The sequence below is a fragment of the Cricetulus griseus genome, chromosome 5 (assembly GCF_003668045.3).
Source record: "Cricetulus griseus strain 17A/GY chromosome 5, alternate assembly CriGri-PICRH-1.0, whole genome shotgun sequence".
NCBI classification, from domain to species: Eukaryota; Metazoa; Chordata; class Mammalia; order Rodentia; family Cricetidae; genus Cricetulus; species Cricetulus griseus.
The window spans coordinates 89,566,077-89,703,549 of record NC_048598.1 but is presented as its reverse complement, the minus strand read 5'-3'; the positions used below and the strand labels follow the sequence as shown (position 1 = coordinate 89,703,549).

Sequence of the window (137,473 nt, the reverse complement as noted above, 5' to 3'; positions counted from 1 at the left end):
AAGGCCTCACCATCCAGGGGGAACAGAAAAGATATGTGACAGATAAAGTTTTAGTTGGGGGTGGTAGGGGAGGACGGGTGGGAGAAGGGGAACTGGGATTGTCATGTAAAACAATCCTGTTTCTAATTCAAATAAAAAAGTTGGGGAAAAAAAAGAGATGGGATGGGGAGCATGAAAAACAGCTTTGAGAGCCAAACTTTGAGAATATGGTATACAATTGTAATGACTACATTTCCTATTAATATTAGAAGAGATAGACTGTCCAATCAAACACATCACAGAGTTTTTCACTAGAAGCCAGGAAGAGAGAAATCTCAAGATATCAGAAGTGACTGAGAGGAAAGAGAAGAAAATAGAAAAAGGCAAAGTAGACAGACACAAGTATTATGTCTGTTATGATAAAGCATGAGGAACCTTGGTGGATTCCACAGCAGGGGAGGGTGACCCAGGCAGAGGAACAAACATGCTAGGTAGAGGTTAAGTGAGAAGTTTTATTAGAAAGGGGGCAGTTAAGGAAAGAGAAAAGAGGTAAAGAGACAGAGAGAGAGAGAGAGAGAGAGAGAGAGAGAGAGAGAGAGAGAGAGAGAGAGACAGAAGAGAAGATGAAGACAGGAAAATTCCTGTCTGCCCCAGGGGAACAGGGGAAAAGAGAGGAACTGGGAAAGGCAGCGTAAGTGGGCGGGGTCTTTCTTTTAAAAGGTCCCTTGAACCTGCATATAGACTATGCAACCATGGAACCCTGGGCTGACCAGGGCACTGCCTGAGTGCATTTTGCCAGGTGACAGGGGCAGGCCAGCATAATGCCTGAATCCTTACAATAACCACCCTTTGTAGACTGAATTCCTGGCCAGGGCAGGGGACCATGTTGGACAGATCCAAAGGTTAGCTAAAATAGAAAGCTTTGCCCTGCTCCCCAAATATACCTCGGAGGAGACCTTACCCTAGCACAAAGATAGAAGAGAGCCATAGTGAGCAACAATGGGATGTGACTGCTCTGTGAGGTGGACTAGCAATCACAAACTGTTCACTAGCTGTAGTGTAGCTGAGCATCAGTTTGGAGTGTATAGTGCAACATACCAGACCAGCTGCCTGCCATGAACTCCAGCCCTCCATCAATGCCATGCCATGAAGACTGGAAATCACCGGCTGTGTAGCCACCAGCTTAAGGAGAAACAGTATTGTTAGGGAACTGAACTTGCAACTGACAGAACGTTTATTTAATGGAGACCATTTTAGAGCAAACTAGGCTGTTGAATCCACAGATTATTTGATCTTTAGTAGATAACCTCAACTGGAAAGGTAGACGATTACATCAATGTGGTGATACCTTGCTTGTGCAAATAAAGCCTGTCTGAGGGTCAGAGAATGGAGCTTGCCACTAGCTAACCATAGAGATCTAGAGCTCTGTACAGACAGACAGGAAGTGAGGTAGCTGGGAGAAAACAGGATATAAGCAGGGAGAAACAGGAAATCACTCTATTGTTTGCTGAGATGCTGAGGAGGTAAAGTGTGCTGTAGCTTGCTCCTTGCATGTGCAAATGGGTGAGCCACAGGATACACCTGGAGAGAAGTCAGTTCTTTACTTCCACCATACCGGTCCCAGTGATCAAACACAGGTTGCCAGACTTTAATATCAAGCCCCTTTATCTACTGAGCCATCATGCCAGCCCAACCACCTAATTTTACCAGTGCCCCTGACTAGAACACCAGAGAGCCAGAAAGGAGTCTTTCTTTGCTGGATCTCCTTCTCCTATACTCCTTCTTGCAAATATGTGACTTTAGAATAATTCTGCCAGTCCTTCCCTCTAGCTGCTCCAAACAACTACTGTGACCTCTGACTGCAGCCACTAGTCTGTAGTTGAGGATTCCTGGGCTAATACTGGTCTTTTTAAGAACAACTGAATGGTTTTTGTGTGATCATTGACTGGCATGAGTGGGAAAAGGTAATTTAGAAAAAGAAAAACAGTCAGAGGGCATTTTCATTCTAACAGTGATAAAGATCGTCACTCTTTTCTGTTTCCCCAATTAACTGGTCTTATGGGTGCATACTAGAAACAAACAAATAAAAGTTGATATTTTGGGGGGCTGGAGAGATGACTCAGAGGTTAAGAGCACTGTCTGCTCTTTCAGAGGACCTGAGTTCAATTCCCAGCATCCACATGGCAGTTAACAACTGTCTCACACCCTCATATAGACATACATGCAGGCAAAACACCAATGCAAAGAAAATAAAAATAAATAATTTTTTAAAGTTGAAATTTTCTTCACATATCAATAGTCTTAGTTTATGGGATAAGCCATCAGAAAGCCAGAATGTCTCCCAGGCAAAGGCATGCAGTCTTGACTCCTGGACAGGTGCTGTCTGGTACCCTGTTCTGTGGCACATGAGATGTGTCATCTCTTCAGTGGTGTGGTCCTGAATAATTCCTTTGCTGTGTTTCTGATCAAATTCAAAGTCACACATTTGCAGTCTGAGAAACATCTTTTTTGAAAAAAAAAAACAAACACTTTTATTTATTGGACTTCATTTAATCCCAGCCCTCAGGAGGCAAAGGCAGATGGATCTCTGTGAGTTCTAGGTCAGGCTAGTCTCTATAGAAAGTTCTAAGCCAGCCAGGGCTGTTTAGTGAGAATCTGCCTTCTGTCTCAAAACAAAACATAGAGACCAACTTTTTGTTTTAACATTTCTGAGTAAAAAATACTTTTGATTGCTGATGCAGTTATTCACTTAGAAATATTAAATAAGTATTTTTCATTGACCAGGACTTATGGTTAAGAAACAAAATGAATCCAGCCCAGAGAGGTGTTGGCAGGCTAAGTAAAGCAAGGCCTCCTCTACTCTATGCAGTATGATGGTTCATGAGCTTGCCAGCAGCTGGCAGAACTTTCACTAGGTAGGCATATGGGGAGAAGTTAGGTCATAGCATGCTCTTGGAAGTGCTGTTGGGGCCCTGGCTTCTTCCCTTTTGTTAGTGCCCCCCACCCCACGAGAGACTAGGGACAGGCGTCTTCCACCACATGCTTGTGCCATGATGTATTATTCTACTTCAACAAGGCCCAGAGCAACTGGACCAACCAACCATGGATTTAAACAAAATAAACCTTTCTCCCTCAGAATTGATTTGTCTCGGGTATTTGTTCCAGTAGCAAAAGCCGACTAACACATCTGGCCCACGTTGTTCTCCGAGGTTATTTTATTATTTAGTTATTTACTTATATCTATTTACTTAGCAGTGCCAGAGATCAGAAACATATCCTTACACACACCGGGCAAGCACTCCAATGTGGATCTATGTCTGCGTGCTTTAGTTATCACTACTTTAAAATAAAATCTCTTTTATTCTATTATAGATGTGACGTGCATATTTAGAAAATACAAAAGGAGGAGAGATGGCTCAGTGGGCAAGAAAACCAAAGCCCTTGTGGAGGATCAGAATTCAGTTCCCAGCAACCACATAGGGTAGCACACAATTGCTTATAACTCCATCTCCAAGGGATCACAGCACCCTTCTCTGTCTGGGATGGGGGAGGGGGAATCTCCTCATTTTTGTGTGCATACACATGCAGACACACACATACAGATAAGTAAAAAATTAAATGTAGACTTAAAAAAAAAGTTCCAAGGACATTTTAAAGTCTTTTTAAGACAGGGTGTTTTGGTGCAGTTTGGGTTGATTTTGTCTGTCTGTTTTTTTTTTCTTTTTTGTTTGTTTGTTTGTTGTTGTTGTTGTTGTTTGTTGTTTTCAAGACAGGGTGTCTCTGTGTAGCCCTGGCTGTCCTGGAACTTGCTCTGTAGACCAGGCTGGCCTCGAACTCACAGAGATCCACCTGCCTCTGCCTCCCGAGTGCTGGGATTAAAGTTGTGCCCCACCACTGCCAGGTTTGTGTGTTTGCTTTTGTTTATTTTTGGACAGGGTCTCACCATGTAGCCCTGTCTGGCCTGGAATTCAGTTTAGACCAGACTGACCTCAAATTTACTGAGATCTGCCAGTCTGCACTTTAAAGTCCTTTGGTGGTCTAAGAAAAATGTAAAGTTCTCTTTGTCTGTGTGTAACTATTACATTTTAAATTTATACAGTAAATAGATAAAATCTCAGCTCCCAGCCTGCCATACAATGAGCCTGGGAGCACTAGCATGCATTAATATTGCACACCAGACACTTCCCTTCCTCTGTCCACAGTCCATCAGCAATGATTGGGACACATGTGACTATGCTTTGGGACTGTTGGATACTTAGAAAAGAAAACAAAACACTGTTCTAGTTTCAAAGAACAGCTGGCTGCGATTCCTGTGCCAGTCTTGCTTTACAACCCTCTCTCATTCTTAGCTATAATTAATTTACTGGAAAGATTTTATGGGAGTTAATTGACAATGCAAACACTGTTCTCTGATTTAAAAAAAAAATAAGTCTGTGTTGTTATTCCTCCTATTGCTATTTTTTTTTAATTATAACTTTTCAAAGAAGCCTATTGGACACTGACCGACTTACATTATGTGGCAACTGTAAAACTCAGCAATGTAAACCTTCTCCAGGATCGTCTTACAGGCTACAAATGAATTCTGAAGAGTATCTGACAAAATCAAAATGCCAGTCCAGCAGCACGGCATCCCTAAAACTTGTTTAAAAGGAACTGGAGGCACGATGAGGAATTGGTGTGGCTGCGTAGCCTTTCGTGGCTGCTCTATCATATCGCCTCTTTCTGTTAGTCTTCTCGTAGCATTATTGTGATGAGGAAAGGGATCCTGGTTAATGATTTCTGTGCCCATTGTTTTGTCCCCGTGAAAGCCCTTTCAAGGTTGTTCATTGGAATCCGGCTTTACACAAGCGGTCCAAACAAAAGGCGGGTATCTGCTAGTCAGCCTGAGTCAGTGTCCACTGCCGGCTCCCTGTAACCCTCTCTGAAGGGCGGTTTGTATAGAGAAAGGAGCACTACATGGTCATACTAATCATCTCAGCTCTCAGGAGGCTGAGGCCAGAGGCCAGCCTGGGCTACACAGCAAGATCCTGTTGCCGGGGAGAGGGAGTCCTGGGTGTTAATTCAAATTTTGACCCTGTCCCTTTGTACCGTTGTGTCTCTTGGCAGTGCACCTAAACTAAAAGAGCTATCAATTGCTCATCTGTATGATGAAATAATAATTTCCCTAAATACCTCTCAGTTACTGAGGGGAATGAACAGGACAATAAAAGCTACAAATACTTTGCAAATCCTAAGGTCCTAAGCAACTATTACCCTAGACCCAAAATAGCCAATCAGTTCAGCCCAGATACCTCTAGCCAGGGCTTGAACCAATCCCAAGTCTGAAAGTATGCAGTTTTGGAATCCTCCCAATCCCCACCCATTGTATAACCACAAAAAAAAGCCCCACCCGGTGCTGCTCAAGGTAGACGGAGAGGCCCGAGTTAACTTGCCATAAAGTTTCTGCTTTTGCATCAGATCAGGTCTTTTAATGGTCTTTTGGGGGTCAGGGCTTTTGACACAACAGCACTATTAGGAGATATGGCCTTGTTGGAATAGATGTAGTATTGTTGGAGGAAGTATGTCACTGTAGAGGCAGGCTTTTGAGGTCTCCTATGCTCAAGCTGCACCCAGTGAAACAGACCGCTTGTTGTTGTCTGCACGTCAAGATATAGGGCACTCAGCTACTTTTCCAGCAGCATGTCTACCTGCATGCCACCATGTTGCACCGTCAGATTAACGAACTAAACCTCTGAAAATGTAAACCACCCCAATTTGTTTTTTTTCTTTTTTCTTTCTTTGTTTTCTGTTTTTCGAGACAGGGTTTCTCTGTATTGTTTTGGAGGCTGTCCTGGAAGTTGCTCTGGAGACCAGCTGACCTCTAACTCACAGAGATCCACCTGCCTCTGCCTCCCAAATGCTAGAATTGAAGGCATGTGCCACCAACGCCCGGCTTGTTTTTTTCTTTACAAGAGTCTCTTGGTGTCTCTTTACAGCAATGGAAACCCTAACTAAGACAGCAAGTAAATGACTTTAAGACTGAAAATTATTTCCCAGAAGCCCATATTTATGTGTCCACTTATCTGTCAATGGACACTTGAGTTGTTTTTACCTCTAAGTAACTGTGAATAATGTTGTGACGACTGATGGGGCAAGATGCTGCTAGGTGGCTGCCTGCGACTCTTTTGGGTCCTTACCTGGAGGTGAGATGGTTTGGTAATTCCATGGTGAGCATTTTGAAGAACTGCCATGTCATCTTCCACAGCAGCCGCACCAGGTTTCCAGTCTCTCCCCATGCTTGTCAACCCTTGTTATTTACCGTCTTTGTTTTTGTTTTAGTCATAACTATCCTTCATTGTGGTTTGACTTGTATTCCTGTGGTGATCAGTGATATTGAGCATCTTTTTACCAGCTTGCTGGCCATTTGTCTTCAGGGAAATGTCTATTTAGTCTTTTACCTTTTTAAAATTGGGTTGCTTTTTCCTGCTGTCATGTTTATAGGTTTGTTTTTTTTTTTTAATACATTGTGGATAGTCATCCGTTAATACACATATGATTTGTAAGGATTTTTTCTCTCATTTCATGAGTTACCAATTTTTTAAATTTTTTGTGTAACAGATCTATTAAGAAGCAATGTTTAAACCTTTACCTTGAATATTTAGGAACTGAGAATCCTTAACAAACAGACCTCATCTCTATAAAAACTATACCACAGTTTAAAAACCAAATAAAGGGCTGGAGAGGTGGCTCAATTGTTCTTGCTGCTTTAGCAGAGTACCAGAGTTCAGTTCTCAGCACGCAGATCAGGCAGCTAGTTTACTGCCTGTAACTCCAACTCCATCAATTCTATGCTGTCTTCTGGCTCCCTCCAGCTCACACACCCTTTGGAAATCACAAGAACTTTTCACTGGCAATGTTTTTCAAGTTTAATACTAATATTAAATTCAAACTAATGTTAAATATATTACAAACTTCCTCAATTCGCAACTTGTCTCAGTAAGATATAGCCATGCAATGCATAATGATTACTTGGTTAATGACAGACCACATAAGCAAAGGTGGTCCCACAAGATCATATCACCTAGTGATGTCATAGCCATTTAAATTTGTGTAAATACATTCAAGGATGTTGACATAATGTTGAAATTGCCTAGCAACACATTTCTCAGGACTTATTCCTGTCATTAAGAAAAGGGTGGCTGTACTTAGTTTATTAGCAAACTGGAAAGTATATTTCTTGACTTGCGCAATAATTAGATAGATTAACAGATCTGACAACAGAAAAGTAAAGTTGTAGATGCCTGTGGGGAAAATATAGTAATGCTTTTTGGAAATAACATTTCTCAATCATGCTTTACCATTAGCAAAAGAAAGCCAACAGGCCATGTCATAGCAAAGAAAAACACCCTCTGCAGAAGCCAACTGCTAAACCTCATGTGGAGAATTAATGTTGAAATGTGTATGGGGTGCTTGGAAGCTTTTCATTCATGCTTCTGTTTTATGACTTGATAGGTTTGACTCTGTGTCAGGCACTGGGATCAGGAATAATTGAGCCCAGTTTTGTCCTCAAGAAGCTCTCACTCTGATGGGGGAAGAAAAGGATCAAGGAAAGAAGCGATTGCAATACAATAAGGTGAAGAGCTAATTCTGAGGAATGCTTCCATCCTGGGTAATTCAAAGCTAATTGCTGTGAGGCATACCTCAGAACTATCAAGCCAGCGGCTGACATGTATCAGCTTGTGAAACCCATTACCAATATAAAATTTCACAAAGTGTGCATTGCTGTCATTACATTCTCTGTGCACCTTTGGTGTTAAGAGGTAGGGTGCAGATGCCTGGCTCTCTTTCTCTTTCTCTCTCTCTTTCTGTGTGTGTGTAAGAGACAGACGGTTTTCTTAAATTTGCTTTCATTGTAAAAATAATATATTACTCTTGTTGAAGATGCATACAGAGAATGACTGTTAACAATCTGCAAGTCTTTCATCTAAGATGTCATTAAGATGAATTCTAAATTGAAAGGTGCTTAAAAAGTAAAAGAAAAAAAGCAAAAATAAAAAAACAAAACAAAACAACAACAACAAAAGTCCAAGGATCTTAGAAAGCTTTTGAGGTCTCGGATCTATGTGAGTGACAGCAGAGACATCCAAAAGAGGCCTACGCAAAGTGAACAGGGAAGCCAGCAAGAAACCTGGATTGTACAATTCCAAGGGAATGTGCAATTCATTTCCACACCCATGGTTTGTACTTCAAGTTAATATCTACATGTATGAACTAAGGGATAACTACTCACAAAGACCTGGCCCTTAGAAGATCCTCTTTATCATCCAAAGCCATGCTCACTACCTTAGGAATGGGTTAAAGAACATGATCCATGACTTCTTGAAGATTTATTCTGTGTTACTCAAGTGAAACTTTGCCTGAAAGAAGATAAATCTCTAGCTTCTGAAGCACTGGTCAATATGAATATAGTGGTCCCGAGCCGGCTGAACAGACATGGAGGAGAACACAGCTTCCTTTTATTCAGTGCCTTATATTTATTTTCTGTACTGAAATCCAAAGGGTCTTGAGAGATGAAAAATGTTAAGATAACAACCTGTCCAACTGTCAGGTCACGTCTCAGGAATATTAAAAATAATGTAATACACAGGAAGACTTCTGTGGAGAACCCTGGGTTCATCTGTTATGGCTCCTGTTCTCTTGCTAATTAAATGCGTAATTTTAAATCAACCACGTCACCTCTCTACACCTCCGTCTTTTGTCTCTAATTATCCTATTGAATACCCAGCTATTAGGAAGATCAAAAGACATTGTAAAGATGGAAGAGCCTAAAAAAATGTAGTACATTCGTATTATAAGGTATTATTAACACTGATATTTATTATTGTTTGCAGTGTACTCTTACACTTGGGCGAGAGGGGTCCTTGCTCCAAGCCTTGTTCCAAAGTGGGACCTTCATATCAAAATACACATGCATATAAATTTATTAAGTATCTATCTATCAACATGTCCCTAGGAGATGGGGTTTTGAGGCTAACAATACTATTGACATTCCTTGGAGTGATTAAAAAACTCTAGATAACACATTCTGGATCATCTTTATTAATACATACCAAATATGACCTTAGAATCAGTCTTGACATGGGCCAAACCATTTAAAATGCCACTTGAGTTGTTAGATGTAATTTGAACAAGATAATAAGCAGAATGAGGAGTGCTAAATGAACTAGCAGAGAATCCTGAAATAAATAAGGAATTGTGGTCTTTAGTAAAAGATGCCTTTTTTGTTTTATTTTGCTTTGGTTTTGGTTTTTCCAAGATGGGGTTTCTCTATAACCTTGGCTGTCCTGGAACTCGATCTATAGACCAGGCTGGCCTCCTGCTCAGAGATCTGCCTGTCTGTCTCCCAGCTTCGGGGTGGGATTAAAGGAATGTGCCATCACTGCCCAAAAAAGACTTTTAAAAAATAGCTATTTTAACTTTTTTCATTTTTATTGTTTTTGGTTATGTGTATGTGCACATGAGGGCAGGTGCCCTTGTGCAGGAGGCTAGAAGCAATGGATTCTCCTGGATCTGAGTTACAGATTTTTGTGAGCCACCTGACAGACAATTGTGAGCCACCTGACTAGGAACCAAACTTGGGTCCTCCAGGAGAGCATTACATGTGCCTAACCACTGAGCCATCTCTCCTACCCCTAGAAAATACTTTTGATCTTGTGTCAACCACAGTTACTTGGTATGGTCTTTTGCTTATTTTGCTCATGCTGGAAAAGGCTTATAGAAAGCTAGATATAGCAGCACATATCTGTACTCAAAGCACTCCAGAGGCTAATGCAGAGTTCCCAGACAGCCTGGGCTCAGAGAGATGCCCTCCCTCAGAAACAAAACAACACAACAACAAGCCTTCTGAAGACACAAATGTGTTTGACTAGTCTACTCTTTAAATAATTTGGAATATGTCTGAAATTTTTAAACAACGTTTTTCTGGTAGAAAAATACAAATGTGGAATATGCAACAAAAATGAGATTCTAGTAAAAGAAAATTGGAATGAGGAGACAAAAACATAGCATGATTAAAAAGAAGTTCATATGCAAATCTGCATCTATTTTTAAATATGCCTATTTTCTATACATTCTAGACAGCAGTCTGGTCTCCTTCGAATGAGATTTGAATAAACTGAACCACATATTATCCCTTTTGTTTTTTCATTATGATATCCTATCATAAAAAAAATTGAAACAAAAAAAATTCAGTACTTCATGGACAGATATTGCTTTAGGGGTTGGCAAAAAATATCAATGAAAGTAATAGAATTCATATTATACATATTCATAATATTTTCTATGATAATTATCATTTCAACTTCTATAAATGCGTTAACATGTGAAATTTATGGCTCATTTTTAAGTGTAAGTATTGACTTAGAAACTGTATTGGCATTGCCAGATACTACTGCCTCAGCAGAATAAAATTCCTCTAATTTCACTGAAATTAATTTAAAATTAACTCCTAATATAAAGAATTACTGTTTGACATGGAAATACCATTAAGATATTCTTCTTGTTTAGCATGCATATTAATATACTCATGAACAGAATTATATGATATCTAGAATTAGAAACACTGTTTCAAGAAACAAAACAAACAAAAAAGTTATGTGTGCGTGCGTGCGTGCGTGCGTGCGTGCGTGCGTGCGTGCGTGCGTGCGTGTGTGCCTGTGTGTGTGTGTGTGTGTTTGCCCATGTGTGCTCATGTAGAGCTTTTTTTTTTGGTCAAGTCAGTATCTTCCTAAACTCTCTCCACAGATTCTTTCACTGAACCTGCACTTGTTGATTGGCTGGACTGATTGGACTGGCAAAACAGCAAATCTCTAGGACCTGCCAGTCTCTGCCAACACTATGCCGCCAGCATCGGGCTTACAGAAGCTTGCTGCCATGCCCAGTTGTTATTTTGGGTTTTTGTTTTTGTTTTTTGGACACAGGGTCTCTCTATGTAGCCTTGGGCAGCCTGAAACTCTCTATGTAGCCCAGGATAACCTCAAACTCAAAGAGATCTGCCTTCCAAAGAGCTGAGATTAAAGGACACCCAGCTCCAAGCCCAGCTTTTATCCGTGCACTGGAGATCTGAATTTAGTTCCTCGTACTTGCATAGCAAGTGCTGACCTGATCTCCCCAGCCCAGGAAGTTCTTTATGCTCTATTATCTATATTTGCAAATGTTTTAAAAAAATTTCCATAATAAAGCCAGGCAGAGGCAGGGCAGCTCTGTGAATTCAAGGCCAGAGCCTGGTCTACAGAGCGAGTTCCTGGACAGCCCCCAAAAGCTACAGAGAAACCCTGTCTTGAAAAACAAAAGCAAAAAAGAATTAGTAAAAATTTCCATAATAAGAACATAACTGGGAGGAGGGCGGAGAGGATGTTTGTCTTGCAGGCACAAGGTCCTGGGTTCAGTCCCCAGCACCACAGCAATAATGCTATAAAGAAATGAGGGAACGTGTATAAACCTCAGAATTGCAAAAGCACTACCTTGTCTTTAGAATGTATTGTATTTTTAGTGTGTGTGTGTGTGTGTGTGTGTGTGTGTGTGTGTGTGTCCATACATACTCACACATACACCACAGAGCACATGTGTTAATCAGAGGATAACTTTCGGGAGTCTGTTCTCTTCTTCCACCAAGTGGGTCCCAGGAATGGTGCTCAGATCATTGGTGAAGCTTGACAAGATCTTTTACTTTTTTTTTTTTCATAAATCATGTGGAGTTTATTAAAGGGGGAGAAGGAGAGAGTGAGGAGAGCCAAGAGGGGAGAGTGGTCTTTTACTTTTAAAGTGGTTTTTAGAATTAAGAAAGTTAGTGGGAGGCCTTGGTGAATGGTAGGAATCAGAGAAAGGTGTGCTTGTGGAAGTTAGGTTAGGAGGGACAGCATCCTGTTGCTCAGCTCTGGTCCTAAAGGCCTAGCACTGAAGCACAGGGACATGGCTGCAAATGAGCAAGTCAGGGAAGGAGCCTCAGCAGCCAGGGGTCATACAGGGAAGGAAGATAAAGGTGTGTTGCCTCACTGGCTTACTTTCACTTGGCTCAGATGTGAAGTAACTTACCCAAAGAGCCAGGAACCTGGGAGAGGTTACAAAGGTAGGCTCTCACTTTGCAAACTCCTTCCCTCAATGTGTTTTCAGAATCTCACCAACAGGTGAAGCAGACCTTTTAAAGGCTAGTCTGCTTGGGAAACTGGGCGAAGTGTTCTCCTTGAGCATTTCCAATAATATTTAACCTCTTTTTGCATGCTGTTGAAATATTTTGAATTTTGGGCTGGAGAGATGGCTCAGTGAGTAAGGGCACTAGTTGTTCTTACAAGAGGGACCAAGATTCAGTTCTCAGCACCCACATGGTGGCTCACTGTCATCCATGACTCCATGACATCCAAAGCCCTCTTCTGACTTCCCAGGGCACCAGGCATGCACATGGTACACAGACATATCTGCAGGCAAAACATTCATATATACCAGATAAAATGAATAAATCTAAGGGTATTTTTAATATTTTGAATGTTATGTGTTCGGAAATGCAAACCATTTGAAAACTAAGTCCCAGAGGGTACAAGTCATTGGTGTTCCTATGTTTACCTAATAATTGAGCCCTTTCCTGGAATGTATAAATCTCTGCTTCAGACTGGAAAAATAAATTAAACAGAAAGCACATTCCCCAAATAAAGGTCAGATGAGCTCTTTGCAAGCAGGAGTGAGGTTTCACCATAGGTGTGCAGGTGGCTCCCTTCACTTTGTAAAGGCCAGTAAGGAGCACTTGTAAGCCTGCACTACTAAATGGACACGTTTATGTAATAACTGTGTCATTTTTCCGTGAAGAATAAATGGCACAAAAACTGTGAGTGTCTCATCTACAAGGCTATCTAAACAAGAACTGAGCAAGATGATACCTATAAACATGCTAAGAAAATGGGGAAATCTTGTGGGGCCTCAACCCTACTAGACAGACAAGTACAGGCACCTAAGGAACACTGCGAGTGGAGAAATAGTATACTCCAGGGAAGAGCCCTAAATTGGTTATCATTACTAAAAACCCAGTATTAAAATCATATACATACAGCCAACTTTGACTGAGCAGGTTGCATTTATATGTTTAGAAATATACACACACCACACACACACACACACACACACACACACACACACACACATATATATATATATATATCCCATGTACATATATTTTCCATATATAACACACACATATATAGTGTATGTAATAGAAATAGAAACAGAGGCCATGAATTTGAGTGGTGGGGCTACATAGGAAGGATAGGAGGTAAGGAAGAGAAGGGGGAAAACAATGTGATTATATTTTAACTTCAAAAAATAATTTTTTTCAAGCCGGGCGTTGGTGGTGCACACCTTTAATCCCAGCACTTGGGAGGCAGAGGCAGGAAGATCTCTGTGAGCTCGAGGCCAGCCTGGTCTACATTGTGAGTGCCACAATGGTAGGGATTATGTCCCTGCTTTCAGAAGCTGCAATGGAGTGAGTAGAGGGAAAGGGGGAGTCATTTGCATAGACATGTCCTTAAGCTGACAAAGGGCTGATCAAACGCCCCTGGGGTTGTGTCCTTAGGGTACAAGATGGATTGACCCCCTAGCAAAGAGAAGCCTAGGCTTTTTCTCCTAACCAAAATGCCTGCCAGCTGGTCTGTAACCCCAGAATTTGAGAGGCTAGAGGGCTAGGGATAGATATTGAGGCCTTGTTTACAAATACTAAATAAATAAATAAATAAATAAATAAATAAATAAATAAGCAAGTCAGGCAGTGGTGCCATACATCTTTAATCCCAGAACCTGGGACTCAGAGGCAGGTTAATGTCAGAGTTTGAGGCCAGCCCAGTCCTGGTCTACAGAGCCAGTTTCAAGACAGGGCTATACAGAGAAACCTTGTCTCAAAAATAGGTAGACAGACAGACAGACAGACAGACAGACAGACAGATAGACAGATAGATGAAATGAAAATAAACATATTAGCCAAAAATGATTAGGAATTAAGCCCTAGCTGGAAAAAGCCTTCTTGGTAGAGGGCAAAATAAACTTGGTAGAAATTGGTGAGTCACCAGAGGGGCCTGGGAAAGAGGAACCTTCTCACTGTGAAGTCTCAATCAGATCCTCTATGGGCTCTGCCTTGAGGGTCACCCTTTCACTTTCTAAGCATTTATTTAAAGGTTTATTTATTGTATTTACCTGTGTGTCTGTCTGTGTGTGTGTGTGTGTCTGTGTGTGTGTGTATGTCTGTGTGTGTGTGTCTCTGTGTCTGTGTGTGTCTGTGTGTGTGTGTCTCTGTGTGTGTATATCTGTGTGTATGTGTCTGTGTGTGTATGTGTGTATGTGTGTGTGTATAAGAGTGTATGTGTGTGAGTGTGTGTGTCTGTGTGTGTGTGTGTGTATGTCTGTGTGTACATCTGTGTGTGTGTCTGGATGTGTGTGTATGAGAGTGTATATGTGTGTCTGTGCATGTATCTGTGCGTGTATCTGTGTGTGTGTGTGTGTGTGTGTGTGTGTGTGTGTGCAAGTGCTTCTACATGTATTTATGTGGACCACATGTGTGCCAGAGCCTCAGGAGTCTAGAAGAAGGCATCAGACACCCTGGAAACAGAGCTAAAGATTGTTGTAAGCTGCTATGTAGGTGCTAGAAATCCAACCCAGGTCCTTAGCCAGAGCAGTAAGTGCTCTTAACTGCCAAGAGAGCTCTTCAGCCCTATCCCTTTCCATTCTTGCATGGTCTCTTTTTCCTGTCACAGCTTCTGACTTGGCTCCAGTAAAGACCAGGCTCTTCTGAATTTGGCAAGTCTCTGTCTTCCTAACCTGCTCCCTGTTCTCTTCCTAACATTAAAGTTAGTTTCAAAGCTGGGCATGGTGACACATGTCTTTAAACCTAGCACATGAGGGGCAGAAACAGATGGATCTCTGGGAGTTGCAGGCCAGCCTCATCTATATTTCAAGTTCCAGGCCAGCCAGGATTATATAGTGACACCCTGTCTCAAAAACAAACAAACAAATAATAAATAAATGAAAAAAATCCTTACTTTTATACTTACTGATTTTTTATAGGAACAATACATTTATTCAAAATAAAACCTATTTTTTGTTTGCTTGTTTTTATGGTTTTGTTTGTCTGTTCATTTTGTTTGATATTGATTTACAAAGAAGTAACCAAGTGCTACTAAATTCCAAGAAAGCCAAAGACAATAATAGCTACAACTGGACTGGGGATATGGCCCACTTGGTAGGTGTCCCTGGTTTTGTCTCAAGTACAACACAAGCTGGGCATGCTGGAACACATCTGTAATCTTAGCACTTGGAAGCTGAAGTCAAAAGGGCCAGAGGTTCATTGTCTGTTGCACAGTGAGTTCAAAGGTAGTCGAGGTTACATGAAACCCTTTCTCAGAAAAAAAAAGGGGGGGAGAAAGAGGGTACATTTCCAGTATTGTGTAACTATCAACACAATTTTCAATCAGAACCATATTTTGTGATAAATATTAATATCTTTTTACTAAAAAGGAAGCTTCTTGGCCAGGCGGTGGCAGTGCACGCCTTTAATCCCAGCACTCAGAAGGCAGAGGCAGGCGGATCTCTATGAGTTGGAGACTAGCTTGGTCTACAGAGAGAGTTTCAGGATGGGCTCCAAAGCTACAGAGAAACCCTGTCTTGAAAAAACTTGGATGGAGGTCTGTCTGACTTCAGGACCCATGTTTTCCTACTTCATTTTACTCTCCAAGTCATTTCTGTCAAAAAGAATATTCTTGCTCCCACTGGCAGCTCGGTGTCCATCCCATACAGGCAGGAGCCTAGCAGGAAGAGACAGCACAAATAAGAAACAAGGTGCTCGCACTCAGGAGACAGAGGCAGAGGCAGGTGGATCTCTGTGAGTTCGAGACCAGCCTGGTCTACAAGAGCTAGTTCCAGGACAGGCTCCAAAGCCACAGAGAAAACAAAAAAGAAAAAAAAAGAAAAAAAAAAAAAAGAAACAAGGTGCTCAATAAAAAGTGATCTGATGCAAGACATCAAAGAGAAGACACAAGCGGAAGCAGTTGGAGTCAAGAGAACCTGTAGGTCCTAGAAGAGCTGGAACAGGGGCTCTTTAGCCAAGACAGGGAGAGCATCTGGCTGTACTGTTCATGCTACTCCCTCTGGTTTGTAGGTGAGCCGCCCTCGCCCTGCCCACTTCTCCAGAGGATCCCGCCCAAACACTAATAACAAGCCATATTTTAAAACAAAGATATGCTCGATTTCGTGCGAGGCTTTCATTAAAATAAGTCACATAAGAAAGTTGATCTGTATCGGGAGAGAAACATCCTGGCGGGAGGCTTGGCCCTTGAAAGAAGGTTTGTAATGACTGGCTCCCTCTTGTCAGGACAAGATGGTTTCCCTGTACCCCACTGCCTCCCAAATCACGTGCTTCTCAGCTACAAGCCAGCCACCTCGTTGAGTATCTCTGTTTACTTTCTAACTAAGGGGTTTTAATGCAGACTATTAGAACACGGGGAGGTGTCTAATCTGTCCATCTGCTTGTTTTCAGAAGTCTAACTCCTTTCATTTGTGGTCCTAGGTAAGTAGTAGCTTGAAGGGTTTTTACCTATACACAAAAGATCAGCTCCCTAATTGCCAATTTCCATAAGTTCCTAGGTGTGTGTGTTGGGGGGAGGTGGATAGGGGAGGGGAAATTAGCAGGATGAACTGAGATTCCCTGATGCTTGTAGTACAGGTTGTTGCCTTCTTTCAGTTCATCTCCTCCCTGCCCCCACCCCTCCTCTGAGTTTTCAGAAGGAGCCTTGAAAGAAAAGAGTTGTATGTAACGACTAAGGGCAGAGAGAAATTCATTTTCTGTTGATATAAAATGTACAGCTCTTTATGGTTAAAATAAAGAATTTATTATACTCACTGAATATAGTAATATTGCCATTGCTTTGGAATAGTCTCACATTTTACAATTTTTCTATGGTTAGAATAGCAATAGTTACTCCCTCACAAAGCAGGAAGGCCATTTACAGTTGCAAAATCTTACTCAAAATGTATTTTTAAGGGTTGGGAACAAGGTCCAGTGGTTAAGAACACTGGCTGCTCTTGCAGAGGACCCAAATAAATTCCCAGAACCCACATGGCTGATTACAAGCAGCTGTAACTCTGGGTCCAGGGATCAGACACCCTCTTCTGACATCTGTAGGTACCAGGCATGCACACGGTGCACAAACACACATGCAAGTAAAACACTCACACACATAAAATAATACACACACACACACACACACACACACATACACACATATACACATACATACATACACACACACATACACATAATACATACACATACATATACACATACATACACACATACACATACATACATACACACACATACACATACATACATACACACACATACACACATACAAACACACACATACACCACACACACACTCACACACACACTCTTACACACATACATACATATACACATACACACACATACACACATACATACACTTACACACACACACATACATACACACATACACACACATACATACATACATACATACATACACACACATATATACACATACACACTTATACATACATACATACACATAGATAGACATATATATACACACACATACACACACATACATACACACACATACATACATACATACACATACACACATACACATACATACACACATATACATACATACACACACATACATACACACACACACATACATACATACACACATACACACACATACATACATACACACATACACACACACACATACACACACATACACACACACACATACATACATACCACACATACCACACATACACACACCCCACACACCATATATAACACAATACCCACCACATACCCTATATATAACACAACACACACACCCCACACACAATATATAACACAGCCCACACACCATACACACCACACACACACCACACATAATACCCACACACACCATATATAACACAACACACAGAGCATACATACAACACTCATACATACATACACACATACACACATACACACATACACACATACACACATACATACACACACATATACACACATACATACATACACACACATACATACATACACACATACATACACACACATACATACATACACACATACACACACATACACACACATACACACACATACATACATACACACACACATACATATATACCACACATACACACACCCCACACACCATATATAACACAATACACACCACATACCCTATATATAACACAACACACACAGCCCACACACCATACACACCACATGCACACACCACACATAATACCCACACACACCATACATAACACAACAAACACAGCATACATACAACATACACATACACACACCAATAAATAAATGTAAAAATGGCAGAAAATAACCCATTTCCCCTCAAAAAAGTATTTGAAGCTCATATCCAACACTACTTTTTCTCCCGCCTGACTTCCCTGAGGAGTGAGAAGACCTGATTCCATCCCAGGAGACCCCTGGCACCATTTTATTGGTAACGAGTGAACCAACACCTGGATTTAAACTGAATCTTTCGAGTTAGAGTTTCCAACGCTAAACAGCATCTTGAGACTCCTATTAAGTGAGCCAGAAGAGACTGAAGGTAAGGCCAAGACCCAAGTGGAGTGGTCCCAACAGCTAAACTGATATTTAAGTCTCCCTACCCCTCCTCATGCCAGAATGACACTGACCAGCTAGAGCCATGGGACTGGAATCAGGGAGGGGCAAGAAGAGAAGGCAAGCCTCGGGTGGTGGGGGCAATGGCGGCACATGCCTTTAATCCCAGCGTGGGCTCCAAAGCAATACAGAGAAACCCTGTCTCAAAAAGAGAGAGAGAGAGGGAGAGGGAGAGGGAGAGGGAGAGGGAGAGGAGAGGGAGAGGGAGAGGGAGAGGGAGAGGGAGAGGGATGCATTTCACCTCACCAGCTCCTGTCTCTAGCTCTCTCTCTCTCTCTCTCTCTCTCTCTCTCTCTCTCTCTCTCTCTGTGTGTGTGTGTGTGTGTGTGTGTGTGTGTGTGTGTGTGTACCAGCTTGTTCCTATCGGAAGGAAACAAAAGCACAAACAATAAAAGAGATGCCTTTCAATATTCCACTCCCTCCCTCTAAGAAATGTCTCTAACCAGAGGTGCCATTAGCTTTTGTCAACTTGACACACTCTAGAGTAATCAAGAAAAAGGGAACCTTAACTGAGATTTCTCTATCTGATTGATTGTAAGAAAATCTGTGGGGCATTTTCTTCTGGTAGTGCATGGCCAACAGTGGGTAGTGCCACCCTGGGTAGGGGGCCTGGGTTGTGTAAGAAAGCAAACTGAGCATGCCAAGGGAGCAAGCCAGTAAGCAGCACTTTACCATGGTCTCCGCATCAGCTCCTGCCTCCATGTTCCTGCCCTGACTTCCCTCAATGGTGGACAGGATTGGATTGTGTAAGCCAGAAAAACCCTTTCTTTCCCAAGTTGCTTTTGGTCATGCTATCTTTATCACAGCAACAGAAAGTAACTAGGATACCAGACCAGTCCTGTCTTTCCATGTGGAAGACCTGGTAAGTGAGAAGAGTGGCTGAGGTTTGGATGAATGGTTTCTGTTTCATGTGTTTTGGCAGAAATGTTGAGAGTTCACACACCAACCTTCCTAGTCTTCATCATTTTTAACAACTGTCTAACTAAGAGAGATTAACAGTCCCCTGGGTGATTACGGTTGGTTCTCACTGTAACTTCCCAGGACCAAAGCTATATGCAGCTAACCCATCCCTCCAAAGACATTCTATAATGGATCATTATTGAGTCTAGCAGGTCATTAATCAACTTAACTTCAAGGCCATCCTCCACCCTGGGACAAATCCTCACTCTCTGGGTCTGTTTCCCATTTGAAATTACATCTAATCGTAGTGTCCAGAATCAGTCAGCAGAGAAAAATACTTTCAAAAGTCCAAATAAAGCAACAACAAAAATGAATGGTTAAGAATTAAACACCATAAAAGCCTTTCCCATTGGTAAATTCCCAGGAAGAATCACTCTGGAGTGAATTCCTTGTCCCATTGTAAAAGGAACTTAAGGACTTGAAGTGCATATTCTTCTTGTTTGCTTTTCCAGTCTCATCAGATGGTTCACCCTCAAATGTCTGTAGGTGTGCAGTCCTACAGGGGCCACTGAGTCTTTTTCCATTATAACAGCATGATGGGGGATGCCCTTCTGTATATATGTTTCTCTTATTGGTTGATGAATAAAACACTGATTGGCCAGTAGCCACGCAAGAAGTATAGGCGGGACTACCAGACAAGGAGAATGCTGGGTAGAGGACGACCTGCCTTGTGTTGATTGGTCAACTGGTTGTTATGGCCCATAGGCCCTTCTGGGGCAGTTGCTATGCTCTGCACATCACTGCTGTGCACTTGTCCATAAAGCACAGCTCTGCCAACTAATTTCTGATTGGTTCCTTGCCACAAGGAGGGCATCTGACCTCCTAGTGACCAGGACAGGAGGGGCAAGGTCAGGCAAGCACATGTTAGCTGTCATGGCTGCTAAAACAGGGGGCTGGTCCCTTCATTTCTGGGGGCCTATGGGCCATAACAACCAGTTGACCAATCAACACAGGGCAGGTTGTCCAAGCCTGAAAGCCCACTAATCCTGAGACTGTTGCACTCCCCTTACACTGCCCTATAAGATCCCTGCCTGGTGGTTTCTCGGGGTCTTTCTCCAGCCATCGGTATGGTAGATGGATGAAGGTCCTGAGCTAATGGGGTTAGTTTGTTAAACAATAGCAATAAAAGACTCTTTGCTTTTGCATCAAAATGGGCCTCGGTGATTTTTGGGTTTCAGAATTTGGGCATGACATCTTTCACAACTAGCCCAGATCTCATGGCTCATAGATGTAGAAGTAGAAACAATTTCTAAAATAATAGCAGAATGCTTTTCTAGAACCCATGTAAGAGCCTTGTAACATTACCCGTCACAGATGATAGCCACCCTTAGCATCTATGGGGAAAGGGAGTGGCATAGGGAGAGGGAGATAGAGACATCTCCCTACCTGCTTACAGGGTGCCTGCCGTGAGAACATGCCGTTCTGTAGCTTGTTTGTCATTTTAAATTCAGTTTGCATTTCTCACCATGGGGTTAACCATCGTGCTCTGTATTCAGTAAGGACCTAGCTGGCTTCCTGTATTAGTTACTTTTCTCATTGTGACAGACCACCTGACAAAGGCAACTTTAAGGAAGGGTTTATTTTTGATTTATGGCTTATGAAGGGTGTGCTGGCTAGTTTAATAGCAATTTGACCACCAACTAGATTCCTCTGAGAGGAGGGATCCTCAGTGGAGAAAGTGCCTCCCTAAGATCAAGATGTAGGTAAGATTGTGGAACATTTTCTTAATTAGTGTTTGATGTGAGAGGGCCCATCCCATTGTGAGTGGTGCCACCCCTGGGCCAGTGGTCTTTGATGGTCTAAGAAAGCAGGCTGAACAAGCCAGGAGGAGCAAGCCAATAAGCAGCTCTCCTCCATGGCCTCTGCATCAATTCCTGCCTTCAGGTGCTTGCCTTGAGTTCCCATCCTTCCCTTGATGTGGAAGTATATGCTAAAATAGACCCTTTCCTCCCCAGATTGTTTTCGGTCCTGGTGTTTTATCTCAGCAATGGACATTCCAAGGCACACACAGAGACTTGCCCGTGGTGGTCTATGTGTGGAGGTCAGAGGACATCTTGCAGTGGTCATTTCTCTCTCTTATTGTGTGGGTTCTGGGAATTCAATTCAGGTCATGGGGCTTGGCAGCAAAGGCCTTGCCCATAGCACTCTATTACGGGCTTGACTTTTTCTCTACCAAACAAACTAGCCCATTACTGTTTTGGCTTTTTGTTTGTTTTTATTTTGAACGGACCTCTCTACATAGCCCTGAAAGTCCTGGAGCCCACTGTAGAGTGGAGGCTGGCCTTGAACTCACAGAGATCCACTTGCCTCTGCCTCCTCAGTCCAGACTCATTCAAAATTTCAGAACATGGGCAGAACACAGAAAGATTCTTTGTCAAAATTAACATGATGGCTTCTAACCCAATTCCCAACAGAGTCCTTATTGTCACCCCCACCCCTGAAACCACATCAACTGTGCCTCTGCTGTTTCCACTCCTCTAAAGCAGTGGCTCTCAACCTTCTTAACACTGCAGCCCTTTAATACAGTTCCTCATGCTGTGGTGACCTCAACCATAGGATGATTTTTCATTGCTACTTCATAACTGTAATCTTGCTACTGTTATGAATCCTAATGTAAACATCTGTGTTTTCCGATGGTCTTAGGCGAACCCTGTAGAAGGCCAGTTGACTCAAAGGGGCCAAGACCTACAGGTTGAGAGCCACATCTCTAGGCATTCTGTCTTCCAAATTCCCACCTGAGTGGCCCATTACACTCTGTTTCTAGCCTTCTAGGACTTCTCTAGACCATGGCTCCAAACTCTTCCATATTTCTCCCTCAAAACAGTAGCAAAGGCCCAAGAGCGACAGTCAGGTTCAGTGACCTCTCCAGTTCTGACACTCTTCTGTATTAGTTACTTTTCATTCCTCTGGCAAATAACTTTCGTTTTTCTTCTAAGGGCCTACATCTCTTCATCGATTTCACTCCGTATGAAGATCAAGAGCTAGTCAGATTGGTCTGAGAGCAGTTCCCTCCCTCTCCTTTGCCAGAGATCAATGATTGGCATGAAGCCAATTATTTATGGTCGTTAGGATTTTGGTTGGTAGTATTTCAATGCCTAGCTCTTTCTCATGCCTCCCTTTTTCCCTTGGAACCCTCACCATATCTGGAAGTTATTTTCCTTTTCCCTTTCAGCCTGGTGTTTCTGGCCTGGAAACACAATGTTGAATTTACCTTGGTTTCTGCCTAGTGACATGACTTCTCCCACTGTGAAGCCAGCACTCCACATTTACAGTCGTCCAACTCTACATTCCATGTTTACACAGCCCTACAGCTGATTTCTCTGGGATTTGCCCATTTCTAAAAAGAACTGGAGGCTGTGGCATAGCTGCTGCCTCTGTTTCTTTTTCTAGATCTCTGTATTAACCCTACCCCCAAAGTTCCCTTTCCTATAGTGCACAGACTCCTGACTTGAAGCTGGTTACTGGTAGGCATCTTGTCAGTGAACTTATAATGGTGGCCACACCCCTTTGGGCGTGGCCTCAGGCAGATGGTAGCAGAAAGAGAGGAGCTGGAGGCGTGTCTTTCCCTTGCGCTCTTTCTGGTAGGTCAGCAGATTGGTAGGAAGAGGAGGGAAACGCTCCCATGGTTCTTTGTATTTTTCTGTGTAATTGTTCCCAGTAAACACCCCTTTATCATTTTTCTTGGGTCTAGTGATATAATTACGTTCTCGCCTTCAGTTACTGCTTCAGACAGCCATCTCAGGAACACAGTTGGGGGCTAACATGCTCTCTGACATGCTTGTCTCCAGCCTGTTGCTTTTAGTTGTTAAAAAACTTTGTGTACATCCATTTCTGCCTCTTTTCTTCTAATGTCCTGTTTTTTCTATTATTTACTACTCCCAATGGGGCTTAATTAGTGTTTTGTTGTTTTCATTTTTGGAGACAGAATCTTGCTATGTAGCCTTGGCTTCCAAATCTGAGATCCTCCTGTCTCTGCCCCATGAGTGCTGCTAGGATTAATGTGCTACCTGGCTAGAATGAGTATTTAAATTTTAAACTGCTACTTAAGGGGGGTCCATTTCTTCCTCTAACTCAAATAAACCTTCAGCTGCTACTCCCCTCCCAGCCCCCATTTGCTGCTTTTTTTTTTTTTTTTTCTGTTATTTAGGTTTTTCGAGACTGGGTTTCTCTGCGTAGCTTTGGAGCCTATCCTGGCACTTGCTCTGTAGACCAGGCTGGTCTTGAATTTACAGAGATCCTCATGCCTCTGCCTCCTGAGTGCTGGGACCCATTTGCTTCTTGACCTTCTGCTTCCACTTGTCCTCAGCAGCTCATATTTCATCTACAACTTCAGGTATTGCTTAAGTAGAGAAACTCTCCATAGGAGCCTCCTCTCATCAATTTCAACCCAGGTCAGGTTCATGCCCAGAGTTGCCCTGTCTCTTTCTTTTGTGTGTTTCTTGTACAAAAAAAAAAAAAAAAAAAAAAAAATCTTGCTTGGTGGTGGCACATGCTTTAATCCTAGAACTCGGGAAGCAGAGGCAGTAGAATCTCTGTACCTGCCCCCAAAATGTGTATGTAACCTTAGCACTGATCAGATATTGTGTGAAGTATATCCATCCCCAGCAGCAGCAATGACGATAATGGCTATCCGTAGACTGGACTTCTAGTATCCTCCTGCCTCTGCCTCCCCAGTGCTGGGATCAAAGGTGTGTGCTGCTCCTGCTGCTGCCACCACCACCTGGTGACACTTTATATGTTTTTGACAGACACTAATTTATTTAGTCCTTGTGATAATGCTGCACAATGAGAAGTATTATCATAACTCTCCACCCTCACTATGCAGGTGTAGAAACCAGCCAAGAGAGGCCAAGGAATTTGTCCAAGGTCATCCAGGCAGTGACTTCACTTCCTGCGACCTTCTTACTCACAACTCCTCATGCTTCTGTCACCTGCCAGGCCTTCCACAGGACAACTTCTGTACAGTACTTTGGCCTACTCTTCTCAACACTGAGAAATGGGGTTCTCCCTTTTAAAAGCAAAATGTAAAGGTGTATAACTATGGACCACAATCCACGCTAAATCTTGAACATAATTGATTTCTTCTACTGTGCTGACTGCATTATTCTATGGGGAAGGGTATTTAAGTTACTCTGCAATTCTTTGGCGATGACCTCTTGCATAAGTATCATGGGATGGAGGTCACCAGGCTTTTCTATGTAGACATCCACTTAAAGCCTTAGTTCCAAGTCAATTCTCACTAGGTGATAAAGTGTTATCTGAGCATGTTCTAAAGAATGACTTTCTGAAGCCTAGTGAGATAAGTCATTCATACTCTAACACAGATCTCTTAAACAGAGCTGGTTATTCCTGTAGGGGAACTATATTCAGATCAAACTAATTTCTTAAATGACATAAAAGGAGCGAGACACTTGGAGGAGTCTTATGTAACTGACTGAGTGCTGATGGCTTGGGACTAGATGGTAGCTGACAGGGAAAGGAAAGCTGAGTCCTAGAAATGGCAGAAATTGTAATTTTAAAAATTGCAGTAACTATCACCTGCCAGGTATTAAAATGATTAAAGGGCTTCTTTTTCTACACCCCTATTGTGATAGGTTTCATAAGCAAATAATTTTAAGAACACTAACCTGTTAAGCACTAGTAATTAGTTGAGGAAAAACAAATACAAATGTTCTTGAAGACGAAGCAAACCCTGAGGGAATTCAGTCCTCTGAAATTATACTGAGTGTTACTGAGGTAATTCTTGATGACTGCTACCCCAGTTGAAAACCCCCTTCATAGTTTCTTCTGTTTCCCGTCATCTAATAACGTCTGGAAAAACAAAACCAAAAACCAATCAAACAAACAAACACCCCAAGGGATTTGGCTCAATAGGTAAGAGTGCTGAGCAAAAAAAAACAAAAAAAACAAAAAAAAAACCGAGAATCTGAGTTTGAATCCCAACACCCATGTTAATAGCTGGGTTCACTTCACATGTAGCCCTAGTGCTATGGAAGGCAGGCACAGCAGTCAGCACCTGCTGGCCACCAGCCTAGCTGCAGGTGCGGTGAGAGACCCTGCCTCAAAGGAACAGGTGCAGGGAGAGACCCTGCCTCAAAGGAACAGGTGCAGTGAGAGACCCTGCCTCAAAGCAACAGGTGCAGTGAGAGACCCTGCCTCAAAGCAACAGGTGCAGTGAGAGACCCTGCCTCAAAGCAACAGGTGCAGTGAGAGACCCTGCCTCAAAGGAATAAGGAACAGGTGATAAAGCAGGGCCCCTGACATCTTTCTCAGACCTTCATGTATGCACACACTGGTGCACAGCATACCTGCCTACACACCCCACACACAAAACAGGGTATCTCTGTAGCCCAGACTGTCCTGGAAATCAGTACATATCTCACAGTGGTCTTGAACTCACAGCAACCGTACTCACCTTAGCTTCCTGAGTATTGAGATTACAGGCGTGAGCTACCATGCCCAAGTTCATTGATAATTTCTATGGCAGCTGTCAGGATCACTTGCTGCCAATATCAGATAGGTGATCTGATAATGGTTGAAAACCCTCTGGAACGTCTTAGGTTTTCAGCAGAAGCATTAACTATTTGTCATATTTGTGAATGGAAGGACACTGGACTGGCAGGCAATTGCTGTGTCACTGAGTAGTTAATGGGATATGGTTTTGTCATCTTGTGTCTCTGGACTTTAGTTTCACAGTCTGTCAGATACAGAAATGAGATGAGATGGTCTCCAAAGGCCACCCAAAAAGCTCTGAGTTCCACAGTTTTAAGATGTTTTTGAACACTGTTGTACAAACAAGACTCTTAAGACTTAATTCCATGAAATAAACTAAAAATATGTCTAAACAAGTGATATGGGAATAGACTATTTTAAAAAATATCTCCCAAAAGATCCATTATTGTTAAACTAGTTTCTCTCTCACACTTTATCACTTCACTTAAGAAACGGAGCAGAGCAAATGCCATCTCAAGGAGGAAGAGGCGCCTGTGCTCTCGGTACTGTGGATGTTCAGGCAGGAAGGGTATAATTTCAAGGCCAGCCTGAACTACAACATAGATCATATCTTTAAAAAATATATATATAGTGCTCTCTCTACTCTCTGTTTGTTTCTTCTTGGCTCTCTCTCAGCCTGTCTCTATGGCGACCGGCCATGGCGGTCAGCCATTACCCCTGTTCCTCTTCTTAGTCTCCCTACTCTGCCGGGCCTTATAATGAACTAGTCAACATGTTAAAAAAAACATATAGCACAGAAGGAATGTTTCCAAAAGAAAAGAAATTCATCCTTTGTCACCGGGAGGATGAGGGAAAGAAGACAGGAGGACAGAGAAGAGCGGATTTACTTTCCATGTCCTCTCATGGTGGAAAGATTAAGTTGGAAGTAGGTAGCTGACAAATTCACATACACCTGGAGACATTCACAGCACCTCAGATAAAGGGTTGCTTTCCTGGGCATGCTTGTGAAAGGCCAAGACCTGTTGGAGTGCACCTTCAGCCTCAAAGCATGTTCAACACGATGCAGGCAGAACAATGCAACATTGGAAGAGAGGTGGCCGCAGAAGCACAAAGCAAGTCCCCTGCCTCATCAAGGCCTGCATGGGGGTATTCGGGAAGCCCAGAGTGATGATGTATTTCAGTGAGAAGACTAAGTACTACTCTGAGAATGAACCGACCTGTGGAGACTTGAGTTCAATACAGACCCTATGGTGTGGGGGAGGGGAGGGAGGTGACATTCCCCTACAAAGGAATTACAATGAAAGGAAATTGCATAATTTCTCAAAATTATAGGAATGACCAGTTCGGTTTTTGTTTTGTTTTTTGAGACAGTGTTTCTCTGTACCTTTGGAGCCTGTCCTGGAATCTGCTGTGTAGACCAGGCTAGCCTTGAACTCACAGACATCTCCTGCCTCTGCCTCCTGAGTGCTGGTATTAAAGACCTACGCCACTACCACCTGGTGACAGCCTCTATAATTTTATGTTTATTCCTAAACATACTTTGGAATAAGCAAATTGTGAAACAAAATCTAAAAGATGGTACTTATGTAGAAGAATGAGATGTATGGATCTGAAGTTAAAAAATGACAGAAAATAGGGGTGAGTTTGGTCCTCAGAACCCACGACAGAAGAGAACCAACTCTTTCTGCAAGTCGTCCTTTGACCATGCCATTGCATACACATGCACATACACACACAAAATAAATAGGAATGTAATTAGATAGGTGGTGTTGCTGCAAGCCTTTAGTCCCAGCACTTGGGAGGCTGAGGCAGGCAGATCTCATTGAGTTCGAGGCCAGCCTGGTCTACAGAGTGAGTTCCAGGACAGCCAGGACTCTTTCAGAGAGAAACCTTGTCTTGAAAAACCAAAACCAAACAACAACAACAACAAGAATGTAATTAGAGAAAATAAGCTATAGTTTCTTTCTACATTTGATTAATATGAATAAATCTTCAATTCTACCAGACCAAAATTCAAACTCATCATGGTTAAGGTTTAGTCTTTGATTGATATTTTCTGTAGTACCTTATACACTATGCATATTTCAGAGGAACCAGCGTGTAGTTGTAGAGTACAATATTTTTTCTTTCTCGAGACAGGGTTTCTCTGTGTAATAGGCCTGGCTGTCCTAGAACTCTCTCTGTAGACCAGACTAGCCTTGAACTCATGGAGACTCACTTGCCTCTGCCTCCCATGCTGGGACTAAAGGTATGCACCTCCCCCCCCAGCTGTACATTTTTAAATCAATCAGAATTATGGACACAATTATAATATGCTATTTTCCCACACATTTTAAACTCTTCCCTCAATGTTTATTTAAGTCAAATACCAATGTTTATTATTTTTTTGTGGGGGGAGGGTTTCGAGACAGGGTTTCTTTGTGGCTTTGGAGGATGTCCTGGAACTAGCTCTTATAGACCGGGCTGGTCTCAAACTCACAGAGATCTGCCTGCCTCTGCCTCCCGAGTGCTTGGATTAAAGGTATGCACCACCACCACCCAACAAATACCAATGTTTATCTTCACCTAGTTAGCCATAATATTTTTAATATTTGTTTACATATTTACTTAGAGATGGGCTTTGTCATGCATTCCAGGATTGCATGTAGAACTTGACATCCTTCTGCTTCAGCCTTCAGAATTCTTAGATCATAGGCATGAGCTAGTCATGCACGACTCAGGCTGGGTTTTTCTAATAAAAAAAAAAAAAGTTTAAGTGTATGGTTTTTTTGCCTGCATGCCTGTGTACCACGTGCATTCCTGGTGCTTTCAGAGGCCAGAAGAGGGTGACAGATGCCCTGGTATTGGAGTTACAGACAGTTGTGAGCTGCCATGTGGGTGCTGAGAATTGAACTTGGGTCCTCTGGAAGAGCATTCAGTTCTCTAAAGGGATGAGACATTTTTCTAGCTCCTCAAGATGTTTTTCAAACAGCTGTCTTACATAGTTTTGTTGTTGTTTTGTTTTTATTTTTGGAGACAGGGTTTCTCTGTAACAGTCCTCGCTGTCCTGGAACTCACTATATAGACTAGGCTGGCCTCGAACTCAAAAAGATCAGTCTGCCTCTGCTTCCCATGTGCTGGAACTAAAGGCATGCACCACCACCACCAGGCCGCATATAAGTTTTGAAAAGATTATGTTCAGGAGTCTCCATTTTCCTGACTAAAAAGAGAGCATCTCAACAATCACATGATCAAAAAAATTGCATATCATCTGATAGTTTTATTTAAATAGCAGGAGAGATGTCTGATATCAAGAAAGGTGATTTGCTTAGAGTCACTTAAGAAATCTGGGGCTCACACAACACAATACTAGCTTATCTGTCTCCTTGTGTTTCTCTCAGAATTCACTCTTCTCCCTCTCTGTCTTGGTTTTATTAAGCTTTGTAATGTCTTACCTATCTTAAGCCTAGAAAGCAATCAATGAAATTCAAGTAGGAAATCACTAAAAGCCCTGAAAACAAGGGAATCCAGAGGTAAACTACTAGCTATGCCATAATGAATAAATAGTGAGAAGAGTACATTTGCAGCCATCACAACGGCATCCAGGGAATAGAAACGATTTCCTTGGGGAGAGATTATGCTAAGGGGACCAGATACAGATACAAAAGACAATTCCTCTTGGGAGTTTCTCATTTTTTAAGTGTGTGGGACCTAAAGAAAAAAACAATGAAATAGAGCATCACGATCACAACCTCCAGACAATTTCTCTCCCGGAACATTATGTACACCACTTTCCCAAAAACCCAAAGGAAACTAAAAACTGGCCAAGCTCTTTAAACACTCTGGTTTGGGTGACAGGAACTGGAGGCGACTCCAAACTTTCAAGCTTAAAAGCTCGGTCACAGTCGACCTCCTAAGGTTTTGCAAATACCCCCAGCTGGGCTGAAGGGCACAGAGCCTGCAGCGCTCCCTACAGCTCAGAGTTAGAACCTACCGAGCACAGAAATCCCGAGTTACCAAAGATTGACTCCCTCACTCCACTTGAAGAAAACCAGGTGAAGGTTGGGGTGGAGGGAGGCCGGAACGGCAGAAGGCAGGATTAATCACTTCTCCCAATTACATCAGCAGCCCCCGCCCATTCCTCCGTGAGCCTCCTTTCCTAGAACCGTCGTCGCTGCGTAGGGCGCTCCTTCGCCTACCCCCGGCTCCATTATATGCCCTGATACCTCCCCATTACCACCCGCCCTGCCACACTCCCCCTTTCCTCTTCCCTCTCCCTCCTCCTTCTCCTTCTCCGCGGCGGGGGGGGGGAGGGGGAGGAGGAAACCCGAGAGAGGAAACAGGGCGTTGGAGGAAGGGTCTTCGCGATAAGAGAGGAGGCGCCATTGGCCCGCAGACTGTACGCGCGCTTCCCATTGGCCACGTCCGGCCGGAATCCCCGCCCCCTCTGTCCCCGCCCCCCGCCCCTCCCCCGCCGCCCCGGCCTCCCCCGCGCCCCCGGCCAGCCCCACGGCGGGGGGACCGATGAGGCTGGAGTGGAGGCTCCGGCGGTGTCAATGGCTCCTCCTGCCACGGAGCAGCAGCGGCGGCGGCGGCGGCGCAGGGGCTGAGGAGGAAAGGCTCCTTTAAGGAGGAGGAACGACGACGCCTCTTTCTGCCCCTATCTCCTCCTCCCTTTACACTCATTTCCCCTTCGCTGAGGAGGGGAGGGAAGGGGGGGCGGAGGAGACACAGAGAGAGAGGGAGAGAGAGAGAGAGAGAGAGAGAGAGAGAGAGAGGGAGAGGAGAGAGAGAGAGGGGGGAGAGAGAGAGAGAGAGGAGGCCGAAGAAAGAGAAAAATTCCTCCTCGCAGGGCGCTCTTTCAGGGGGTGTGGGGGGAGGAAGAGGAACGGAGGAGCCGGGCGCCCCCCGCGCGCTCCCGCCCCGCTCGCTCGCCCTCTCCGAGACCGCCCGCCGCCGCCCGCTCGCTCGCTGCCCGCCCACTCCCCCCGCCGCCGGAGACGCCGCTCGGGAGTCGGCGGGCCCGGCTCGTCTGCTCGGCCGCAGACGCCGCCGCCACCGCCGCCGCCGCGCGCTTCGCCTCGGGCTCCCCAGGCGGACGGACGCCCTTTCTTTCTTTCTCTCGCCCGGCCCGTCTTTCTGTCTGCGTCCCTCGCGGCCGCCCCGCCCGGCGGCCTCGGCCTTGCCCGTGCGCCAGGCCTGGCCGGCCGGCCTCGCTCCAGCTCCGGCTGCGCCCCCGGCCTCCCCGCGGACCCGGGGGCTCACGCCCGTCCCGGAGCCCCCGTTCCCTCGTCCCCGGCCGTCCCCCTCGCTCTTTGGCGCTCCCCACCCCCCGTCTTCCCGGCCCCCGGAGCTCGCGGTGCGTGTGCGCGTGAGTGTGTGTGTGTCCCTCCGCCAACGCCGCCACCTCAGCCCGGCAAATGAACTCCGTCCGAGCCGCCAACCGGAGACCCAGGCGAGTGTCGCGGCCGCGCCCGGTGCAGCAACAGCAGCAGCAGCCCCCGCAGCAGCCGCCGCCGCAGCCGCCCCAGCAGCAGCAGCAGCAGCAGCCGCCGCAGCCGCCCGCAGCAAGCAGCCGCCGCCGCAGCAGCAACAGCCCCCGCCGCCACCGCAGCAGCAGCCCCCGCCACCGCCACCGCCGCCTCCGCCGCCGCCTCAGGAGCGGAACAACGCCGGCGAGAGGGGTAAGGCCGCGCTCGGGGCCGGCGGCGGGCGGGGGGCGGCGGGGGCGGCGGCGGCGGCGGCGCGCGCCCGGGGGGAGACGGAGGCCGAGCGGAGGCGGGTCCCACCGTGCCGCAGTGTTCGCCCGGACCCGGCCCGGCCTGGCCAGCAGGAAAAGCCGCGGCTGCGCGATTCGCCCGGGCTGCGGCTCAGGCCGCGCTTTGTTTGGTTTCGGGGCCGGCACCCTCCGTCCCCACCCCTCCTCGGGGCTTCCCGGCTGGCTCGCCCACCCCGCGGGAGGCTGTTGGCGGCCGGGGGCGGGCAAAGGGTGGGATTTCCCCCTTTTCTGCCTGCCGGCTCGGTCTGGGCTCCCCCTTTCTCGTGGTAGGTGGGGGGACGGCTGGCAGCGTGGGGCGGTGAGGCTGGCTGGGGAACTTGTTTTCCCCTTCGCCGCCGTGGGCTCCCCCTTGTCCTGCAGGAGGGGGAGAGGGGCGCCCGAGTGGTCCGCGGAGCTGGCTAGGGAACTTAGGCTCCCCCCACCCCCACCCCACTCCAGGTCACGGGGCAGGGGGAGCAGCAGCTCCTCTCCCAACCCCAAGATGTTTGCTGTGCAGTTTGCCTTTAGTTACAGAGCCCCTGGGAAGGACCCGTTAAATCAATACCTTTAAATAAATAAATATAGGAGCCATCGGCCATTTCCAGCCCCCTCCCTCGTGTGCAGTGCAGTTACCCTTCCGCTGTGTCGTCCCCCTCACCTCTCCTCCCCACTACGCCGCGGTGCTCCCCTCTATCTCCTGGTGGGTTTGAGCACCCCAGTGGTAGAACGGGCCCTTTGGGATCGTGTGTGTCTGTCTGTATGTGGACTCGCGCGCGCGCGCGTGTGTGTGTTGTGACCAAGGCCTAGTGAAATGTGTCATTTGGACCCAACTGTGCTGCGCTGTCTGGTAACCACCATTGTCTAAGGGCTGAGGCTCCCCGGGGTTGGATTTCTGCTTTAGCAAAAAATGTTGGTTTTTGCCGGGATGATGTGGTCATTTGGGGAGGTTTGTGAGATGAGAGTGTTGCACCTTGATCTCCGAACATAACTAGTCTATTAATGAGCTGCTTGCAGTGGCTGTTAAGTCAGCACGGTATTTTTGTGTATGGTTGTTTGAAGGAGGAGACTTGTTAGGAGACATTTTGCGTGTTTTGGTTGGCGGATTAAGGTTAATTTTTCATGCGTTGCGTTGGTTGTCACACCTCCTTTGATTAAGCAGACTGCGTTTAAATGTATTTTTTTTTTAGGTTGTACATTCTTTCTTTAACTGTTTCATTGTATTTGATCAAAATATTTTTCAGGTGAAGGAAATTGTTAGTTTGAAAAACAGTTTAAAAGGTTTGCATTAGTCACTGTTACAATAGTCTTTGAGAAAGCAGTTTGCTGTATATTGTTTGAGAGAAGGGAATGTTTCCAGGCAGCTCGAGGTCTTTTGCAACATGGTTGGTAGAACTGTTTTAGCAATTCTTTGATGATACGTTTAGCAATTTTTGACAAATTAAAAAAAATGTATCTCATCATTACCTTTCACTCAAACATAACAGAGTTGTGCGGTGTTCCTCAAATAATTATCAGGTCTTCTAGAATTGACACTAGGAAAAACAAGCAAAATTGAAACGTTAAATGTTTAATGTTAAGAATTCTACCGTTGCAGTGAGCCTTTTAAAGATGTCCTGATCTGTTAATAGCAGAGCATTGAAAGTCAGTCCATTCCCATTGTATATTTTTAAATGTTTATTCTGCATTCAGTCTCACCACTGATCTCGTTTCCAATCTAGTTGAGGTAGACCTTGGGCATTTTCTTTCTTTATTCTAAATTATTAGTTACCAAAGTCTAGTCCTACCCTCCTGCGTCTTGGTCATTAATGGTCACATGCCAGAGTGTCAGTTTTCTCTTTATTGTTGTTAAAAAACTGATGGAGATGTTCTTGAATCGTGGTTTCATTATATACTTAACCAAATAGTAATTGAAGTCCACTCTGGGGTTGTTACTATGTTGTAGGAACTGTTCTGGAGGTTAGGTATTGGAATTGGAGGGACAAGGTCTTGCTGGTTAGCCTTTAGGGGGTGTGTGTGAGTCTTTTAACAGGCAAATAGATGGCCTCAGAATGAATAAAACATGAAGATGAATTAAGACTAAGATAATGAACATTTTCCTAGGCTTGTGCAAAAATAAAATCTTTCTTTGAAAGATTAGCATTTTTATTACATTTTTAAATGTACTTAAAAGTTTTAGTGAGCATACAGAATATTTCTAGCTTAAGAATATTCTATTAATACTCATTTAGGAATATGCTGTAATTAATAATTTTATAAGGGGGACAGAAAGATGGTTCAATGGGTAAAGGATCTTGTGGCCAAACCTGATGACCTGAGAGTTCCATACTGAGACCCACATGATGGAAGGAGAGGACCAACTCCCTTAGGTGATTTTCTGACCTTATTTCATCAGCATATACATACATACATTAAATAAATGAATGATAAAAAATTAAATTATGGGGGAATTAAGGAGCTGAAGCTAATGCGTTTGTGGTTGTTTTTTAAATCTTGGTAAATATGAAATTCTTACATTAGTCTTGGTTAGAGTTACACAGTTGTGGTTCAGGTAGTAAATCAACACGTGAATCACAACTTTTGGACAAATTAGTGCAGTCTGTATAAAATTAACTTCATATGAAGATTACTGTGAACTTTTTAGTTGCAATACAGTTACAAAGTCTTTCAGATTGTTTTTTAGTTGCTTTTTATCCACAAGTTAATTAGAATAAAAATTCTTAGCAGTGCTATTAAGTATGTGTCTACAAATACATGTGTTTGGCTGTTATGTATACACAAACACATTTTCTCTTGTATGTAATGACCAGTGTTTGAAGTGCAGTAGAAACTTAGGCGGGATCTTAGCAGGATTCTGTGCCACTTACCTGGAGGATTTCTAATAGGCCATTGAGAAGGAGCCAACATGCTTCTTGGGAAGTTGTCATGAATGTGAAAAGTCTACCATTTAGAACTGTACACTAGCACAGGCTGTTTGTTTTAGTCTGAAAGTTTAAAGTGTGGGATTTCATATACCACTAAAAACTAGAAGAAAGTTTGTGTTCCATGTAGTAGTCACAGGTGGATAATATATTCCATAATTTAATGAAGTTGGAAAACATTTGGGGTTGGGTTTTGTTTGTTTGGTTTGTTCATGTATTTTACTTGTTTACTTATTTGGAGACAGGGTCTCCTTGGTAGCTCTAACGGGCCTAGAACTCACTACATAGACCAGGCTGGCTTCCTATTTACTTGCCACTGACTCCCGAAGTTCTGGGATTAAAGGCATGCAACACCAATGCAGGCTGCATCTTATATTTTTAATTTGAATATTTGTGGGGTACTCTGTTTTAGTACATGTATGTCATGTTTAAACCAGGATAAGCATCAGATACACATCTCTCTCCTTGAATATTTATAATTTGTTTCTGATTAAAGAGTCCTTTCTCCAAGCTTCCTTGAGATAAGTAGTACATTATTGTTTTCTGTAGTCAGCCTACTATAACAGTAGAGCACCAGTGCTCAGTTCTCTTTTTCACTGTAATGTGGTGCTAACACACTTTCCTCATCCTTCCTTCAGTTTTCCTGGTGTCACTGCTAATGCATCAGTGAGGTCAACTTTTGAAGTTCCATATATCCATTTGTCTTTCTGTGCTTAGGCTGTTTCACTTAACATTGTGAAAATGACAGATGTCACCACCTTTTCTCCCTGAAAAATGTGTGTGCACATGTATGCACATGCTTGTTCTTCATCAGTTGATGGTTCTTGAGTTGTTTGCATGTCCTGACTCCTAAGGTAAATGAGGCAGTGTAGGTTTTCATACTGAATTAATTTCCTTTGTTTATGCATGCGTGTTTGTTCTAAAATTCTAAAAGGAGCTAGCTTTTGCAACCTGTCCCACAGAGTTCATCCCCTTTATTCTTAGAACCCATTTTTACCTTTTCTACAAATATAGGGAAAACAGATCTGTAAATGTGCTATAGATATCCTAACTAGTAGGTTTTTTAAATTTTATTTAATAACATTTCTCTCTGTGGGGTGTGTGTGTGTTTGAAATTATGGGTTATGTACATGTTATGAGTGCAGAAGAGGGTGTCAGATCCCCAGTAGTGTAGGTACAGGTACATGGGTACTGGGAATAGAACTTGGGTCCTGAAGAATAAATAGCAAGTGCTCTTAATTGCATAGTCATCTCTCTAGCCCCCCCCTTTTTTTTTTAAAACACTGTCTCACTGTGTAGCCCTGGATGGACTGGAACTCAAAGATAGCTGCCTGCCTCTAGCTCCCATGCACTGGGATCAAGGATGTACACCACTATGCTTAGTTTCTTAGTTACTTTTCTGTTGCTATGGTAAGGCATCATGACCAAGGCAACTTATAAAAGAAAGAGTTTATTTAGGGCTTAGAGTTTCAGAGGGTTAGAGTCCATGACAGTCATGATGGATAATAAGCAGGAAGGCACTAGAGCAGTAGCTGAGCACTTACATCTTGTTCTACAACTGGAAATGGTGTGGGCTTTGGAAACCTCAAAGCTGGTCCCCCATGAGATAACTTCCTCTAAAAAGACCACAGCTCCTAATCCTTCCCAGACAGCTCCACCAGCTGGGGATCAAGCATTGAAACATGAGCCTATGGGGAGCATTCTAATCCAAAACCACCATTCCTGGTTAACCAGTAATTTTTGACGCTAAAATTATTTTTTTAACTGGATATGATTGACCCATTCTTATAATCCCAGCTGTAGGGGGACACAGGATCATGATTTGTAGGCTAGCCTGGGCTACAAAGCAAGACTCAAAACATAGTTAATCCATGTGCAGAGTTTAAAACTCAATTCCCTTTTGTATTGAATGTTTTCTACTTATTTGGGTTTACATGTAAACTGTGTATGAGGTCAGATCCCCTGGAGCTGGAGAAACAGGCATTTATGAACTGCCTGGTGTAGGTGCTGGACATTGAACTCTGGTCCTGTGCAAGAACAATATGTGCTCTTAACCATTGAGCCATCCATCTAGCCCTGATAGGTTCACCACCACCACCACCACCACCCTTTCTTTTTGTTTTTGTTTTTTTGAGACTGGGTTTCTCTGTGTAACAGCTCTGGCTGTCCTAGAACTAGTTCTGTAGACCAGACTGGCCTCGAACTCACAGAGCTCCACCTGCCTCTGCCTCCCAAGGTCTGGGATTAAAGGCATGAGCTACCATTGCCCGGCTGATAGTTCCTTTTTATGTGTACCTTTCCCTACTAAATTCTCCTTGGAATCAGTCACTCTTTCTAGCTTCTCCATCATGATGTTGTTATTTGAGTTGAGAGAGTTTGAGTTGAGTAAATATATTTACATAGAGGTTTTTGAAAGTAGTGGTCATTTATAGCATGACTGAGGTGCTAAAATTTTAACTATAAAATATTCAAGAAATGTACTATGCCTTATATTAGAAGAGGCTGCTATTTATCATCAGAAATAATTTCATAGCACAAAAATGTAGTCTTTATTCTCATACTTACATTATAAAAATCTCATCTGTGACAATGGACTCTGGTCACATGTGCTAGGCATACCTTCCATGTGACTGTTTGGTTACCTTCAGGTTCTTCATACTGCTTATAGAAGGAACCTCTGAGGCCTATTTTGTTTTTTTTTTTTTTTTTTTAGGAATTAAGTGCCCTGGGACACCATCTCCATCTCACAAAGCTCCCACGAGAGGAGTGTTGTTCTTTATTCCTCTTTCTTAAGGGAGCCTGTTTTCCCAAAGCTTAGAAATTGAGGGATACAAAATATTAAAAGTTCTGCTGGTGAGACCTCAAGGCTGTCACTGCAGTCCTTTGTTCTTTCTTTGATGCTCTTTAAAATTCTGGCAAGCCCAAGGAAAGACCTACTAGCTTAGAGGCCTATTAGGCAGGCAAGAACCACCAATAGGTGCTGTCTGCTAGCGGGGCCTGCCCTCCATACCTCACATTTGGCAGAGGGCAAGGTGAATGCTGCAGTATGCTGGGGGAAAGTGACTATTTGTAAAGACCGATACCAAAATCTGCGTCCTAAAATCCCTTCTACGAAATGACATAACACAGAATCTGCATGTAAACTTTCCATATCCTCCCATAGACAAGGTGTCTTCTCTGCATTGCTCATTGTAATGCAAGTGCTGTGCAGCCTCACACTTTCTTAATGGGGAATAGTAATAAGGAAAGGCTTATGTCCATGACAGTTTTCAGTAGGATGCAGCTTCCTCTCCAGATAGTTCTGTTTTTGTTGGAACAGGGTCTTTATTGTGTAGCTCTGGCTATAGTGGAACTTGCCATTAGGTTAGTCATTTGGGGACTTAATTTTTTTCTTAATGTTGGAACTAGCTTACTTAAGGCTTGGCATGGTAGCATATGCCTTTAATGCCAGCATTCAGGAGGCCGAGGCAGGCTGATCTCAGGGTTTCAGGTCAGGCAGGGTTATATAGTGAAACAACCTGTCTTTAAAACAAAATGAGGAAGGAAAACAACCAACCTGTTTGTGGGTTATTTCAGTGTAAGAGTTCTTGACTTCCTGTTTCTCTGTCACTAATAAGGTACTCTTTATTTTGTATAAATCCTGTTTTACCTGTCTCTGAAGAATTCTGATTTTTACTTTCTATTTCACTTTATTAGTTTGAATTACATTCTTCCAAATAACTCAGATTAGTATGTGAGACTGGTGACAAAGTAGTACTCTTCAAATTGCATTTGTTGTCCATTGGAAACAAAATTAGAGAAACATAAAATACAAGGCGTGTGGCAGATAGGCAGTGTAGTGTGAAGAACTTAGCTGTTATAAGGTGAGCAGCACACTGCTGTGCCTTTATAGTCTTTGGTTTTTCAAGACAGGGTTTCTCTGTTTTGGAGCCTGTCCTGGAACTCGATAGACCAGGCTGGCCTTGAACTCACAGAGATCTGCCTGCCTCTGCCTCCCGAGTGCTGGGGTTAAAGGTGTGCACCACCAACGCCTGGCACTTTATAGTCTTTGAAGAGAGATGAGCACTTGAACTACTAGACAAAAGTGTAAGAGAGAAAGATACAGAGTACCTATGGTATGTGTACATATGATAATTGCTCAGTAATGACTACTCTTTGACATATTTTTAAAAAGAGGACATTCTGATCAGTTGTGTACAAAATTAAATCAAGAAAATAAGTGCCCAGGAGACTTTAAAGACTTCTGTAGATCCAAAAGTTTTGATCTAGATGACTTGGCATAAACTGAGCAACATTGATTTTTTTTTTTTATTTAAAGAAAGCTATTCTTTTTAAAAATAGATTTATTTATCTTACGAGTGTTTTGCCCTAATGTGTGTATGTGCACTATATGCATCCTTGGTGCCCATGAAAGTCAGAAGAGGGCTTTGAGACTCCTGGAACTGAAGTGACAGATGGTTGTGAGCCTCTATATGGGTGCTGGGAATCGAACCTGGGTCCTCTGCTAGATCAGGAAATGCTCTTAACTGCTAAACTGTCTCTTCAGCCCTAGTGACACTTTTTTTTTAATGTAAATAAGTAATCTTGAGTTTGTTTTTAGCTTTATTTTTATTATATGGAGATGAGTGCATGCAGGTGTGTGCAGAGTACAGGCGCTGAGGCCAGTGGTGTTGGGTCCCTTGGAGGTGGAGTTAACAGCCGATTGTAAACCTCCTCACATGGGTGCTAGGAATTAAACTTGAGTCGGCAGGGAGCGCAGCCAGTGCTCTTAACCACTGAGCCATCTCTCCAGGCCCTGATTGTTTTGTCTGTTGTTTTTAATGGGAAACAAAAGCAAAAGGTATTAAACAGTAAACATTAACTTTCTTCTGTGCATTCATCTGTAGACACTTTCTTAATACAAGTCTAGAAAGTACATTTCATTATTCATTTTTCAGCAAAACAACTAGGAATCACCATTTCCATGCATAGGCAATAGCAAAAAAGGAATTTCTAAATTGATTTATGTCACTGACTCTGTATAAAGGGAAATGGCCAGAACGTGTTGGTTGGATGCTTCTGTCATGTCAGAGGAGGATTAGCCTAGCTAGCCCAGATCTTGTCTGGGTTTTGGAGGTGGGTATGTTAGTTTCATACCATTAATGAGTCCTGTGGCTTCACGTGTTCCGAATAACCCTGAATGATTTTGCCTCATTTGTGGACTAGTTAGTAAGATGCTGCATGGCTTTTTTTCTAGCATGTTGATGACAACACTAGCAATTATTGCACAAAGAAGGGTCGTTTCCTCTGAATTACACATAATTTAAGAGTAAAGGATTTCAAGCCATTTAGTGTAGGGAGACACCGTAACCATGTACGGAGACACCATAACCACGCCTCCTAAGGGCTGGCTACAGGTGTCTCCCTACAATTTAGCTCATGGGTGCAGGTGGAATATTTCAGGAGGGGAAAATGTGAGTTAAATAATGGTGTTAGGCGGTAATTTTAACCAGTTTATGAACTGAGTATGCTTTCCTTACCAGAGCATTTTTGTTTTAATATTTAATTAATATAATATGTTAGAGAACAAAGGGATGAAATCAACTAACTCCTTTCATACAGTTTACTTAATTTTGGCAGATACCAAAAATAATTTGTTTTACTTTAAAGTAGACACTAATAGTGTTTATCATTTTAAAACACCTTAAATGAGGTATGTTAAAGCAAGTGTAGGTTCTGTGTGATTATTGCTTACTTCTTGGTTTCTAAAACTTCACTTTCAAATGGTCTGCTCTTCAACATGCAGGACATTGAAAAGTTAATTAAAAAGGATGAAGGAAAAATTGCTAACAGCTGTTCTCCCATTTGATGACTAAACATTAAAAACTGTTACTACTACTGCATCATGAGAAAAAGAGGGTTATTTAAGTTTTTTTCTTGAGTTTTATAAGAAAGATTACAGGGTGTTTTTATTTTTTTATGTGTATGAAATTTTTGCCTGTATGTATGTGTGCCTTGTGTGTGCCTATGAATGGTTGTGAGCCATGTGTGGGTGTTGGGAATTGAACTCAGGTCCTCTGCATGAACAGCAAGTGCCCTTAACTACTAATAAGCCATCTCTCTAGCCCAGATTATAGTTTTTTTTTTCAAATGTAAAAATTTGAAGGGTAGAACTAGAGTTAAGAACTTGTCCCTTAAATTATTTTTCAATAGTAATGGTAATCTTAGTTTCACTGTTTCCTGATTGAATAACACTATTTTCCAGATGGCCAAGTTGGATTGTGGCAGAATCTATGTTGAAGGTTTTTCTTTGATCTGGAATTAACTGGCCACCAATGTGGGTTCCTTTAGTATCTTAATACAACCCTCTGATTTGAATTGGTCTGCTAGCTTGCCAGCTCTACTTGGGTTTAGAAGCTTTTTTGCCTAGTGTTTAGAGTTTATGAAATTTTGTTTACTATGCCTAAGCATTGATTTTATATTTTGTACCCATAATATATAACATAGTGCATACATATAGGAGCATGTTTTTAAGAATCGCATCAGTTAAGAGCATTGGCTGCTCTTCCAGAGGACCTGAGCTCAATTTCTAGCACGTGAACAATTTCTAGCCCATCGAGAACACCAAGAAAGATCAAAGACTTGTTTGAGGCAGAAATAACAAACTTTTTAAATGACTTTTAACTAAGTGATTTTATAGTATAAGAAATAGTGTAAACATTTACGTTTCTTCTTTTACATGATCTACATACATTACTATGTTTAGGTAGCCATTGAATTAACTCACAGTTGTGTGTGAATGACTGATAATGCTCTGAAGACTTTTACATTAAAGAACTTTGAGTACTGTGTGCTTTAATATTTTAGGCCAGGTTAAAGCGGAAAGTGAAATTCAATGAGTGAAGGAAGGGAGAGTAGAGAAGTCTTGCAGGCACATCCTATGTGGCTTTTCTGAATGCATTCTTGACTTCAGTTTTCTTAAGGTTTCCCTCTCTGATTGGGATAGAGGGAGGTAGATTTGGAATATGTTGTAGTGGAAGTACATATAGATGAGTCATTTGAATTTATTTTTATTTTATGTGCATTGGTGTTTTGCCTGCATATATATTTGTGTAAGGGTGTCAGATCCTCTGGAACTGGAGTTTCAAGACAGTTGTGAGGTGCCATGTGGGTGCTAGGAATTGAACCTGGGTCCTCTGGGAGAGCAGCCAGTGCTCTTAACCACTGAGCCATCTCCCTAGCCCTATAGCATCTATTACACAAACACACACACACACACACACACACTCGGGGGTGGGGGGGAGCTTGAGAGAATATACATTATAGAAATGATTTTTATTAATCTTCTTTTTAAAAAGACTTAAGCCAGGCAGTAGTGCCACACACCTTTTATCACAGCACTCAGGAAGCAGAGGCAGGCGAATCTCAAGGTCAGCCTGGTTGACAGAGCTAGTTCCAGGACAGTCAGGGGTACACAGATAAACAGTCTGAAAAATAAACCCCTCAAAAAACATAAAAAATCAGACTTGTAATCAAAGTATGTTAAGTACACTGATAGTTTCCAGTTTAATGCCTTTTGACAAGTGTGTCACTGATTAACACCTACATGAAGAAATAAACCTTACTGGCATTCTAGAAGTCCCCTTTTAGAGGGACCTTTTAGGTCCCTCTTTCTTCTAATTACTTGGATTAGTTGTACATGTTTTTAACATAATGTGAATAAAATCAGCCTGTCTCTTCTCCTATGTTCCTTGCTATGTGCCTAATTTGTGGGCTTCATCCATGTTAGTGGCTTGTATGTAGCATTAGCCTGTTCATTCTTATTTATTACATTGTTTAAATGTGCTTCAACGTATCCATTCTACAGTTGAACCTAGAGACAAACATAGAAAGTGTTTTTGTGTTAAGATGTCAGTGAATGTTATTATGTTACACACAACCACAATCCTTTTGAGTTTTGTGTCAACATATATTGTTGCATTTTCCCAAAGTGATTTACAAGAAATGGAAGATAGGACAGTTCGAAGACTAGTGAACCTGGCTTCTCATGATGATATCACTAAAACATCACCATTTTGATATGAGACTAACAGTCCAAGAATAGTAGAAGAGAAGGCTATGTCCTCCGTTTTCATTTTTGCAGGTAGACATATTGGTATGGAAATAGCTGGGTGACGCTGGAGACATTACTGTAACATGTTGGTGCTTATCTACCACCCCCCTCCCCCAGTTTGTGTTGTGTTGTTTTTTTAAGAATGGAACATCCCTTGCCTCTGACTTCTGAGATTAAAGGTATGGGCTACCACTAACCAAACAGCTTTTTAAAAAATATTTTTTACTTTAAGAGCATTGGTGTGAAGGTGTCAGATCTCCTGAACTGGAGTTTCTGACAGTTGTGAGCTGCTATGTGGGCGCTGGGAATTGAACCTGGGTCCTCTGGAAGAGCAGCCAGTGTTCTTAAGTGCAGAGCTCTCGCTCTCCAGGCCCCCAAACTGCTTTTTTCCCCTCATACATTATATCCTGACTGCAGTTTCCCTCCCTCGACTCTTCTTGTCCCTCCATCTACTCCCACTCTCCCCCAGATCCATTCTTCTGTTTCCCTTCAAAAGAAAAGTTCCCAGGCACAGGCAAGAGAGTCAGAGACACCCCTGATTTCCCTCTGTTAGGAGTCCCACAAGAACATCAAGCTACACAACCCTAAGGTTTGTTGGTCCCCTATACAGAGGACCTAGCTCAGACCATACAGGTGTTTGTTGCTTCAGTTTCTGTGAGCCCTGCTTAGTTGATTCTGTGGGCCATGTTCTCGAGGCATGCTTCACCCCATGGCTCCTACAATCCTTCCTCCCGCTCTTCTGTGGGGTTCCCCTGATTCTGCCTAGTGTTTGGCTGTGAGTCTTTGCATCTGCTCCCATCAGCTGCTGGAGGAATCCTCTCAGATGACAATTGAGCTAGGCTCTGATCTAGAGTAGAGCAGAATATCATTAGAAATCATTTCATTGACTTTTTTTTTTTTTTTTGGTCAGTCATGTTTGGCTTTATGCTAGACCTCTGGGCTGTCCTGCCTTTTGTCAAGGTAGTGCCAGGTGTGAGTTCCCTTGCAGTCCTCCTGTTTTTTTTTTCTCCTTTAAGGGTTAGGGATCACTTATGAAACCTGGTTTGGCCATGAATTCTTGGATCAAGCAATCCTACTTCAGCCTCTAAGTAACTAGGATTTAATATTTGTGCACACGCCACTGTTCCTACCGTGTGTGTGTGTGTGTGTGTGTGTGTGTGTGTATCTGTGTCAACACATGAGTGCATGCACATGCATTTTTGTGTGTGAATGTGGGCTCATGTATGCCATAGCAAATGTGTGGCGGTCAGAGGATATTCACCTTGTACCTTGTTTGAGACGGTCTTTTTGGTTGTTGTTGTTGGTGGTGGTGGTGGTGGTGGTGATTTTCCCAATTGAGCACACCAGCCAACCTGAAGCTTCAGGGATTGGCTTGTATCCGCCCCCATTTTCCTCTAGGAATTCTGGGACTACAGGTCCAGCTTTCACACGGGTTCTGGGAATTGTAACTCAGACCTCAAGGCTTTTACTCACTAAGCTGTCTTTCTAGTCCATGAGAACTGTACTGTTAGTACCTCAAAGTTAACCTATCAGTACCTGAAATCCTATCTACTCAGGAGGCTAAGGCAGAAGGATTATAAATTTAAGGTTAGCCTGGACAATCTGGGGAGTTTTTATCTGAAAATAAAACTGTGGAAAGAGAATTGGAAATGTATCTCACTAGTTCTGAGTTCAATTCCCAGCACTGTTTTCCCCTCCCCCCAAATATTTTACCTACAAAAGTAAACAAACTTCATGTTTTACTCATAAATTACAGGTTTAAGTAGTTACATGGAGAGTATCTTTTAATCGTTAGAAATTTTAAAATATTACAGACTTTGACATGTGATTTTTGAGTATTCACTTCAGCAACTAATGCTACTGAAGTATTTTTGTTTCCACATTTAAGTTTGAAATCCGTTTCTAGATGCTTTTAAGCTTATCCTTTTTAATGGCTTTAAAGTGTCTTTCACTTGGCAGGTACCACAAGTGGAGGCAGAAGGATTATGAGTTCAAGACCAGCCTGGGCACAGAATTGAATTCCAGACCAACTTGAACCTTTTCTCCCCTCCCCCCAGGGTATTCCTAAGTAGTCCTGGTTAGGGGCCTGGAACTCCTATAAAGATAACACTGTTTGAAACTCCAGAGTGCTGGGATTAAAGGCAGCAGAGAAATACTTTTTCTGTTAATTGCTCTTTATTGTCTGAGAGTCAGCTTAACTAAAAATTAACTGGGACTGGAGTGAAAAGCTCAGCAGTTAGGAACTGCTCTTCCAAGGCCTTGGGTTTGGTTCTGGCGCTCACAGAATGGTTTACGACCATCTGTAACTCCAGTTCTAGGGGTCAGACACCTATTCTGTCCTCTGTGGGCACCAGACATGCACAGTGTGCAAAGACATGCATACAAGCAAAAGACCCGTACACATAAGTCTTAAAATCTCTTTTAAAGAATTGTACCTTTGTTTTGTTTTTGACAGGGTTGCACTGTGTAGCCCTAGGTGTCCTAGAACTCATTCTGTGGACCAGGCTGGCCTCGAACACAGACATCTGGCTGCCCTTGCCTCCCAAGTGCTGGGATTAAAGGTGTGCATCACCTCTCCCTAGTTAAAAATTTTAAACTTTAACCGAAAATTTGAGGCATATTTTGTTCTGTTTTTCTAATCCTTGACCTTATCATTCCTGACATACAGGAAAAAGATGAAAATCAGCATCTTTGGTAAGTTCTCAAGTAAAAAGAAACTTGTACTAAAGTGAGTAGGATCCAAGAATGGCTACTTGTTTGAAATGGGCTAAATGGTAGTACACATGGAAGCAGAAAGGACTCGGTACTTTATGTCTACTCTTAGTATTTGCCAGGCCAGGCAGGAACAGTTTAGAGAAGATTGCTATCTTCCTTTTCTAACTTACCTTTTTTTTTCTAGACAGGGCCTTACCTTCTTTGTTTGTTTGCTTTTGTTTATTTAGCTGAGCTGTGTTTTGTAAATGTTGCCTAAAAATATAGAGATAAGATCCTACCTCCTCTTTTCCCCCCTGATTTCTTTTTTTTTGCAGTTACTCTTTTTTTCTTTTAGGGGGAAGGAGGGGCAGGTGGTGGTCTCACTTGTAGATCAGGCTGGTCTCATACTTAGGGCAGCTTCAGCCCCTGGAATTCTGGGATTACAGGCATGAATCATCATGCCCTTCTGAGAAGGATTTCTTAATTAGGGGCTTTTTGTGAATAGGATGACTTCTGAGACCTCTTAAAATTCTTCATGTAGTTTTTGAGTTACTAATATAAGTCAGTGGGGGTTTGAATTTATTAGTCATTATTATGTATACATAGTTTTTGCCTTTTGAAACTTAAGGTTGAGTTAAGAAGCTGGCTTTATAATAAAATACAGGATCAAGGTGAATTGTAAATAAGGACATTACTTCACTGCCTCTTTTTTAACTTTTGAGATGGGGAGTTACTGTGTAGCCCTAGCTGGCAAGAACTCAGAGCCCTACCTTCTGCTGCTTCCCAAGTGTTTGGGTTGAAGGTATATGCCATCTTTTTCTTCTAACAAGTAGAAAGCAATTAGAGTAGTGATTTATTGCCTATGTCAACCTGTGTTTTTCTGCTTAAATCAGATACAGGTACATTTTCAAGTATGGTGACCAGTGTAGATGTGTGCTACTCTGTGTCTTCAGTTCTGTGTATGGGTTTGTTGGCACACCTGCTGTCTAGCAATATTTTTTGCCTTTTAGTGGCTTTTGTGCCATATTTTAAAAAGTTTTTTTAAATGATTACTTTTATTTCATGTGTATTCATGTTTTGCCTGCATGTATGTCTGTGTGAAGTTGTTGGATCTCCTGAAACCGGAATTATAGGCAGTTAGGTGCTGCCATGTGGGTGCTGGGAATTAAACCCAGGTCCTCTGGAAGAACAGCCAGTGCTCTTAACCTCAGAGCCATCTCTCCAGCCCCCCAAAAGTCTTTTAACCTAACAAATTTTAGGGTTTTGTGTATGTGCATTTTTTTTTAATTATACCAGCTAAGAAAATACCTACAGAATTGGGGTCATTCACTTTATTTTCATGGTATTGTTCTATTTTATTATACTTTATTTGATCTTATCTAGGAATTAAAGGTAGGAAGATGGGTTTAAATTAAATTGTATGTTGCTGGAGTCCAAATATCTCCACTGCAGAGATAAAACAATACTTGAAAGGCTCCTCACATATGAACTAGTAGTTATACTCCCAGGGGCCTTTATTGGGCTTTCAGGTTTCCCAGGAAACCAATACTCTGTTTCTGAGTTATTGATGTAGAAGTTTATCTGGAATCTCGTAAGAGTTGAAAAACTAAATGTCAGGAGCTTGAACCAAAGCTGCTACATAAAAAAAAAAAAAAACAAACAAAAACAAAAACCTCTGGGTTTAGGGGGCTAGAAAAATTGCACATACCTCTTACAGACCTTTTTTTACGTAAAAACAGAAACTGAGAAATACTCATTCTTGAGTTGATAAATGCCTGAAATGTTTTAATGAGAAGCTTGGTGAAAAGTTATGATAGAGGTGGAATAGCTTGTTACTCTTGTACATTTATTTCTCAAGAGTATATATGTAACTTAAAGAGAAAGAACCTGTGTGACACTGCTTTTGGCATCATAGATATGGCAGCAAAAGTGAAAGTAGATGTGTAATGCTACATCAGATTAAAAGGCTTCTTTCTGCATAGGCAAGAGACTGAGAAAGCAGCCTAGGAAATGGAGAAAGTATTTGCTTGCTTGCCATTTATTGATAGCCAGTTATTTTCCACAATATATAAAGTATTACTACAACTTGATAGCAGAAAAACTAGTAACTCTATTAAAATTGGGCAAAGGACTTAAGAGATGTCTTGGGAGAAAACATACATATAAGCCAGCATGCTAATTGGTGAGAAAAAGACAGTGTCTCTAGTCATCAGGGAAATACAAGTCAAAACTAAGATGTTATCTCACCTTTGCTATTTAAAACAACAGCAGCAAAAAAAAGATGGGCCTAGAAAGGTGGCTCATGGTATTACTCTTGCAGAGGACCCAACCTTTCTATCACTCATGTGGCAACTGACAGTTTGCCACTCTCGTTCCAGGTTATCTGATGCTGCCTTCTGACCTCTGGGGACTCCTGCATGTATGTGGTGCATATAAACTCATGTAAGCTTACATATGTACACATTAAAAAGGAAGATAGACAAGACTAGGAATGTAGCTCAGTGGTAGAGCACTTGCCTAGCTTGTGCAATGCCCTGGATTCAGTCCTTAGCATCTCACTTCCTAGAAGACAGCAAGTATTTGGGGGGGGGGGCTAGAGCCTTTGTGACCACTATTCTTAGAATGTAAAATATTACAGTCCTGTAGAAGATAACAGGCCAGAGGTTTCCAGAAAGTAGAACTAATAGTGTATTACCCAGAAATTCTACTTCCACTTATTGACCCAACGAGGATTGAAACTGGTACCTCCCCTCCTCTCTCATTGGGAGTTAACCAAGAGTCTTGTACAGCAGGCAAGCACTTCCCAGTTGTATTGTATGTATGCATGTATTTGATTCATATAATTCAATTAGTTATATGACTGCCTTACAGGATTCTTAAAACCTAGACCAAGAGAAAACAAGCTCTTACCTGTTTTAAACACATTAGACACCTATCAAAGAAGTGAATGATGTTTGTCTTGAAATAAAGGTTAATGAACTGGGAATAGCTCAGTGATAGATTACTTGCTTAGCATGCTCAAGTGCTAGGTTTAATAATTAGTACCAATAAAACTTAAGTAGCTGGACATGATGGAACACACATGTGAATCTCTGTGCGTTCCAGGCTGTCAGATGTACATAATGATATCATGTCTGAAGGAGGGGGGGATTAGAGGCATTAAGAGTAGATTCTAGATAATATTTTATATGGGTAATATACTTGATGTGTTTCCCTGAGATGGTGAATTTTTTTTTTAGCAAAAAAATTAGTAAGAAGAACAAATTTAAATAAGAATTTTATGGAGTAGTTATTTTTTTTGTCAGTTGCGGAAACTTCTAAAAGTGGTTTTCTCTGTGTAGCCCAGGCTGTCCTGGGACTCACTGAGATCCACCTGCCTTTGCCTCCCAAGAGCTGGGATTAAAGATGTGTACCACTACTGCCCAAATGTACTTTGTATACAAGCAAAAAAGGAGACTCTTAGAAAAAGTATGTGGAGAGAACTAAGTATAGCAGATATGAGCTAGAGAGAGTGTGAGCTTGCACTCGGGCACAGACATGGTATTATAGCAGTAAGCAATGCAGGTAGGTGTAGGGGTGTGTGTGTGTGTGTGTGTGTGTGTGTGTGTGTGTGTGTGTTTTGACTGGGTATGTAGCTCTGTTATTAGTGTATGCTGAGTACCTACACAGCCCTGCCCTGTGTTTGATACCCAGCATCATGTCAAGTAGGCATGGTGATACATACCTTAACACTAGTACTACCGCCTTGGAAGATGGAGGCAAGAGGACCCAAAGTTCAAAGTCATCCTCTGCTACACACTGAGTTCAAGGACACCCAGGAATACATAAGATCCTGTCTCAAAAAAGAAAAAAAGTAGTCTCAGGTGGGTTCCTCTGCTCTCTGCATTCAAACTAATGAAGGATTCCAAGTTTTTTTTTTTTTTAAATATTCATTTATTTTTATTTTATGTATATGAGTGCTGTTTCCATCCATACCAGAAGAGGGCACCAGATCTCATTAGAGATGGCTGTGAGCCACCATGTAGTTGCTGGGAATTGAACTCAGGACCTCTGGAAAAGCAGTCAGTGCTCTTAACCACTGAGCCATCTCTCCAGCCCAAGTTTTTAATTTGAATGTATATGATTTTTTTAATTAAACAAAAGCCACAAAATATACAGGAATTAGTTTGTGATTTAAGTTTTGATTTTTAGTTAAGAAACCTCCATATTCATTCCTCCATATCTATTACTCATGCTTTTTTAAATAGTTGCTGAGTAGTCTGTATAAATATACTATATTTATTAGAATATTTTCTATGGTATTTAAGTTTTTAATTTTTGCCTTTAATTGTAGCAATTAACCTTATGTTAGTATCTTTGCATGCTTATGTTACAATCTTAGGAAACAGATTCATAAAATTATGTCGTTGGATCAAAATGAACTGGGAGGCAGAGGCAGGCAGATATCCGTGAGTTCTAGGACAGCCAGGGCTATACAGAGAAACCTTATCTGGGAAATAAAAACAAAAAAGGGGAATTGTATACTTTATAAATCTTATTAATGTAAAAGATTAAATACTATTGAATGAATGAATACATGAAATACTTATGGAACAGCTAGGCCTGGGGTGGAAATAATTTCCAACAATGTTCAGAGAAAGGGGAAAAAGTAGATTTGCTTGGTTTGGATTGGTTTAGTTTGTCTGGATCCTGGGTTTAGGATGAGCCTTCTGTCTCCACTTCCCAAATCCTGGGATTATAGGCACTACAACTGGCAAGTAAATTTTGAAGAATGAATATATACCACAGGTAGAGGAAAGAGAAGGAGGATTTAAAACAAACAAAAACCCTCTGTTAGTGAGAGGATGTGTATAAAATGCAGAGGTTGGAAGAGTTAACCAGTATACTCTGTTCATCTCTTGGTTCCCTTTGTTGTCTTCAAACCTGAACTCAAATCTTCCATACAGAGAGCTGGTTTGCTTTCACAGAGTTCTTCCCTAGACAGACCCCTTATTTATCCGTTGTTCTTGAGTGAACCACAAAGATGGCTACTGACTTTCTTTGGGCACCGCTGTAAGATATTCTAACTCGGTGACTGCCTCTGTATTTATCTTTTATATGTTCCCATGCCTTCTTAGTAGCTACCCATACCAGAACAGGTACTTTACGACTCATAGGCCTGTTATGGGTCTATTATGAGTGGTACATTATCAGTAAATATTTGCAGTGTTTTATATAGTAAGATATTTTGTTCATTGTCTTGAGTATGCACTCTTAGATAACCATAAAGGCCAGAGTTCTCTGAACTAAAAACTTTAAGGTTTCTGAACCTTTAGAATTCTGGTTTTTGGAGTAGCAGTGTTGAATTGGTAACCCAGGTAGGTGGAAGTCAGAAATGTATGGGGACTGTAGTGGTGACTGTAGAGGTGCATCTTGTGATCCCAGACCCTGGTAGGTAGGTGGGGTAGGAGGAGCTGGCATTCAGAGTCATCCTCAAGTGAATTTGATGCCACCTGGCTCAAGACCTTATCTCAAAGAGAACTTGAGAGTTGGGGGAGCCAGATTCTTATCCCAAGCATTTTAGATAAAGACTTTTTCCTGACCTTGGTGGTATGCTTTAAATCCCAACAGAGACTGGTGGATTTCTGTGAGTTTAAGGTCAACCTGGTCTGTAATAGAGAGTTCCAGGACTACACAAACCCTGCCTCAAAAAACAACAAAAAGATTTCTAAGCAGTAATGCTGTTTGACAATTAAGTTTGCTAAATATTTAACTGGAGTATATTTTCCTTGTTTAAAAGTATATATTGTCAATGCATGGACTTGTAACACAATAGAAACTGTATAATTTATGTTAAGTGTGAAAAGATTTTTGTTTTGGAAGTATTTGTGTGTCCCAGTTATTTTTCTTGACACATGGGAAAACAAGGTAGAAAATGTCTAAGAATGGTAACAATGCTACTTAGAACAGTCATTTATTGGTCATTGTTCTAGGGGAGCACTAAATGCTCTGTAGTCTTGTGACAGCCCTCATTACACAGATAGTGTTTTACAGGGCAGAGGTCTAGAAAATGTAGAGATTAGAAACCATGTCTTTGATTAAACAGCCTGGATGGCCCCTTAAGTGTGATGTTACACTGCACCAATAATGATTATCTTATGTAAAAGATTTTTAAAAATTTCTAAGAAACATAACCTTCTGTTACATAATTACTAATTATGTTGCAGTTACCTGCCTTTTTCTTAAAGGAAGAGAAAGTATCCCAGCACTCAGGCAGCAGAGGCAGGTAGATTTCTGAGTTCAAGGCCAGCCTGGTCTAAGGATTTGAGTTCCAGGATAGCCAAGGCTACACAGATACTCTGTCTCGAAAAAGCAAGGGAGAGGGGAAGACAGTAATAAGTAATAAATTACACAATTACATTTTTTTTTAATTCAGGATGTTTAAAAATTGAAAAATCGGAGCAATTTAACAAACTAAAGAAAACTATACTTTCATCTGGTGAAAGTAAATAACTAAAACATAGAAATAAGTAAAATCGTGTCTGTTATATATCATAATGTTACTTTCATATTGTTACTTATTTTCCTACTATAAATGTACATGTGTATGTATTCTTTGAAAATGTTTTGTTTTGTTTTTGAGGCAGACTTCTCTGTGTAGCCTTGGAACTCCCTTTGTGGACCAGGCTGGCCTTGAACTCAGAGATCTCCCTGCCTCTGCCTCCCAAGTGTTGAGAATTGAAGGTTTGTGCTACCACGCCCAGCCAAAAATGGCTCTTGGTGGGTGCATAATACTTTACAAGTATATGGAAGCTTACCTAATCTCTGCTAGACTTGTGAGTTACCATTACATTTCCTGCATTGTGCTGTAGATAGAGCCAAACCAAAAGAAAGGTGCTGTGAATTTCAGCTCTGAGAGTCTTTGTCTCTTCAAGAACAGCATTAACAAATGAATCAGTCAGAGTTACAGTCTTTGGCACAGTAACAGCCGATTTGTCTGGACCTTTTTTCTCTGGAAATTAAAGAAAAAGAAAGGAGAATAAGAAAAACCTTTAACCTTCATTCTCAGTGAAGTTAAAGATTATGATTATTAAGACTTATCAGAAGTGTCTGAGAAAGGCAGAAGCTGTAAACCTAAGTATATTTGCTGAAGGGGAGGCTTCACCTTGAAGTTACTTGTAATGAGAGAATTAATGGCAGAAATGTCTGATTTGATTTAAGAAGGGAGAGAGAATAGAGCAATACAGAAGTATACATGGCCCCAAGTTCAGAAACAGCTATTTCCTGCCTCCCACCCCTGCTGCCTGCCCTGCCCAGTCACTAGGAGCCAGTGTATTCTGTATCAAAAACAAAAGAAGTGGTCATGGTAGCATACATTTACTGGAGCACAAAAGGACATTTTAGTAAAGTGGTGTGTGTGTGTGTGTGTGTGTGTGTGTGTGTGTGTGTTACTTTATAACCTTCCAAACTAGAATTAGATGTCTAGACCACCATGTCCTGGCTCCCCATTTTGATTTTTGAGACAGAGTCCCTCGCTGTATACTCTGGATGTCTTGTAAACCAGGCTGTCTTCAAATTCGGAGTGATCCTCTGACCTTTGCCTCACAGGAACTAGGATTATAGGTGTACACAGCTGTGCCTGGTTTGCTTTTGAGTTGGAAATGCTGTAAGAAGTTTTACCAAAGATGATTAAAAGTCAGGAATATAGGAACTCAGGAAAAAGATGGTAAACCAACAAGAGATGGAGTGTGAATTGAGAAAACTTAGAAAAGAACTTGAAAAGACAAAAATCCTCTCACATGGGATTAGAAAGAAGAAATAGCCTTGAAAAGCAGTAAAGAGATAAGCAGATAAAGATTAGAGAAACCAGGCTTAGTGGCACATGCTTGTTACACAGAGAAACCCTGTCTTGAAAAACAAAACAGAAACAACAACAAAACATACAGGAAGGGAACTGTAGGAACTAAAGATTTCTCAAGTCTAATCACACTGTTCTTGAAGTAGCACACAGAGCTCAAAGAACACCGTTTTTTGTTGTTGTTGTTTTGTTTGGGTTTTGTTTGTTTGTTTTTGTTGTTGTTTTTTGTTTTGTTTTGTTTTGAGACAGGATTTTTCTATGTAGCCCTGGCTGTCCTGGAATTCACTCTGTAAACCAGGCTGGCCTCAGACTTACAGAGAATCTGCCTGCCTCTGCCCCCCAAGTGCTGGGATTAAAAGTATGTACCAAGAACATTGTTTGTATGAACCCTTCTTCAGAAGTGCAAAATAAACCTCAACTGTAGACATCTGGGAGAAGCTTTGTTGGTGAGTATTGAATGTAGATATACTCCTAAGGACTCAGAAATACAGAGCCCAGGATGGCAGAATAATGCTGTCCACAGCCATACATAATCCTGAAGGTGACTCATCTTGTCAGAACATGATGTTGATGTTATGTAACTCAGTAAGACAGAAATGATAGAAGTAGTAAAACTAGGCCTGTAATCCCAGCTACTCTGGAGTCCGGGGCAAGAGGATCCCAAATTCAAGGCCTGCCTAGACCACAGAGAAAGAAGACAATATTCTCATTGGCTCATCAGAATAACTAATAACCAAAAGGATAAAAGTCACAAATTAAGAAATAAATTCAGCCAGTGCAATTATAAGCATACAAAAGAAGCATTACAGGTAATACCACAATTAAATGTTAGACCAGTGGATGTCTGGGGGAGCATCCTAGTTTAATATTGTCCTTATGATATAACTGGTGAATAGAGAAATATAGATGAATTATAGAAATTACAGTTAATCATGCACTGTGTAAGGTTGTAGCCTGGTAGTACTGCACATGACTAACTAATTTCCATAATACATGGGCAGAACTAATTTTGCCTGGAAAACACAACCTCAAAATAATTAATTCTCTTGTGAGGTGAATTAAGCCCACTACTTCTTCTGTTTCAGTTTTTCATCAAGGGGATTGAATTCAGGCCTTTCAGCATGCTAGGCAAATGTTCTACCAGTGAGCTAACCTCAGGTCAGCCCTTTACTTTTTTCTTTCTTAATAAGGCATGCTTGATTGAAGACTCCTATGTTTTCCTCCAAGTACAGTTGCATGTAAATTTTCTTTCACAGATTTTAATGGTTTTTTTTTGTTGTTGTTCTTTCAGTATTAAAGAAGGCGTATATTTTTGTTCTCAAAGTTTCATTCAACAGTTCTGAGTCACTAAGATATTTTCTAAGAAATGTGCTATTAGGCAATTTTGGTGCATGAACATTATGTGTCCTTACATGTCACAAAACAAGCCTTGAACAAATAAGAGAACATACTGTTTTTTTAAATGGCAAAGTAACATCAAAGGTAGCAGTTCTCATTGAGGAACTTTTATAAATTTTAAATAATAGACATTCTTCCAAAGATAGATAAGGAAAAAAATTAATGTTGTTTTTTTAGATGGTCCATATGGATCATTGAAACTAAAGTATTAAAAGTATGGAATCATGCCAGGTGTGGTGTGGTAGTGCATGCCTTTTATCCCAGCACTCAGGAGGCAAAGGCAAAGGATCTCTGTGAGTTAGAAGACAAGCTGGTCTACAAAGTGAGTTACAGTATAGCCTAGGCTGTTACACAGAGAAACCCTGTCTCAAACTGACAGCAACAGCAAAAACCACAAAGGAAAAAAAAGCCAAAAAACCGTGAATCATGTAGGCCAAATACTCATGCATAAAATAAGGTTTAACCATTTACAAAACATAGAAGCTGTCTTTTTATAAGCTTAGGTAGAGTATTTAAGTGACCTGAGCTAGGGTATCTTGGTGCTAGGATGCCTCTTTAGCTTGTACAAGATTCTGGGTGCTGTCCCAGGACCAACAAGCAAACCAACTCAATTAAGAAGGAATATGACGCAGGGCGTTGATGGCGCATGCCTTTAATCCCAGCACTCGGGAGGCAGAGGCAGGCGGATCTCTGTGAGTTCGAGGCCAGCCTGGTCTCCAGAGCCAGTGCCAGGATAGGCTCCAAAGCTACACAGAGAAACCCTGTCTCGAAAAAACAAACAAACAAAAAGACAAATGTACACATAAAATAAATAAAGTGGTTGATATGGCTTACTACACTCAAAACCACTCTTGTAGCCAGCAAGACGGCTAAAGTGTAAAGGTGCTAACGAGGCAAACCTTGTGACCTTACTTTGATCCCCAGATCCCAGATAAATAAGGTTGAAAGGAGAGAAAAGGTTTCCACAGATGTCCACTCCTTCACACGCTCCCCACCCTATTGTTTGTGTGTACACACAGTAATAATACATTGAAAACAAGCACTAGATTTTAAAAGAAGATATTGCAGTCCCGGCACTCGGGAAGCAGAGGCCTGGGTGGGTAAGAATTTTATTTCTAAAGAGCAAAACTAAAGTCAAATAAATGCCTGTGTGAGTGGCTAAGGAAAATGGTGTGTGTTGTGAGTAGTTAGCCTTCCAGCATTTAAGAAGCATGGGCACATCATGATAGAGCTTGAAGATGTTATGCTGAGTGAAACAAGCCGCTCAGAAATTGCCAGATAGCAGAGGTATGACAGAAGGACTGCTTCGAGTTCCAGGCCAACCTGGGTTGCATAGCAAGACAAAAGACAAATATTGGGTGGGGTTTATTTAACTCGATTGTAGAATGCTTATCTAATGTGTGTGCAGTTGGTGTATGATTGCATTTGTGCCAGGTATCTCAGAAAGCAGAATGATATTGTTGGGTTGTTGAGTATGTATGGATTTGTAGCAAAAATATACTTTTATTCTAAAACTTACAATTAAAAGTGGATGGTCTCTGGGTAGAGATGGCGCACAGTTTTAATCCCAGTGCTTGGGAGGTAGAGGCAGGAGGATCTCTATTAGTTTGAGGCCAGCTGGGGCTACACAGAAAAACCCTGTTTTGAAAAAACTAACAAAATAAATCGTAAGTAAATCATATCATAGTCATATACAGCACATCTCCAGACATCCTCCTGCAATACCTTACTATACTGAAACCATTTTGTAACTGCCTGAACTCAAAAATAGAAAGGGAAAGACACACACACACACACCAAAAAAATCATTTTGGAAACCAAAAAGCTGGTAACTGATTTAGTGTGTTGAGTAAAGTTGAAAGTAAGCCCATAGGAATGGAAGCTACAAGGAACAAGCCAAATCGAGTCAGAGAACCCAGAAAGATGATTTAAAGACACAAGTCTCTTTGAAGTCTGGGTCTATAGCAAGAGTAGGACCTCAAGGAGTGATAGTTAAGACTTTAATAAAATCAGTTGGACATCCAGCTCCCTTCCTGTGTTGTGTACATTTAGGCATACACCTGTTTCTATTATTAAGGCAGAACAGCTGGGTCATATTATGGAAAAGATACAGGTAAGGGTCTCCAAACCTAAAATGATGACTTAAGTGGGAAGTGTGTGTATGATAAGGTGAAATTCTTAGTGCTTTAATCTTCCCCCATATAAATACTAGGTTTCTAGATTTGTCTTTCAAAGATAACATGTCTTCCTAGCATGACATTAAAGGAGGTAAGCTGAGCTATTTAGAAACAAAGAGCTGTGGATGTAGCTCAGTAATAGAACATTTGCCTACCACACATAGCATTAGAGTCGGTCTCTAGCACCCTACAATGTCTTCCCAGTAAACCCTAGAAAGAACTTGCCAGTGTTTGTGCTAAAACTTCATTATGACCCTGTTTCAGTACTCTGCAGTAGCAATATCAAGCTTTTCTATGTCAGCACTTGTAACTGTTTCAAAGTTTTCAAGGTACCCCTAGTAAAGCTAAAGTTGGCTACAAGTGTTAATACAGTAATTGTAGCATAAAACAAAGGCAAACAAGATGGTTCAGTGGATAGTGACACCTTGTTGCCAAGCTCGTAGACAGGTTAGATCCCTATGTCCCACATGGTAAAAGCAGAAAAGTGACTCTTGCAGATTGTCCTCTGACCGTCTGTAACATGTATGCATGCAAATAGAAAAACAGAACTATAAGAACAAAAGAAAAATAATAGTTTTTAGGAACTATAGCAATAAACGTGTGTCAGTATGGCATACTTTCTGTGAAGAGTAATGTTTTGAATCTGAATTTTTTCCCACAAGATAGTGTATTTACTGGGGGCTCAGTTCTCAACCTGAGGTACTGTTTTGAAATCTATCGTGCTTTTTGGAAGTGGGACTGGGCTGTCTGAAGGTCTAACCTGGCCCTAGTTTTCATCTAGGTTTTATCAAAGACATGACATGAACAAGCATCTGTCACTGATATTTCACCAGTTTCCCTACCATTCTGGACTGTGTATACCCTTTGAAGTCACAAGCCAAAACAAATCTTTCTCCCCATAAGTTTTTTATGTTAGGGTTTTCTTGGTCATGCTGATGAGAAAAAGAAGTAGTAACTTCTCCCTCCACTAAGACATTTATAGTAACGTTGTTTTATAGTTCTGTGAATCAGTGTCCAACTTAACAAATACTTATCTTAGTACCTGCTTCTGTATTTTTGTTTCTCTTGTTATCAAGTCTGTGTGTATTGATACATGTATTTATTATTAAGGAACTGGCTCATGTAGTTAATGTGGTCTATGGCATTTACAATCTGCGTACAGTCTAGCAGGCTTGAAACCCATAATAGTTGGTGATGGTACAGATGAAGTCTAGAGGCTGTAGATCTTTTTTGTTCCATTCAAATCTTTAGTTCCTAGGATGAGACCTACTCAGCGCTTATGGAGAGTTATTTATACTCAAGAGTTTGCTGGTTTCAATATTCAACTTACCCCAAGACACTCTCCAAATTGATACATTGGCACCCAAAGTTATTTTCTTAAGCCATACATAATCTCTGGCTGTCCTGGAACTCAGAAATCCACCCGACTCTGCCTCCTGAGTGTGGGGACCAAAGGTATGTGCTACCACATCCGGCCATAATCTCATTAAAGCTAATCCTCAGATGAGTGAGTGTGTGTGTGTGTGTGTGTGTGTGTGTGTGTGTGTGTGTGTGTGTGTGTGTGTGTGTGAGAGAGAGAGAGAGAGAGAGAGAGAGAGAGAGAGAGAGAGAGTGTGTGTGTGTGTGTGTGTGTGTGTGTGTGTGTGTGTGTGTGTGTGTGTGTTTTAAGAGTCAAGACATGCAGTCAGGGTAGTACACAACCTTAATCCCAGCACTAGGGAGACAAAGGCCACTGGATCTCTGCGGTCCAGGCCATCCAGGTTCCAGGATAGCCAGAACTGCATGGGAGACCCTATCTGAAAACAAACAAAAGCTCAGTAGTAGTGTGCATATCTTGAGTTCGGTCTACTCACCCTCCCGCAATGGACCCTGTATGTAAATATATACACACATGAGGAAGAAGTACTTCTTTGTTTCTATCACTACTTTGGTGATTATAGCTTCTGTCCTTACAATTTCTTATTACCATCTATTCGGCATTCTCTTTGCTTTTAACAGGAACCTCAGCTTGTTGTGATTCCCGAAGCATCTGGGCTTTTTGTAGTCCTGATTAATTGGGTTGTAGTTTTCTGTTGACTTTCATTATTACTATGTTATAACCTGGGGAATCTGCTACATGCCAGACATGGTCTTCCTTTTTCTCTTTTGAGTGAGTAGTAACAGACCAGTTTCCTCTTAGTAGTTCAGTTAAAATACTCAGGCAGCCTAAAAATTTCTTGCTTTTTGATTCAGTTACATGGGTGCTTGAAATGGCCAGGTGGCAATGATAGTTCCATTTCAGTGGAATTATTTTATCTCTCGATAGAAAGAAGCCATCCTTCGTTTCTACCTCTTGATTCTGGCTACTGAAGAAACAGTACCATATGTTAGACACTAATTCAATGAATACATAGTTGCTTGTAGATCATGACCCCATCCCTACAGAGTATTAACCTAATAATCTTCAACTTTTATTCTGTGAAGCCAAGCTGTTTTAGGGTGGTATATGCAGTGGGTTTCACAAGCAGTTGCTGGGTTGTGTTGTGTCTAAGGCAGAGAAGATGCTGCTCTTCCATTATGGAAGTGCTCCAGTGATAATCAGACTTCAGTGACATCAGCCTCCCACTGTAGGGAAGAGTGTCATGTCAAGTCTGAATACTGGTCTCCACTGCTGACAGACTGGGCACTCAGCAGCAGCCTCTACTAAACTGGCCTTCCTTGTCCCCTCTAAGCCCAGGCATAACCTCCATCCTCGCTACTTGCTTAATGGACACTATTCATGAGTCCACTAACAGGGAAGACCACCATTGAATATTTATTAAAATCCTTCTCTGCTGATGCCACTTTTGGTGGCATGTATTTACATGTTAACACATATCTTGGGGTTTGCCCCCAGGTTTCTTCATTTCCAACTTGGAGTCAGGTATCTCCATGTTCCTGAACATCTAGCCATTGGCCACAGCCCACGGATTGATATATAGTAGTGTATCTGACTATATTCCTTCGTCACTACCCTTCAGTGGGTGGCCCAGAATGGAGTTGCAGTGCTGTATCTATCCACCCAGAACTGGTTTCTCTATGTTGTACATATAGTGAGCCCCATCTTCCTGTGTTAGCTGATAAAGAGAATTCCCCCCTGGGGGTCATGTGCAGGTGATGGCAGTGGTGGGGTAGTGGCAGGAGTCAGGATCATCATGAGACATTTCATCTTAGTTGTTTGCACCTTAAGGAATGTTGAGCACAATCAGAACAGTATTCTTGCGTTTGATGACAGAACATAGCTGCTCTGCCCTTTCACCTGCCACCTTCTAGGCCCACCATCATGGGCCTATATAAGCAGTTCCGGCCAAAGATCTGCTAATGGATATACGCTTGTCATTTCCAGTCTAATCATTTAGTTTTCAGTATAAGGCTTTCAGAGCTCTTCTTGTTTTGCTCCTTCAACCAGCAGTGTTAAGGAGTGTGTGCTTGCATTTGTGTGCATCACCCACAGAGGCCCAAGAACATGTCAGATCCCCTGGAAATGGACTTACAGATGGTTGTGCCTTGTCCCATGTGTGCTGGGAACTCAGTGTGGGTGTTTGCAAGAGCAGCAAGTTTGCTTAACCATTGACCCATCTCTGCAAGCCCTGCTTTTAGCTTTTAAAATGACTGTTTTGATTTGTTTCCCAATTAACGATTTTTAGCTCTTTTGCAGATGTTTGCTTGTATGCTTTCTTTTTGCCTCTGCTTGTTTGTTTGATTTTGTTTTTTTAATACAGGGTTTCACAGAGATGGGCCTGCCTCTGCCTCCTGAGTGCTGGGATTACCACCGCCAAGCCATCCTTTTGCCTCTTCGTTTCTCCCCTTATATATTTAATCCTCTCAAATAATTTCAATAGTTGGGTGTGTGTGTGTCTGTGTGTGTGTGTGTGTGTGTGTGTGTGTGTGTGTGTGTCTGTGTGTGTCTGTGCGCGCACGCAAGCGCGTGCATGCATGCGTGCCATTTACAGTTGTGGCATTGAGGCTCAGTGAGGTTACAGATCCAGTCCTGGTTATATTTATATATATAATGAATATATAAATATCTATTTATTTGTATAACGAGTAAGGTTACAATCCAGTTCATATTTCTTAAATAGAATCTGTTTTTTGAACAAATTGTTTTGGTTTTTTCCACCAACATCTTAAGACTGTTAAAGATTTTTGTATGAATGTAGTGAATTCTTTGACTCAGTGTAACTAGTAACTATGAGTTAGTTTTAGACTTGGGCTGGTGAGGTGACTCAGCAGTTTACTGTTCTTGCAGAGGGCTTGAGTTTGGCTCCCAGCACCTACATAAGGTGCTCAACTGACTGTAACTCCAACCCCAGAGGATAAAGCAAGCATCTACATTTACCTGCACTTAAACACACACACACACACACACACACACGCACGCACGCACGCACGCACGCACGCACGCACGCACTCGCGTGGGCAGTCTTTAAGATGGCAAACCATTGAGAAAGACATCCGACACTGACTCTGGCCTCTGCACACACACATGCATGTACCACACATACAGAAGGGGGAAATGTAAGAGGTTTTCCCCCTCTAGGATGTAGTGCTTGAAGTGAGTTAGGATCTACAGTTGGTATGAAGGGTTCATCATGACATAAGGGACCTAGGTTCCTGTTGTATTAGCCCACTTCCCTCTCTTACATGACTTTTCTGGTGCAAATTATGTATTCATGCTCCGGCTTTCTGTCAGGCAGGAAACCGAGGAAAGACATTCTTTGTTTTAGAGTGTATCCTAGAAGTCATACAGAACTCGGTCTATTCTCTTAGCCCAAACCTAGTCAGATGGCCAACTCAGTGGATGTAATTTTGCGGCTCTTATGAATCAGAATGTAAGTATCTGCATCTTCTGATGGTTTTAGGTGACCCCTGGGAAAAAGTCAGTCCACCCCCATGGGTCACGACCCACAGGTTGAGAATTACTGTTGTAGAGGATATTAACCTCCACTATTTGAGGCCTGTCACTTGTAGAATCTTAGCAACTTTTGCTACACTGATATAAACAAGTTTCGTTCTGAATTCCTTATTCATAAGTACTGTGGTTCATATGTACTGTGAAATCTACATACCTGTGTTTATTTATAGTTTAGCAAAATTGAACTATAGGCCAGGTAGGGGTGGTGCATGCCTTTAATCCCAGAACTTGGGAGACAAAGGCGGGCGGATCTCTGAGTTCCAGGACAGCTCTGTTAAACAGAGAAAACCTGTCTCACCCCCCCCCCCATTGAACTATAAATATGTTAAAGTATCCAGGTGTTTTTTATTTACTTAGCTGTCTCATCACTTGTTACTTTACTTAAAAAACAAACAAACAAACCACTGTTTGCAAATACATGAGGGAGACAGTGTGCTCTGGTTTCACACAGCAAACAGATTGTGATTAATAAAACAACATGAGGAGTCACAACAGGATCTTAAAAGCAGAATTAAATTCCAGAGCTTTGCTTCTTTGATGTCTATCTTCTGCACTCATGTGCTAAAATACCTAATTACTAATTTCTGTTGACTTACTGGATAAAGTTGTTATTTACCTAACCTTTATGGACTTCTGCTCAGTCTTGGCAGAAGCCACAGTTATTTATAAATAACTGGTAATTTTTGTTGTTTTTGTTTTGTTTTTGAAACGGGATCTCACTATGTTGGCCCTGGCTATGACAGGTGAGTCTCAAGTTTATAGTGATTCACCTGCTTCTGCCTCAAGTTCTGGGGTTACAGGCATATGCCACCTAACCTGGCCTACAACTAACTTAAAATGTAATGAGCAGGAATATTTATTTACAATGGATTCTGTTTAATATAATTAATTTGGTATTACAAATTAAAGATGATGTTATGTTCACATGCCTTTGTAAAGCATGAACAAATTGCTAACTTTTTAATTGAGGTAAGTTTTAGTTTCCAGCAAATGCACCATTTTTGTTAATAACCCCCTCGAGAGCTCGAGAGAGCCAAGTCTCTCTCTCTCTCTCTCTCTCTCTCTCTCTCTCTCTCTCTCTCTCTCTCTCTCTCCACACGCACACGCACACGCACACACACACACACACACACACACACGTACGTCTTGAACTCACAGAGATCCACCTGCCTCTGCCTCCCAGGTGCTGGGATCAAAGGTGCGTGCCACTACCACCTGGCTGAAATAGTCAATTTTTAACATCCTGGTTGTGATTTCTGGCAAGAGCTAACCAAATAGACTGGTGGGAATTTTCTAATTTTTATTTTTTTGTACATGTGGTGTGTGTATGCACGAGTACATATGTGCTTATGGAGGTCAGTTCTGAGTTTGCCAGGCAGGCTTGCACAGCAAGTGCCTTTAACCACTTAGCTCTCTTCTGCTCCAGAAAATATTGCAATTATTTGAAATACAGTACTCAAATTCCATAACACTAAGAAATACATTATAGACTTCTGTGCAGCCTAACATAGTTTTAAACCCCATGTACTTTATTGTGGGACACACATACACACACACAGTCTAAGTGTCTGTTTTTGTTAAAAATAGATACAGATGTTTTGTTTTGTTGGTTTACTAGAAAAAAGATTGTGTGCTCCTGGTGAACAGCTAGAAAATTTGATAGCATGACACCAAGAAAAGGAGGGTCCCAACACGGTTGGGGCGGGGGTCCTCTCTTACAACAGTACCACGTGAAAACTTCAATGTTTTATTATTATTCTAACTTACATTCTTCAGTTTTACTATGATTTGCCCTGGGTCCCACATCCTGCCTTTGGTTTCAGTTAATCATGAAGTCATTTACAGTAAACCAAAAACAGTATTTTAATGGTATTTTGGCGCCATCTGCTGTTCCCTAATGTGATACTCCATTTACTTTGGTAAAACTTGTAAGTAGTAAGTTAAAATATGTTATTTCTTATTTTTGTCCATGAAAGCACAAAATTGAATTTAACGCATGCTTGACCTGCCTGATTTCTATATCTCATTTGGCATGACTATAGACTTGAATAAAAATATTCCTGTGTTCTTCTCTCTGCTGGTTTTGAGTGTTCAGCCAGTGCCTTTTAAGTTCCCGAAGACTTTGCTTACGGAATCTGTGACAAGGCTCCTTTCCTCCATTCGTGGTTTATGTTTTCTCTCATCTCTGAACACCTACTTTGTTATCTTCTGTAAATTTGTTTCTTACCCATAAAGTTTCACAGCTGTCCCATTCAAATGAACATCCTTCCCACAATTCTAAACTACATTTACTTCTTCTCTTTTTCCAGACAGGGTTTCTCTGTGTATCCCTGGCTGTCCTGGAACTCAATTTGTAGATAAGGCTGGCCTCAACTCAGAGATCCAAGTGCTGGCATTAAAGGCGTGTACCACCACTGCCTGGCTTACATTTACTTCCTTACACCTTTTCCCCAACCCCAAAACAAGGTTTTCTTTTCTGGTTAATTATTTTATTGATTTATTAATTATTTTTATTATGTGTATTGTTGGCTTACAAGTATGTATGTGCACCATATGCATGTTTGGTGCCCACAGAGATCAGAAGAGACCCCCTTGTAACTGGATTACAGATGGTTGTCAGTTACCATGTAGATTCTGGGAGTTGAACCCAGGTAGTCTGCAAAAGCAACAGGTGCTATTAATTTAGCTAAGGCCTCTCTAAACCTTTGAAACAGGTTTTTCATTTACCTCAGGCTAGCTTCCAACTCCACCTATGTAGCCTTAACTCCTAATCATCATCTCCCATCTCTTCTGTGATAACACATGCCTGTGTATAGCTTCTTTTATATAAATCATTTCTACTACTGATAAAGCATCTCATTTTATATTTGTAGTCTTTTAATTGTCTTACACGGTCTGATACTTTGTCTAGTGCAGCAGTTTGTATATATGGAATGTAATAGACTATTCCAGGTATGTCTTTTTTCTCAACAGATGTCTCCATGTCTGTATTTGAGTATAGCTACCTTCAGAGACTAGAAGAATCTGATCCTTCTACAGCTAGGAATACAGAGGTTGTGAGTAACTAGATGTAGATGCTAGGAATGAACTCAGGTCCTCTGCACAGAAGTACACAACCTAACTGCCGTGCTGTTTCTCTGGCTCCCTATTTTTGAAATCTCTAGAAAGTAAATGTGCATATACTATTAGGTGTGTAAACTTGGAACTTTGTTGTCCTAATTGAAAGACTTGTGCATTAAGACAGATGGCTCCAAGTAGTAGCTTTTGAGTAAAGAAGATCATTGGGCCATTCCGAGCTCACCCAGTCATTTCTGAGTTACTTTTAGATGTCTGTTGAGTTTGCTGTGGTGATCAACTTAATTCCCTTAAACCTTTTGGTTGATAGCTTAAGGTCCTTTAGTATAATGATGATATTCTCAGTTCTTGCTTTTCATTGAAACACTGTCCTAGATAAATTTTGCATTTGCATTGTACTGGCTGGTTTTGTGTGTCAACTTGACACAAGCTAGAAACATTAGAGAGGAATAAACCTCAGCTGAGGAAATGCCTCCATGAGTTCCAGCTGTAAGACATTTTCTCAATTAGTGATCAATTGGAGAAAGCCCAGCCAATTATGGGTGGTGCCACCCCTGGGCTGGTAGTCCTAGGTTTTGTAAGAAAGCAGGCTGAGCAAGCCAGTAAACAGCATCCGTCCATGGCTCCTGCCTCCAGATTACAGCCCTGCTTTGAGTTCCTGTCCTGACTTCCTCCAATGGTTGAAGTATAAGCCAAATAAGCCCTTTCCTCCTCAACTTGCTCTTTGGTTATGGTGTTTCATTGCAGCAATAGGAACTAAGACATTATGAAACTAAGATATTATGAAAGTTAAGAATGTCTGTAGTGGGAACTGGAGAGGTGACTCAGAGGTTAAGAGCACCAACTGCTCTTCCGAAGGACCAGAGTTCAGTTCCCAGCACCCACATGGCAGTTCACAACTGTCTGTAACTCCTGTTCCAGGGGATCTGGCACCCTCACATACACATACATGCAGGTAAAAAGAAAAAAAATCTTAATGTATATTGGTAATGTGTGCAAAGTGTTCAAAGTTTTTCAGTAATTTGTGTGTGCATTGAGTATAGAAGTTAATACAGGTTATACTTGTATTCATCTTATGGATGCTAAATATGTACCAGAAGTATACCTTCTTCTCCAGTACATAGTATTACCCTACCTCTGGGCCACTCAAAGGGGATTCTTCCTAGTTAAGATTGATAGACTGTTGTTTTATGTATATGGGTATTTTTGCCTGCATCTATGTTTTTGTACCACTTACATGCCTGGTGCTCTCAGAGGCCATTAGAACATGTCAGATCCCTTGGGACCAGAGTTACAAACATTCATGAGCTACTATGTGGTTACTAAAAATTGAATCCAGGTCCTTTGGAAGAGCAGTCTGCTTTTAACCTCTGAGCCATCACATCAGTCTCAGTGGACTGTTTTTAAATATCATGTGTTGCTTTTATCATTGTCTATTACTCCTGGAAAAACATTGATTCTTCTTCAAAGATTGAGTGGCTACTTTTTTATCTTGGAGCTTCTTTCCTCTTTCTTCTATAAGGCAACTGCATTACTTGCTAGATACTGTGTCATCGTCTTATTTCTGTATTTTTTTATTCTACCTTCCCTCGTGTTTGAAAGTTTAATGAAGAGTAGTTACTTCCCTTGTGACCTACAATGAAGGCCATTGTTTTGACATTCACTGTGACAGTTGTCCTTTGTTGTATTTGCACTTTTATAATAAAAAAAAAAAAACACTAACTGGCAACATTGTTGACTTTTTTACAGCTTTACCAAATGTCCTACATTGTTGGCTATTTTACAACCTTTACAAAATGACTGCTAGAGTTTAAAGGAGGAGACGGCATTTATGATTTTAACTCTAATTTTTGCTCTTTGAGACCTATCATGAAGTGTATTTTGTAATCATTATTTCTGCCCCATAGGATTTTCCAAATATTAGATGGGGTAATTTAAAAAAAAAAAATCCTTTACCTGGAATTTGAAATAACTTGTGTACATTTTGCAACTTTTAGTGTCCCATTTCAGTTATGATAATAGCTAAAATTGAGATGATGTCTTTAGCAGGTACCGTTATCAGTCATCACAATAAATACTAACGTGGACAACCAGGGCACATCTCTGTTTACTTAAATTTAAGATTTTTTTGTGTTGGGTGATGTTTGAGTGAGCAGGTGTGTACAAGCACCCCTTCAGTAGTTCTTCCATCGTGGACTCTGGGCATTAAATTCAGGTGGTCAGCCTTCCTGCTGGCCTACTTACTGGTCTCCATTTTGTAGATGAACTGAAAATCATTAAAGGAAGTTGGTTAAAACACTGTGTAAGCATGAAGACCTAAGTTCAGATCTTCAGTATCCATATAAATCAGCTATACCCAGAAGCCATGTAATCCCAGTATTGGGGTGGCAGAGACAGGAGGACCCCAGGGGCTTACTGGCCAGCTGTTCCAGCCAGTGAGAGACACTGTCAACACACACACGAAACTTTCTGAACAGACAGAATGGGGCTAATACTGAATTCTAAACAAAGGCCAGTCTTTCTAGAACTCTTGTATCATTATATTGTACTGTACTGTCTCTACTTAATATTGATATTCTTTTACTAAATGAAAACATCTAAGGAGTTACCTCTTTAGAAAATGATTCTTAGAAGGTGTGTGTCCCACTGCATTGTGTTTTCTATAGGCCTCTAAAATACTACTGCTGCCAAGTGTACTCAGTGGTGCTTAATACAAAGTTTGTATTTGGATAGTGCCTTAGTTAGCAGTATAAGCTGTAAAACCTAGATGGGTCACAAATGATCATCCTCCTGCCTTAGCTATCTGAGTGCTGTGTTGTGGCCTTGTGCTACCATGACTGGCTTGCTAGGGGATGTTGGGTTTTTGGGTTTTGGTTTGTTTCATTTGTAGAAACATTACTAGACATTGTACTATAGTTGTAGTTAACTATAATACTATGGAAAAAGAATTGATGATGCCTCTTCCCCATTTGCTTTCCTTCTTCCAACTACAGTAGTTGTCTTAGGTGACATTCAAAAAGTAAAGGTGATAGTTTTCTGACCACCTGTGTGCCTGGTCCCTGAGGAGGCCAAAAGGAGGAATTGGAGTTACAGAAAGCTTATGAGCTGCAGTGTGGGTGCTGGGAATCAAATTTGGGTCTACTGCAAGAACATCAAGTGGGGGTGAGAGGGAGAGCTGTGATTGGAATGTAAAAAAAAAAAAAAAAAAGAATGGGTACTCTTAATCGATGAACCATCTCTCCAGCGTGAGGTTAGATATTTAATGATGGCTGTAAGGATGAAATAGGAGCCAGACAGATGGCTCAGTGGTTAGGAGCACTTGTTGGTCATGAAAGGATCTGAGCTCTGTTCCTTCATAATCACCTGTACCTTCAATTGCAGGGGCTCCACCATACCAAACATCCACCCATACACTCAATAAATTTTAAGAACAATAAAACAAAATAGCCTTAGTCTCATCTTGCTCTTCATACTTTGCTGATCTTGGTTATTCTTTTTGCATTAAATATAAACCAACAAAAGACTTTTTCTCCTAAGCTATGTGCTTAGGAGAAAATTTGAGATTGAGTTCATTGTCAATTTGGAGCAGTGGTCATTCTGATGATAAATACCTAGTCACATGAGCTTTCACATAGGTATAACACTGCTTAGTTAAACTAGAATCTTGGATTGAACTTGGAAATAATTAAAATATATGCAAGTTGCTGGACATGGTGGCTCACACCTTTAATCTTAATACTCATGAGGCAAAGCAGGAGGAACTCTGAGTTCAAGGCTAGCCTTGCTACATAATGAGACATTGTCTCAAAGCAACCTTAGAAAGGTCACTAACTTTAAAAAATAATTTTTTCTTGTTCAGTAGAATAGGAGTATGTTTATAGATGTTGACAGTTGAGGAATAATAAAGATGCAAAACTGAAGAACAGTATGAAAAGAGAAGAAATACCTTCTGGAAGAAAGAATTTTTAGGCTTGCAAGATGAATTGGCAGGTTAAAATGCTTACCATGGAAGGAAGCCTGATAGTTCAGTCCCTGGAATCCACATTAGAAGTTCCCAAGTGTTTTCCTCTAACCTCCACACGTGATATGCATTCATACAGACACACACTAATAAATAAAAGTAAATTCAAGAATTTTTATGATGTTCCATTTTACAAGGAGAAGGGGCTGTTTTACACTCCTTTCCCTGAAAGCTTGAGAAACGGCTTGTGATGTGTAACAGGAAAGAGCTAAGATAATCCCAAGGAAATGTAAACTTGGATTGGCCTCTGTCAAAATTCAGAGATAAGAGTTTTCAAATTAAAGCTATGAAATTCAGTCAGTTCTGGAATAGAGATTTTCTTTTTAGATACTATCAGTAATTTTGACAAAAATAACACCATTCCATTGAGCAAGATTACTCTATCACTTTTAATGTAGTTTTCTCATGAATTGGATGGCACACCAAACATGAACCTCAGTGTTGTGCTGTATAAGATGATGAAGGCTAGTCTGAGCTTTCTGACTCTTCATGCATGCTGCAATATGACAGATTGACAAAATTCCCTCTAAAAGAGCAGCACAGCCACTCAGTTACAGCACCATGCATGGCACAGCCATTCATTATTCACTCATTCAGCAGATCCTTGTTAGCCAAGCTTTATGCCATGCAGTTTAGAACAAAAAGTCATAAGTTTGTTCAGTAGAAATGAACTCTCATTCGCTTTCTGATGTTTATAACAGCAATGATTTGGCTTCTCGGAGAAAGTTGTTAGAGAATAGCCAAAGTGATTATATTTTTGAATAGTCAAAGTGTGGGGCTATTTTGTTTGTTCCTTTGTCTTAAAGGATTAAACTAATCCCCACAGTATGTGATGGTGAAAATTTAACAGACACGTGTACCTGTTTATATAAACAAATATATTACTGCAGGTTATTATGTAGCATTGTACCTAATGGTTAAATTTTAAAAATTTGTAACATAAATATAACCAGGATCTGATTACAAAGTACAGCAGGTCAACTTTTTTAAAAGCAGACTTAAAATACTTACTTTTGGATTCTATCTTAAAATACCTCTGTTTTAGGTAAAAGTATTTAAATTACAGAATATTTAAAATAAGTGTTCTCTTGATTTTAGTTTGTTCATGTATATTTTTAATTGGAGCTGTAGTGTTTTTCCACTGTGTTAGAAACAGTTGTCAAGTGGTAATGCTTTGCACTGTAAGACTCGGAGCTGTTTCTAAACACACGGTTGTCACCAGCACAGACTTGACTGTTTCCAGTCTGCTCTGTGTCTCTGTAAGTAGTTTGGAATATAGGTAGTCTGTGTGTGTGGAAAGGATAACTTCTGTATGTTAATTTCTGTAAACTATATTTTGCAAACCTTTTGATATGGAGATATATATCCATCCATCCTTAGGCTGGATAGACACCAGATTGTTGTTATCCTAATAGGTTTTCATTGCTACTTAATTGTAAAGTTGTTAAATTAAGAAACTTGTTTATTTTCTGAAGGCCTTCCTTAACCCTAGTGGCTCCAATTCATAGTGAAAATTCTAATATATATGATTTGAAGAAAAGTCTAGAAATGTAAAAATAAATTTTTATTATATGTGCGCACATACACACACACACACACACACACACACACACACACACACACACACACACACACACACACACACATATATATATATATATATATATATATCATTCTGTTGAACTGCATATTAACTTTGGTTGCTATTCTTGCTTTTGAGATCACATATATATCTAAGTGGAGGGTTACATAGCAAGACCCTAATTGAGTTAGTAAGTATTTGACAGCTGCCTGGTTTTTGACTTTATATATTGTCTTGCTTATTTATATAATAATGTTTTATCTATTCTTGTGTGCCAGCTCTGTCTTGGGGAATACTTCTCTATAATTTTAGGAAGAAGCAAAAATAATGTAAAAAATTGTAAATTTGGAGGAAGAAAAAGTTAAGTCAATTCCTATCTGTCCATTCTTCAATAAAGATTGTAGTTCTCAGTAGTTATGGAAATTAAGTAATTCTTGGTCTATCAGAGGAGTCAACATTTACTGAGTCTGTATAGGTACTGAACTGAAAAAGTGAAGCTATAAAGAGGGCTCTTGTCCTCGGAGGTTACAATTATGATATAGCAAAGGTAAAAACAATTAAGGCAACTGTTTTAGTCTCTGTTCTATTATAGTAAAGAAAAACATACCAAAGCAACTTTTTGTTTTGTTTTGTTTTTCTCAAACAGGGTTTCTCTGTGTATCCCTAGCTGTCCTGGAACTCACTCTGTAGACCAGGCTAGCCTCAAACTCAAATCTGCCTGCATCTGCCTCCAGAGCTCTGGGATTAAAGGCGTGAGCCACCACTGCCCTGCTAAAGTGTGACATTGGACTTTGTTTAAAACAGCTTGCACAGGCTCTGATATGTGGCTTAGAAATTGGAAACATGGGTAACTACTGAAAGTTGGCCTGTGAATTCACATACATTAAGAAACAAAATTAAATAAAAAAGAAGTGCCCTAAGAGATGAAAGAAAGAAATAAAGCATGATGAAGTTTTAACAGACCAGTGTGAAAAGGTAAGCCAAATCAACTTGCAAAAGTTGAGCTTGGTAGTGCTTGCCAACCTAAGAACAGGTGGGAGGGTCATCCCAAGTTTGAGGCCAACCTGGTCTACATCACTAGTTCCAAGGATATGTGGTTATCTAACACAACCCTGTCTCAGAAAGGGTGATGGTAGTCCCTAAGATGATTCTTAGATTAGCATGCTTGTCTATATTTTTTAAGAAAAAGAATAAAGAGAGCTATTACATAATGACAAATTGAACAATTCACCAGAAATTAGTGAATAACTTTGATCTTTATCCACTTAACATTTAAGAGTATTAAGATAAGACTCTGGCATTGGTGGTGCACGCCTTTAATTCCAACCCCTCGGGAGGCAGAGGCTAGTGGGTCTCTGTGAGTTTGAGGCCAGCCTGGTCTACAGAGAGAGTTCTAGGACAACCTCCAAAGCTACAGAGAAAAATCAAAAAAAAAAAAAAAAGGGGGGGGTGAGTATTAAGACAAAAGTTTACTACCTTGAGACTCAGTGAGAGATTTTAGCCTATTTCCTTCTGAAGCCAGTAGATAACCACACTAGCTCCACTTATAAGAAAGGACAGATAGAATATTTGAACAACATATTAAAAACTTACTTTTTAGAGATTTTAAAATGTACTCTAAAATGTAGCTTTATTGTACTCTAAAGTGTAGGCTATAAGGGCTGGAGATATGCCTCAATTGGTAGAGTTCCTTCCTAATATGTATCAAACCTTGTTTAAAACATAAAAGACTGGGGGCTGGAGAGATGGCTCAGAGGTTAAGAGCACTGACTGCTCTTCCATGGGTCCTGAGTTCAATTCCCAGCAACCACATGGTGCCTCACAACCGTCTGTTATGAGTACTGTTGCCCTCTTCTGGTGTGCAGATATACATGGAAGCAGAATGTTGAATACATAATAAATAAATAAAATCTTTTAAAAGAAAAGATAAAAGGCTGTGCATGTTCCTTTTCGACACATACAAATATATGTAAAAACTAATCACATTAAAGCACAAAGGAAGGAAGGACTCCACAAATACTTAAGAATGTCAATATTTTCTAACTCCAGTGCAAAATTTTTGAAGTTGTGTTTGAAAATGGTGTTAAAATGCTAAGTGGTGGTAATTCATGCCTTTGATTCCAGCACTCAGGAGGCAAAGTCAGGTCCATCTCTGTATTCAAGGTCAGCCTGGTCTACAGAGTGAGTTCCAGGACAGCCAAGGCTACACAGAAACCCTGCATGAAATACAACAAAAAGAACACATTTTGTTAATGTATCCCAGAGAAGCCTCAAAACTCTTGCTACCCCAGCCTTAGCCTCCTGCATGTTATGCCCTGACACCCAGCTGAAAACAATGTGTAAAGGAAATAGTAACAACTAAGCTTTCTGCTCAGTTGGCTGCTGTGCCTCTGGTTTATGTTCTTCTTTAAGGAAATAAGGTCTGGTTTCTCTTTTATTATCTAGGGATGACTGATACTCAGTGGCTAAGTCTATTAATTCATTAAGAAATTGCCAAGCACGTATTCTGCGGTTTTTATTATTTTCTTTTGGAGTGTGTGTCTGTAGGGGGCCCCATTTCTTGTCTGTTGGTTATCTGATAGTTTGAATTAAGCCAGGAAGAACAATTTTTTTATTTTATGAACTTGAGTATTTTGTCTGCCTAGTAACTGAAAAGGACAAAAGGTGCCAGATCATCTGGAACTAGAGCTGTGAACCCCCCTGTGTAGGTACTGGGAATTGAACCTGGATCATCTGGAAGAGCCGCCAGTGTTTTCACTGAGCCATCTCTCCAGTCACTATTTTTTCATTAGTCAATAAGAATCTGTTCAAGCTAACTTCTGTTCCATGGATAGTGTGTGTCCCCTGAACAAGTCCCATGTGTACATATATGTACAGGGTTTGTGTTTGGTTGTTTTTTTAATGGTTTTGTCTGAGTTTTGCAGTTTGGGCCTTGTACATAATGGGCACTCTTCTTAAACTACAATCCCAGCCCTGATTTGTTTGTTTTGGGCTTTTTTGCTTGTTTGCTTGGTGTATTGATTTTTTTTTTTTTCCAAACACAGTTTTTCAGTGCAGCCCTGGCTGTCCTGGAACTCACTCTTTATATCAGGCTGGCCTTGAACTCACAGAGATCCACCTGCCTCTGTCTCCCGAGTGCTGGTAGCCCTGATTTGTATGCCAACCTGTATATTGGAGATAGTACTTCATCACACTGGATAGAATTGCTTTATATTTGTAACAGCCACACAATTAGCCCATTGTGATCTGTCTTACAGTGAACATCTTCGCTGTTGTCCTGTAGTAGGACAGCTACTATGATGAATGTCTTGGTACATGCTACTGCTTTGCTGAGTGTGTGTGACAACATCTGTGAGATCAGCTGTCAGAAATGGATGGATAGCTAAGTTACAGCTTGCCACAATGCCTTCTGAAGCAATGAAAAGTCTTTCCTCTTAGCCTTGATGGTTATAGTATGTAAACTATCTATTGTATCTTTGCTAATTTGGTAGATAAAAATTATCAGCCAGATGGCAGTAGAGCATGTCTTTAGGCAGAGAGGCAGGTGGATCTCTGAGTTCAAGGCTAGCCTGGGCTACACAGAAAAACCAGTCTTGAAAAACTCTGTGTGTGTGTGTGTGTGTGTGTGTGTGTGTGTGTGTGTAAAATGACATAAATTTATTGATCTCACTGTTGTTTTTATTTATATGTCCTTAATTTAGACCTGTCTTCCACATCTTATGTACCACCACAGCCTGTTGAGCATGTACTGATTTGTGAACAAATTGCCCCTTTGTAATGTGTTGCAGTCATTTTTTCCTAACCATCTTTCTTCTTTTAAGATTTTTTTTTAATCCAAACTTAGAGAATTAGCTGTAGAGAGGCCCCCAGTCCTTTTAAAGTTAAATCCCCTTTACATCCTACTTCTCCATTTGTGTGTCCTACAAACAAGACTTTCTCCTTAAGAACCATGACTTAACACCGACACACCCTGCTTTCCAGTCTCTAGGTTTCCAGGTTTCACTAACTGGTGGTGAGCAGGGGAGTATAGCATTGTACCCACAAGAACCACAGGTTACATTTATCTGCCCTGTCTCTTCGAATTGTACAGAACAGCTTTTGTACTTTGTTTTGACAGAAACCATTTTACTTCAGAAAAAAAAAATTGGGCTTATTTGAGTCTTCATGTTGTACATCTTTGTCAGGGATACCATAGAAATTGTATTATGTGCTATCTATCAAGTGGTGCAGTTTCCGTTTGTCTGTTACTGATGTTAACTTTGTGCTCTCAATGTGGTTGACATTTATCCTGCTTCACGTCTTAATCTCTGGGTAGATAACTTTAAATACCTTGCTTGTCATACTTTTCAGCTTATTTGTATCACTGTGGATTTATGGATTATACCTTTGCTTTGGTTACTCTTGATGCTCCAGCATAATTTTACCTTTTCAAGTTCACTTCTGCCTCATTTTATGTGACCTCATCAATTTTTGAGTACTTTAATTTTGCTATGAGATATTCTTTTGTGCTTTTCCTGCTCCAACCCTGGGGTCTACCATTTTTTCAACGATTATGAAATCTTCCTTTTCTTAAAAAAAAAAAAGTTACTCAGAAGCAAGATCTAGCTATTAGTCATGCTCATTACTTTGGGAAGTTTCTTGTTTTCAGATGTGGAGAGAGCTAAGGGTGATAAGCACATTTTCCATGCACACAAATATTTACATCTGTGTTCTATATCTGTGATCAAAAATCATGAGTTCACACTTTATACCTTTATTCCAGTCTCAACATCAAAAGGCTTATCTGTGCTTTCTGTTTTTATAATTACAGCTGTTCTCTTTAAGAGAAACATGGCTTCAGTTATCTTGTGTACTTATTTGCCCATCATGTCACTCTGTTGTTACTCATAATCTGTCTCTGCCATCACCTCTTCCTGTCTACCTCAGCGCGCCCCCCCCCCCACCTGTGGCAGATTTCTTTCATACTCTTCATCTCTAGCACCAGATCTCAGAGCACTCTCTGTGGGTGTCCTTTTCACCCTAGTTGGTGTCTGGTACACAGGATTGACTGTTGGAATGGTACCCTTGCCAGCCAGTCTGCTCACCTCACTGTTCCATCCTGCTCCTCTCCTTAACTAGGGCATCTCCACTTTCTCTCCTTTTTTTAATGTCTTCCAAGCGTTACAAGACGTCTATCATCTGTCAGATAGACAACCAGTTGGCTGGAATTCCATACAAAAAAATCTCTTGTTCCTTTCTCTTGCCAAATTTGAAATTTTTATTAAAAATAGAGAATCCATGTTTCTTTTCTCTTTTACAGATGATGTTCCTGCAGATATGGTTGCAGAAGAATCAGGTCCTGGTGCACAAAATAGTCCATACCAACTTCGTAGAAAAACTCTCTTGCCAAAAAGAACAGCGTGCCCTACAAAGAACAGTATGGAGGTAATTGTAATTGTTTTGGCAATGAAAGAACGGGGCGGGGGGGGGGGGCAGAATTTTTGAGAAATACTTGATTGATAAATTTTCTTTCTGGTTCTGAAGGGTGCCTCAACTTCAACTACAGAAAACTTTGGTCATCGAGCAAAGCGTGCCAGAGTGTCTGGAAAGTCACAAGATTTATCAGGTATTTTGAATGGGAAAGTGGGAAGCTAAGGAGTAAGAAAAAAAAATGAGTTTTAAAGGTACATGCCTTTAATTTCAGCACTCAGGAGGCAGAAGCAGGTGGATCACTGTGAGTTCAAAGGCATCCTGGTCTTTATCATAGAGATTTCCAGGACAGCCATATAAGAAACACTGTCTCAAATTATAAATGAATACAAATTTGATATGAACAGTTATAAATTAAATATTATCTGAATGTTAAGAGTAGTTACTATTAAGAATGTTAGGACCCTAAGCTTTACCTCCTTGAATTTTTTTAAGACTTATTTTTTATTTTTAATTATGGGTGTATGTGTTTCTGTGGAGAGGGTATTAATTACAATTGCCTGAATAGGCTAGAAGAAGGCATTGGGTTTCCTGGACCTGGGTTTACAGGAGGTTTTGAGTTTCTGGTTATGGGTGCTGAAAACCAAGCACAGGTCCCCTGCAAGAGCAGTGCCAACTCCTGCCTTATTTTCATATAAAAGTCTTTTTTTTTTTTTTTTTTTTTTAAGTAGCCAGGCCAGATGGTAGAGCCATAAAGCGGAGCTACTTGGGAGGCTAATAAGGGCATGAGCAGGGTTAGAGGGTTGGAAAATTAGTGCCTCCCTAAGTTAGTGAGTTGAAGGCCAGCTTAGGAAACTTTTCAAGACTGCCTTAAACATAAAACAAACAAAAACCCCTGTGTGTTGGGGTGGAGGGGGCGCATGGGCGCACGAATATATGTAAGATAAAAGGAAAATAGAACTCATCAAAAAATAGAAATTATTCTTTAATAAGGAAACCATTGCTTGGTAAATACATTGCTTACACTTTGTTAATCTTTTTTTAGCAGCACCTGCTGAACAGTATCTTCAGGAGAAACTGCCAGATGAAGTAGTTTTAAAAATTTTCTCTTACTTGCTGGAACAGGATCTTTGTAGAGCCGCTTGTGTGTGTAAACGCTTCAGTGAACTTGCTAATGATCCAATTTTGTGGTAAGTGTAAACCTCCTTGTTATCTTGAAATACAGTATGTGATGCCTAAAATGCCAAAATGTAGGGAAGTTGAAGTGTGAGTTTCTAGTTAGAGCTAAGTAGTTAAAAGAAAAATTAAAATGTTTATAGACTCTGTTACCTGATTATCATAAATGTGGAGAACTTGTCAACTCAAGAAATGTTTATAAACCAGTAATTGAAATGGTTTCGGCTGTTTATAAGTTGATTTAACAGCTGAGTGATTTGGGAAGAAATGTTTTATTTGTGCAGTCTGGTGTGGTGTTGAAGACAGAATCTTGTGTAGCCGAGGCTGCCCTTGAACTCCTGAAATCTGTCTGCCTCTGCATTTGCCTCCCAAGTGCTGGGATCAGAGGCATGTGTACAACCACCCACCCAGCCTGGTCTACAGAGTTAGTTCCAGGATAGCCAAGGCTACATAGAGAAGCCCTGTCTCAGAGAGGGAGAAGAAAGAAGGAGAGAGGGAGAGGGAGAGAGGAAAGAAAGAGATGCTCGGAAGAAAGTAGGGCACACCAGGAACATGGATATGAGTCATGTAAAGATATGCCCAAGTGTTGGTACAGGCTCCTCAAGGGCCTCATTTTTTGAAAGCAGGGCTAATTGGGCTGGTGGCACCAAACCTTTAATCCCAATCCCAGCAGAGACAGACAGAGTTCAAAGTCAGTTTGTTTGGTTTACAAAAAGAATACCAGCCTGGGCTACATATGAGACCTTGTCTCAAAAACAAAGTAAAAAAAAAAAAAAAAAAAAAAAAAATTTGGCTGGGTGATAGTGGTGTATAGTGTTGTATGCTTTTGATACCAGCATTCAGGAGTCAGAGGCAGACAGATCTCTGAGAGTTTGAAGCCAAGCCAACCTGCTCTCCAGCATGAATTCCATTATACAGAAAAGCTCTTGTCTGGGAATAAATAGGGCAGGGGGAGAGGAATCAGCCAAGTGTAATTTTAAAATAGTTCTTTAGACCTAGTAGTTCAGTGAGTATATATGTTACGTTATACATACCTGAAAAATAGTTATAGTTATAACTTTTTTTGTTTGTTTTTCAAGACAGGGTTTCTCTGTGGTTTTGGAGCCTCTTCTGGTACTAGCTCTTATAGACCAGGCTGGTCTTGAACTCACAGAGATCCACCTGCCTCTGCCTCCCCAGTGCTGGGATTAAAGGCGTGTGTGCCACCACCACCTGGCTTATATTTATAACTTTAAATACACATTCCCTTTAGCCTAGTCATTGTATTTATGAAAATGTTTTCACTTTTTGCACAGTTTTTCATAACCACATGTAAGTAATGAGTAGGGAAGTGGAAATGATCTCCTTCCAGCAGTAAGGAAACGAGGTAAGGTCTGGCACTAGGATTGGTCACTTGCCCTTTCTGAGGGCCTGGTTGGGTTCCCAGCAGCACCACACACACACACACACACACACACACACACACACACACACACACTCTCCTCCCAGAAGTCCTGCAAACACACCTTTTACAAAAAGAGGGAAATGAGTGAACTGTATGATGCTGGTTAGAAGATTGAGATAAATCTGCTAGCCGTGAATTTTACTTTAGACAAAGTTAGGGGTTTTAAGTCAGGTCTGGTACACCCCTATAATCTTAGGGCTTGGATGGTAGAGGCAAGAGACTCAGTTCCCCAGCTCCATAGGAAAGTTGAGGTTGCCTGAAACTCTGTCCAAAAGAAACCAACATGAAACAAAAGGTGAACGGAGCAGAGTAAGGTTTGTTACCCTTTCAGAAGGGAAAGACACTTGCCACCAAGCCTCACAGCCTGCATTTGATGTCTGGATCCAGAAGTAGTCTCTGACCTTCACATGAGCATGGCATGTACATACTCCTCTAACCCACACAGAGATTTAAAAAAATAATTAAAACCTTTTAAAAAACATGTTTTATGCTGATTAATCAAAGAAAATGAACAATGTATAGGTAAAAAAGACTGGAAGAAAAATACGTCAAACATTAGTAATGAATGCATTGAAACTGTGTGCTATCTTTTATGCTTGGGTTTTATGGAGCAGGAGAGGAGAGTGTGTGTAGTCAGGGTCTTTTTGGTGTTTTGAGACAGGGTTTCTCTGTGAAACAGCTTTGGCTGTCCTAGAACTCACACTGTAAAGCAGGCTGACCTCAAATTGACAAAGATCCACCTGCCTCTTCCTCTGCCTCCCAAGTACTGGGATTAAGGGTACATGCCACCACTGCTGGCTTTTTTAAATTAAGAATTTCATAAAATATATTTTGTTAGCCAGGTGTAGTGACACATGTCTTAAATCCCAACACTCGAAGGCAGAGGCCGGTAGATCTTTAGTTCTAGGCCAATCTGGTCTACACAGTGAGTTCCAGGACAGCTAGAGGTACTTCGTGAGACCCTGTCTTGAGGGGAAAAAAAGGTATTTTGTCTGCATAGTGGCACACATCTGTGGTCCCAGGTACTCAGAAGGGTAAGGCAGGAGGCTCTCTTGAGCCCAGGAGTTTGGAGCCAGCCTGGACAACACAGAGGCCCTACACTGCCAGTGCCGTCTGAGGAACTGATCAGTTAACTAATTTCTATTATTTTGTTATTTAATTTATCTGTCCTTACTGAAATTTTGGTCATTCAGATGACATATTTAATATTTTATTAATCTAGAGAGTATTTTATAAGAAAATCTTTAATTCCTTTTTTCCCTTCAGGAAACGATTATATATGGAAGTATTTGAATATACCCGCCCTATGATGCATCCTGAACCTGGTAAATTCTACCAAATTAATCCAGAAGAATATGAACATCCAAATCCATGGAAAGAGAGTTTTCAGCAATTGGTATGAAATACAGAAAATACAGATCTACATTTTGTGTCTGTAAATAGATCCAGAGCTAGAAAGATGGCTCGGGGTTAGAGCATGCACTACTCTTGTAAGGGGCTTGAGTTTGGATCCCAGCACCCACGTAGGCAGCTGGTAGCTTCCTGTGACTCCAGCTCCAGGGGATCCATTGCTGTCTTCTGGATTATCTGGCCAACTGCACTCACACACACCCACACACAACTATACCTAATTTAAAGCTTTTACTTAAATGAATCTATCCAAGAGTAGATTGCAAATTGGACACAGTAATGCACACACACACACACACACACACACACACACACACACACACACACACAACACACACACACACACACACACACACACACACACACACACCGAAATCCCAGCGCTCAGGATGCTAAGGCAGGAAACTCCTAAGTTGAAGGCTAGCCTCTATCACATAGTAAGACTGTCTCAGAGGGAAGGAAGTGTAAATAGCAGGAAGCATCAATAGCATGGGCAGCTATGATTCCAAAGGATTTGTTTTTGTACATAGATCAGTAGGTTTTAGTCTTTTTAAAATTCCACATGTACCTTACTTCTCTTGTTTTTTTGTTTTGTTTGTTTGTTTTTTATGAGGTTTCACTGTGTAGTCCTGGGTGACTGAGAATTCTCAAAGATCTACCTGTTTCTACCTTCACTTTTGCTGGGATTAAAAGCATACAGCAAACTCTTCATATTTTAATTTTCTTGTAGTCCATTTTGAGTGTTTCTCAGTTAGGGGTGATTGCTTTCTCAAATGTTACGAAACTTTTGGCAGTCTTGAGACACTGTCAAAGCAGAAGAGGACACTTATCTTTAGTATCATGTTTGGCAGAGGCCACGGATGTTCCTGAACAGCCTCTGCTTCATGGGACAGCTTCCTTTCAATGAGTTGCCTAGCCCAAAGTAACAGTAGTGGCGACACTGAAAATCTGCCTATCTTACTAGATAATAGTGACTAGATTCTTCATTGTCCTGAATGACTGAACATGAGTTGGGGTAAGCGTTACACTGGTACATTGACTTAGAATACTGTTCTGTTTTATTGCTGACTTTTCAGTATAAAGGCGCACATGTAAAGCCAGGATTTGCTGAGCACTTCTACAGTAACCCTGCAAGATACAAAGGAAGAGAAAATATGCTGGTATGTTCACTTTTATTTTTAACTGGCATGTGGGGTTTTGTTACAGCATTTTCAGATAGAATGTGTTTCTGTTGACCTCCCCCATGTCTCCCTTTCCATTCTTACATGACATATATTCTGCACTACTGTGGACACACCTAGTCCTGTGGTTTTATGACTTTAGATAGTAACTGCTCTGTACTGATACTTCTGTCTTGTTTTTGTTTTTTGTTTTTTGGTTTTTTTTCCCTAGTATTACGATACTATTGAAGATGCCCTTGGTGGAGTACAGGAAGCACATTTTGATGGGCTTATCTTTGTTCATTCTGGAATATATACTGATGAATGGATATATATTGAATCTCCAATCACTATGATTGGTGCAGGTATTTTGAAACTCATTATTGTTAGCATTTTAGCATTTTGTTCCTATTATTTAATTTACATGTTGGGGCTTTTTTTAGTGCTAGTAACTTAAAATCCAGTTGAACTTTGTTAATACCTCAGTGGTGGGAAAGCACAGCAGTGGAGATCCTTGAGAACTTTGTATGTGAGGGAAACGAAAGCAGCAGGGTTAGAGTTACAGATGTGTATGTGTTGATGTCACTGGTCCCTCCAGTTGTTTTCAGTTACTCATTGAAAGAGAAAACATAGTCGTGTGATTCCCCCTCCCCTCTTTGAAAACAAGCATACTGGGTTCTTCGGTTTTGTTTTGTTTTGCTTCTGGGGCTCAAACTCAAGACCTTGTATATACTTACTCTACAAGTATCTACCACTGAGCCAGCCGCCTCCCTAGCACTAATGCTTACATTTTTATTCTTGTGCTACTTTGTATTTTAGATTTATTTTATTTTGTGTGTTCCCGTGTGTGTGTGTGTGTGTGTGTGTGTGTGTGTGTGTGTGTGTGTGTGTGTGTGTGTGTATGTATGCATGCATGCATGCATGTATGCATGCATGCCATGTGCATGCCTGAAGCCTGCAGAGGTCAGAAGAGGCAATAAGATCCTCTGGAGCTGGGGTTAGAAATGGTTGTGAGCCTCCATGTGAGTGCTGGGACCTGGACCCAAGTCTTCTGAGCCATCTCTATCTCTAGCCCCTATTACTATGTTTTTAAAGAAACAAATTCTAGCTTTTAAATGCTTTCTGTACTAGTCAGATTTCTAACATTTATTTTAATAAGGTGTTTCTTTAAAATACTAAGGAGTTATTTCAAGATTTGACTCCATCTTTGATTTTCTCTTTTGAGAATACAGTTGGCACACCACTTTAAGGTAGCTAGTAATGTTACTTACTAATGAAATTTTATTTACTGCCTCTCTGCTTTCATCCCTGTCTCCATCATAAAGAGGAGGGGGCACTGACAGTATAGTGTTTGTGTAACATGTGTGAGAACCTGTTCAAGCCCTAATACCAACACCCGTCCAAAAAGAGAAACTTCACTCCTTTTAACTTTAAACTTGTAATTGAGGTCCCCATTGAAAATTAGTTGATTAATAAAGAGATCTTTTCTCTCCTGGGGCTGCTGCTGCTGCTGCTGCTGGTGGTGGTGGTGACTGTTTATTTCTTAATGTTTCCTGAATTTGATATTTACACTGTTTATAGTTTGATCTTACTAGAAGTATTACCATATATGAGGTTGGGTGTAGTGTTAATCAAACAGTGTCTCTAATACATAGGATTATTTGTCATAAATACTAATGAAGCATAGTTAACTAAAAGATCAGTATTAGTCCTGCTGCTTAATATTGATACTGTGTGTGTGTGTGTGTGTGTGTGTGTGTGTGTATGTGTATGTGTATGTGTGTGTGTGTGTGTGTGTTTTGAGTATGGACATGTGTGTTGGGAGTTCATAAGAGAGGGCCAGATCCCTGGAGCTGGAGACACAGGCAGTTGTGGTGTGGGAACTGGGAATTGAAGAGCAGGAAGTACTCTTAACCACTGAGCTTTTTCTCCAGTCCAATACTAATTTTTTTTTTTTTTTTAAGTCACTTCTTGCCTTACATGGTGACATAGGCCTGTCCTGGGCACTTGGGAGGAGGCATTGGGAGGACCTCGAGTTTGAGACTATCCTGAGCCAGATACTGAGGCCCTGCCCTTGGGGGGAGTCTCTGCATAAATACCTCACTGGTTGAATAGAATAAAGCTGTGTGTATCAAATGTCTTCTCTACAGCACCTGGAAAAGTGGCAGACAAGGTTATCATTGAAAACACTAGAGACTCAACTTTTGTTTTTATGGAAGGCTCTGAAGATGCTTATGTTGGATATATGACAATAAGAGTAAGAAAGATTTTTCATTTTGAAATCTTTTTTCGAATTAGGTAATGCAGTAGCTGTTGTTTCAAATACAATTTCTACTTTTCAGTTCAACCCTGATGACAAATCTGCTCAGCATCACAATGCACACCACTGCTTAGAGATTACAGTAAACTGTAGCCCTATTATTGATCACTGTATCATCCGAAGCACATGCACAGGTTTGTGTTGCCTTTGTGTTTTTTTATAAAGTGGAGTCCCTGTGTTGTTCCTCAGTAGGTTTTTTAATGAATAAATAATTTTTCTTATAGTTGGTTCTGCAGTATGTGTTAGTGGTCAAGGAGCATGTCCCACTATCAAGCATTGTAACATCAGTGACTGTGAAAATGTCGGACTTTATATAACAGATCATGCACAGGTATTTTTGTAGTTTGGACTTTCTTTTTTATTAATTTTTTTGAAACTGCACTAATGTTTGTTTCTCATTGTTGTAGGGAATATATGAAGATAATGAAATTTCCAATAATGCGTTAGCTGGGATTTGGGTTAAAAATCATGGAAATCCAATTATTAGACGGAATCACATTCATCATGGACGTGATGTTGGTGTATTCACATTCGATCATGGCATGGTAAGATTGGTTCTTAAGATAAAAGCTGGCTCTGACAACTAACATTTCACACTTCAGGATTATTTTCATCAGATTATCTGAGTTGAAGAATATTGTTATATTCATAGAATATTCACTCTATAAATCCATGTCCCCAAAATAATCATACCCAGAAAAATATGTTTATAGTGGAATTCATTGAGCATTGATGTGATTGTTTAAGTTTAATCCAGCAGTTCCCAAGTCTGAATGCATGTGAAATCATCTGGAAACCTATGAGGTTTGTTGTTGTTATTGGTGAGGGAGGGAGGGTGTGTGTGTGTGTGTGAATGTGAATTTCTATGCCCGTATAAGGTATGATAAGGATTTCCAAAAATGAGGCCAAAGAAAAGCATTTTTAATACAGCTTATCTGTAATGTTTACTTTGGAAGCAGTAGTCTCAGTTGTTTAAGGGTTTTTGGTTGGTTGGTTGGTTGGTTGGTTTTGGTAGGGAACAGTGTTGAGGGGGTCAAACCAAGGACATGGGGAATAGTTGGCAAGTGTTCTACCAGCCTCTTCATTGTTAATTTGATTTCCATTTTATTTCTCCTAAGGGGGGGAGGGTTGTTAAGCAGGGTATACCATATACCAATGTCCCATAATCCTAGCCTTGCAAGGTAGAGGCAGGGGTTCTGGAGTCATGGCCAACCTTGGATACATTAGAACAGAGCTAAGGAAAAAGAAAAGAAAACCCACAAAACCATCTTTTAACTTTCATATAGTCAAAGCCTATATAAATAATAGGATCTCTGTTGTAAAACAGTCAGAAATTACTGAGCATCAAATTTGTCTCTTTATTTTACACAATTTTTTATACTTGACTTTTGAGTTCTCTAAGGTCATTGTTCCAAATCCCAACACTGTGAAGGCAGGAGGATCGAAAGTTTAATACCAGCCTGGGCCATATAGCAATTTCCAAGCAGATCAAGGCTACAGAGTAAGACTTTGTTTCAGTAGACAACACCAGCAGCAAAAGTAGTATTCATAGATACTCATTTAGATGTTTTTTGTTTGTTTGTTTGTTTGTTTGTTTTATTTAGTGTCTGATTTTCTTAAGATAATTTTCAGGTTCTCATACGGCATTGCCAACGTTTTGTATTGTGGGCATCAAAGAAATGGGAGAAAAGTGGTGACAAATAGGATTATGTTGAGATTTGATTGCTGTTATGTATTGATTAAATAAACTACCTGAGAACATTGGGTTCGTATATACATATTGTCCATGGCAAAGAAAAAATGTCATTGCTTATACCTGAAAGTCTAATACAGATCCCAGATGAATTATAAACTATGATGAGTGACATTTTTCAAATTTGATTAGGTCTAAGGAGTTTAGTTCAGAAGCCAAATTCCTAGATTGGTTTACCCATTTTATCACTATACTCTGAGAAAACTAATCCACTTAAAATTCAGGCTGTGGCTAGAGTCTGTATACAAGAAAGAAAAGTCAAGGCCAGGTGGTAGTAGTGCACATGCTTTTGACGCAGCACTCTGGAGGCAGATGCAGGAAGATCTGAGTTCAAGGCCAGCCTGGTCTACAGAACAAAGTTCCCGGACAACCAGGGCTATACAGAGAAAGAGAAACCTGTCTTGAAAGAAAAAAGAAAGTAAAATAGAATGGAAGTTATAGTGATTCACACCTATCTTGTCAGCACGCAGGAGGATCACAGGTTTAAGGCCAGAAAGATTCATAGCAACTCCCTAACTGGGGGGAGGGGGACTGGTTTACTAAATAAGGTAGCTTTATTACTGACAGACGAGAGAGGCAGGTTTGGATAATTATACCAGGAGCATTGAAACAAGACTGTTAGAAAGTTGCTCTCCCTTGGAGACACATAATGGTAATAAGTCCTAAATAGAATTCTTCATTTGGTAATGGAACTGTGAAAAGTTTTGCTACAACTTCAGAGTTTATTGTTGTTAGTTGTGTGTTTGAGTTCCCCTATTTTAAGAAAATGAGGGGAAAAACTATACTTTTCAAATAGCTTTATCCCATCACTCATAAATCTTTGGGGGATTGTTTTTTGTTTTTTTTGTTTTTTTTTTTTGAGGCAGGGTCTCACTGTGTAGCTTGAGACTCACTGTGTAGACTAGGCTGGCTCTTTAACTCACAGAGATCCTCCTGCCTTCTGAGCAGTGGGATTAAAGTCATGCACCAACATGCAACATGCTTAACCTTTTTTTTTTTTTAAATCTATAGGTATTTTGCCTATGTGATTGTCTATCACATGTGTGCAATGCTCACCCAGGCCAGAAGAGGGTGTCATCCTTTACAATTGGAGTTAAAGAGGGGTTGTGAGCCCCCATGTGGTTGCTGGGAATTGAACCCTTGTCCTCTGCAAGAACAGCCAGTGTTCTTAATGGATGAGCTGTCTCTCCAACCCTACAAATTCCTTTGTCAATGTTGAAAATGTTTTTGTTCTTGCAGTTGCTGGTCTGAATTTACTTTGTATTTGTTTATATATATATTGGTCTCATGCCCCTGACACTCCATTCCTAAATTTTACGTTCTGCTTCATTCTTGGTATGTGTCTTCAAGTTTTTCCCCCTTCATTCTTACAAGAACCTTAGGGTCTGGAGCTTCTGCCCCTTGAAAATGCCTGTTGGTTGGTTACCCTTGAACCTAGTGGAGTCTGTAGTTAGGTTATCTTTGTCTAATTTGCTGACATCTTCCCCTTTTAGCATCAGTGTGGCTGAGAACTTTTGCTTTCTTTACTTTCTGGTGCTGGTTTGCTTTTTGTCTGTCTTCATATGCTGGTTTTCTAGTTTTTCTGTTTCATATGTTTTCTTTAGAAACCTGTCTCTTCCTATTGTTTATAGCTGTGTTCCTTTCCTTTAAGTTGTGTGACTTTGCAAAATCCACGCACACAGATTTTTAAACAAGAATAATTCCTTCATGTGTTCAGATCTGTTGTCAGTGTTCATAATTTGAAGGTGTTTTCTCCTTTATTTTATATGTGGTGCACTGAAGAATATTAACCTACTGTTTGTTTCTTATATTTTGAGAGTCCTACTCTCTACCCTTGGCTGATCTAGATTCTGCATATAAACCAGGCTGGCCTTGAACACACAAAAATCCACATGATGCAATTAGAATTGAAAGTGTACATCACCATGCCCTGTTTGAAGACTGTTAATTTTTGTAAAATAATGATTAAGGCAGAGGTGCAGAACTGTTAATAAGATTTTGAAACATTTATTCCAAATTTCTGAATTTATCCTGTGACAAAATCTGTCTTTCTTGTGTTTAAACTTGGCTCTTGCCCTCTCACTTCTTACCACTTTAAATAGGAAGTCTAAATTAATTTATTGTGTGTGCACACAGTACAGGTATGCTACAGAGAGTGAGTGTGTGTGTGTGTGTGTGTGTGTGTGTGTGTGTGTGTGGTGTAAGTCAGAGGACAATTTGTTTGAAATAAATCTCATGTATGCCAAACTGGCCTCAAACCTACTGTATAGCCAAGGATGACCTTAGATGCCTGATTGATGATTGATCGATGGATTGATTGGTTGATTGATTTATTGATTTTTTTTTTTTTTTTTTTTTGCTTCTACTTTTCTAAGTACTGGAGTTACAGCCATATTTTACATTTGGGTGGGTGGTAGTGCTGCTGGGATACAACCTCAAGGCCTCATACATGCTTAATGGCTGCAGTACTGCTGAGGTATGCTCAAGCCCCTGCAAGTATAAGGTTGATTTTCTGTTTTTGTTTTGTTTATCAAAGACAGGGTTTCTCTGGGTAACAGTCCTGGATGTCCTGGAACTCACTTTGTAGACCAGGCTGGACTCAAACTCATAGAGATCCTCCTGAGTACTGGGATTAAAGGCGTGCACCATCACTGCCTATCGAAAGTATAAGTTTTAACCCAGAAAGATCACTTCTTAGTGTCCTACTTTAGATTTACATTTTTAAGTCTAAATTGTTTCAGTTAACTATTACTGTAGGGGCTGGGAATGGTGACACATAACTTTAATCTCAGTACTCAGGAGGCTGGGATACATACCCATCTCACGTTCAAGGGCCAGCCATGTCTCTGAAAATAGAATAAAAAAAAAGCAAAAACAGCAAAATGATAGTTTAATAAAAATATTACCTACCCTCCTGTCCTATTTGTCCATCTGTGTGTGTTAGCCAATATCATCACCACAGGCTTGTATAGAGGAAGCTTACTTTGACTCATGGTTCTGGTCCAGAATGAAGTTGCTGCATTTGGTAATAGCCTTCTTGTGAGCAGAAATCCAAAGTGACCCAACATAATGTAGACAAAAATCTTGAATGTTTTTACCCTGGTCTCTTTGCTTTTTCTTACCAAGCAGCCTGTATTTAATGGTAGAAGTTCCACTTGGTGGTTCTGTCTAGTTCTAATCACTTTCCAGAGACCATGCCTCTGAACACAGCCAGCTTAATGTCCCACATCTTTGGAGAGCTTGCTTTGGGTTGGTTGGTTTGATGCATACAAGTGGAGCACTCTACTCTGCCTATGAACAGGATCAGCAGCTCATTACCCCCTAATTGTACCCCCTTCACTTTCATGTGCATGTGTGTGCTTTTTCTGCATATATGTCTGTGTACCACATGTGTACAGTGCCCATGGAGCCCAGAAGAGGGTGTTAGATCCCCTTACAGTTGTAAGCTACCATGTTGGAGCTGTGAATCATAGTGGTTCTTTGAAAGAGCAGCCAGTGCTCTTAGCTGCCGAGTCATTTTTTCTAGGGCTACCTTAAGTCTTAATCCCTGCTAATGGGAGTTTCAGAAAGACAAACCAACTTCACATTGGGGTGCCATTAGAGCTTATAACTTCAGTAGATTATTAACACCCTCTCTAGTGAGGAGAACTAGACTCCAAGACATCTTGAGGTAACATTAGTCTGGTGTCCTCTTTATCCAGAGTATGCAGCATTTGGCAGATGTTTTATAAATTATAACTTGGGTTGTGGGTGTTGTTTCAATGAAAATAGTCTTTTTCTTTTTTCCCTCTAATTTTATTTACTTAAAGGCAGTATAGCATAGGCTGGCCTTGAACTCAAGATACTCCTGCCTTATTCTTCTGAGATCTGGAGCTAAAAGCATGCAGCACTGTGCTTTGGCTCGTTTTTTTTTTTTTAATTTGGAGAGATTTCATGTGCATCTTTTGCACTTCTTTCTTTGTGGTAGTAAGAATGATTTAACATCAAAAATTATAGCTTTTGTGATTTTGTGTTACAAAGCAGTATTCTGTACAAATTGATTTTACAATTTGGCTTTTTGAACCATTTTATGTTCATACTGAAATTGTATCAACAAAATAGATGCATTTCTTTACACACTATAATTTAAAACAAAATATGGCTAGTTCCATTAGGTTAGGACGAATGAACCTTTTTTTTCTAATGCTTGTTGAGATAAGGTCTCATATGTAGCCCAGGCTGATGTCAAAACATGTTATGTAGCCAAGGCTGGCCTTGAACTCTCCTCCATCCTCCTGTCTCTGCCTGCCACCATACATAATGGGTGTTTTAGGTCAGTGTTTTGTTCATTAATACTCGTTTTGAGACTAGGCCTCTCTGGTGCAGGCTAGCCACATCTGCTAAGATCAGTTCGTGTAATCCTGCATCAGCCTTCAAGGTAGTTAAAGGCTGGGCCCATTGTGCCTAATGGCAGATCATCTTTTAAAAGGTGATTTTTTTTTTTTTTTAATGCTCTGGGGAATCAAATATAATAGACATTTTATTTTCCCAACCCTCAAACCAATTGGTAAATTTGTTTGTTTCTTTGTTTATTTTTTTTGGTTTTTCGAGACAGAGTTTCTCTGTCTAGCTTTGGAGCCTATCCTGGCACTTGTTCTGGAGACCAGGCTGGCCTCGAACTCACAGAGATCTGCCTGCCTCTGCCTCCCGAGAGCTGGGACTAAAGGCGTGCTCCACCAACACCTGGGCCAATTGGTAAATTTTAATTGATGTGTATAAATGTTTTGTTTCTGTGCATGTATATGCACCAAATGCATGGCCACAGAGGCCAAAACACATTATTGGATCTCCCAGAACTTGAGTTAAAAACATGATTGTGAGCTACCATGTAGGTGCTAGGAACCCAGCCCAGGTTCTCTGCAAGAGCAGCAAGTCCTCTTAACTACTGAGCCATCTCTCTCTATCCCCAATTTGTTGATATTGTAAGATAATCAACTTGTATTCTCTTTAGTGACTTTAGCCTTTTGTTAAAAGAGAATACATATTAAGTAAGTAATTACATTTATTACATAGGTCTTTATCTGTTTTTTTCTTTCCTACTGCTGAATGCATTTATAATAATTAGACAGTTCGAATAGTTGATTGTCATTTGAACGTAAGTGTGTATTTTTCATTTCTATTTAGAAAGTAGCCTTTACATATAGATTTTAACTTTTTTTTCAGGGTTATTTTGAAAGTTGCAACATACACAGAAACAGGATAGCAGGCTTTGAGGTAAAAGCCTATGCGAATCCCACAGTGGTTCGATGTGAAATTCACCATGGGCAGACTGGAGGAATATATGTCCACGAAAAAGGAAGAGGACAATTTATAGAGAATAAAATCTATGCGAACAACTTTGCAGGTGTATGGATTACCTCAAATAGTGACCCAACAATAAGGTATTTGCATTATTACAGATAAAGGTTGATTTTTTTTTTTTCCCCAGGAAAAGATACTAAACTTTAACTCTTAAAAAATATTTTGTTTTGTTGGTGGGATGGGGTGGGAGTGCATTTTGAGACAGTATTTCTGTGTGTCTTGGCTGTCTGGAACTTGTTTTGTAGACCAGGCTGGCCTTTTACTCAGAGACATCCTCCCGCCTCCGCCTCCCAAGTGCTGGGATTAAATGTGTGTGCCACCACCACATGGCTTAAAATATTTCTTTGTGTGGGGCAGGAGAGATGGCACAGTTGTTAAGAGCACTGGCTGCTCTTTCAGAAGACTCAGGTTCAAGTCCCAAGCACCCACATGGCAGCTCATAAGGGAATTTGACACCCTCACACAGACATACATGTAGGCAAAACGCACACTTATAGGTGTTTATTAATGACTCATGTTATATGTCATTAAATAGGTCTATAGCCTTCCTAGAACATAAATGCCTTTGGTTTGTTGTTGTTTGTTTTTTGGTGAAAGACGCAAATAGTGTAACTGAGGAAGCTGATTATCTCGGAGATCATAGGATACATAGACTAAGAATTTCTGAAAGTCTTTTTCCCATTCTGGTCACAGGAAGAAAACAAGCAAACTTAGAGCAAGTTTTAAAGGAATCATTGGTCAGTCCTGTAATACAGAGCTGTTCAAATTTAACCAGAGCAAAGGGCTTTTTGTTTTGTTTTAAAGATCAAGTTATCAGTTGGATTTATGAAAATATATTGCTAACACTCATCATATGTTTCTGAGCCAGCTAAAAGAAATTACTTTGTGGGTTTCAGGGAACTGTTTAAAAATACTATTTTGGAGTTGGGTGTGGTAGCAAACACCTGTATTCCCATCACTTGGGATTCAAAGGATGGAGAAGCCCCACAAGTTTGGGGCCCACCTGACCACAATAAGACTCTCTGGAAAAATTAAAACCAAATCCAAACAGCAAAGAATATTATTTGGGATTTTCAGATATAGTTCAGAGCTTACCCAGCAATATAGAAGGCCTGAATTAGTTCAGCACTGTAGAATAAACAAATAGATAAATCCCTTTTCATCTTAAATAATAAAAGAATTTAGAAATATCTAATCAGGCAGCTTTTTTTTTTTTTTTTGCAAATTAATAAACTTTAAGCCCATAGAAGCTAAATGATTTTTCATGTTACCTTGGATGATCTTGATCTTATAGTTATCCAAAACAAACTTTGTTAAGTATATGATTTTTTTAATAATTCACATTTTAGGGGGAATTCTATATTTAATGGAAATCAAGGAGGAGTTTACATCTTTGGTGATGGACGAGGCCTTATTGAAGGAAATGACATTTATGGTAAGCAAATGGTGTGTGTGAGTATGGGAGTGCACACGTGAGAATGTGTGTGTGTGTGTGTGTGTGTGTGTGTGTGTGTGTGTGTGCGTGCACACGCATGCGCGAGCGGATGCCTGCACATCCACTGAACACATACAGACTTACTAAAGGAAGGAGAGGTGAGACAGGCTCAATTTTCTTGGCCTCTACCTTCCTCATGGCTACCTCTACCTGCACATTGCTTGGCTCCTCTTATTTCCTCTGGATGTGTGTCCCCCTTCTTGATGAACTCAGTACCTTCTTGTCCTTGGAGATCTTGAGCAGTTCCATAGTGCATTCTCAGGTCATATCCTATATAAACTTGGTGTGTTGGAGATTCCTTGATTTGCTATCCACTTTATCATAACTTTGTGGTGTTGTAGAGACCACAGCCATGTCGTTGTGCAGAGTTATGGCTCTTTTTCTTTAGCAGGGGCCATGAGAGTAAGACTAGTCTGACTTCATGTTAGCAGTAGACTATTCTAAAATTATCAAAGTGAGAGAACTGATCTAGTGCCTTTAAAGTCTCAGTAAAGGGGCTAGAGAGATGGTTCGGAGGTTAAGAGCACTTTTTATTATAAATAGTATTCTGCCTGTATGTGTCCCTGTGGGCCACAAGAGGGCGCCAGATCTCATTACAGATGGTTGAACTGAGGACCTCTGGAAGAGCAATCAGTGCTCTTAACCTCTGAACCATTTCTCCAGCTCATAAATCTTTTTTAAAAGAATAAATTCTCAAATATTATTCTCTGGTACTTAAACATTCAATGCTATATACACAAGACACTGCAAAATATCACAGGGAAATAGAAATAAGACCCTAGTCTTATTTTTTTTATGTATATGTATTTTTTTTTTTTACATGCACTCAATATCTGTTAATAAACGGTGTTGGTTGAAGTTTAGTCTACTTTGAGCTCAGTAGAGAAGGGAAGAAGTCCTCACTAAAGCTTTATGTAAGACCTGTGTGCCAGACACAGGGTATTCACACCAGTTCTACGAGATACATATTAAATCAAATTAAATATCTCTAGTTATTAATCAGAAAACAGGCATGAAGAGTCTGAAATACTGGCCCAAAGTCACACTAGAAATGTGACTAGACACACTAAACACACTAGAAAGTCACCCTGGCAACCTGGTTGAATCTCTGTAATCTGACTGCAGCATTTCTATATCTACTTATACTCTAGTCCTCTTGGTGATGTCTTGTAATGCTCCTAAAATCCCAGTACATGAGTGGTTCTGATGTAAAATCCTTACTGTGCACTACTGGGCTCTAAGCATTGACATTGTAAATTTTCTTTTTAAATAGGCAATGCGTTAGCAGGAATTCAGATTAGGACAAACAGTTGCCCTATTGTTCGACATAACAAAATCCATGATGGACAACATGGTGGGATTTATGTGGTAAGTTAAAGAATATAGTTTTGTAAACTCATGCATGAGATCAACACCCATGACTGGAGATGTGCATCATTGGTGGAGTGCTAGGTAGAGTAGGTTCAGTACCCACCACCACTTAAACCCAGGCTAGTAGCACAAGCCTATAATCCCAGGATTTGGAAGAGGCAGGAGGATCAGAAGTTCAAGGTCTAATTGTTGGCCACATAAGCAAATCCAAGGTTAGCCTGGACAACATGAGACCCTGCCTCAAGAAATAAAAGGAAGGACAGAGAAACCTACAAAGTGACTCATTGAAGCCTCTGCACTTGCTCTTGGGTACATGTTTCTAAGCACCTGTTTCTCTTAACTCTTGGTCAAGCCTTATATTAAAATACTATTAAATTCCCAACCCTTTCATATAAAAAAAAGGAAAAAGTGGGGGCAGCTGGATTTTTTGGCTTGTAATTGTAGCACAGAGCTAGGGTAGGACAATCACAGGCTCAGAGCAGGGCCTGCACGGTGACTTTGGTGGTGGTACACTTGCCATACAAGCATAATGAGTTGTGATGGCTTGTAGTTGTAATCCTGCCACTGGGGAGTCAGAAAGAAAGAATCTGTTGGGTGAGTAGGGGCATAAATAACTGAAGTAGAAAAAATAAACTTGAGGCTAGCCTTGCTATGTAATAAAAGTGGCTAAAATGAAAAGGAAAACGCTGGGAGGGATTAAGAAGATCACATTTGACTCTTGGATTATGAATTCTTACCTTTAGTAGTAGACAATAAATACAAGTCTTGTTCTTCCTTTGGGTATATGAGTGACTTGTTAGATGTGTGTGTAAGTAGCATATGAGATAGAACTTTTTCTAATTTATTTATTTGGAGGAGGGGAATGCATACCACTCCTGAAATGGGAGGTCAGAAAACAACTTATGGGAGTTGGTTCTTTCCTTCTACCATGTGGGCCTCAGGCACCACATTCAAATCAAGATTCAGAACCATGAGCCTATACCAGCTTAACCATATCACCTACCTCTAAAGGCTGAATTACTGGTAAAAAGTAGCATGTTCTAAATTGTAGCAACTGATTGGCAGTCTGTTTTGTATTGTTAAACCGGGATTTTATTAATGTGACTACTTTGTGAATCTAAAATTCTATAAAAGCAATATTTAAACTACAACCACTACTGCCAACCCCAAAAGAGAGAGCCTTAAAATTAAATAGCCACCTAGATCTTTTAAATTTTTTTCTGACGGTAGTAAAAATTCTGATGACATTGAGGCTTACCATTTTGGAGATGTTTCACAACAGAAGTTTGTAATAACTTTGCTAAATGAGATGATTTTAGTATGTTACACATCTTAGAAATGTTCCTTTCTTGCCAGGCATTGGTGGCGCACGCCTTTAATCCCAGCACTCGGGAGGCAGAGGCAGGTGGATCTTTGTGAGTTCGAGGCCAGCCTGGTCTACAGTGCGAGTGCCAGGATAGGCTCCAAAGCTACACAAAGAAACCCTGTCTCGAAAAACAAAAAAAAACAAAAACAACAACAACAACAAAAAAAAATCGGAAGACTAAACTAAAGTAGAAGCTACATTAAAAAAAAAAGTTATGGTTATGCCAGCCTGGTATACAGAGCTAGTTCCAGGGACAGCTAGAGCTATTACACAGAAAAACCCTGTCTCAAAATAACAAAAAACAAAAGTTATAGTGGTGTGAAGAGCAAGATAGGAAGATTGAAAGTTGGGGGCTAACCTGTCTTGGGGGGGGGGCTCAGCTGTTGTAAGAGCACTTGGTTGCTCTTCCAGTGGTCCTGGGTTCAATTCCCAGCACCTACATAGCAGCTAACCACTGTCTGTAACTCCAAGATCTGACACCCTCACACAGACATGCATGCAGGCAAAACACCAATATATAAAAAAAATTATTTTTAAAAAAAGAATTAAAAGGAGGCAACATTGTGCAGGGCAGGGCCATTCGCACCTTTAATCCCAGCATTCAGAAGGCAGAGGCAGGCGGGTCTCTGAGATCAGCCTAGTCTGTTTAAGGAGTTCAGACCTACCCAGGACTCCATAGTGAGTCTGTCTCTCTCTCAAGCGGGAAGGGTGAGATGGTACGGCTGGTACAGGCTCTTGCACCATCCTGACAACCTGAGGGAAGGCCTGTGGGATAGCAGAGCACACGAGTGAGAGTTTGCTCTCTGGAACCCATGTAAAGGTAGAAGGAGAGAACGGACTCCACAAAGTTGTTTTCTGACCATCTTGCCATGCTGTGGCATATGCACACCCTCACACATCATACACACACACAATAAATAACAGATTTTTAAAAACAGGAGAAAAAAGTGTTGGAAGATACTGCTTAGTGGTCAAGCATATTCCTCACATTCATGAGTCCTAGGTTCAGTTACCAGAGCTAGAAAAGAAAAAGTTGTCATTTCCTTACCTAGCTAAAAAAAGACAAAGACTGCAGCTGTTGGCAGGGCTGTTTCAGGGAGGATCACACATAGACGGCATATACTATAACCAGCTTAACTTCTGTTCAGCATGAAAAGGGACAAGGTGTAATAGAAGAGAATGAAGTTTACAGCAACACTCTGGCTGGAGTCTGGGTGACAACTGGCAGCACACCAGTACTGAGAAGAAACCGGATACACAGTGGCAAGCAGGCAAGATCACTTACTTAGTCTTCTTTGGGTCACTAACGTTGTTTGTTTTTTAAAAAGGTATCGTGTGAAAGAACTGTTCTTTTCTTTCCCTTCCAACTTAGGTTGGTGTTTATTTTTATGACAATGGACATGGTGTGCTAGAAGATAACGACATCTACAATCATATGTATTCAGGGGTGCAGATAAGGTAAGTGTTACCTTGGCTTTCTTTTGTGAAGGACTTGGAGTATGTAGACTGTGAAAAACTGCTGTTTAATGGCCAGTCCTTATTCTGTTCTGTGTATTCAGATTCTCTTTGCACTTGCAACTTTCCTTAGTCAGGAGTTACTAACAAATGCCAGAAGAGTTAGCTCATGTCACTGTTCTCCCTATGCCTGACATGTCATTCCATTCTATAAAATGGAAACTTCTACTTTCATGCTATTTATGTTAAAACAGTCCTTGTAATTCACTGTGTAGATCAGTCTAGTCTGGAACTCATAAATCTGCCTACCTCAGCCTCTACAGTGCTAGTGCTGGGATTCAATACACGTACCATCATGTCCAGCATGAATAACTTTTTATGTCACATTTTTAATATTTCATGGGATTAAAAATCTTTGGGAGTGATTGTTTGAATTTAGTTTTTGTGACAGGGTCTTTGTAGACCATGCTGGTTTCAAACCCACAAAGATCCCCCTCCCAACTTCTGGGGTTAAAGGTATATGCCACTCAGCCGGGCATTAGTGGCACACGCCTTTAATACCAGCACTCGGGAGGCAGAGGCAGGTGGATCTCTTGTGAGTTCGATGCCATCGTGGTCTGCAGAGTGAGTTCCAGGATAGGCTCCAAAGCTACACAGAGAAACCCTGTCTCAAGGGGAAAAAAAGGTATATGCCACTTGCCAGGCCTGCTCCAAGAATCCTAAGAGTCTTTTTTTGGTTTTTTGAGACAGGGTTTCTCTGTGTATCTTTGGAGCCTATCCTGGCACTCACTCTGGAGACCAGGTTGGCCTTGAACTCACAGAGATCCACCTGCCTCTGCCTCCCGAGTGCTGGGATTAAAGGCGTGGGCCACCAACGCCGGGCCTCCTAAGAGTCTTAGTGGTTATAAATTCAACCTTTAACTTCATTCATGAGGAGATGTAAAGTTATATAACCTCATCTTACTTTAGCTATAGAGCTCTATATTGATAATCTGTAGCAAAATAGTACAAGGTTTGGTTCTATGAGAAAAGCAGAATTAATCAAACCATTTATTTATAAAGATTTTTTTCTTTTGTGTGTACATGTGGGCAAGTATGTGTGCAAAGGCGCAGATTTGGAATTCAGAGAACAACCTTCAACTCAGTTCTCCTTCCTCTCCGGGTCATCAGCAATGTTGTCAGGTGCTGAGCCATGTCACTGGTCCTATGAAATCAATTCTTGCCATGATTACTGTTGCTTGTCATAGTTATAAAACATGAGTTAGTGAATAAGAATGATTGACTGAAATGTCATTACTTTCTTTCTTACCCATAGGACTGGAAGCAACCCTAAAATTAGACGCAACAAAATTTGGGGAGGACAGAATGGTGGAATTCTAGTTTATAATTCTGGTATGTTTAATCCATCTTCTTTTTCTGTATTAATAAACTTTAGAAATATGCCTTCTAAATAACATACCTAAATTTTACATTTGTAGGTCTAGGCTGTATAGAAGACAATGAAATATTTGACAATGCAATGGCTGGCGTCTGGATTAAGACAGATAGTAATCCTACACTAAGAAGAAATAAAATCCATGATGGGAGAGATGGTGGCATCTGTATATTTAATGGGGGTCGAGGTATTGTTGTTAAGTTTGCATTAGTAAAAAACCCAGTTTTCTGTTGTTCTTCTATATCTTTAATGATCAGTGACACTGCCAACTAAAATGTTACAACTAGATGAACCTCCTTACCACATCCTTAAATGGTTTAGGAAATTTGTGTAAAGTATTCCCATCTTTTGTAACTGCCTTGACTGCCAATTGTCAGTAAAGCTTTTTGAAGGTAGAGTTGCACATCCTCACTCTGGTCCTTTTATCCTAATAAACATTAAAGTCAAGCTAGAGAAGTAGATGTGACAAATGAGTATGTAAAATACATGCAACTCTATAGTAAACAAGTGTTGATTTTGTAACTGTTGGAGAACTAAATTAAAAAACCCAACGTGATCCTGGTCCATAGAGCCAGCCTAGTTTGCCTTGAGGCATTAGTCCTATAGTGGTCACCCTTTCCAGATAAGTGTTCATAGATTTTGAGACGGTGCTGAGAGGAAAGCATGGATTCTACAGTGTCGACAACCCAACACCCAACATTCTGCATTATCCCACATAAAAGAAATATACCAATGCTTGAGATCATTTATTGTAGCCGAACAGTGATACCGACTCTCATAGAGGTCAACACCTCTAGTCTGAGCCCTGGGGAGTCTGAATCAGAAGTGCCATAAGCCTTACTTTGGCTCAGTGTGAGACTGTCTCCAAAACAAAAAAAAAAAAGGCAGTGGTGGTGCACACCTTTAATCCCAGTGCTTGGGATGTACAGGCAGGCAGATCTCTTTGAGTTTGAGCCCAGCCTGGTCTACAGTTAGTTCCAGAACAGCCAGGATACAGAGAACTCCCCCCCCACACACACACACACACAAAGGGTTTCTCTGTGTAGCTTTGGAGCCTATCCTGGCACTCGCTCTGGAGACCAGGCTGGCCTCGAACTCAAGAGATCCCTCTGCCTCTGCCTGCTGGGATTAAAGGCATGTGCCACTAACGCCTGGCCCTACAGTAAATTTTTTGCGCTATGTCTCAAAATATTCAACTGATGGGAGAGCTTTCCAGGTATAATTGTTTGCCTTTGACTTTTTTGTAATGATAGCTAAAGACCATAAATAAAAATTATGACATCCATAAAATCTACAACTAAATGGAGTGGCACATTGTTAACCAGCTCTGAGGGAAACTGAAAATGGTGTAGAAGGTACAAGAAGTGAAGAGAGCTGAAGCTAAGAGGTTTTCTGTGTGTAGTGAGGCCATGAAGACAGCTCATTGTCTAGAGGGGCTTGTGTACAGGCCTGAGGAGCTGAATTTAGTCCCCGTATCCCACAGGGTAGCTGGAGACCTCCACATGCACACAAAACGTTAGGAATGGAGCAGGAGAGATGGCTTAGTGATTAAGAGTACTATCTGGCCGGGCGTTGGTGGCGCACTCCTTTAATCCCAGCACTCAGGAGGCAGAGGCAGGCAGATCTCTGCGAGTTTAAGGCCAGCCTGGTCTCCAGAATGAGTGCCAGGATAGGCTCCAAAGCTATACAGAGAAACCCTGTCTTGAAAAACCAAAAAAAAAAAAAAAAAAAAAAGAATACTATCTGGCAGGGTGGTGGTGGCACGTGCCTTTAATTCCAGCACTCCAGAGACAGGCAGGTCCCTGCATTCAAGGCCAGCCTGGTCTATAGAAATCCTGTATCAAAATCAAAACACACACACACACACACACTTGGTCTGCTCCTGCACATAAAGTGTGTGTGTGTGTGTGTGTGTGTGTGTGCGCGAGTCTCAAAGTCTCTGTTAACACCATCCCTGGGAATCTTAATGTCCTCTATGCCTGAGCACCAGGCTTGCATGGAAGGCAAATTAAATAGGAATGTGCTGGGGCTGGTGTTCAATTGTAGATTGGGTCCTTAACATTGAAATGTTCAAAAATACTAGAGGTCAGCTGTCTACTGAAATAAGTCTACTTTCTGGAAACAGAAATACTAGTACAAAAACAGATAGTGGAAGTCACAACACTTGCATACCTGGCATCTAGGGGCAGAAGAGGAGGGCTTTGGTTCCCCTAAAACTGGAGTTACAAGTAGTTATAAGCCACCATGTGGTGCTGGGAATCAAACCCAAGTCCTCTGGAAAAGCAGCCAGCACTCTTTAACGACTGAGCCATCTCTTCAGCACCTAAAAACAGGTTATCTGTGAATAGCTGTTACTTACTAGTGTACTCTACCATGAAAGTATTTGAAGGGTTTAAGTAAGTCTTGATTCCTTGGCACACATTCACAGTGGTGTAAGGTGTGAAAAACTCACAGAGGAAGTGATGGTAGGAGATCAAGGCATTTCAGGAATAGTGTCTGACTACATTACTATACACGACAAGTAACTAGAATACTCTTGGGGGGGGGAGGATAATGGAGTAAGAGAAAGCAAGAGTGGGGACAGACAGCTGCCTCAGAGAAATGGCAGAAGACTTCAAATGCAACTTGATTTCAAACCACTCAAAAATTAGATTTATGAGCAGAGAAAGTCATCAAATGAGAGGAATAAATAAGGAAATTATGAGACTTCTGCACATCACTTCCTTTTGAGTTAAGGAACAGGAAGAAGCCATATACCATGAGGTGCTGGCCAAATTAACCCATGTGCTCCAGGCGTGGTACATGCCTGTGACTCAGGAGCCCAGCCTTGGGTTACATATTAAGACCCTGTTTCCACAGTGTTTACTGTATACATTAGCTTTAATCTAAGTGTTTTAATTATAGGTCTCCTTGAAGAAAATGATATTTTCAGGAATGCTCAAGCAGGTGTTCTTATCAGCACTAATAGTCATCCAGTCTTAAGGAAAAACAGAATATTTGATGGATTTGCTGCAGGTTTGTATTCTTTATCTGTGACTTGTTTACAGTTTGTAATTATAAGGTTTTCCTGGTTATTATTCAAAGTTCTGAATTCCTCTACTCTAGGCCAACCTTGCTCTGTAACCCTGGCTGTCCTGGAACTCTGTAGTCTAGGCTGGCCTCAACCTCAAGAGATCTGCACCAATTAAAGGTGTGCGCCACCACCACCTGACTTAAAGAAACTACTCTTAATGTTTAACAATAACTGGAATAAACCTGTAGTCAGATTGGGAATACAGATAAATTTTAAAAGGGAAAAAATGGTTAATCACTTCAAATAACCATTTAACAGCTTTTCTTTTTTAATATGAAAACTATTATTTCAGCACAGTATTGGATGCCTTCCTCTTTTTTTAGCTTTATCCTTGTCTCCCTTTATACATTAAGCCCTTTCTCTTGTAACAGTATTATTCCCCCAGTTTACCTGTCCTAGTGACTGCATCACTGTCAGCAGTGAAAAGTGAATGTTACTGTTGATGGTTAAAATACTTGTAATTTGTTCTTTAGTCAGCAAACTAATGTAAAAGTGCCAGCTTACATCCTTCCCAATTTGGAGATTCTTTTAAGAACAGTGTAAGTGGCCAGGTGTTGGTGGCACATGCCTTTATTCCGAAAACTTGGGAGGCAGAGGCAGGTGGATCTCTGAGTTCCAAGACAGCCAGGGTTGTTAAACAGAAAAAAACCCTGTCTTGAAAAACAAATGAAGTGATTATGCATCTACTTGTTTGTAAATTTTACTTCAGGTATTGAAATTACAAATCATGCAACTGCAACACTAGAAGGCAATCAGATTTTTAACAACCGATTTGGAGGCTTATTTTTAGCATCTGGTGTTAATGTGACAATGAAAGGTATGTTGGAGTCTCTGTTCCTCAATCAGAAGCCATTAATTCCTCCTTCCACTTTCCACATTAGTAGCAATTTTAAATAAAAATAGTTTGGAGTTTGGCTTAAGCTTGTTCTAGGAGTTGGGATATTTTACACAAGGAAAACCTATTTTACTTGCTTATATATTTGTATCCTTGGCTAGCTGTTAAAAATACTTTTTTGTTTTTACAGATAACAAAATAATGAACAATCAAGATGCCATAGAAAAGGCTGTTAGTAGAGGACAATGTTTATATAAAATATCAAGTTATACCAGCTATCCCATGCATGACTTCTACAGGTATATTTGTAAATTCCTTGAATGCAGAAGAGTGAAAGTTAGTGGTTCCCTTTAAATTGTCATTGCCTAATATCTTTGGTTCTGTTGTCTGAACTAAGCTGTAGAATAACTGGGTCAGGGGGATGCATTACTGTTAACTGATGTCATTTATTAAGTTACAGACCAGGCTGGCCTTGAACTCACAGAAGTCAACCTGTCTCTCCTTCTCAAGTGCCTGTTTGTTTTGAAAAACAGTAACATTCCCACTATTACTTACAGCTCAGGTGGTTAAACTTTCCTAAGACACACCATATTAGTTTCCTTTCAGTCTAGACTCTAGCCAGCTACCAAAATTCAGTTAAAGGCTGGCCATAGAGTAATAAAAATGCATGGTTTTAAATTCTTGTCAAGTTCAATAATACAATGTTTTGGTTTTTAGATGTCATACTTGTAACACCACAGATCGAAATGCCATATGTGTGAACTGCATTAAGAAGTGCCATCAGGGACATGATGTAGAATTTATTAGACATGACAGGTATGTAGAATACTTGTTGCTTTATTGCCCACAATCACTTCCCTGTGCTTCACTAATTTTCGGGTTTTCATTTTGCTTTAGGTTTTTCTGTGACTGTGGTGCTGGAACATTGTCCAATCCTTGTACATTAGCTGGTGAACCTACTCATGATACAGACACATTATATGACTCTGCTCCACCTATAGAATCTAATACGTTGCAGCACAACTGAATTCCTTCTCTAAAGAAAAAGTCCTGCCATTCTAACATCGTAACTTAAAACATTTTTGGAAGATTTAAAATCCTTGCCCATGCTACAGAAAGAGACTGTACTGAAAAGTGGATACACAAGGTCAGTTGACACTATGAAGCTCAAGCTACCAAAAAGAAAGTGGCAATATATTGACTCAGGATCTCCAAGCTGGGTGTTTTAGCATTACTGTGTAAAGACTTTTGAAGGGACAGAAGTGAAGAAAGTAAGCTGCAATTTTGTACAGATACCAACTTGTGAAAGAGCTGGTGTTTTTACAACTAACTAGCATTGAATGCAGTCCGACTTGCAGTAGTAATCTTCAATAGACAAGCAGCTTTGTTGCTGCCGTTATGGACATGGGTACCAATTGCTTTTGTAATATGGTAAAAATGTGAGCTAGCACTTCTGCATTGATTTTTTTTAACATGTATTCAGATTGAGAATATGATTTTAATGCTTTAATCTCATGTAGTTTGTTTTTAATTTCAAGCAAAAATCTTATTGTACTTGAATGTGCCCTGTTTTGTTAGCACACCTAGACTTGCTGTAACTGTACTCATGTCCCAGTATGTACGTTCTTTCTATGAAAGAGAAAAACACTAATCTTAAATTATATCCAGCAATGTTTCTGGTATCCTTTAAGAAAAGTTAAGACTATTATTTCCTTCCCTCTCCTGTGCAGCATTCAAAAAAAAAAAAAAACAAAAAAAAAAACAAAAAAAAAAAAACTTCACCCCTAGAAAACAGTTGAGTGTTTTAATGAGACTTCCTAGGAAGGGATGCACTGTAAAACAAAAGTATTCTTGTATCTCAGTTTTGTGAAAGGTAAAAACTACTATGTTTTAAAGTTCACTTTAGAAAGTCTCTTCAAAACAGGCCTGTATTTGAATTCTGTTCATAGTTTTTATTTGAACAGTTTAGACAAAATGGCTGGAAATTAAAGCAATTTCCTGCATTATGCTGAGACCAGTATATCTACAGCCCTAAACAGTTTCATAGCGCCCCCCATTTATGTGTATTGGTGACAGTGGGTATAAACAGCCTGAAAGTGTATGCATGTACCATAACATCTAGACTTAATATATTGTGGAGTATTCAATAACCATTATGTAGAAGGTAGATGAGAATTAAAAGGGTTTAATTTCCTAGAAAGAAAATGGAAAATGGTCATTTTTAAAAAATAAAGTTTATTAGATCATAATGTTGTCTGAATTTACCACCTTTGTCAAAAGTCAGCTTAGCTTCCAATGTAGTCTACAAGTCCTTAATCAGAGCCAAAAGCCTGTGGACAGCTTCAGCATCTACAGTCGGCCTGTCACTAGCCAGACAAACTTCCCTTTAAAAAAAAAAAAAAAATTATTTCATTTTGTCTCTGTACCAGCCTTCCAACTCTTTATAAAATTTTTATTCTCTTTATCTAGAAATAATTACCGAAATAATCGTAATGACTGATTCATCTTCTCAAACTCCCTTGCTTTTCTGTGTCCCTTTCGAATGACCTCCTCTGGAAGATTAGCCAGCCTTGCTGCATTGAAGCCGTAGCTCTTGGGACAAGCTCCCTGAATGAACTTGTAGAGGAAGGTGATAGTCTCCTGGCTGGGGTCCTCGCACTCATTCTCTACCATGCAAGCCTTCAAAAGAGAGAAATTGTTTTATTATAGCTCTATGATTTATGTGCTGCCAATAAACAATGCCCAATTAATTCCACATACCATATGTCCTAGGCGCACAGAAACATTTTTAGAATAGTCTTCTACTAATGAATGATAGTGTGTAGAAAACAATGTTCGACACTTTATGGTTTCAGCAAGTTCTTTGACAACTGCACTGGCTATCGCTGTCCCATCGAAAGTTGCAGTTCCTCTTCCTGTGAAAGTGAAATGTACTGTACATTAAGAGGTGCACACCTTATGACAGGGGTGCCAGGAGCAGGGACAACAGAGATCCTCCATCTCAAATGACAAACTCAGCAGTCCCAGACAGCAAGTCCCCAGTATGAAGGGAGTTGACTGACAAATACAAGACACATGGTTCAAGCCACACAATTTGATTTTACAAATTTAGAGCTCACAGTCTTGATAACCCAGCTATCTCGGGAGTTCAAGGCCAATCTGAACAACTTAGTAAGAGGCCCTGTCAAAAATTACCCAGTAGGCATTTTCGACTAAGCCTACGTATGTGTATGTGTAGACAAAACACAACCCACATACTTGGACTCGATTATTTTAACCTTTTAACCTTTTATAAGTGTGTGTATGAAGTGCTCAAGAAGCCAGATACCCCTGGAACTGGAATAAACATGCAATTGTGAGCTGCCCAGTGCGGGTGCTAGAACTGAACTCTGTACCTAAAGAACAACATGTGCCCTTAATACAGGAGACTCAGGTTCAGCCCCAGTACTGCCAGAAGAGATAAAAGCATACAGTCAGTCATAGTAGCTAACTTCCTGGGAGTGGATCTTTAGAAATAATTTCTATATGTTTTCAAGATGGCGTTCAAACAAAAACTGCTTCTTACCTAATTCATCCACAAGCACCAAAGAATGTGCTGTTGCGTGCCTAAGTATGCTAGCAGTTTCGCTCAACTCAACAAAAAATGTACTTTCACCTATAAAAAAAGGAAACAGGACTGTGTTAACAGCAGATTGTATCTTGTATGAATAGGACAAGCAAGACGTGAAACTACATAATTTGTAAATTGTAATATTTTTTAAAGTTTGAGTTTTACATAATGCCAAGCTTAATACAAGAGGCAGCTGTTTTTTATCACTGCCAACTGAATTGTAAAAGCCTTAGGGGTGAAGGAGAAAGAACTACTCACCTGACATTATCCTATCTGAGGCACCAAGTCTGGTAAACACCCTATCTACCGGCGTGAGCCGACATTCTTCAGCAGGTACATAACAACCCAGCTGGGCCATTACAGCCAACAGACCAGCCTGTGAAGGTGGGAGGAAAGGGATGTTCTGACTGGCATTAAAAGAAGCTATACACAGTACACATTTGACTCAAGAATTCTTGGGCAGGGCCAGGCAGTGGTGGCGCACACCTTTAATCCCAGCACTTAGGAGGCAGAGGCAGGTAGATCTCTGTGAGTCTGAGACCAGCCTGGTCTCCAAGAGTTAGTTCCTGGGCAGCCTCCAAAGCCACAGAGAAACCCTGCCTCGAAACACCCCTCCCCCCCACACACACCCCCCAAAAATAAGTATTCTTAGGTAGGACTCTAGTAAAGCCTAACAAATACTTTGGACCAGAAGCGCCTTAAAACTAAAACTGACTGCCTTAGAACCAACCCTGGATACATAACCCCTATACTTGTCATGTTCTTTTAAAGTTGAAAAATACATGTGATACAACTGCTTCTGTTAGCAAATTAGATACCAATGATGTAATATGTGCCTATTCTCTCTTTATAGCCTTTAAAGGTCAATTTTAGCTCTGTGGCTGGCTAAGTGTAGTAAGTAATTAGATGAGACAAGTATGTCAAAATGGCTACTTTGTTTCCTCTAATACCTGGGGGAGGAGGACAGTACAGCCAGAGATATAACAGTGAGTTTTCTACCACCAGAGCATTACCGCCTTCACATTAGCTAAGAGGCATCTGACTGATGAGATAAATGCATGACTGTGCTTTCTGGAAAATGGACTACAGTACGTTTGCCCCTCACCTTACAATCACTTTCCAAGTAATAGGATATGAAGGATAAGTTACCTGTCTTATGAGTGTAGATTTGCCCCCCATATTTGGTCCAGTAACAAGCACACAATAAGCTTTGCCATTTTCTTCTCCCTCTTCCTCACAGCCTATTAGAATGTCATTAGGAATAAAATCATCTCCAAAAAAAGTCTTTGTAACGCAGGGATGTCGTGAGCCTTTAAGCTCTAGGAAGGGGTGTGTATCTTCTCCTGGTAACAGAATTACTGGCCGACACATAGGACCATCTCCTCCTTGACTATAGTTAGCCAGGCACAGTAAGACATCTGTCAAAAGAAGATAAAAGTGAAGCATCATTTTGTTAAATTTCTCGCTGGGTATACTGTCATACCCACTACAAAGGACTTGTTCCAGCTTCTACAAAATAGCTTTTAAAAATGGGCCAGCGAGATGATGGTTCAGCAGGCCAAAGGTGCTTGCCACCAAGCCCAGTAACATAAATTCAATCTGTAGGATCGGCATGGTAGAAGGAGAGCTAATTCCCACTAAACTGTCCTCTTAATCTCCACTGGAACTGTCACATGCCCAACCCCCTAACATACACACAAGCATTATACTCAGTAAAGGCAATATGCTCCATTTTGTCCTAAAATGCTCTGAACTGCCAGGCATGGTACTGAACTTTTAATCCCAACACTTGTCTCAAAACAACAAAGACCGTTACTGAAGTTTCCATCTCAGCACCTCTCTCGGCTCTCTCCTCTCCTCCACATCTCCATGTGGGTAAAGGTGCTTGTATGCTCAGAGATGTTAATACCTGAGGTGACAGGGCCTTACAGCTAGTGCCGGGGAACAGCTAGAGAGCCAGACAGATGGACCAATTTACAGTCTATGTGCTTCGAAAGGTTTTACTGTTCCATTTGATAATTGTGTTCAGATGAGGGGTTGTGTGTTACGATCTCAGTGTCGTACCTTGGGTTTCCATATTTAAAAAAAAAAAAAAAAAAAAAAAAACTGATGCCCAAATGGTTCCAGATACACTAGCCCTGATATTTTAAGATTATCAAATTATAAACACACAAATCAGGGCATGATGTCATAGAAGGGCTAGAGGTACAGATCACACAAAGCCTAGGACCATTCCCAGTCCTCTGCCCTCTAAAATTTCCATGCAAATTTGATTCAAGGAAATACAAAAGATCCACAAATAAAACGAAATTTACCTCTATCTCTACTTTAAAAACAACAACAAAAAACCTCAATTACAAAAGCAATTTGGGCCCAAGAGTTGGCTCACTGGCAGTGTTTGCCCAACCATACACAGGCTCTAGTTTTGATCCATGGCAAATTAAACTATGAAAGCCAGAGAACAGTGCCTTACTCCTGTAAGTAATCCTAGTAGGTGGAGAGCTGAGGCAGGTGGATTGCCAAAGAGTTCAAGGTAAGCTTGGGCTAGAGAGTCTAACAAAAAAGAAAATGGTCTAGTACCAATAAGCATTTGTAAAATGGCTCACACCTTTAATCCCAGCACTTGGGAGACAAGAGGTAGGGGGATCCCTGTTGAGTTTTAGACTAGCCTGGTCTACAGAGCGAGTTCCAGGACAGGCTTCAAAGCTACAGAGAAACCCTGTCTTGAAAAACCAAAAATCTTTCCTCAATAATTCCAAGAATGGAGGGGGGAAATGTCGTAAGGCTATTAATGGCTAAAATCCAAGTTTCAGATACTCAGTTGCTTTCTTCAATGTAGTCAGTTTGACCCAAGACAAGCATGTATGCATACATGTCAATATACATACCCATGTTCAGAGAACAAAGCATAGGGAACAGGTGCAGGGTTATTTAAAGCCTTACCCAACACTGCAATGCACTCTATAGCAGACTGCCAGTCCTTGTAATTTTTAGCAAAGTTATAGAACAGCCGCCTCATGCAGTCTTTCAAAGACATGTCCCTACGTTCTTCAGCATTTATAAGATTAGATAATTTCTTCTCAATTGTTTTGGTCCAGTATCGTTTACAGCCCTTTTTAGTAGATTTTAATTCATATTCTTCCGGGAGGTTACGGGTAGCAAAATTCTCTGGGATCTCCAACTGGTACCGGTTCCTACCAATTCCCCAGTAGACTATGGTCCTGCAGCCAATGCGACTGCGCTGTTTATCCAAGTATTCTAGGAGGCTCTGTTCATTCTCTTTGATGTCAGCAAGTGCTTGGTCATAATCAGGATCAAAGCCCGCCTTGGGAGTGATGAGTCCTGTCTTCCGAGCCTTCTCATGGTCAAAAGCTGTATCCCATCGGTTCAGCTCTGCGCTCAGATCAGGAAAGCGCCCTTCAGGACTTTTTGTCTGTAGAGTAACAACCCGCCTGAGGGTTTTAGACTTAAAATCATCAGCGACACCCTCCATAAGCTCTATAATCTTACATACTACTTTGAATCCTTCTAGAGTAGACAGAAAATCAATGATCTTCTTTTTGCTGTATGTGGTTTCTTCATACATTATAGCCCTGCTGTCTGGGTGGTTCTGACTCTTCAGTGGAGATCCAATGTTATGGATCTTACTCAGTAGCCTCTCAAGATCTGGTAGCTTCTTTAGGAGGTCTGTGACTTCATTGACTTTGTCAGGCAAAGCCATCAGGTCTCCCACAGCATCTAAACGGTCACTAATAGCAGAGGGGCTACAGAGGGGAGCACAAAGCCACTGTTTTAGCAGCCGCTTGCCAAAGGGAGTATGGCAAGTATCAAGCCTCTCTAGCAGAGTCCCTTCAGTAGAACCATTTGTTCCATTCAGGAAAATCTCCAAATTGTTTAATGTCACTGCATCTAGCACCATTCGCTGACTGGCTGTAGTGAAGATCGCACCAGGTCTTACTGTTGTGACCTTGTCAGAATCCAAGGGAAAATATTCCTCAAAATTAGCCATTGATAGAAGCTCCTGGTCAATCAGGCATTTTTTGAGGTAGAAAACACAACCACCTAGAGCAGACAGGGCCAATTCACTCTTCTCCCCTGGTGTCAGGCCAATAGAATCCGACTCCGAGGTCATACTTTTAAGCACCCCAGGCAGCACTACACCACTGCCTTCTGACTTCCCACTAAAATACCCTTCTTCAAGAAGTGTTCTCAAAGTCTTAGTGGCATCCCAAAATTGAGAACCTGGTATCAGACCTTCCTGAAGACAAGAGGACAGTGAACCCTTTAGGACTGTTTTGGTTTCTGTTGAAAGATTTCCCTTCTCAAACAAAATTTGTACTGGAGGATAGTGTGCCACGAGTGTCCTAAATCTGGAACAATGGCGATCATCTGGAAACTGACCTATGAAAAACTTGCCCAGCGACGTGTCAACAAAGCACACACCATATACACGAGTGTGACCAGACGAATCTTCCTCCTTCTCTTTAAGGCTAAGAAGGTACCTACTGTTGCTCTCAGAGGGATCACCTTCCAGCACACCGTACGTCTGTGTGCCCTTGGTAATGATCCTGCAAACCTCCCTTCTCACCACTCTATCAAACTTAGACACATGGGCCATTTTCCGGCACCGTGCCTCCATCATTTCTGGAGTCTCCGTCTGTTCCACCCGTGCTACTTTATAGCCCTTCTGCACCAAGGAATCTGAAAATCGGCCGAATGCAATTTCCGGAAAACCAGAATGGGCCCAGTTGCCCTTCATGAATACTAGCCCCAGCTCATTGACTCCAATAACAGCATCCATGTGATACAATTCGTAAAACTTCCCCACCTTATAAAAAATGACAAGATCAAAGTTCTGAGACTTAATCTCCCACCACTTCCTCATCCCTGGAGTACAAGAGTTAAGGAAATCTTCAGGCACGTAGAGTGTAGAAGAATTAAAATCGGGGTGATCAGGCCGTCTCCTGTGCTCATCTCTTCTCTTTTCTGGCTTGAGCCAGTCTAAAGTTTCATGATACCAAACAGTGAGTCCACCGCTGTCATCGCCTCCTCCACTGACATGGGCCTGGGATTCAGAATTTGGAGAAGCAGAAAAAGCACTCAAGGTACTCTTGGTTTCTGAAGAAACCTGAGTCACTCGTTTGGTAGCTGAGGGTGTTTCCTTCCTTGAAGCTTTCTTTCTAAATGCACTGTGACCAGCCACTGTTCTCTTGCGCTTTGGAGCACCCTTGCCCAAGGTGCCCAGGCCTTCACTATCGCTGTCCCCAACTCCGCTGCTCATTTCGTCACTGCTTCCTTCTTGCTTAGTGTCTGGCTTGAATTCTACATCCGAGCCGTCAAGATCACTCTCAGAATCTATGACCCTTCGCTTTTTGACTTGCCGGCTGCTCCGCCGAGGCCCCTGCATCTTGGGCTGCAGCTCTTCTTCACTCTCACTCGGATTATCTTTTTCACTTTTATCAGACACATACGCTGCAGGCGCCTGCCAAAGAGGGAAGGTTTTTAAATAAAACAAAAAGCCCTAAGTCAATCTCTGTACCACAAAAGAAAAGGAAAACAACAACAAAAAAACCCAGACATTGTGACTCAGTCCCATAACCCCAGCACTCAGGAGGCTGAGGCGTAAAGATCACTGGAATATTGAAGCCATCGTGGGGCAGGGATGTAGCTCAGGTGACTAACATGCAAATTTCTGGGTTTGAACTCCAACAAGTCATACAGCGGGAATGTTGGCATACACCTGTAATTCCAGCATTGGGGGGAAGGGAGGGAGAATCACTAAAGGCATCCTCCCCTGCATGGGAGTTCAAGGGCAGCCTGGGATACACAGAGCCTGTCTCAAAGAAACAAAAACAATACTGCTGTGGAATCATACCCATATGCTGCAAATCACACACACCTTGAGAAAATGTTCTTTCTTAAAACTATTTCAGCTAGACTAACTTTAAACATAAACTGAACCTGATACTACACGTCTGTAATCCAACGTCTTGTGAGGTTGAGCCAGGAGTTCCAGGCTAGCCTGAGCAACTTGTTAGCACCCTGTCTCAAATTAAAAACTACAGCTTTTCTATGAAGCCTCTGGTGGGCTGAGTGGCAGAGCACCGGCCTGACATGTATGAGACCCTGGGTTCAATCCCCAGGACTGGGAGACAATATGTATAACAGTCTATAATCTCAATATTTGAAAGGCAGAAAGCAAGAAGATTGTAACTTCGACCAGCTTCAGCTACAAAGACTGTCTCAAAAAAGTGGGCAGGAACTTAGATAGTTGGAAATCTATCTAAGTAAGCTAACTTCCAATCCAGGGAAGTACAGGTATATGCATGTATAAGCACACTGGACAGTCACATCATTGTTTTTTGTTTTGTTTTGAGACAGGGTTTCTCTGTAGCTTTGGAGCCTATCCTGGCACTTGCTCTGTAGACCAGGCTGGCCTCGAACTCACAGAGATCCGCCTGCCTCTGCCTCCTGAGTGCTGGGATTAAAGGTGAGCGCATCACATACACATCACTTCTCCCCTTCTCCCCATCACCCCTTAAGAGAACAGAAGGCCTGACCTCTGTCTCTTCGTCCTCCTCCGGCTCTGAAGGCTCATCACACACTGCCAACTCAAGCCTCTTGACCTTGTCTTTATTTAAGGCTTCATCTGCACGTTGCATCGCTCTGAGTATTTCAGACTTTGAACTGTAGAAATGACCTCCCTTTTGGGCTTCCTTTGACTTTGAACCTAGAAATATACTTAGCAATGAAAACAAAGTGGTGGGATAGCTAGCCAAATTACAACATGAACAAGAATGGTTACAATCAGTTATAATTTGGGGGGGGGGGGCAGGGGAGGAGGGGAGGGAGAGAGAACTGGGATTGACATGTAAAACATTCTTGTTTCTAATTTAAATAAAAAAACCAATCATCAGTTACAATTTTTAATGCCCCACTTTTTCATATATTTAGGTCAAAAGCTTATTGGAAGGGATTTTCAGGGAAAAGCTAGCAATGAAACTGGAATCACCAATTTTACTTCTTTGAATTTACCCCGTTCAGTCATCGCAGGCCACTTACTTAAGTCTCTCTTCCAATGTCTCAGAATCATGGGCCAAGGTATGACAACCCTCGGAGTGGTTGGGTTAGGGACTCTTTCTAAAATTATCCCAAAGACAGATGAGATTTATTTAAATAAGTAACTGGATAGCCAGGCTGGAATGTGACTCAATTGGTAGAGTCCGTGCCTAGCACATATGAGGGAGGCCCTGGGCTGTATCCCCAGTGCCATTAACCCAGTAAACCAGAAGAGGTAATACTAGGGGTAATCTCTGGCTAGCCCTTGGGAGACAGACATCTGGAGAGTCAGGAGCTCAAGGCATGTTCAGCAGCAGAGCTGGAGCCCAGCTAAGGCTACATAAAACTCTGTCTCAGAAAAAAAAGAATCAATCTGCATTTCTTTAACAAGGGGCCTACCGTTTAGTTTTTCCTCCATTCAAAGACCTCTGCTTTAAAATAAAACTGTTTCGGGGCGTTGGTGGCACACGCCTTTAATCCCAGCACTCGGGAGGCAGAGGCAGGCAGATCTCTGTGAGTTCGAGACCAGCCTGGTCTACAAGAGCTAGTTCCAGGACAGCCTCCAAAGCCACAGAGAACCCTGTCTCGAAAGAAAACATAAATAAATAAATAAAGTAAAATAAAACTCTTAACATTTATTTCGTGGGAGTGGGAATGTAATGCGGTGGTTGAATGTTGGCCTATCATGGATCTGAGGCTCAATCCCTAGAACCTGGTTTTCATCATTATTGTGAGAACACTTCCATCTAGTCAACCAAAACTTAGCATGACCAATTTAACAATTAGTTTTCTAAGAGACATTCACTAAAACAGAAGTGGATCTGATCTGTTCTGCTGAAATAGAACCATGGCTGGAAAAGAAAGCCAAATGTCTAAATTAACGCATCCAAGAATTCTATCATCTTCTGTCTGCATATGGAAACAGGACAGCCTAACCTTCGGTGGTCCTAACAACTTTTATGGACCATCTAAGACAAACTGAAGGTACAACTTACCCTTTCCCTAAAGATCAAAAGTTATAACCTGCAACAAGAGTTATCAGCTGGGCCGGGCGGTGGTGCCGTTAATCCCAGCACTCGGGAGGCAGAGGCAGGCGGATCTCTGTGAGTTCAAGGCCAGCCTAGTCTACAGAGTTCCAGGACAACCAAACCCTTTCTCAACCCCCTCCCCCCCCCAAAAAAAAAGATCAGCTGGACAGTGAGTCCAAACTTTCCCCAAAATGCCCACTGTAGCTTCACTACACATCACGCCACAGCCTCATAGACAGACACCTGACTCAGTAACTACAAAAAAGAATTTGAACAAGAGGCCTCTCCACCCATGCTCTTGGCTATTATATTAAAACATGTATCAACTTTAAAAAAAAAAAAAAGAAAAGAAAGAAACTAGGTGCTTTCTGGGACCTAACCTACTGGTGGGATTGTAATTGAAGCTCAAAGAGAAACTAAAGGAGGACGGCTTCAAATTCAAAGTAAACAGGTTGTGGTGGCACACACCTTTAATCCCAGCATAGAGAAGCTGAGGCAGGGAGATGTCCGTTGGAGTCCAGACTGGTCTACACAGTAAGTTTCAGAGCAGCCAGGTCTACATACATGAAGAGACCTTGTCTCAGAAACAAAACCAAATTCAAAGACAGCCTAGGATACAAAGTGAACTGAAGGTAGCCTGTACGATTTAGTCTCAAAAAGTAAACAAGTCCCACCACTACCTTAATCCCAGCCTAGTTAACATAACAATATCCAGGACAACCAGGCCTATATTTTCCCCAGCACTTGAAGGAAAAAAATAAGGCCTTATACTTGTGCACATTTTGGGCAAGGGCTCTATCACCAAAATATATACCCTCAGCCCAACAAAGAGGAATCTTAAAGAACAAAGGATAGAATTTAAAAGACCAAGACACAACATTTCATACACAAACACACACAAAACAAAACAAAAAAACCAGCATAAACTTTCCTGATCTCTTATTTTGCCCAGGCAGTTTTAGAATATTAAAATTAATCCTAAATAACTCATTTATCATCTGCTGCCTGCCGTAAGAAGTCATTTTATGGGGCTGGAAAGATGGCTCAGCAGTTAAGAGCACTGACCTCTTTTTTTTTTTTTTTTTGGTTTTTGAGACAGGATTTCTCTGTGTAGCTTTGGAGCCTATCCTGGCACTCTCTCTGGAGACCAGGCTGGCCTCGAACTTACAGAGATCCGCCTGCCTGTGCCTCCTGAGGCTGGGATTAAAGGCGTGTGCCACCAACACCAGGCCTGCACTGACCTCTTCTGGAGGTTCTGAGTTCAATTCCCAGCAACCATACAGTGGCTCACAGCCATCTGTAATGAGATCTGGTGCCCTCTTCTGGCCTGCAGGGATATTTGCAGGCAGAATGCTATATATCTTTAAAAAGTCATTTTGTAAGTCATTTAATATATGAGTAACCGTATCATTCAGCAAGATTATACAGCAGGTAAGTAAAAGAATAGAATCAACTTCCTGGTTCTCTTTCCATTCCGACATGGTGCTTTTCAGTGAACCTATCTTTTGCAGGACAAACATACTAACAAAAGGCATGGTTCTTAAGAGTTCTGAATTTTGGTCAGGTGTTGGTGGTACACGCCCTTATTCCCAGCACTCAGGAGGCAGAAGCAGATGGATCACTGTGAGTTCAAGGCCAACCTGGTCTACAGAGTTCCAGGACAGCCTCCAAAGCTACAGAGAAACCCTGTCTCGAAAAACCAAAAAAAAAAAAAAAAAAAAGAAAAAGAAAGAAAGAAAGAAAGAAAGAAAGAAAGAAAGAAAGAAAGAAAAAGTCTGAGAAACTCACGAAGTTGTAACCCATACCAGAGTTCTATGTACTAGCATGGGATGTCTGGGAATAAAGGATGGGGACTTGTTCACAGGCAATGTACAGTGTATTGTATCCTGCAATTATACTGTGTGAGGTTAAATATGCAGTAAATAAAGCTGGGCTTATAGAGTTCTGGTGTGAAACACAATTCGAATATACTCAATACGTTATAATTTTGGAGGCCATGTGGTATGCATCTCTGTCATGGAGAATGTCACTGATCCATGGTATTATCCTGCTTACACTACCTACTTATCCCTTCAAAAATAGAGCTAGTCTAACTTCTTACACTTCTCATGTCTGTTTCATAGTTCAATTAACTAACTCCGATCAAGAGACAAAATTTCCCTTGCAGAGCTTTAATTGTCATTCAAAAGACAAAAATAAAAGTTGTATACAAAATGAAGTCGCTAAAACCAGCTGCAAACAGTCTCTTTATCATGCCATATCAGAAACTATTTCTGCAATTTGCTCAGGAAACCCCCCCAATACACAATTTCACTGTATAATGGAGAATCAGTCTCTCCTCTCCCACTCACCCTGTATCTCTTACCTGTATACGGCTTTAACAGCCTTTTGCTAACCCAGCCCCTTGTTGGACTGTCATCAAAAAACTGGACATGAACACGGACCGATTTCCCTTTCTTCCGGATGAATGTTCCATCAAAGGGATGATTATAAACCAGGCAAGGCCACCAAGGGTAACCTTCCATCTTAGCCCAAACCAAATCACCTGGTGAGAAGTCACAAGAACTGCTGCCAAAAAGAAATATAGAATTTGGTTAATATTTGTCTACCTTAACGTCAAAGGTTTTAATAACCCACAAATAAGCACTTTTAAGGAAGCTCTCATTAAGACTTGTTTAGAAACTTCTGGCAAGTTAGAAGGTTTTAGTAACTTTAATAAAGCAAGCAAGCTAATACAGCGCTTATCTAACAATTATGACAACTGATAAACTGGTACTATATAAGCAACTGTTTCTCAGAAGTTAAAATGATGGCAAAATTCAGACAGTATCCTGTCAGTCACAGAAGACTTAGTGTCATACGTATACTGCACAGCAGAAAATTAATCCATAAAACCTGAAGATGAATGATTATCAGCTTGATAATGACATCATCAAATTCATTCAAGTTAGCCTAGATTGTTCCAGCTAGGCTATGTACTTTCAACATTCCAAAAGCTGCTTCCCCTTACCAAACCAGTCTCGTCAATAAGTGCCTGATGAGAAAGAGAGAGACAGAAAGACAGACAGACAGACAGACAGACACAGAGACAGACACAGAGAAAATAGAGAATACACATGCCTATAGGATTTTTTTTTCCCCCAAAGGTTCATCCTTCACAAAACTTGATTTGGCTCTTGTCTGAGGAAAGGAAGAGATAGAAAAAAAAAAGAAAGGAAAAAAAAAATAACAGATCATATTGCCAGAGGCCATTAAGAATATTCAGCAGATGACAGCTAATACTCAACAGGTTGATCCATCAATGAAGAACTCTTTGACAGGGAGCAAGACCATGGGGTTACTGACTGTGGGAACTGCTTGTTACTGCCTGTAACTTTGTCATGTGTCGTCACAATGCCTCTCTAAAAAGAACAGCTGTTGGGATCTTTTCATGTCCCATTAGTGGTGTGTTTTACACTTTGGGAGCATAACTATCTGTGACTTGACAGGATGACTGTGTGATCTTGGTGAATAAAATATACTTTCTTAGCCGGGTCTTTATTCCAAGACTTTGTGACAATTACAGACCTCAGAGAAAATCCAAAATAAGACAGTTGCCCTGGAGATGAATTGCTCAAGGACAAGGTTCCAAGTGTCTCCTGCTGTACCAAGGTCAGACATGAAAACTTTAGTGCCAAGTTTTTCACTTCCAAAAAGCCTGGCAGGTAACATAAAAGACTGGACTTTCTGCATACTCCTAACCTCACTTTTATACTACAAGCCAACTGTTTACTGCTTAGGTCCTAAATTTCAAGGTCACACTCCATGATGTCTCAGGCTATGTGCAGAGAGGTCATGCCTGCCGTCTGCTCTGCCAAGTGTTGCCATGGTTACTCAGTTCCAGCCAGTCAGTGCCATTCTAAGCCTGAGAGAAAGCATATGATTCCTTGTGTATCAGAATGGCTCTGTTTCTTATTGTTTACTCAAGAGATGCCATGTGATCCTGAAGAAGTAACTTATGTATTATCTAGAGTTTTTCTGAAGGGAGAAGAGGGTTTTTCAAGAGACGGTAATAATAAAGCTTCAGAAGGGGCGAGTCCTTTCCTAACCACCCTCAGACAGGTGGATAAGGAGTCTTCTAAGTCCTGCTACTCTGCTGGCATTTTTTTGTTACCCTGGAGCAGTTCTGGGAGCTAGTCTCCCAGGCTGTGGCACCACACAAGAACCCCCCCCCCCCGCCGCCGCCACCATGACAGAAAGACCACTAACAGCAACTCCTGCCCAAGAACACTTAACAGCAATGTTCTCTAGGCCCACTTAAAAGGTCCTCAGCACCTACAATCTTAAAATAAGCACACTACTAAAATAAGAACACTTTAGACATTCCAGAGTATTCAGTTGAAATCAACTGACTTAGACCCAATCGTGAAATAGTACTTCTTCAAAACACATCAATATTCCCAACTAGGCCTGTAATCCTAGCACATAAATAAGGCTGAAGCAGGAGGAGCTCAGTGATTTTAAGGCCATCCTGGATTCCAAGACCTGTCTCAAAATGTGTCTGTGTGCACACAAGCACACGTTTATTTAGGAAACATGGGTCAATGGTACAACTCTTGCCTACCATACACACAGCTATGGGTTCCATCCCAGCACTCAAAGGGTCAAAACACACTTTTAAAATACAATAGTGAGGGGCTGGAGAGATGGCTCAGAGGTTAAGAGCACTGACTGCTCTTCCAGAGGTCCTGAGTTCAATTCCCAGCAACCACATGGTGGCTCACAACCATCCGTTATGAGATCTGGTACCCTCTTCTGGTGTGCAGATATACATAGAAGCAGAATGTTGTATACATAATAAATAAATAAATAAAATCTTAAAAAAAATACAATAGTGAGAGAGAATGAGCATTACCTTATACTGTATCTTTAGAAGGACTGACTCTCAATTTCATTCTGTTGTTGTTTTTCTGTGTAGCTCTGGTCTTGAACTCGAGATCCTCCTGCCTCTGCCTCCTAAGTGCTGGGACTAAAGTGCACAACGAGTGCCTGACTCACTTCAGACTCTACAGTGACCAGGCTCACCACATAGTCATCACTAAGAAGCTGTACCAGCACAATTCAAACAGATAACTGTTTCCTAACCTGACTTGGCCCAGCAAGTCTTCCTTCAGTGACACATTCCCAAGGGGAGGAACCAGGGGATCAAAAAAACGAAAGTTAGGAAAATTGGCATCAGGAGGTCTTGCTTAATAAGCTGTGTCTTAATACCAAGCAAGTTTATTAAATACAGCATCTACTACACAGCTTGGAGGGGGGAAATGGATGAAGTTGGCAGGAAGCTAATCAAGCAGTGTTTTATGAAAAGGGAATACATGGTATCTCAAGTGCACCACGCTGCTTTTCGACTGAACACCATAGCCCTTGGTGGCCAGGGTGTGTATGGGGGGAGGGAGGTGTTCCCAGCATCCTGAAATTTCCCCAAAGCCCTGTTCCAGGCTATTACTGGCCTCCCCAACCACAAACCAGGTTTTAAACAAGCACTAGTAAGTTCCCTCTCCATCTGATTATCAGGGCCTCAGGGAAGGGCTCAGCTGTCCTCAACACTAACCCTAGGGCAGAGCAGGGGCTGATCTTCAATCTCATCAGGCCTTCCTTCAGTAAAGCAATTTAGCCACTGGAAAGCTGAGTTCTCTAAAATCTTTCCCTTTTTTTTTTTTTTTTTCCTTAAATTTAGTTTTCATTGGGCTGGGCATTGGTGGCGTACCCCTTTTTTTTTTTTTTTTTAAGTTTTTATCTATTTATTATGTATACAACATTCTGCTTCCATGTACATCTGCACACCAGAAGAGGGCACCAGATCTCATAACAGATGGTTGTGAACCACCATGTGGTTGCTGGGAATTGAACTCAGGACCTCTGGAAGAGCAGTCAGTGCTCTTAACCTCTGAGCCATCTCTCCAGCCCCTTGGTGGCACACACCTTTAAACCCAGCACTTGGGAGGCAGAGGTAGGCAGATCTCTGAGTTCGAGGCCAGCCTGGTCTACAAAAGCTAGTTCCAGGACAACCTCCAAAGCCACAGAGAACCCTGTCTCAAACAACAGTAACAAAAAAGAATGGCACAATAAAGCATACATTTGATATATGCAGTATCGGATTTTTTCTCAGTGTGTATGTGGGGAGGGGGGAAGGTGGTATGTAAGTGCTATGGCATGCATATGGAGGCGGAGGACAAATCTCCTTCCACCATGTAGGTTTCCGGGTTCAAGCACAGGTCTTCAGGCTCGGTAGCAGCAACTTTACCTGATAGCCACCTTTTTTGTTTTTTCAAGATGGAATTTCTCTTTAGCCCTGGCTAGAACTCACTCTATAGACCAGGCTGGCCTCAATCAGAGATCCACCCCCCTCTGCCTTCTGAGTGCTGGGATTAAAGGTATGCCCCCATCATCACCCAGCTCGGATCCTGCCACTCTCAATTTTTCTAATACTAAAAGCTTTGTGTGTTGAGTGCATGCATGTAATTATACTTACACAAGGGTGTGGGGACCAGGGGTCAGCCTCAGGTGTCATTTCTCCATTACCAGCCACCTTTCTGGTTCTGAGACAGAATCTCTCTTTGGCCTAGAACTTGCCAAATGGGCTAGGCTGGCTGACTTGCTAGCTAGCCTGCTAGCCCTGAGGCTCTGCCGCCCCAATGCCAAAGGCATATGTCACCAATCCCAGCTTATTTGTTAGGTGGTTTCTGTGAACTGAATTAAGATCTTCATAACTAAAAGGCAAGATCTTTACCATCCAACCTCCCCAGTCCCCACATGTACTTATTGTGCAATCTTGAAGACAGAAGCAGATCTTGAGTTCAAGGCCAGCCTGGACTACACAGAGACCCAGCATCAGAGCTAGAGTGATGGCTTGGCAAGTCAAGTACCTAGGTAAAGATGCCTCACAAGTTGTCTCAAACTCCACACACACCCCATAGCCATCTCCCAGAGCTGCACATAAATAGTGTAATTAGTTTTCAAAGAGTCCAGACATCCTGGTGTGGTAGCACACACCTTTAATCCCAGAGTGTGGGAGCCAGAGGCAGGTAGGTCTCTGAGTTCCAGGCCAGCCTGGTCCACAGAGTGAGTTCCAGTACAGCCAGGGCTACAGAGAAATCCTGTCTCCCAAAAGTCAAGACAGGCCTGAGGAGATAACTCAGGGTGAACACAGCTACAGCCAAGCTTGATGGCCTGGGCTCTATCCCCAGAACCCATGGGTGGAAGAGCCAACTCCCCCAAGTTGTTCTGACTTCTACAGCCTACTAGGGCACTCATATACTAACAGGTAATTTTTAAAAAAATAGAAATAATGGGGTTTAGAAGTTAAGAGCACTGGCTGCTGTTCCATAGGAACCAGGTTCAATTCCCTGAACACACATAGCAGCTCACAACTGTCTGTAACTCCAGTTCCAGAGGTCTGAGGTCCTTCTCTGGCCTCTCTCAGGTACCACAAATGCACATGGGTACACTACATACATATAGACAAACACACATATATACTTCTCTTATATTTAGCTGTTCCTGAATTGTGTCTTTTGTCAAAACAAAAGCAAAGGGTAAAATAAGAGAGCCAAAATTATCTCATCCTCTCCCCTGGTAACATACATTGGCCCCTCATGATTCCCAAAGTGAAATGATAGGATATTGGATGCCAGAAGTTTTTAAATTTTAAATAAGTTATCCTTTGAATTTGAAATTCAGTGAGGCAAAATAGTTAATAAATGCTAATAGTAAAAATAAATTCCAGGCACAGTGACAGACACTTGCAATCCTTAGTATTCAGATGGGGGGGTGTCAGAGATTCAAGCTCATCCTCCATTACACAGCAAGTTTTGAGACCAGCTTGTAATATATGAGAGTGTCTTAAATATTAGTTAGTGAGCGGGACATAAGGCTCAGAGATTAAAAAAGTACTGACTGTTCTCCCAGAAAACCTAGATTCAAATCTCAGCACCCAGATCACAGTTCCTGACAGTCTGTAACCCTTCTGCCCTCCCTCCAAAGGTACCAGACACACATATGGTGCACAGGCACACATGCAACACAACATCCAGAAACACAAAATAAGCTTTACTTTTACGATAGCCTTAATATGTAGCACTGGCCAGCCTAGAACTCTACAAAAATAAACCACCCTCCACCTCACAGTGCAAGGATTATTAAAGGATTATGTTACCCAGCCTTTAAAAAAAAATCCTTAACTTAGAATTAAATAAATCAATGTAAAAGTGAAACATTCACTCGAGATAGTTGCCAACAACCATGCTAATTAAGCCAATTAAGAGCACAAGAGTCGGAGCTGGAGAGATGGCTCAGCACTGACTGCTCTTCCAGAGGTCCTGAGTTCAATTCCCAGCAACCACATGGTGGCTCACAACCATCCGTTATGAGATCTGGTGCCCTCTTCTGGTGTGCAGATATACATGGAAGCAGAATGTTGTATACATAATAAATAAAATCTTGAAAAAATAAATAAAAATAAGAGTCGCCAGATGGTGGTGGCACATGCCTTTAATCCCAGCACTCGGAAGGCAGAGGCCGGCAAATCTCTGTGAGTTCAAGACCAGCCTGGTCTACAAGAGCTAGTTCTGCTGGGCAGTGGTGGCGCATGCCTTTAATTCCAGCACTTGGGAGGCAGAGGCAGGTGGATCTCTGTGAGTTCGAGGCCAGAGTGAGTGCCAGGATAGGCTCCAAAGCTACACAGAGAAACCAACCCTGTCTCGAAAAACCAAAATAATGAGTCCTTTAATAATGGCCAGACTAAGAGTAAGCTAATGCCTCCAAAATGTTTCTTGAGTGTAGCTCGGGGGTATAGCACTTTTAAAGGCAAAACCACAGTTACATTAGTGGGGTGGGGAGTGGAGTGTCTTTGTAACATCTGTCTTTTTGCACAACTTACAATTTTGTTTTATTCATGATTCTTATTTTAATTTTATGTTTTAGTTTGCACAAACATTAACTACTTTGGTTAATACATCTGGACAATGGTCAGGGTTGACAGTCCTGAAAGTGTTGCCAAGGTGGAAGTGGTTATTGCCGAGTGAGGCTGAAGTATTAGGCAGTGTTGTTTTTAACAAAATCTCAATGGTTCAATTTTACCAATAAAGACCCGGGAGCCAGATGCTGCGGTGAAAGCTGGCTAGCGTAGAGAGGCAGAGAGCAAGCACCCATCAAGTTCCCCGAAGACACCTTTCCTACACAGACTCCAACAACAAACCTCAAAATGAATGTCCCTCCCCATCTACTTCCTGTGCATCTCTCTATCCATCCTCCTGACTCCCTCTTACTCTCTATGGTTTATTCCTGTCAACTGGTTGCTTACTCAGTCTCTTGACCTGTGGTTGACTTTACTTGATCCTGTTTACAATATTCAAACAGGGCCAGGTTGGTGGAGCAAGTCTTTGATCCCAGCACTGGGGAGGCAGAGGCAGGCGGAGCTCTGTGAGTTCGAGGCCAGCCTGGTCTACAGAGCGAGTGCCAGGATAGGCTCCAAATCTACACAGAGAAACCCTGTCTCAAAAAAACAAAAACAAAACAAAAATTCAAACAGAAAGCTCTTGGATTAACACTGTGTGCTAGGACTGAGCCAGAACTAGAAACAGGTTTTTCCAGTAAATAATGCAATCTTGGGGTTCACAGTGTGATCATATATCCTGTAACAAGACAGACACAAAATGGTGTTACCGTAAATTCACTTCAAAAGCATTTTAACTAAAGTAAAAAATGACACGCTAAGGTGGCAGCTCAGTAGCAAAGCATTTCCCTAGGTAACATTTAGTGCATGTGGGTACCAACTACTGGTACCCATATGGGTGCCACCTCATCATCAACATTTTAACCTACTTTTTGAAAATAGAATACATTGATTGACCAAAGCTAACATCTACTTCTATAAATAGAAGCCAGACATAGTGGCACAGGCCAGTAATCCCTGCACTTGAGAGGGAAAAAAACAGAAGGATTAGGAGTTCGAAAGTCACTTGCAGCTATGTATTAAGTTTGAAGCCGGCTTGTCACAGAAACAAACGGGGTGGGGGGTGAGGGATGCATGTTTCGGAAACACAAGGAGTAGGACTGCTATTAAGGCCAATGTGATCTACAAAGCAAGACCCATCTCCAAAATATAAACTAAATTAGAGATACCATATAAATAAATGATGCAGACCAACCTCTATTATAGTGTTGGGCGGGGGCCGCTAAATGAAACTAAAAAGACCAGGGCATGCTTGTAATCCCAGCACTCAGGAGACTAAAGCAGGTGGGCAGCCCCAAGTTCAAGGATAGCCTGCTCTAGTGTGACCCTGTGTCAAAAACCAAGAAAACACATCAAAAACACCCACAAGTTAGGTCTGTAAATGTATTGAGTCTACAATATTTTTAATATTTTTCTGTGTATTTTTTAAGCCTAAAGAAGGAAAAAGAGGAAGCCAGAGAGATGGCTCCAGTGAGTTAAAAGCACTTAACAAGTACTATTTGCAGTACTACACTGGGCAGCTGACAACCACCTGTAACTTATGCCTCTGGCCTCAGTGGGCACCTGCATCCATATAAACATAGCAACACACATAAAAATATACATAATTAAAATGATTGTTTTGGCTTGGTTTTTCGAGACAGGGTTTCACTGTAGCTTTGGAGCCTGTTCTGGAAGTTGTAGACAAGGCTGTCCTTGATCCACCTGCCTCTGCCCCCAGTACTGGGATAAAAGGCGAGCCGCTGCCACCACCACCCAGCTAAAAATGTTTTTAAGTTAAATTAAAATTTATAATTTAAAAATTGGGATTGGAATGAGGAAAAGGGGTAAATGCTATATTTCAATTTAAAAAAAAAAAAAAAGGAGAGAAGACAGACAAAGCTGGCGTTATACCCTGAGCTGAGCAAGGCAAATCACCTTTAATCTCAGCACTCAGAATGTAGCGGATCTGAGTTCAAAATCACCCTGGTCTACAAAGACAGTCCCCTGACAGCCAAGGCTACAGAGTGAGACAGTCTCAAGACAAAAAGTAAGGCCAGAGAGGAATGACAGACACAGAAAGGAAAAGCCCATTTGCATTACAAGTAACTGACAAAGAACCTATAAACAAGCAAATTACCAACACTACAGCACAAAAGGAAATCCTAACAGCAAACTTGATGCTCCGTTTTATCTTCAGCTTCCATCCCTTGTCCAAATGTCTCTGGACCTATCCACCCCAAGTTTGGACCAGTTTACATTCTCCTGAAAGTTGTCCTCTGTCTGACCCCTTTCATTTTCCCGATTTACAGCTTCTCTTCCAGAAACCAGCTTTCGGAGCCAGGAGCCAGAACCCACTTGGATCTGGGTAGCTCCAACCTGTCCTTTTAGTTTACAGAACTGAAGAAGCCTAGCTTTAGCCACAGCGTCTCCTTCCTCCAACACACTAATACAGTCTACTTTGGGGTCAGTTTTTACTCGGGATACATTAATATTTACATAAAGTATCTTACAGTAAATAGTAAACACAACCTTTATTTTGGATGCCAAAAAAATCAATTCACAAACCAAGTAAATATTCATTCCTCACCAGATGCTAGCTTTTATGCTACTAGAGGCCACTACTTCTTTAGCAGGCTTTGGGATCACACCTAGCCAGGACCTTGAACACACTATAGCAAGGGCTCTGAGTTAGAACCTCCAAGCCAACACTATTCCAGTGGCATTTTCTGATCATTTCAATACACAAATTGCGGGCTGGACATGCAAGCTCAATGGTACACCATGCAAAGTCCTGTGCTTCAGGCCCAGTACCACAAAAACACCCTCACATACACAAAGAGACTACTTCTACAATTACAGCTAGACATGGAAAAATCCAACAATTCCTATAGGACACCTCGAACAGGCATCAGAGATCGCTGCGGAGAACTACTGGCTAGTGATCTGCTCTGATTTGTTTTTTTTCTTTTCTTATTTTTTTTTTTAAAGTTTCCATGTCATCACTGGCTTCAACAGCCACCATCCCATCATGTGTTTAAAGCACTAAAGGCCAGCTTTCCAAAAACTGTCTCTTAACTGCCTATATTAAGGACTGGCAAATTCACAAAGTACTAGGACAACCCCAGACCTGCCTCGCCAGCAAACTTTCTTACCCAGGGCGCTACACCCCAATACTTCGGAGCCCCACAAACTCCAAAAAACCCTCCTTTCCTCGCGTGCAATCCTGCGTTTAAAAACTACGTGGTCCCAAGCCGGGCGTTGGTGGAGCACGCCTTTAATCCCAGCACTTGAGAGGTAGAGGCAGGCGGATCTCTGTGGTATCCAGAGCAAGTGTCCTGATAGGCTCCAAAGCTACACAGAGAAACCCTGTCTCGAAAAATCAAAAATAAAAGAAAGAAAAAAACAACCTGCGTCCCAAACCGGAACACCTTTCCCACCTGTTAACAAACTTGCACCTGCCGCCCAAGTTTCCTGCCGTCTTCCCGGGTAGGCACCCTACAGGGATGTGCTCCCGCCCCGCCCCCTCTGGCCCCAGCCCGTAGCAGGACACACCCCCGCTCCTGGGGCTCCCCAACCCCGGCCAATGGGGGTGGGGGGGGTCTCGGCCGCAGAGCCTCCTGAGCCGCCCTATCCCACCCCAATGTAGGCACGCGACTCCAGCCTCCCCCGCAAGCCCCAGGCACGAGCCCCGCGCCTCCCGGGCAAGCCGCATCTCCTCCGGCCCGGCCATGCACAGCCTCCCCCTCCTTCCGGCCGCCCCGCGCGCCGCCTCAGCTCCCCGAAGCCAGCTACCTGTCCGGATCGGCCGGCGCGGCCGAGCTCCGCGGCCTCCCGTTGAGATTCTTCGCCTCGGGCGACGAGGCGGACACCGCCGCGGGCCGGGATTCGGATCCAGCCTCGCTCCAGGCCGCATCCCCGCCGCGGGAAGCGGAGGCCTCAGGGACGGCGGCGCCTTCACGGGAGGCCCGGGCCGCGGCCTTCTTGGTGTTCCCGAGCGCCGGAGACTTGGAGAAGAAGCTGTACAGGGTGCTTTGTCGCGACATGGTGAAGGAAGGATGGCGTGCCCGAGCGTTCCGCCACGGGGAGCGCCTGCAGGTACCGCCTCTGCCGCGCGGCAGCTGCTGGCGGGAAAGTCGGGGGGAGGTGCGTCCGGCCCGAGCGCCCGTAGCCCGGCAGCCAATCCGCGCGCGCCTCGGCCTGCGCGGGGGGCGGGGCCCCACCTCGGACGTGCCCCGGCGTCGGTGGGCGGAGCCTCGCCGCCCCGCCCTCAAGCCTGGCCTGGCGGGCCTTGCTACTCTAGCCTGGGCAGGAAAGTTGTTGGGCTTGCGGTGGCCTACGTGGGAAGTCCACCCGCCGAGGACGGAAGTGGCGAGCGCGGTCTCCTGGGCCCGAGCCCGAGAGACAGGACTCACCCTGCGTGAAGCCGCAAAAAAATCCTACCCCGGAAACACCTGTCGCTGCGGGCGGTGCTGCGGTTGGACGGTTACTGTTTCCCGGGTAGGTTGCATTTCGCAGAGCAGTGTGCAGAGTGAATGCCAAGGGCAATCCAGAAAACTTCCTTGACCCATCATTGCTTCAACTAGTTCATGCCTCATAATCTCTGAAATTGACAGCTGAGGTCCTCAGTCTTTTTTTTTGTTTTTTTGTTTTGTTTTTTGTTTTTGTTTTTCGAGACAGGGTTTCTCTATGGCTTTGGAGGCTGTCCTGGCACTCGCTCTTGTAGACCAGGCTGGTCTCGAACTCACAGAGATCTGCCTGCCTCTGCCTCTGCCTCTGCCTCTGCCTCTGCCTCTGCCTCCCGACTGCTGGTATTAAAGGCATGAGCCACCAGCGCCCGGCTGAGGTCTACAGTCTTGTGTCAGAGCCCTTTGGCATAGGCGTGCAGAATGTTTTGGACTTTAGAAACTGAGAATGAACATTAAGGTACTGTCTAGAGTCGAAATCTGGGCCCTAACAACCTGCTAGGCTCTTCCCATCCGTCCTTAATAATTGAATAAAAGAGACAACAACAAAAAAGAAAGAGAGAGAGAGAGAGAGAGAGAGAGAGAGAGAGAGAGAGAGAGAGAGAACGATTTATTGGATGGGGCCACATCAGGAAGAAAAAGTTCAGAGGCCCCCTCCAAATTCATCTTTGAGGTACTGACCTGAGGTTTAGGTCTAAACAGGGCAACAGGTACTAGAATGGCCCTTGGCAAGGGGAAGTCTGTCCCAACATGGTCTCTCCTCCAGTCTGTCCTGCAAGGTGGGTGATTCAACAAGGTTCAGAAATGTGTGAAATCTCTTTGCAGGAAATGTTCTCCCCTGGCTAATAACAGGCTTCACCCCCCTACCCAGAAATTCCAGTTCCTTAGGATCGTTTGTTTTAACTGCCTGATAGACAAAGGGAGATGGTTTAAGTGTCTCTCCTCAGAATGGCTTCCTTCCAGGTTGGTTACAAGACTTTTAGGAAATTAAAATTCCTATTCAAATTCAAGAAAGCTATTGGAGCCAGGTGTAATCCAGCTCTCAGGAGACAGAGGCTGGTGGATCTCTGTGAGTTCAAGGCCAGCCTGATCTATAAAGTGAGTTCCAGGACAGCCAGAACTCTGTTACATAGAGACACCCTGTCTCAAAGAACCAAGCCAAGCCAGGCGGTGGTGCCACACGCCTTTAATCCCAGCAGTCAGGAGGCAGAGGCAGGCGGATCTCTCTGAGTTCGAGACCAGCCTGATCTACAAGAGCTAGTTCCAGGACAGCCTCCAAAGCCACAGAGAAACCCTGTCTCAAAAAACCAAAAAAAAAAACAAGGAAAAAGAAATTGGGAGGTTAATGATTCTGTGATCTCTTAATCCAGCTCTAAATAAACATGGAATCAACCCCAACTATCAATAGCTTCACTTTGTCAAAGGGTAATAATAAGATTTGCTCTGATGCCAGGTGGTGTTGGCTCACAGCTTTAGTCCCAGCACTCGAACTGGGGAGGCAGAGGCAGGTGGGTCTCTGTGAGTTCGAGGCCAGCCATGTCTGTTATACAGAGAAACCCTATCTCAAAAAACAAACAAAAAAGATACGCTCTGAGCTGGGCTGTCCTGGAGCTTGCTCTATAGACCAGGCTGGAATTAAACTCAGAGATCTGCCTGGCTCCCCAGTACAGGTATCAAAGGTGTGCACCACCACTGTCCAGCAGAGCACGAGGTTTTTGAAGACAGAAATTACACTCTGGCAAGTTATCAGGCAGGCAGGTAGGTGTGTGTGTGTGTAAACAAGCAATTTGACTGAAGCTAAAATAAGCAGTTATCTGGAGGAGGAGTTTGCACATGCAAGTAGTTTAACAAAAGATAGGTTAAGAGCCGGGCATTGGGTGGCGCATGCCTTTAATCCCAGCACTCGGGAGGCAGAGGCAGGCAGATCTCTGTGAGTTCCAAGCCAGCCTGGTCTACAGAGTAAGTTCCAGGATAAGCTCTAAAGCTACAGAGAAACCCTGTCTCCAAAAACAAACAAACAAGAAAGATAGTTTAAGTTAGCTGGGACAGCTTGACCTTGGGTTCCTAGAATAGAGTTGGGTAGTTATTCATGGGAGATCGAACTGGGTCATCTTGAGGATCCTATTCCAGATCCAGGAGATCAGAAAGAACACAGAAATGTTGGGATCAGTTCTGCTTGAGAGGAAGGCTTGTGCCAGGATGTTTATTAAGTACAGCACTGTATATATTGTTTTTGAGGAAAAAACTGTACAGTCAGCAGAAAACCATCACACAATGGGACAAGATCAACAGGAAGCTAATCAATCAATTATTCACAAAAAGGACACAGGGTTTCTCAGGTACATTACAGACCCAGACACATCATACTAATAACATAACCAGAATCAAATCTTTCCCAAAGTCCTGACCCCAGGTCATTAGTATTCCTGTTTTAGATAAGGAAAACTATTCCTTCTCCAAACATCATAGCCTCAGGGAAAACCTTGGGTTCGCCTGATCCCAACAGCTTCACAACAGCCCTCCCCCCAACCCTCCATCCTGCCCTTCACAGACACTGTATTCTACAGAGACTTTGTGAGTCCCTAGCTAACTGACTTCCCAGGGCCCTGATATCTTACCTGGTAAGTAAGTTTACATCCAAGAGGTACTGTGTTACTCCCTTGCCTGCCTCCTGTCTGGTTCCAGCTCCTGCTATGAAGTCTCTCATCCCCAGAGAGCTAGCCATAAGAGGGCTGGAGAGATGGCTCAGAGGTTAAGAGCACAGGCTGCTCTTCCAGAGCTGCTGAGTTCAATTCCCAGCAACCACGCAGTGGCTCACAACCATCTATAATGTGATCTGGCGCCCTCTTCTGGCATGCAGGCAACATGCAGGCAGAACACTGTATACATAATAAATCTTTACAGGGAAAAAAAAAAAAAAAAGAGGCTCTCCCTGACAAAGAGGCTTTAGCTCTCTTCAGAGACCCCCCCACACACACACACACACACAATGCTATCTGTCTCTAGTCCTGGGGCCTGAACTCTCCTCATTCTGCACATTAACTCTTCTAATAAACTTGTTCCCTAGTAATCTGCCTCACTTTCCTATTAAATAAACAATACCCAAAACCTAATACACCCTGTTAATCCCAAAGATGGGAGGAGAAAGGTCACCAATCAAAATCATCGTGCCAAATTAATTAAACCTGAGGTTCGGCTTAAGAGGTTTAAGTGTGGCAGCGCATGCCCCTAATCCCAGCACTTGGGAGGCAGATGCAGTGAGTTGGAGGCTAGCCTGGTCTACAGATTGAGTTCCAGGACAGCCAGGGCTACACAGAGAAACCCTGTCTCCTAAAGAAAACACAAAACAAACAACAAAAAAAGAGGTCAGCCTTGGATGTGAGAAGATAAGGCTTTTATAGCTCAAGGGTATGGGCGAGTTTACATCGAGAACTTGGTAAGCAAAATAGGTGGGGTTGCAGGAGTAAGTGTTGCAAGATATTTTTTCCACACTGAATCCTAAAATGGCATTATTTACTAGAAAAACTTGTTTCTAGTTGTGGTGTGGCTCAGCCCTAGCACACACCTTTAATCCAAGAGTTTTCTGCTTGAATATTGTAAACAGAATTGAATAAAGTCAACCATAGACCAAGAAAACAAGCAAGCAACACAAACCTCCCCTGTAGTCTCCAAGATACAGTTCTGAAAACTATTGGTATCTGTGTACAACAGGCCACCTGCAAGTACCAAGACAAAGCCATAGAAACCACAAAATGTTCCCTCTCAGCACTGACCAACGAGAATACCTGGTACGCAGGTATTTCATGCCAAAATATGACTTTGAGAAATTCTCCTAATTGTCCCCGAATGTCAACCAATCAGAAAGCAACCCGTACCTACTGATGCAATCTTGTAACTTTTATCTTTGAAACTTAGCAGTAGATAGGGAAGGGAACTTCACCCCCTCTGGAGGCTGCTGCTTGGGCTTGCTAGACAGGGTCCCTCCTGTGGTAGGATAGAACAATTAATAAACCTTGTGCATTTGCATCAGTGGTCTGTCTTTCAGGTCTCTTTGGGAATCCTTGTGACTTGGGCACAACAACATAACCGTTTGAAACAAAGATAGGGTTGCAAGACGGCTCTAAACAACTTTTTGAAACAAAGATATGATTGCTGTTCTTGGAACAGGCTGTACAGAACCATTAGTAGTTAAGGTTACAGGTGGGGCATAGCCCAACCTTTGAAAAACAGGTTTAATCATAAACAGTAATGAACCTAGTATGTCTTATTATAACACACACACAGCACACACGAACATACATTTCATACACAAAATGTACCAACTATATATGTATGTGATTCCTCGTTTCTGGGATCAAACACTTTATGATAAAATAAGGATTGTGGTTCCACACTATTTATACGAGTTTTACACCGTTATAAGAGATTATTTATGGCTGCTATAGCATACAAGAAAAGATTTTTATATAATTAAACTGGCTACAACCAAAAAAAAAGTTACTTACAGAGTTTCTCTAAGATAAAAAAAAACTGATGTTTCTGCACTGAGGCCAGACAGACAAAGAACAGCATGAGGACATGAAAAGGCTTCTTTTCCTCTGAATGAAGTCTCCACCAACTGAGAAACCCAGAAGCTTTGCACAATTAGCATTGCTATACAGGCTGTCAACATGGAGTTAACACTGCTTTCATATATACAAGGCCATTCTCCCTTTCCTGAGTGATCAGAACAAGAACATAGAACAGCTAAAAGCTGCTTTTTCTTTTGTTTTGTTATTGCTGTTTTGTTTTTCGAGACAGAGCTTCTCTGTAACTTTGGAGCCTGTTCTGGAACTCGCTCTGTAGACCAGGTGGGCCCCGAACTCACAGAGATCTGCTTGCCTCTGCCTGCTGAGTGCTGGGATTAAAGGTGTGTGCCACCACCGCCTGGCACTGAGGTTTAGTCTTATCATTTTTGACATATCTGTATAAGCAGGCACATGACTCAGAAGGGGGCTGCTGGGTTTGTCCTTGAAATACTGTGAGGCTGACTTAGGCTCTTTCTCTCTCTCTCTCTTTTTTTTTCCTCCCCTGACCCTGAATATAAGGGTACAGTGGATAATAATAGGCTCTTTGATGGGAGAAGCACCTGTGTGTCCTTCTCAGATGAACTGAAACCTAAATTCATTTGTAAAAGTGGGAGAATTTAACCCCTTCAAGAATGGTATTGTTTGATCAGGGAGCAGAACAATGCAGGTGAGCAAAAGTTCCTTTAAGGTCCATAAATGTGTGAGAGTCAGACTGACTTCAATTTTAGCCCAAGGTCAGGTCAGGATTTAGCAAATATGTCTTTCTCACTTCAGTACCAAGTCAAGCACTAGACAGCCAAACTAGTGACAGTGGCCAAGTCCCTCAAGAGTGAGGAATGGGGAGGAAAAGGAAGAGTTGTAGCTGGGCCTACATTTAGGAACCCTCCCATAAAAATGGAATGATGGGGGCCAGCAAGATGGCTCAGCATGAAAGGGTACCTACTGCCAAGTCTGACATCCTGAGTTCAATACCTGGGATCCCCCCATGGTGGAAGGTGAGAACTGACAACTAAATGTCTTCTTTGGATATGTTAAATGAGGTTTGAAACCTAACAACCTTCACATGTGTGGAGCAGCATTCATGTGTACACACACACACACACACACACACACACACACACACACACACACACGGTGGTGGGGGGTGTGTGACCCGTCCAGCAGGCCAGGTTATTTGTGGGTCTCGAGGGGGTATCACCTAGGGGTCAATGGGGGCAAGAGAGTGAAAGACCCCCCCCCCCCGGGCCGTAGCTTTTCTACTCTGGTCGGCAGCTGGCGGGGCGCGCGCGAATACATCCTTCCCTCCCCAGCACTCTCCCCGACCTTTTGATCCCTGCAGCTGCTGGCCCTCACTCCCCGCCCCGCGCAAGGCCAACCCCCACCGGATCTCTCCGGATCGCTCCGTCCCAAGGCCAGCCATCTGGACCAGCAGAAGATAAGGCCGTTTCGCCTGACTATTAAACCTTGAGAAAATGCTGATTTGATGCTTTTCACTTCTGTACTGTGCCTGTTTTCCCTTATAAAAAGGACCCCCCTTCCGGGGCTCGGGGCTTGGCAAAACAGAAGCTAAGCCCCGGATATCCGTGTTATTAATAAACCCTCTTGCTCTTGCATCCAAAGTTCGTGGTTTCGCTGATTCCTGGGTGTGGGTCTCCTTCTACGAAAGTACCTCTGCGAGGGTCTTTCAAGAGAAAGGAGACCAAGCACATAAAGACAGTCTGAGTCGTATCAAGGTCTCGATTTATTGGGGCTTAGAGTGGGCTTAAATAGCCCTGCAACAATAGAATTGGGGGGAATAATAGAAGGAACAGCAGGTATTTGCTGGGACTGGAACATTCTTCTTGTCAGCCGGAACATCTAGTGGTCTTCCTTGGAACAGCAAACAGAAAAGCTCCAGACCCTTTCTCGGAACAGAAGCAGTTAGCAGTTCCGCTTGGCCAAACCGTATCTAATTACAGGTTACAGGAAGCTCACAGAGCTGGCTTTAAGCTGCAAACTTAAAGGTCATTAAAAGTCTTACAAAGGTGGGCTTTTAAGCCTCGTAGTTTTGGGCCCACGGCCCCTTACATCTCCCCCTTATTTTTTTCCTTTACAAAGGAGGGAGGTGAGGACTAGGCCACAGGTAGCATTCTTAGGAGGTCTTTGTTCATGACCGTCTCTGTCTTAGGTTAGTTCGACCTTGCCACCTCACTGACTTTACCCGTCTTCGGGTGATAAAAACCCGCCATCCAGGGGTCCCATGTCTTGGGTTAGTCAAGGAGGGAAGGAAGTTGCCCGTCATTGAGGTGGCCATTTGTACCCGGGGCTACCAGTGTTGCATGCCTAGGGATGGCAAGTATGGCTCTAAAGCCTGTGACTAGACCTTTAACAGTTTAGAAAAATTAAGCCTCTCTTGATGGCCCAAGGGGTTGCCTGGTTCGCTCTGCTCGTTACGCTGCTCGTCACCTGGGTTCTGGATCCGGTGATACTGTACGGAGACAAAATCTTTAGGGAGAAGTGAATCTATCTGACTTTTTATAAAGCGAGTCATTCTTTGGAGAGCTCACGGGCCAAAAGAAATCAGCAGCAATAGTCCTATAAGAGGCCCCAGGAGAGATGGTAGCAAAGTAGAAAGCCAGGGGGAGGTTGAAAATCAATTTTTATGCCAGGACTCTTGTTTCTCTGTTTCTTTCTATCCTCTAGATTTTTCTTTATTTTTTCTATACTATCTTGTACTAACCCAGTTTTATCTTTGTAAAAACAGCACTCTTCTTTAAGAGCTGCACAGAGTCTGCCTTCTTTGAGGAAAATTAAATCCAGTCCTCTCCTGTTTTGCAGTACCACTTCTGACAGGTAGACCAGAGGGTCCTTTAGATTTTTGGAGTCCTGTTTGTAGTTCTTTTATATCTTTATCTACTGCTTGGGACAATTGAGTCAAATGTGCATATTGCTGTTTGGAAGTTATTAGGGAAGCTATTCCTGTCCCGGCTCCAGCTGCCCTTAAGCCCAGCATGACAGCTAAGGTGATGGCTGAAATGGACTCTCTCTTGTGACAGGGCCTCTCCTCCCAGCTAGGGAGCAGCTCCTCTGGGGCATGTACCGTTAGGCGGGGCAACAGCTGTACCAAAACGCAATAATCTTTACTCTCTAGAAACTGAAAGATGGAAAAAAGGTGGTGAGTCCCTGAGAGCAAGCAAAATAAGTTCCATCAGGTGCAACTACATATGTAGATGACTGGCTAATAATGATAGTTTGGCTGCACATTGGCTGTAAGGGTTCTGGGAAATGGAGTTCCGGTCCTCTATTACAGAGGCCTTTGCCTGAGACCTGACTTAAAGTCAAGCCCTCATGATTCACGGAATACCATCTTAGTGAGGAAGTCTCATTAGTGAAGAGAAGATTTTTGAAAGTTAGCATGTCCTCATAGAAGAGCGGCCGAGGGGAAAAGCAAATCCAGCATTCCTGATAGCGAGAATTATTAAGGGACTGTAAGGCTAAAGCAGAAGCATTTACCATGGATTTAAGGCCTGAGAATTCTAGTCCTAAAGGACTAGTGGGGGTTTTTATAGTCATCAGGCAGCTCAGAATCTAATGCCTCTAGGCGATGGTAGTGGACCAAAACCAGTTTTTTGAGGATGGCGTCAATCTGAGATTTAATGAATCTGGTTAGTTTTTGAAAAGGTAGAGGTGACAATTTAAGTAGTTAATCTAGTAAAACAGGCAAGGTAGGAATTAGTAAGTGCCTGCAATTCCCTGATAAAGGGGAGGGGTGGAAGAATAACCGACCCAACAGTCCTCTATAAGGGAGTGGTTGGCTTGATGAGGGGCCTGAACAGTAGGGTTAATTAAGGAGACAATAAGGTCAGCAGAGGAGGGAGGTCCTGGGGGGAAAATGGTCAGGGGTTCCCTAGTCTGGAGAGGCCCCTAGGGCTAAAGCACATAAATCAACTATCAAGGGGGAATAGGAGGGGGTGGTCGTAATAGTTGTGGAAGCATTGGCAGCATCACTGGCTTGGTTGAGGATCATCCAGGTGTAGTTGTAGATCTGATAAGGGCTTCCAGCAGCAATGGCAATTGAAGGTGGGAAATATAATTAGCCAAAAAGACAGCATATTTTATCTAGAATTAAGCAGAATTAGAAGGCTTCTCAGGGGCTTCCCCTGGGTGGATTATTTATTTTTAAAAGGCATTTAGGCAACCATCTAGCATTATTGGCCTGCGTATCAAAAATACATGCATGTCCTTTTCCCCAAATGAGGACTGGATCTGGTCCGTGCCATTTGTAAGTTAGGGGATCTTTCCATAAGGCTTGAGTATAATTTTGAGTCGTTGATGGATGCAGAGGCTATCCTCGGCTGATTAAGGCGTGCCCCACCACTGCCTGGCTTGTGGGCTAGCCTCATGTCTCACCGCTGCTACAGAAGCACGGAGGCAGGCGTTTCACTTCCCCAAGTCAGCGGCATGCTGCGTCCCCAAAGCCCAGCCATCCCCGCTGCTACAGGCAGGTCCATGTGCACGGTGGGCGGGACTAGGCCACAAGGGCTGTCCTGGTAGCACCGGTCTCAGGAATTAAGCACAAAATTGCTGGAAAGCTTTGTTAGTATATCCAGACCCATTATCTGTTTTTAGAGCTTTTGGCATTCCCATGTAAGCAAAACATCTTAAACAGTGACTTTTAACATGCCTGATGGCTTCTCCTGTTTGTGGAGTGGCACATTTTTAACTTGCCAAACTCTGTAATGTGAGTCACATCCATTCGCCATAAATGGTTGGGGAGCAGGCCTTGGGGATTCATCCTTAAATTAGCCATAGCCATATTGTGGACATATTCCACATTGTTTGATGATTTGACCAGCAGTCTCTCTGGTTAAGCCAAATTTCTTTCTTAGACTTGCTATCATGTGAAGAAAGTTACAAGCCTGTCAAGCTTTTTCTATTTAAGGCAAATCAACTGATTTTGTTAATCAGATAACTCATTACATTTGGCCAGTAATCAGTGAAAGGCCTATTTAATAGGTTCCCAGTGTGACCTATAAACATGATAATTCTTAGGTGAATAATATTTTGGATTTGCTCAAATTAATCTAATATTGGATCCTATGTATGGAATTGTCTCTATTACCATAAGATCCTTGAAGACATAGTGACTGTCAGTATATAAATTAAATGAATTATTTACCAGGATTTAAAAGACCATTATAACAGCTTGCAGTTTAATTATTTGAGCTGAAACCAGAGCTGTCTGCTCTATTTCTTTCTATTAATAACCTATGTAAGTGACTCTCCCAATAGAACCATTGGTAAAAATTAACATAGCATATTTTTATAGGACTGCGTTTTACAATTTTGGAAATACAAAAATGCATTAGTGCAAACTGTAACAGTTCATGAGCTAGAAACTGATTATTAATTCTTCCTGAAAACTGAGCAAAGACAATCGCCCATAAATCATTGTTCTGAAACCATCAATTAAACTGTTGCTTAGAGTAGGAGACATGTATCATACTTGGTTCTCTTCTAAAATACTTTCTAAAACATTGAACGAATGCGTATTCGGGTGTCAGCAATATCGGGGAAGCTGCACACCCCAGCAAGGGTTACAGGCTCCTTATATAGGAAAAAACAAAAAAACAAAAAAAACCACAGATCAGCATACAGGCAAGGGGCATAAAGTGATTGATTACAAAGTATAGTCTCATGTTAGAGTGGTCACCCAAGTGTGACTTGCTTTTCTACAAAGGAAAAACCATAGAATGTACCCTGGAAAGTCCTTGATCGTCTGTTGGCCAGCCAGGTGTGACCCAAAGAGGATTGTCTTGGCGATTGCCCCCGTCTAAACCATAGGAAGTGCCCGGGGTTGGGGCCAACCCCCTTGTAATGGGCCAAGGCCTGTGGGAAACTTTTTCTCTCTGTGAACTAAAATCTTTTAAAACTTTTTCTCTCAGCAAACTAAAATATTTCATTCCCCCATCTTTTTTTGTGAGGTTTTAATCCTAAAACCCATGGTCCTGCTTATTGCCTGAGAGCCTGATATTGCTGATTAAGAACTATGGCTTGGGTTATGGATAAGCATTCTTTAATAAATCGGAGCAGGTGATTAAGAATGTATAGCCCAAAAGTAAGCAGCAGTAAAAGAA

At 41.7% G+C, this 137,473-nt stretch overlaps 2 protein-coding genes and 2 long non-coding RNA genes across 8 annotated transcripts; 2 read left to right on the top strand and 2 right to left on the bottom strand.

Annotated features, from left to right (window-relative positions):
- Positions 1 to 28,715: 28,715 nt before the first annotated feature.
- On the bottom strand, positions 28,716 to 30,543 carry LOC103162076. The gene is made up of 2 exons (XR_003485818.2): positions 30,123 to 30,543; positions 28,716 to 28,880 (listed from the first exon to the last, which is right to left on the bottom strand). It is a non-coding gene; the product is annotated as an uncharacterized LOC103162076 (long non-coding RNA).
- A 1,005-nt stretch (positions 30,544 to 31,548) lies between these two features.
- Positions 31,549 to 103,431, top strand: Fbxo11 (F-box protein 11). Of its 2 annotated transcripts, none has more exons than XM_027417998.2 (23): positions 31,549 to 31,812; positions 75,913 to 76,037; positions 76,137 to 76,218; positions 77,068 to 77,212; positions 79,909 to 80,038; positions 81,129 to 81,212; positions 81,445 to 81,577; positions 83,363 to 83,469; positions 83,555 to 83,666; positions 83,757 to 83,863; positions 83,940 to 84,077; positions 90,488 to 90,705; positions 91,975 to 92,060; positions 93,394 to 93,488; positions 96,006 to 96,128; positions 96,230 to 96,315; positions 97,628 to 97,704; positions 97,791 to 97,934; positions 100,652 to 100,762; positions 101,530 to 101,637; positions 101,846 to 101,954; positions 102,373 to 102,471; positions 102,553 to 103,431. In XM_027417998.2, the coding sequence occupies exons 2-23, from the start codon at positions 75,930 to 75,932 to the stop codon at positions 102,680 to 102,682; spliced, it is 2,532 nt and encodes an 843-aa protein (XP_027273799.1). In that variant the 5' UTR covers positions 31,549 to 31,812; positions 75,913 to 75,929; the 3' UTR covers positions 102,683 to 103,431. The 2 variants fall into 2 exon arrangements, with proteins under 2 accessions (XP_027273799.1, XP_027273798.1); XM_027417997.2 differs by having other exon boundaries at positions 31,689 to 31,812; positions 77,071 to 77,212.
- Positions 103,432 to 103,870: 439 nt separating this feature from the next.
- On the bottom strand, positions 103,871 to 126,526 carry Msh6 (mutS homolog 6). 4 transcript variants are annotated; one of them, XM_035445599.1, is made up of 11 exons: positions 126,304 to 126,526; positions 126,119 to 126,154; positions 115,718 to 115,920; positions 111,826 to 111,995; positions 108,209 to 110,747; positions 106,415 to 106,683; positions 105,524 to 105,641; positions 105,221 to 105,310; positions 104,416 to 104,570; positions 104,135 to 104,334; positions 103,871 to 104,039 (listed from the first exon to the last, which is right to left on the bottom strand). In XM_035445599.1, exons 3-11 carry the CDS (start codon positions 115,875 to 115,877, stop codon positions 103,958 to 103,960), a joined length of 3,783 nt encoding a protein of 1,260 aa, XP_035301490.1. In that variant the 5' UTR covers positions 115,878 to 115,920; positions 126,119 to 126,154; positions 126,304 to 126,526; the 3' UTR covers positions 103,871 to 103,957. The 4 variants fall into 4 exon arrangements, with proteins under 4 accessions (XP_035301490.1, XP_035301491.1, XP_027273796.1 ...); XM_035445600.1 differs by having other exon boundaries at positions 115,718 to 115,917; XM_027417995.1 differs by having other exon boundaries at positions 126,119 to 126,465.
- Positions 126,527 to 126,567: 41 nt separating this feature from the next.
- Positions 126,568 to 132,912, top strand: LOC103163849. The gene is made up of 3 exons (XR_004770295.1): positions 126,568 to 126,823; positions 131,877 to 132,024; positions 132,697 to 132,912. It is a non-coding gene; the product is annotated as an uncharacterized LOC103163849 (long non-coding RNA).
- The last annotated feature ends 4,561 nt before the right edge of the window (positions 132,913 to 137,473 follow it).

What these genes read in the sequence shown, in the direction of transcription:
- Msh6 (XM_027417995.1), bottom strand. Translation starts at nt 126,369, where the DNA reads ATGTCGCGACAAAGCACCCTGTACAGCTTCTTCTCCAAGTCTCCGGCG. An exon ending in AGGAGGACGAAGAGACAGAG is followed by an intron (nt 110,748 to 111,825) that starts GTCAGGCCTTCT and finishes CCTCTTTGGCAG; the next exon opens with GCGCCTGCAGCGTATGTGTC. An exon ending in AGAGTGCATTGCAGTGTTGG is followed by an intron (nt 106,684 to 108,208) that starts GTAAGGCTTTAA and finishes TTCTTTTGACAG; the next exon opens with ATGTCTTACTGTGCCTGGCT.
- Fbxo11 (XM_027417998.2), top strand. Translation starts at nt 75,930, where the DNA reads ATGGTTGCAGAAGAATCAGGTCCTGGTGCACAAAATAGTCCATACCAA. An exon ending in GGATACACAGTGGCAAGCAG is followed by an intron (nt 96,129 to 96,229) that starts GCAAGATCACTT and finishes CTTCCAACTTAG; the next exon opens with GTTGGTGTTTATTTTTATGA. An exon ending in TGTTAATGTGACAATGAAAG is followed by an intron (nt 101,638 to 101,845) that starts GTATGTTGGAGT and finishes TTGTTTTTACAG; the next exon opens with ATAACAAAATAATGAACAAT.